The 144,179-nt window shown below is 33.4% G+C and overlaps 9 protein-coding genes, 1 long non-coding RNA gene and 1 pseudogene across 19 annotated transcripts; 8 read left to right on the forward strand and 3 right to left on the reverse strand.

The window, feature by feature from the left end:
• Positions 1–25,767: 25,767 nt before the first annotated feature.
• LOC110647567 (protein kinase STUNTED) lies at positions 25,768–29,960 on the forward strand. 3 transcript variants are annotated; one of them, XM_058138109.1, is made up of 10 exons: positions 25,768–26,210; positions 26,305–26,402; positions 26,618–26,867; positions 26,952–27,692; positions 27,778–28,026; positions 28,130–28,293; positions 28,390–28,469; positions 28,618–28,765; positions 28,853–29,002; positions 29,334–29,960. In XM_058138109.1, the coding sequence occupies exons 1-10, from the start codon at positions 26,042–26,044 to the stop codon at positions 29,574–29,576; spliced, it is 2,292 nt and encodes a 763-aa protein (XP_057994092.1). In that variant the 5' UTR covers positions 25,768–26,041; the 3' UTR covers positions 29,577–29,960. The 3 variants fall into 3 exon arrangements, with proteins under 3 accessions (XP_057994092.1, XP_021657164.2, XP_021657163.2); XM_021801472.2 differs by having other exon boundaries at positions 26,618–26,852; XM_021801471.2 differs by having other exon boundaries at positions 25,769–26,210; positions 26,618–26,855.
• A 3,230-nt stretch (positions 29,961–33,190) lies between these two features.
• LOC110647555 (uncharacterized protein At1g21580) lies at positions 33,191–44,835 on the forward strand. 3 transcript variants are annotated; one of them, XM_058137604.1, is made up of 11 exons: positions 33,191–37,499; positions 37,599–38,237; positions 40,888–41,083; positions 41,193–41,340; positions 41,461–41,593; positions 41,791–41,865; positions 42,591–42,681; positions 42,840–43,110; positions 43,215–43,257; positions 43,330–43,433; positions 44,243–44,835. In XM_058137604.1, the coding sequence occupies exons 1-11, from the start codon at positions 33,293–33,295 to the stop codon at positions 44,645–44,647; spliced, it is 6,312 nt and encodes a 2,103-aa protein (XP_057993587.1). In that variant the 5' UTR covers positions 33,191–33,292; the 3' UTR covers positions 44,648–44,835. The 3 variants fall into 3 exon arrangements, with proteins under 3 accessions (XP_057993587.1, XP_057993585.1, XP_057993586.1); XM_058137602.1 differs by having other exon boundaries at positions 33,191–38,237; XM_058137603.1 differs by having other exon boundaries at positions 33,191–38,237; positions 41,461–41,560.
• An 847-nt stretch (positions 44,836–45,682) lies between these two features.
• On the forward strand, positions 45,683–47,086 carry LOC110647565 (NAD(P)H-quinone oxidoreductase subunit M, chloroplastic). The gene is made up of 2 exons (XM_021801469.2): positions 45,683–46,273; positions 46,823–47,086. The coding sequence occupies exons 1-2, from the start codon at positions 45,698–45,700 to the stop codon at positions 47,000–47,002; spliced, it is 756 nt and encodes a 251-aa protein (XP_021657161.2). The 5' UTR covers positions 45,683–45,697; the 3' UTR covers positions 47,003–47,086.
• Positions 46,915–51,246, reverse strand: LOC110647564 (uncharacterized). Of its 2 annotated transcripts, none has more exons than XM_058137606.1 (5): positions 50,699–51,246; positions 49,053–50,506; positions 48,705–48,936; positions 47,699–47,781; positions 46,915–47,355 (listed from the first exon to the last, which is right to left on the reverse strand). In XM_058137606.1, the coding sequence occupies exons 2-5, from the start codon at positions 50,433–50,435 to the stop codon at positions 47,263–47,265; spliced, it is 1,791 nt and encodes a 596-aa protein (XP_057993589.1). In that variant the 5' UTR covers positions 50,436–50,506; positions 50,699–51,246; the 3' UTR covers positions 46,915–47,262. The 2 variants fall into 2 exon arrangements, with proteins under 2 accessions (XP_057993589.1, XP_021657160.2); XM_021801468.2 differs by having other exon boundaries at positions 49,053–50,436; positions 50,699–51,244.
• Positions 51,247–64,474: 13,228 nt separating this feature from the next.
• On the forward strand, positions 64,475–76,135 carry LOC110647558 (UDP-sugar pyrophosphorylase). 5 transcript variants are annotated; one of them, XM_021801459.2, is made up of 21 exons: positions 64,475–64,632; positions 64,725–64,824; positions 64,918–65,022; positions 65,819–65,935; positions 66,174–66,314; positions 67,195–67,294; positions 67,994–68,121; positions 68,212–68,283; positions 68,371–68,435; positions 68,826–68,886; positions 69,002–69,119; positions 69,677–69,801; positions 70,476–70,552; positions 70,781–70,886; positions 71,010–71,069; positions 72,159–72,239; positions 72,348–72,587; positions 72,989–73,918; positions 74,442–74,768; positions 75,464–75,553; positions 75,865–76,135. In XM_021801459.2, exons 2-18 carry the CDS (start codon positions 64,729–64,731, stop codon positions 73,154–73,156), a joined length of 1,860 nt encoding a protein of 619 aa, XP_021657151.2. In that variant the 5' UTR covers positions 64,475–64,632; positions 64,725–64,728; the 3' UTR covers positions 73,157–73,918; positions 74,442–74,768; positions 75,464–75,553; positions 75,865–76,135. The 5 variants fall into 5 exon arrangements, with proteins under 5 accessions (XP_021657151.2, XP_057993379.1, XP_057993382.1 ...); XM_058137397.1 differs by having other exon boundaries at positions 64,488–64,824; positions 75,416–75,553; XM_058137396.1 differs by lacking the exon at positions 75,464–75,553 and having other exon boundaries at positions 64,487–64,824; positions 72,989–73,158.
• A 3,710-nt stretch (positions 76,136–79,845) lies between these two features.
• On the forward strand, positions 79,846–80,623 carry LOC110647559 (probable calcium-binding protein CML44). The gene has a single exon (XM_021801463.2). The coding sequence runs from the start codon at positions 79,940–79,942 to the stop codon at positions 80,393–80,395; it is 456 nt and encodes a 151-aa protein (XP_021657155.1). The 5' UTR covers positions 79,846–79,939; the 3' UTR covers positions 80,396–80,623.
• Positions 80,624–84,740: 4,117 nt separating this feature from the next.
• LOC110647557 (probable methyltransferase PMT10) lies at positions 84,741–88,620 on the forward strand. Its single transcript, XM_021801455.2, has 9 exons — positions 84,741–85,578; positions 85,760–85,909; positions 85,989–86,259; positions 86,404–86,514; positions 86,713–86,872; positions 87,319–87,576; positions 87,745–87,867; positions 88,054–88,131; positions 88,237–88,620. Exons 1-9 carry the CDS (start codon positions 84,934–84,936, stop codon positions 88,442–88,444), a joined length of 2,004 nt encoding a protein of 667 aa, XP_021657147.2. The 5' UTR covers positions 84,741–84,933; the 3' UTR covers positions 88,445–88,620.
• Positions 88,621–89,137: 517 nt separating this feature from the next.
• On the reverse strand, positions 89,138–91,834 carry LOC110647566 (BTB/POZ domain-containing protein At4g08455). Its single transcript, XM_021801470.2, has 2 exons — positions 91,401–91,834; positions 89,138–89,947 (listed from the first exon to the last, which is right to left on the reverse strand). Exons 1-2 carry the CDS (start codon positions 91,746–91,748, stop codon positions 89,489–89,491), a joined length of 807 nt encoding a protein of 268 aa, XP_021657162.2. The 5' UTR covers positions 91,749–91,834; the 3' UTR covers positions 89,138–89,488.
• A 4,057-nt stretch (positions 91,835–95,891) lies between these two features.
• Positions 95,892–102,299, forward strand: LOC110647561 (PHD finger protein EHD3). The gene is made up of 6 exons (XM_058138078.1): positions 95,892–96,094; positions 96,567–96,862; positions 99,389–99,565; positions 99,674–99,997; positions 100,703–100,792; positions 100,970–102,299. Exons 2-6 carry the CDS (start codon positions 96,620–96,622, stop codon positions 101,867–101,869), a joined length of 1,734 nt encoding a protein of 577 aa, XP_057994061.1. The 5' UTR covers positions 95,892–96,094; positions 96,567–96,619; the 3' UTR covers positions 101,870–102,299.
• Positions 102,300–104,373: 2,074 nt separating this feature from the next.
• LOC110647563 (uncharacterized) lies at positions 104,374–107,663 on the reverse strand. The gene is made up of 2 exons (XR_002493403.2): positions 106,622–107,663; positions 104,374–104,707 (listed from the first exon to the last, which is right to left on the reverse strand). It is a non-coding gene; the product is annotated as an uncharacterized LOC110647563 (long non-coding RNA).
• Positions 107,664–113,448: 5,785 nt separating this feature from the next.
• Positions 113,449–115,529, forward strand: LOC110647560 (bidirectional sugar transporter NEC1-like; annotated as a pseudogene).
• Positions 115,530–144,179: the final 28,650 nt, after the last annotated feature.

The following is a 144,179-nucleotide window of genomic DNA, read 5'->3' on the forward strand; positions in this document are numbered from 1 at the left end:
GTCACCATGTGAAATGACCAAATTACCCTTGTGTTGTAATTTTGAGTTCTTAATCCAAAATAATTATTTCTCCTCTTCTAATCAATTCATATCAAATATAAATTAATTAATTAATTAATCTCGATTAATTAATTTCTCATAATTAAATTCATATTTAAACACTTTAAATATAAATTTAACTTATACTATACATCCAATAACCTAGATTTGATTTCAACCCATGCTAGGGACTTTGCAATCTTATTGCAAATCAAACCTATTTAATTAATCAATTAAACTCTTTAATTAATCAATTAAATCACATTTAACTTGGTGATTACTTGTGTATGTATGTGACTCACTAATTGGCAATGATATATGATATTAACTCTTAATATCATCAAAACTCTTTTTTACCATAAATTATTTCTCTAAATCATTTTAGGCACCTTATAGACCATGGTTAACACCTAGCATAGCATGCCATGGCCACCCAATTAGTAATAAGGAATACATTAAATGAACCTATAATCATATGTTAACATGCACTAGAATCATTCTGTTACAAAATCCCAATTCCAGCTGGAGCCACGGTTAATATCAAACTCCATTTGCTATGAATATTATGTTCTCTTTTAATTCTAGTTCTTGATTAAAAATATTTTCTCATTAGAAACTCTTTTCTGATTAAATATGTCTGTCCTGGCCGAAACTTGAAACATCAAGAACAATTAAATGAACATAGGATTTTATCCCTATTAACTTAGGGTAACAGATTCCATCTTGATCAACACCTGTCTCCATATATAATTGGTAGGAGCCAACAAATGCCCAAATACCCATGCACAGTACAAGTATGAAAGCAGTATCAAACTCAAACCACCTATATACAAGATAACTGTGCTATCTCAGGTCTAAAGATTATATGCATTGATATGATTTATGATAATGCATTGACAAGAGTAAGCTCCACGTGCTTGTCATAAGTGTCACTGGTTCTGCCTAATTATCATGTATAAGTGCCTATCATGTTTGTTATATGGCATGAGACTCACTATTTTATCTTATTTATATCTCATATAAATATCTTGGGAACAAACATGATTACAATCTTTCTAAATAAATCATGTCCTGTGTGAAGTATCCTTGATTGTGAACCAATTTATGATACTTTGTGCTGGAAATACTGTCACTCATATTCTTAATAACTTAAGAATAGAATTTCTAACAAAATATCGATGGACCTTTTCTATTACACATAAATATATTATAAACGGAAAAGTGGAATTACCTTTTATTAATAAAATAAGTACAAGATACATACTAAATAATATGCTCTAGGGCATACTAACTAATAATCTCCCACTAGTACTAGAGCCATTCATTACAATATCTTAGACCCATCTTCTCAAGATGTCTGTCTATCGGAGTTTATGACATAGCCTTAGTGAATGGATCAGCTGGATTTTCAGCTGATACTATTTTCTGCATGGCTATATCGCCTCGCCCAACTATCTCTCTGATAAAGTGGTAGCGCCTTTTTATGTGTTTGGATTTCTGGTGAGACTGGGGTTCCTTATATCCAAACAGCCTCTTTTGCAGCATCTGATGCAATAATGTACTCGGCCTCTGTAGTAGAATCAGTAGTCGTACTCTATTTGGAACTCTTCCAACTGACTGCACCTCCATTACAAATGAACACAAACCCAGAGGTAAACTTTCTATCATCGATATCTGATTGGAAATCAGAATCAGTATAACCATCCAATTACAAGTCACCACCTCTATAAATCAAGAATAAATCCTTAGTTCTTCTCAAGTACTTAAGGATATTCTTGACGGCTATCCAGTATTCCAAACCTGGATTGGATTGAAACCTGCTAGTCAAACTAACAACATGTGCAATATCCGGCCTAGTACACATCATTGCATACATCAAACTTCTAATAGCTAAAGCATATGGAATCCTGGCAATTTTATCTCTTTCTTCAAGTGTCTTTGGAGACATCTCTTTAGAAAGGTAGATATCATGTCTCACTGGTAACAATCCTCTCTTAGAATCAAGCATGTTAAACCTTTTTAACACCTTTTTCTAAGTATAGACTTTGGGATAAACCAATTATTCTTTTTACTCTATCTCTATAGATACGAATCCCAAGAATATAGGTTGCCTCCCCTAAGTCTTTCATGGAAAATGTATTTGACAACCATACCTTTACAGCTGTCAACATACCTATGTTATTACCCATCAGCAAAATGTCATCCACATATAAGACAAGAAATGTGATAGCACTATCACTAACCTTTTTATATACACATGGCTCATCCTCATTTTTTATAAAACCAAATGACTTAATGGCTTTATCAAAACGGATGTTCCAACTCCTCGAAGCTTGTTTCAACCCATAAATGGATCGCATTAGCTTGCATACTTTGGAACCATATTAGGATTCAAAACCCTTAGGTTGTTCCATGAAAATGTTTTCTTCAACGTATCCATTGAAAAAAGCTGTTTTGACATCCATCTGCCAAATCTCATAATCATAGTATGCAGCTATTGTTAATAGAATTCTAATTGATTTAAGCATGGCAACAAGCGAAAAAGTCTCCATAAATGGATCGCATTAGCTTGCATACTTTGGAACCATATTAGGATTCAAAACCCTTAGGTTGTTCCATGAAAATGTTTTCTTCAACGTATCCATTGAAAAAAGCTGTTTTGACATCCATCTGCCAAATCTCATAATCATAGTATGCAGCTATTGTTAATAGAATTCTAATTGATTTAAGCATGGCAACAAGCGAAAAAGTCTCCTCATAGTCGATTCTTTGCCTTTGGCAAAACTCTTTCACTACTAGCCTTGCTTTATAGGTCTCTACCTTTCCATTAGAATCAATTTTCTTCTTGAAAACCCATTTATTCCCTGTAGGTACAATACCTTCAGGTGGGTCAACAAGATCCCAAACTTGATTCTTATACATGGAATCAATTTCAGATTTCATAACATCAATCCATTTTGAAGAGTCTACATCTGATATAGCTTCTTCATAGGTAAGTAGATCATCTCCATGATTTATTTCTTCAAGAGTAAACAACTCTTGTTCTTCTTCATAAAGAAAACCATATCTCACTGGTGGGTGAGATATCCTGGTTGATCTGCGAGGAATTATTGTAGATGTTTCATCAATAGGTATAGATTGACTAGATGGATCTATATCCATTTGATCTGTTGGTGGGTCAGAATTCTCCAATTCTAACTCTATTGGCCTTCCTTTGCCTCCTTCTTGAACAAACTATTGTTCAAGAAATGTGGCATCTCTACTTACCACAACCTTTTATGATGTAGGTAAATATAAATAATATCCAAAACTTTCTTTTGGATATCCAACAAATCGACCTTTTTCTGATCTGGTTTCTAATTTATTAATGTTCAGCTTTTTGATATAAGTTAGACAACCTTAAATCTTAACATGCTTAAGACTTAGTTTTCTTCCATGCCATATCTCATAAGGTGTGGAAGATACTGATTTTGATGGGATCCTATTCAGAATATGCAAAGCTGATTCTAATGCAAATCCCCAAAAGGAGACTGACATATCATACTGCGTACCATATCTAATAGGGTACGATTTCTGCTTTCAGATACACCATTCAGCTGTGGCATTGCTGGAGGAGTCAGCTGGGAAACAATGCCATGCTCTTTCAAGTATTCATCAAATTCAGTACTTAAGTATTCATATCCACGATCTGATCTAAGAGTTTTAATACTTTTTCCTGTTTGATTTTCTACTTCAAATTTAAATTCTTTGAACTTTTCAAAGGATTCATATTTATATTTCATCAAATACAAATACCCAAACCTTGATTTATCATCAGTAAAGGTAATAAAGTAATGAAAACAGCCTCTAACCATTTTCTTAAATGGACCACATACATCACTATGTATTAGTTCTAAAATATTTTTAGCTCTTAGTCCTTGTCCAACAAAGAGTGATCTAGTCATTTTGCCCTGAAGGCAGGATTCACAAGTTGGAGTAGGCTCAGAACCCAATGAGGATAAAATCTCCATTTTTTTCAGTTTTGCAACATGACCTAATCTTAAGTGTCAAATATATTTTGAACTTGAGTTGATTTTCACCATGGCATTGCATTCTTTTAGATTGCTTGCATTAGATTTGTATTTAACATTATTATCTAAATAATAAAGTCTATCATGCATATAACCTAAACCAATATATTTATTTTCAAAATAAATATTGCAAACATCATATATGAACTGAAATTCATAACCATCTCTAGTCAAACTAGATATAGAAATGATATTCTTTAAAGCATCAGGTACATGTAAAACCTTATTTAAATACAAAACATGTCCTCACATGTATAAAGATTTAGATCCTATGACTAAAGCTTCAACAGTTGAGCCATTGCCAACTTGGAGTCTAATATCTCGTTACTACAAGCTGCTACTACTTGCTATACTCTGGGCAGTTCCTATTCCAGTGCCCATCCTTCTGGCAGTGGAAACATTTTCTCTTGCCTTTCAGCTTTGGTCTTTATTTTCTATTTGGCTATCTTCTTGGAAGATCTTGGAACTTGAGGTTTCTTTTTCTTATTGCCATTCTTCTTGTTGGAATTTCTAGTAGAGGAAGATGCAATCAAAGCTACATCTTTTCCTTTATTGCCTGGCATATTCTTTTGGGCAATAACCAGCATGTTAAGTAAACCAGCCAAGGTGTATTCCTATTTAGTCATATGAAAATTTGTCACAAAATTCCCAAATGACTCAGGTAGGGACTAAAGGATCAAATCCGTCTGTAGTTGAAAACCCATGTTAAAGTCAAGATGTTCCAGCTGCTAAATAAGCTGAATCATCTTGTGGACATGATCCCCAACATTCTATCCCTCAGACATCCTCATGCGGAATAGCTGTCTAGATATCTTATACCTAGCATTCCTGTTGTGCTCACCATACAACTCTTGCAGGTGAAGGAGGATCTCACTTGCATATTGCATATTTTCATGTTGCTTCTGTAACTCATTACTCATAGAATCAAGCATGTAACACTTGGCTCTCATATCATGCTCCTTCCACTTGTCTAAAGTTTCATGTTCCTCTTGAGTGGCCTCTGGAGGTAAGGGACCAGGAACATTTGAGTCTAGAACATATCCTATATGTTCAAGGTTCAGGACAAGTTTTAAATTTCTAAGCCAATCAGAAATATTAGGTCCTGTCAACCTATTGTGATCAAGTATGCTCGCAAGGATATTGGATGGTGGTGGTTATGGTGTGCTCATTATTATCAGAAAATTAACTGCAGAAAATAACCAGATTAATTAGTAAATATATCATGTATTTAACCAAAATGATTGTGGTCTTTTAGTCAAATTGGTCCTCCCACTAACTTGGTGAATCCTACACTTCCAAAATAGGAAACAAAAATCCTAGTTGGATGGATTTCTAGTGCGTGATGGAATTCTTATAGTCTTATTGATCATCCTCAAGCACATCCATTATTGGAATTACAATAAACTATAAATAAGCAACTCCTTGCCCATCACATCTCATGTGAGGTTTAATCCTTTACCTAGCCTCTAATACTCAAAATCTAAGGCACATCCATTATTGACTTATCTTGCATTAGTTAAGTTGATCCCATTGAGCTAGTAAACATGCAAATAATTTTAATGTCCTCAGGCACATCCATTATTGGCCACCAAACCATTTACATATTTACAACATCTCATGCTTAACAATTATTCTTAAGAAAATCTCTTAAATTAATTGCATCATATGTAAGTATTTAAAATTTCTTAAAATAATTCCCTCAATGGAAGGCCCATGATATAATTACCTTAATTATACCATTTCCATCTTAATCATTTGTTTAGAAGATTTTGCGGTCGGCTTAATTACTATTATGGTCTCACTTTGCACATTATCCAATTAGCATGCATATATCATATACTTGCATACATTCCCATACATGTCATGCATACATGGATAAACATATAATATGGTATGATCATAGACTTTCTAAGGGATTCAATTCTGAGCCACCAAGAATTGAATCATGGCATTCCTAGGTGTATTTCATTCATTCATTTTACAAGAGTTGTTGAAGGAGTACATAATCAATACTTAAACTTGAATTCCTCCCACTGGTCCCACCAATGCTCTTGACCTCCTTGATCTTCTTGCAATCCAATTACATAGTAATCCTTGGCATACCAAGGGGAATTTACAAGAACATGGACTTTAAAGTCCTCAAATAAATGAAATTACATCTCAAAATTATTACAACCTTTATAATACATGTCACCAAAATAAATTAATTAATTTACAACCTAAAGAAAAAATAAAAGAAATAAATCTAATCACATTGGTCTTTTATTGTCCATGATCATCCATCATGCATATTACCATTTAACAATTAAATAAAATATACATACTAAAATTAAATTAAATATCTTATATTCAACTAAAAAATTCATATTTGAATCTCATTCAACCAAATTTAAAAATTCAGATTTGAATCTTATTCAAGACAAATTTAAAAATTCAGATTTGAATCTCATTCAATCAAATTTAAAAATTTAGATTTGAATCTTATTCAAGACAAATTTAAAAATTCATATTTGAATCTCATTCAATCAAATTTAAAAATGTAGATTTGAATCTTATTCAAGACAAATTTAAAAATATTTGAATCACATTCAAACAAATTTAAAAATTCATATTTGAATCATAATTTAATTGTGTAATTAAAACTCCTAAGTAAACATTTTAATTAGTCATAGGATGAGCCTTAGATCATGCAACAATTGCACATTCAAAGCCCATATACCTTGCGCACCGTTGTGGTGCTCAAACCATGTGCACCATGGAGCACATACATGTTGCCGCCACACTCTTTTATGCAACCAGCAATGAATCAATCAACTTTTGATCAAATCACACAATTAAATTAGATATTAAACAATCTAAATGGAAAATATAGTGGCTTTGATACCAATTGAAGGAGCGAAAGCATGAAAATTATTAGATTAGAACATTGAATTCAAAATTTTTCTTCTAGGGTCTCATGCATCATACAATATTCATTATGTACCTAATTGATTTCAACGTTCAATTACATATAAAAACACTTTTAATATGTATTAGGATCTACATTTACCATTTAAGATTTTAGAATTAATAAATTAATTCATTAGAACACTAGATTCATACAAGAATATGTGCACTAACCTTTTGATACACTGTAGATGTGATTGGTACCTTTGTGAATCACCTAGGACCCCAAATATTGTCCCTCTAGTTTGTCCACACCAAGATCACCAATGGCAGCCCCTTGAACAGCTTCTCAAGCCTTGCCAACCAATTAGAAATTAGGGATTTGCCTTTAGAGAGGTTGTAGATGTATATAGAACACTAAAAATAATTTCTAGCAATTTTAATTCAAGAGAATATGGACAATTCTCTTTGAATTGATGAGAGAAAAAGAAGAAGAGAGGAAAGCATAAGGGTGGCAGCACCTTGAAAAAAATAAGAAGAGAGTGGCTGATTTTAACATCACATTATATAATTAGGTCATCACTTAAAACCCTTGCCACATGTCATCACCTGATTGCATCTTAATTTTAATTGACCTAATAACATTAAGCCAAGTGTCAAAGCTAGACTTAATCTTGAATTTGATCATCTTGCATGATAGGAAGACAAATGACAAACCATGATGCCATGTGTCACCATCTCATGGTGCCACATGTCACCCTATGAAATGACCAAATTACCCTTGTGTTGTAATTTTGAGTTCTCAACCCAAAATAATTATTTCTCCTCTTCTAATCAATTTATATCAAATATAAATTAATTAATTAATCTCTATTAATTAATTTTTTATAATTAAATTCATATTTAAATACTTTAAATATAAATTTAACTTATACTATACATTCACTAACCTAGATTTGGTTTTAAGCTATGTTAGAGACTTTGCAATATTATTACAAACCAAACATATTTAATTAATTAATTAAACTCTTTAATTAATCAATTAAATCACATTTAACTTGGTGATTACTTGTGTATGTGTGTGACTCACTAGGCTCATCACTAATTGGCAATGAGATATGATATTAATTCTTAATATCATGAGAACTCTTTCTTACCATAAATGATTACTCTAAATTATTTTAGGCACCTCATAGACCATGGTTAATACCTAACATAGCATGCTATGACTACCCAATTAGTAATAAGGAATACCTTAAATGAACCTATAATCATATGTTAACATGCACTAGAATCTCTCTGTTATAAAATCCCAATTCTAGCTGGAGCCATGGTTAATGTCAAACTATATTTGCTATGAATATTATGTTCTCTTTTAATTCTAGTTTTTTATTAAAAAGATTTTCTCATCAAAAACTCTTTTCTGATTAAATCTGTCTGTCCTAGCCAGGAACTTAAAACATCAAGAACAATTAAATGAACATAGGATTTTATCTCTATTTACTTAGGGTAACAGATTCCATTTTGATCAACACCTATCTCCATATATAACTAGTAGGAGCCAATACATGCCCATATACCCATACATAGTACAAGTATGAAAGCAGTATTAAACTCAAACCACCTATATACAAGATAACTGTGTTATCTCAAGTCTAAAGATTATATGCACTGATATGATTTATGACAATGCATTGATAAAAGTAAACTCCACGTGCTTGTCATAAGTGTCACTGGTTCGGCCTACTTATCATGTATAAGTGTCTATAATGTTTGTTATATGGCATGAGACTCATCATTCCATCTTATTTATATCTCATACAAATACCTTGAGAATAAACATGATTATAATCTTTCTGGATAAGTCATGTCCTGTGTGAAGTATCATCGATTGTGAACCAATTTATGATATTTTGTGCTAGAAATACTGTCACTCATATTCTTAACAACTTAAGAATAGAATTTCTAACAAAATATTAATGGACATTTTCTATTACACATAAATATATTATGTAAATGGAAAAGTGAAATTGCCTTTTATTAATAAAATAAGTACAAGATACATACTAAATGATATGCTCTAGGGCATACTACTAATAATCGAGTTATAATGTTGGAATTTCTGAAGGTTAAACTCTTATATTGAGAGATCGATGATCTCCCTCATTCAATTATTAGTTTAATAATAATAATTTCTAATTTTATCAAATATATTTTTTAAATAAAAAAAATGAACCATTTCTAACAAGTGTGTTAGCGTATGTAGAGGAAAGGGAGGAAGCCAAGCCAACCATTGCAGCTACTGGTTGGCTCATATCAATTATATGTTGGGACAGGTATGTCAATAAGGGATTTATAGTCTTGAGTAAACATGGTTAAAAGTCCTATGCGGATTTGAACTATTCTTGACAAGATTAAGTTCCTGGCCAGGATAGATGACTTGTCAAGAAAGATGTTTCCTAATGGTAAAGTCTTATATGTCAAAAATTAGATTTTAAATAATTGCATAAGATTTCATGATAAGGGGTTTGACTCTACCATGACCCTTAATGGGATTGGGACATAATACGGAGGGATTTTAGCACATGGTAACGAATGATTAAAGCAACAGGAAGCATCAACGATAGATGTACACAGTGACATACTTTATTTATTTATTTATTTATAACAGGAAGCATCAACGACAGATGTACACAATGACATACTTTATTTATTTATTTATCATTATTTTTTATTTTTCTAACTTATAATTTATTTATTTAAAAAGAAATAATTGATGTTGTGATGAATCTTCTAGATATTTACTCTAGTTCTTAAGTCATTTTTTTTAAATAAATGATGAGGATTTATTCACTAATCATATCAAACAGAATTACATCCTCAATGAATGATGGATAAGAATGAACCCATTTATTCGAATCAAATAAAGAAACAACTGCTCTAGCTGGGAGATGAGCACACTGGTTCACTGATTTATGAATATATTACAAGTTATAATTTAGAATATCCTACATTAACAATAGGTAATTAATCAAAAGAGAACCCTTAATAGAGAAATTTATACTCATTCGCCATTGCATCCACTAGCAACATACAATTAAACTAAAAAATGATGTTCTGTCATCCATGCATCTTCGCCCAAGATAAAGCATCTTTGCCTCGGAAGCTGTCATTTGACCCGATAAAGGAACAACCCTTACTGCTAAAATACCTTCTGCATGATTACAAAGAATCCTCCCAAAGCCAACTTTTCCTTGAGCAGAATTAATAGCTGCATCAATATTTAGTTTCAACATTCCTTACGGCGAGCTTCTCCATCAGACAAAGATGCTACTGGGTTAGAAATTGATACATTAGACTTCATTTGAGCTGCAGACCACTCATTGAAACAACGCATCGCCTGAGATTTGGACATTGATGCAATTGTTTCCATATCCACTTGTTAAGGTTCTCCCAAATACTCCAAACCAGTATAAGAGCTCGAGAAACTTGAGTTTGATCACACATAGCAAATAATTCTGCAACTATTTAAGCACACTATTCATCCAGAAAGCACAACATGATGTCCTCCAACATTCTCGGGTAAAGATACAGTTAAACAAGCAGTGGACCACCATCTTATTTTCAGAGTTGCATGTTTGGCAAATATCTACAACTTCAACTCTCTTCGTCCGCAAATTAGACAAAGTAGGAAGCGTATTTGTACAAGCATGCCAAATAAAGATTTTGACTTTTGAAGGAACAAAGGCATTCCATATTTTCTTCCACAAACCAGAATTGACATCTGCACTGTTACCTTTAGAATTGAGCAACCTGTGTGCACTACGAACTGAATACATACCCTGCTTTTCTGGCTCCCAATATATAACATCTTCTCTAGATGTCACAGGAAAAGGAATCTATAATATTTTTGAGGCATCATGATCATTAAAAACATCCCACATGATATCTTCATCCCAAGAAAACTTATTCAGCTTGAAAAGATTTGCCACTTGAATGTCCTCCATGCCTACTAAACAATCAGAAGTAACAACATTGTTATCTTGTCCCAGAATCCATGGATCATCCCAGACATGAATTTTCTGTCCATTCCCAATCCGCCATTCGCATCCTTTCATAATAAAAAATTTCATCGCAAAAATACTACACCAACAATAGATTGGATTACTCCTAATAATAGAGTCAAAAAAAGAACCATTTGGGAAATAACTAGCTGCATAGACTCTTGTTACCAATGAATATGGCCGAGTAATAAAGCGCCAGGCTTGTTTGCCTAATAACGCCATATTAAAATGAGAGAGTCTACGAAAACCCAATCCACCCACAAACTTACTAGCACACATCTTATCCCAAGCCATCCATCTAATTATCGAACATTGGCTATCTCTACTTCCCTACTAGAATGAATTCATCATCTTCTCTATATCAGAAACAATATCATTTGGTAACTTGAAAACACTCATGACATAGGTCAGTATTGATTGAACCACCGACTTTAAAAGCACTTCTTTCCCCGCCCTCAACAAAATATTTATTTTCCACCCTTTAAGGCGCTTCCAGACTCTGTCTTTAACAAATTCAAATACAGCTCTACGATTCCTACTAACATGTGAAGGAAGGCCCAAATGAGAACCATAATCTTCCTTTATGACTAACATGGAGAGCATTACAAATTTCCACAACTCGATCATGACAAGCATTTGAGCTTAAAGAAATTGAGGATTTTTGGAAATTTACCACTTGACCCAAGGCTTTTTCATACAATTCTAAGTACTTTTTAATACACAAAGCTTCTTTTTTCTTGGCCTTAAGTCATTTAAGAAAAAGAAAACAAGTGAGAGTCGATGGCCAACTTGTAGCCACTTTGACACTCAAGTCAGACGCAGAAATTTACAAAGAGAAGAATGAAATGCAATTGATTTTGCAGAGAGTTTGTTCACTTACCATGTGCTGCCTCTTATACTTGTTTTTATAACGATATAAAGGACAATCTTTCTGGAATCTTGGTTGGATCTTTAGTCTTTCCTTTTATAGTCTAACAGAAATTACAATGCTTGATCTCAACTGAGAAATTACAATTCTGATATCCTAGGATGCCAATCTCTACTTTGTTGTTCGAATTGTGAGGTTGCCAAGAAGATACCGTCTTTGAGTCTAAACTTTGAGGAGCATTTGAACTTGGGTCTGATTGAGTTGAACTTGTGGAGTTCAGTTTTTGGACTCCACTATATCAATAATTTATATATAAAAAAAATATACTTTTATTATTTAATTATAATATTAAACTAAAAGTATGTTTTTATATTATACATATTATTTTTGCATTTTAATAAAATTATTAAAATTCAAAAAAATAATTTTATCTTTTGAAAATGGAAGTTATTTTTCTTAAAAAAGAGTTTAATTTTCTTTGATTAGAAAAGTATTTTTTATTGACCCATTTTTTAAATTTTTTAAACACTAAAAGTATAAAAAACAAATATTTTTTCGAAAATATTTTATGCAAAATAAACGTAGTCTTAATTTAATATAGTGACAATGAAGATACTTTAAATTTAAATCTCACTAATATTAAATTTTTAATCATAAAATATGAGTATGATACATATTAAAATTATATTAGTTATAAATAATTAATTAAAAATTAAATATTTTTAATTATAAAATAAACAATGAAATATAATAATTCAAATCAATAATTAAGAGAATTGAATTTAAAATTTCTTGATTTCAAGATTTTTTTATTTATTATGTATTTTCAATTTATAAATTTTGAAGATAAATGTATTTTGACTTTGGCTCATTTTTATTTAAAATAAATCTGATTACATGATTAAAAATAAAAAATAAAATAATTAAGCATCAAAATTCAAAATTAGAATAATAAAATAAACATAAAAAAATGATGAGAATCAAAGCTACATCCACACCAAAAGATTTCATCCAAGATCCAATTACTAGAGCTAGAGCTAGAGCTAAATCACTTCAGAATTTAATTTGTGAAATCTTAAGGAATAAGGATTATAAGCTAGAATGGCATGAAGAAAATTATAAAGGATTAAATTGGGTGAAAATTAAGCTTAGAAGTGACCAGGTGTCATGTGGAGCATTAGGTTACATGGAATAACCTGTGGATATGCATACACCAGATCCAACCCATATTGTTGACACCTTTTTGAAGGAATATTCCTTACTATTATAACTACCTCTCTTTTGGACTTAAATGCCCTTATTGCTGTTGTATTAAGTTTGCTTTTTGTTGAGATGTTTTAGTATTTTAATAGATTAATTTATATTTGGACTTAAAACTCCTTGCAGCTGTTACTAAAATAGGGATATTTTTGTCTTTAGCTTTAGGGCCAAGAGGCTATAAATACAAGTGTAATGAGAGAGGTGGAGGACACATCTTGAATATTAATGAAAGATTATTTCTGCTCTATTAGTGAATAAATTGGATGTTGCCTTTGTTCTTGTGAATCTCATTAACTTGCTAAGATTTACATCTTACAAGGTTTAATGTGCATAATATTCTTGGTTTATTCATTCTCCATATGAATTAGGTCAACAATCCAATTTCTGATATTTTCTTTGAATTACATAGCAATCTGATTGTGCTGGTTCAAAGAATCAAATTCATACATCTTGATTTAGTACTTTCCATATTGTTCCTTTAATTCTTGAATGTGGGTTTTCAAGTTACCAATTACTTGAGGGTTCACATCATAAAAACTATTAAAATAACATTTAAATTAATTTATAAATCCAACTTAAATCGTTTTAATTAGTTATATGGCTCAAAATTGTATATATTATAATCCTCCATATATATATATATATATATATATATATATATATATATATATATATATATATATATATATATGAAATCGGGGGCAGCTCCTTCAAGAATTAGCAATAATAGGTGAATTTTTGTTCCGATATTAGTTGTGGGCTCCACCTAAGAATAACAAGGTAATATTTTTAAAATTTAAATATATTCCAAACTCAATTAATATTTATTATTAACTACTTAAATTTATCCTAAGCTCAATTATTATTGTCTGAAATATATTTAAACACATTTAATTTTATATTTTTTAAATAATAATCTATACAAAAATTGATTTTTTATTAATAATTTATATTTTATAAATTTAATATTTTTATAAAAAATATATATTTTATTTTATTTAAAATAAAATATAAAACTTATAAATATTATTATAAAAAATATATATTTTATATTTAATTAAATATTTATATAAATAAATTCAAATATTAAATATCTAATATATAAAATCGAAACTGACCCAAAACTTAATTTCATATCATTTAAAAGTTGAAGGATAAAAGATAGCGGGAATAATAATATATCTCATATATCTCTGGTTCATTCTAAATAATAAAATATTATTAAAAATATAATAATATTTTACTCTAAGAACTATTAAGAATTAAATTATTGCTAATATTCAATTTTTTTATAACAAATTTTAAAAATAAATGTAAATTTTAAAATAAAGAATATAATATATATATATATTAATTAAAAAAAAATCAGTTCACCTATTTTGCAAGCTACGTCGCACTGCTTCAAAGGCGACTGTCGGTGCTTTCACCGGCAGCGGCCAGCCATTTGTTTTTTTTTTTTGGGTTTTCCTTTCTTATTTTTTTGGGCCTGTGCCCTAATTTTAAGTAATCAATTAAAACTAAGTTTGTATTTGAAATAAATGATTTTTATAAAATTTATTCATAAATTTAATATTTAAATATTTGATTTACATGAAAATTTATTTAAAATTTTTAATAATTAATTTCATAAAATTTATTATAATTAAATTAAATTTTATTAAAATTAATAAAATTTATAAATAAATTTTAAATTTAAAATTATATATATTAGTGACAAAATATATATTATTTTATTTTTTTCCTCTTCTTATTTATTTTCTCTTATTTTATCTATACGATAGATACACACAGACATACAAACAGATAAAGATGCAGATTCAAACATAGACATTAACAAAAATAAACATTTATAAAAATACAAATATAAACACATATAAATATAGGCATAAACATAAATATAAATATAGATATAGATAAATATAAACATATATAAATATAGACAAATAAATAAAAATAAAAATATAAACTCAAACATAAATATAAACACAGAGGTAAATATAAACATAAATAAACAAATACAAATAAATATAAAATATAAATATAGATACAAATATAAATAAATACAGACATAGACAGACAGATACAAATATAAATATAGATATAAATAAATAAACGACATTATAACTATTGTAAATGTTTATACTTTTAATTAAAAATGTATATGCAATAATATATATATATATATTAAAAATATAACATTTTGAATTGACTTTTTCATTCATACTAAACATAAAATTCATTTTGAGTGAAATGAATTCTATATTTAATATAAAATAAATTAAATAAATGATTTATTTATAAATGAATTTTACAAATGGGCCAATCCTAATTTCAAACCTAATTTTACAATCAAGATTTTTTTCAACTAAACCTAATTTTAAGCTTATGAAAAAATATTTTATCTCTGAAATATCACACAATTAACACTCAGAATTAATTATGCAGTAATTTGGAGACAAAAAAAGTAATTTTATTTCAAATTTATATATTAAAAAACAAATGGGCCAGATCTGTAGAAGGGATTCAATCCAAGAGAATTTCACAAGCCCAAGTTGAAACAACCTTAAACACTGTCTTAAAAAAATTAAAAACATAGAATTCTGCTTAAAACGTTAAACGACGAAGCGTTCCACCGAGACGTGATGTCCTGATTGAAAATACAGTCAACTCAGCCTAATCTAATCTCAAGTTGGTTAAATTAACAAGACACATAACAGACTTTATTATATTAATTAATGATAATAATTAATTAAAATAAACCCAAAACACATCTAAGATTTTGTGGCTCTATCATTCAAAGTAAAGCCGCCACCAACTGACAAGTTAAGTTTCCCTTTCTCTTTTGCCCTTTTAGTTAATCTGTCGTTTTGCAGTTCCAAACCCAAATTTAACGGCCATTGTTAGGAGCAAAGCACAGCGAACGGCTTCTCTAATTAAGCAAGAATCATTATTTTCACCCTAATTTGAGTATGACTAAAGTGCCTTAAACTTGTTCTCTTAATCATTTTAAAATATGGTTAAGGGTTTTGGTTTGTTGGGATTTGTGTGAGCCCCCCTTCTTTTATGACATGGTTTAGGGCATTTTTCAAGGCATTATGTAAGCTTTTTTTTGTTTTTTTTGCATCGAAATGGCTTATATATCTCAATCATTTGGCCCCCAAATCAAAGATTGAGGCATAAGTTTACTGGTGCAGATTGCCCAGGGCAACTTCTTGCTAGATTCAACAATTTTGGCTTGACTCTCCATAATCCAAGACATACCTAATCCAAGACCAACTGCAAAATTGTAGTTTTCGGACTATTTCATATATCAATTTCACTTTGAATAGTTTATTTTTGACAATATATGATGAGTCTAATTTTTTTTTTTTAAATTACAAGTTGCTTCTTTTATATATATATATATATAAATCAATCATTTACTTCATAATTTTGATAATAAAAAATTATTATTTATATTCAATTAATCATTAAATATATAAAATTAATATATTTAATTGATAAATTTTATCATATATCTTATATCCCTTTTCTCTTTGTATTCTTTAAACTAAAGTGAGGTTAAGTCGGTAAAAGTAAATAAGCAGCTATTAAATGTTAATAATCAATAAATAGTAATTAATTATTTAAAATTAACTTATTAAGGATTGATTAAATGGTAATACGCATTTATACATCACGTTTAGATGTATGTTTGAGTGATAGAGTTATTATTCGTGGAAAAGACTTTAGTATAATCGTACTCTATTAATTAATTTTTTATTTAACTGTAAAATGGAAGATGGGAGATACCATAAATATTTGAAAAAGGGTAAATTAAAATTAATAGTTGAAAATTTAAATTTTCAGCATTTCGTAAAGCTTTATAAGCGATAACGATAAACCATTAAATGTTGCACTTGGCCCACAAAAATCTGAAGTGTAGATTGGTGGTAGGGACATCCGTACAAGAAATATCCCCCACCAGATCCCAGCTACCAAGCTTTGCCAGATCACCCTAATAAATATATTAAAAATATTTTTATAATTTTAATTATAATTAAATTATTATTTTTTATTTATTTTTTTTAATATAATATCTATAATAATATTTATAAAAATAAGATTACTCAATATTTTTTAATAATAGTAAAAAATTTAAATATAATTATTATTTATAAATGAAAATAATAATATTTAATAATTAATAATTATTAAAATAATTAATATTAACGAATATGCTCATAACTATAAAAGCCTTAAAAATAATTTTTTAATTGTTATGTTTGTATTATTCTGACCATTAATTGAATATTATGTATGTTAAATGTTCGATTGATTAAATACACTAATTCAATCTTTCATTTGTAATAGTGTATTGGATATTATTGGCTGAGTTACACATCAAATGAATAACTCCCTTTAAATTATCCCATAAAACCTCCATTCCAATTATTTTCATGCTCTTTATCTAATTAAAAATAAATTATTTATGACTAGAGAGGCAATTGTTCCCAGCTTAAAATGATTTGTTTTTAAGGAAAGTTAACTCATTTTAGAAAAATTAAATTATTTTTAAGAAAAATAGTTTTTTTTAAAAAAAGATAAATTTATTTTTTATTTTTAAAATTTTAAAAATCTTATTAAAATATAAAAATATTTTTATATATATTTATATATATATATAAAATAAATATACATCATTAATTTAATATTACAATCAAATAATAAAAAATATTTTTAAAAATATTTTTAAAATTTTATATAAAATATATTTTTTTATATATAAATTATTTTCTGTAAAATAAATTAATAGAGACTAAGTATATATAAAGTTTTGCTAAATTTTTCTCTATTTCACGAATAAATGCATCCTTTTTATTTAGCAAAGTACAGCATAAAATATAAAAAAAAATATTTTAAAAAATAATATATAGACTTCTTACTTTTTTATATCAATTTTATTATCGTAATAAATAAAAATTTATTGATATTATTATAAATCATAATCTTTAAATTTTCATTTAATGTGATAAATACAAATAATAGCTCCCCAAGAAATTATCTATTTTCAGCTACTGCATGTTTGATATAGGAACACCAAACTATAGAATTAGCACCTTTTGGCTCGCGAAACAACGTCACTTGGATCCCTCTGCCAGGACGTATGGGCTGTTTGACATTGCAATTAAAATAATTTTTTTTAAATTATTTTTTTAATAATATTTAAAATAATATTTTTATTTAAAAAAATAATTTTAAATTTTAAAATTTAATACAAAACAAAATTATGGTTAATAAAATAATAGCTTTATGTATATGTTAATGGAGGATTAAGGGAACGTATTGAAGAACGAAGGGCAGTAATAATCAAACCCTAATGAATCTGTAGCTGCAATGGCGGTGGTGGTGGGGGGCAGCCAGCCAACCCATGACCTTAGGTGGAACCATCCATCACATGGGTGCACAAAGATTAGGGTCAGTGCGACAGTGCCCCATCAACTTTTTTGGCCTTTGGTGTATTTTGTTGTTCCTTTTATTTTGAACCTTTCTTTTAATTATTTATTTATATAAAATAATATAAAATATATGCATTCAGATCACATAAATATTATTTTTAAATTTATATGTGAATATATATTATTAAATTCATTTCCCAAAATTCTCGAGCCAATGCGACTCCTATTTCGAACATACTATGGAAGAAAGCACGTGGCCAGAAACTTGTGGAGCACGTGTAACGCAGCCGTTGAATTGGGACTCTCATCAATAAAGAGAGGTATACAGGTGGATGGTTTTTGATTAGAAACCACGTTAGAGGTTAAGAGTCAGCGGGTCAGCGTGACCAACAGGCCAAGAAGAGAAGTCGCCTCTCTTTTAAATTATTTATATGGTGCAGTCGGTTCCATTATTATAATCTTCGAATAATGTTGATTAAAACAAAGGCCAAAGGCATGGCTTAAAATTGTCAGCAATAATCAAGTTTTAATTTAAATTAATTAAAATCGATTATGTAATATTTTTCACTATTTAACTAATAATAATAGTAATTAAAAAAAAAATCCATTGAGTTTTACTTGTCTATATGGATTTATTGGTAAAAACAATTTTCTTTTTTTTTTTTAATATTAGGAGCAAGAGATAACATTAGAAATTTTACTTTGATCATCCTGGACAATACCAATTATTTTAGTAGTGGATATTTATTTTAGTAATTTTTAATTATTTATTAATTTAAATATTAATCATTAATAATTAATTATTTATATAATAATTTAAAATAAAAGTGCTCTATAATTGTGTCATTTAAACCTTTAAACTTTTAAAAATTAAATGAGTAAAAATAATTATATCATCTTATTGAATCTGATCAAAACACTCGTTCAACCTCTAAAAATTAAGTAGATAATTTTTTATAAATCACTCTCTTAATTTTTAAATATTAATATAAATATTATATTTTTTTAATAAAATCTTTATATATATATATAAACTTGTTTTTTCTAGCTTGGAAAGAGAATGAAGAATGATCATTCAACTTCAATATTTAATTATTTGCATAATAAAATAAGTATGTAATCCAACAATATATAATTACAACAAAGTCATGTTATATATAAATTTCCAAGTGGGATTATTTAAATTTAATTATCTCAATTTAAGTAGTTGTCAACATTTTGCTTGCAAGAATTATGATTTGATATTTTTATAAATTGAATATCTCACATTAGTTTTTAAAAATAGGAACTTCCCATATTAATTTGGTTTTCAAAACAACCAATCCGAAAAAGAATATTTAATCCAGGATTAATTGATTTTTATTTATTTATAACTCGATAAATCAAACCATGTAGATCCTAACAGTAAGGTTTGATGGCAAAGACAAACCCAACAAGCACGAGAAAGCCATTAAGTAGATCTTGATAGTTAAAATGAAATCAATGGGGACTTGAAATGAAATGGGAAAGAGAAGGAAGGAAGACTCAGAAAGACTTGAAATGGAAAGGGATTTAGTGTTTGATTGGCATTGAGTTTGGAGAATTTAAATTATTTTTTAATAAAAATATTATTTTAATTGTTGTTAAAAAAAGTGATTTGAAAAAAAAAATTATTTTATTATTTTAGTATTATTATGACTAAAATTTATTAAATTTAATTTTAAATTATTTTTTAATATTTTCTAATTAACATATTTAAAAAAATAATTTTTCAGTAGTAATTTTAATAATAATATCAAACAAGTCCTTAACGATATTATTAGATCAGAAATTTCATGGTGACGTGTTTATTTTATAATTTAGGGGTTAGAGATTCAAGATTTGATATATTTTTTTAATAAATTTAAAGTATAGATTCAAAAAGAAAGTTTAATGACAAGAAAAGCCATCTTTATTTGTTTCTCTTATTTTTTTTTTAATTGTATCAATTTTAGCCAAATTATTAATTACAATTAAAATACACATACAAATTCTATACAATTATTTTAATACAAAAAAAAATATAATTTTTATTATTTATCAATTATGATAATAGAATTTTTTTTTATAATTTTCCTTTCTAAACATTATTTTTGATTGTTTAGCTATTTCATGAAATAATAAAAATATTTAAAAATAAAGGCAAAAATATTTATGCTCATCATCATTCGAATAAATAAAAAATATTTAAAAATATTTTCATTTACTAATTATTAACAAATTAAATTAAAATTGGTAAAATCAAGATAATGTAGTAAAATTAAAAATAAAGTTCAATTTTTTTTTAATTAATATTATTATTTTGAGAATAAAAGCGTGCGTGCTTATTTATAACACAATTTTTAGCCAACCCATGCAAGGAGCTTCCCAACTATACAAAATAAGTTGAGAAATGGAAGTTAGTTTAGAAGCAGTTTTTGTAACTATAATTTAGTTTACGGGATTTGATAAAATCTACTATTTAGTTTTTATATTTTTAAAATTAAATAATTTAATTTATAATACTCAACTCAACTCAACTAAGCCTTTATCCCAAAAATTTGGGATCGGCTATATGGATTCGCTTTCTCTACTCTGAACGATTTTGGGTTAAATCTTCGGAAATGTGTAATGTTTCTAGGTCATATTGTACTACTCTCCTCCAAGTCAATTTAGGTCTATCCCTTTTTTTTCTTTCTATTCTCTAACCTAATGTGCTCTACTTGTCTAACTGGAACCTCCATATGTCTACGCTTCACATGACCAAACCACCTCAATCTTTTTTCTCTCAACTTATCTTCAATTGGCACCACTCCTATATTTTCTCTAATACTTTCATTACGGACTTTATCTAGTCTAGTATGGCCACTCATCCACCTTAACATTCTCATCTCTGCAACTCTTATTTTAGATGCATACGACTCTTTCAGTGCCCAACACTCACTACCATATAACATAGCCGGTTGTATGGCTGTACGGTAAAATTTTCCTTTCAATTTATTGGGAATCTTATGATCACATAAAACTTCTGTAGCACGTCTCCACTTCAACCATCCGGCTTTAATCCTATGACTAACATCCTCCTCACATCCCCCATCTACTTGAATGACTGAGCCTAAATATTTAAAGTGATTATTTTGGGGCAGTATCACTCAATTCAAACTAACTCATTCCCTATCACCAGTTTGGCCTTCACTGAACTTGCAATGCATATTTTATAATTTAATTCATACTATTAAAATTTCATTAAGTTATCGTTAATTTTAATAAAAATGATAAAATTTATCTTATTTTTATTTTTAATCTAAAAATAATTTTGCCCCTGAGTTTTTTTATTAATAATTTAGTTCATACACTTTTAAAATATGATTCCCATTAAATTAAAAAATTAAATTTATATTATTACAATATAAATTAATTATTTTATGGTTCTTAAAATTTTCAATTAATTATAAAATATTAGCATTTTATAAATTAATCCTTAAATATTATAAATATCTATAAATTATAATTTTACAAAATTCTATTATGTTATTATTGTTTTAATTATATATATATATATATATATCAATTAATATCAATTTATATTGTTATATATAAAAAGAGGAAAAAAATATGAATATGGAAAATTTGTTATTAAAATAAAAATTCAATGACTAAAATATTTTCTTATTGAAAATAAAGTTAAAAATATTTTGGTATCTTTGCTAAATTTAATGAGAAATTAACCATAATTCTAACGGTATAAACTAACTTGTAGGTTTATTAAAATGTCAATAACTAAATTACTTAGTTTTAAAACTACAGAGACTATTTTGTTGGGTTAACTAAATATTCGAGACTAAATTGTCAATAAAATAAAATCTTATAGACTAAATTATTTTCAAATTAAAAATAAAATAAACAATATTTTAATCATTTTTGCTAGAATTAATTATAATTTAACTGAAATTTAACGATAGGGACTAAGTTATAGGTTTTATAAAATCTCAGAGAATAAATTATAGTTTAACGAAGTCAATTGAAAATAATTAATATAATTAAATATGTATTAATTGGTTTAAAATTAGTAATTAAATGAAAATTAATTTATTAAATGAGAAAGAAAATTCAAATAAACAAAATATTCGAAACATCCATGTAAAATGTTATTTATATTTTAGTAAAAAAGAGAATGACCAATTCCTAATAATTTGTATAATATAATTTTAAATTTTTACTAATTTTAAAATATAATTATTAATTTTTTATAATGAAATGAAAGAGTGAAAATTTTAAAAAATAAAAAAATTATAAAAATGTAAGAATTAAAATAAATATTAATTAAATATATCGAATAATATTCTCTTTGTACTAAAGTCAATTTAATACCTTAATAAAAATAAAATTTATATAGATGAAACATGAAAAGTAATTATGAAAATGAATAAACGATTCATGATAAAAAATATATGAATATTTTAAAATGTATGAACATTTAAAAAAAATAGTATTAATTATATCTTTAATAAACTAAAAAAATAATATAATAAATTTAATTATTGAGGACTTGAGTTTTAGTAATCAATTATGAAATAAAATAATTATTTAAATTATAAAAATTGAGATAATAATAGTAATAATAAAAATACTTAAAAGAAAATAAATATCTGCTAAAGAAAGAAAAATACAAACTTTGCATATAAATAAGTTAATTTTTAAATAGTAAACGTTACGTGCTAGTACCAATAATAAGTGTCATATGATCGTTTTAAGGGATAATTTCAAATTTTTATTAATTTTAAAATATAATTATTAAATTTTTATAATGAAATGAAATAGTTAGAATTTTTAAAAAATTATAAAAATTACAAAATTTTAAGAATTAAAATAAACATTAATTAAAATTGTCGAGTAATGTTCTATTCATACTAAACTCATTTTAATATTAATGAAATTTTTATGATTATAAAAATCTACCATATTATAATTTTAATAATTTCACCTTAATATAAATAAAATTTATATAGATGAAATAAAAAAAAAATTCATGATTAAAAATACATGAATACTTTGAAATGCATAAACATTAAAGAAAAACAATATTAATTATATTTTAATAAACTAAAAAATAATATAATTAAAGAAAAAACAATATTAATTATATTTTAATAAACTAAAAAATAATATAATAAATTTAATTATTGAAGCCTTGAATTTTGACAACCAATTGTTAAATAAAATAATTATTTAAATTATAAATTTAAGATAACAATAGCAATAATGAAAATACTTAAAAGACAATAAACACTTGCTAAAAAAAAAAAAAAACTTAGCATATAAATAAGTTAATTTATAAATGATAAGTGTTACATATTAAATAAGTATTACGTGACAATTCTAAATAAAATTTTACTTACTTTACAGCAATAATAAAAATATTTAAAAAATAATAAATATTTATAAAAAAATAAATATTTAATATATAAATAAATTAATTTATAAATGATAAACATTACGTGAATGCATCAATGCATACCACGAAAGGACCAACTACACATTTAAGATATATTCCTGTGAATCCAATTATGAATATCACCAGTAATAAATGAGGCCTGAACATGTAAAACTGACTCCAAACATAAGTTGCAAATATTAAAAGCACATATTGTGGAGAAAAATTGTAACATATATTGAAAGTATTAAAAAATAATATATTTTTAAATATATATATATATATATATTTTAATTTATAAAAGAGTAAAATTTATATATTTATATGAAAAAGAAATATATATTTCAAAAGCACTGAATAATCCTCCTATTGTGGGAACCTTATAAAATTAATGAGATGACAATCTTAAATAGCTAGAAGAACTGTATACGAGAAGGATAAAAATACCCTTCGGACTTACTAGCCTTTCCATAATTTTCACTTTGTAATAAATTATTTGTAAAAAAAAAAAATTTCACATAATTATATATAAATTTTATTATTTATAAAATAAAAACATTTTAAATTAAAAAAATTAAATTCTTTCATTTTAAATACAAAAATTAACATAAAAAAAATCAATTAAATTGAATTCTAATAAAATTTTACATTCTAAACAGGGTATTCGTTGTAGTTAAGATATTGAAATATGATAAGAAAAATAATACATAAAATTATTTATTAAATGAATTATATATTGTAATAAAAATACAAAGTAAAAACCATCTTTGTTGTTTGATTTTTCTACACCATAAACACAAGCTTTTGCTAAATGAAACTTTAATTTTTTTTTTAAATATAGAGAGTAAATAATTAATAATAAATATCATAAATCAATTAATTTAATTATTAAATAATAAAAATTTATTAGTAAATGTAAACTCATTTAGGGGCAAAAAGTAATTTGCCCTATTTTTTTTTTTTTAAATTCCGCACTCTATTAAATGATCTCGATTTTTATTTATTAGTTTACGTCCCACGAGCCTTTGCCTGTGGTCCCATAACATCCAATAAATATATCACCACTGATTAAAAAAAAAAAAAAAATTCCTTTTTCTTCTTAAATTCATTTAAAATATGTAACGGATAATTTATTAATGCACGAATTTTTGAGGATCAACATGATATAATTTATGATTTTTTTTTTCCTTTTTATGATTTTTATATTTAATAGTTACGGTTATGATAACCTTTTAGAATCAAATATTTAACGTCAATTTAATTTATATATCACCGAAATAATTCTAATTATAAGTCAATTTTTAAGTTAAATTTAAAGATTTAAGTGTTATTAGAGCTTAAATTTTCTCTGAAAATGGTGAAGAGCATATGAAGTAAAAATTTCATATCGTTTTAATACTTAATACTAACTTAACTTATATTTTAACCGAGTAAGCTCAAAAGTTTAAATGATTAATAATTATTATATTAATTATTTATATTTAAATTATTAATAAATTTTAATTTAATAATATTAAAATTATTTTTAAAATTATAAAATTTCTTATTTAATATTAATATGAATTTAATATAAATTTTAATATATATATTTAATTTAATAATAATTAAATGTATTTCCATATAAAATAAGGTTGGATGATAGAAAACCAACTCAGAATTCCATAATTGAGTAGTATAATTTAATATATGTTTTCCTTCTTATGATTAGGTGGCTTTTGTAGCAAAATACACTCGGATGCACTCTAACATCCCCCCTGCTCCTTCCCTTCTCTACCTCCCTTTCCCTTTCTCCTATGGTTATGCGACCTTGAAAAGGAAACAACCAAACTGGCGGTTAAGCCTAAAATAAAACGAAATAAACACACCACCTCTGCCTCTGCGCCTTAAATACTATATGAACGCAACATGAACTTCTGTTCAGGTCGCAAAACGACGAAAAATCAATTCCTAAAGGACGTTGAATCTTAGTTTTGAAGCTTATAGAAATGAAAATGCACGAGCTTGGACAAGAAGACATGATGGTCTCCGGTGGCCGCACGGTGATGGTGGGGGTCAAACTTGACTCGCAGAGCAGAGAGCTTTTGACATGGGCCATGGTCAAAGTGGCGCAACCTGGGGATACTGTTATTGCTCTGCATGTTCTTGGTAATAATGGTAAGTGAACACTAGAAGTGATGGTTTTCTTGGTTGCTTCTTTTTTGGTTATTTGGGTGGCTTTGATGATTTGGTGAAATGGGTGTGTGTATAGAAATCGTAGATCGAGAAGGAAAGTCTTCGCTTCTCTCGCTTGTCAAAACTTTTGACTCTGTTCTTGCAGTGTATGAAGGTTTCTGCAACCTGAAACAGGTTGGTATTTTTAACATAAATTGATCATATCTCCTTTCATTTATCCTTTTTTTGTTTAATTCGTCAGTTTGGTTGGCGAGAAAAATGGAAAATTTTTTCTTTCACTCTTGTCAAGCACCCTCGGTGAAGCTAAATAGAACAGTCATCTAAGGACTTTTAGTTCTTTAGATTTTCAGTTACTTTTGCTAAAGAGTTATTGAATTTGGTGGGGGCAGGTGGATCTCAAGCTCAAGATATGCAGAGGTTCATCGATACGAAAAATTTTAGTTAGGGAGGCAAAATCTTACTCGGCAGCAAATGTTATAGTTGGAGCAGCCAGGAGTCACCATACAATCCGTTCACCGACATCTGTTGCTAAATATTGCGCCAAGAAGCTACCAAAGGATTGTTCAGTTCTTGCTGTCAATAATGGGAAAGTTGTGTTTCAGAGAGAAGGCACTCTAGCTAAAAGTGGTGATTCGCTTGGTTTATTCTTTTACCTTATTTTGAGCTTCTAAATATCGAATTTTTGCTTGTGCGGTACAATTAATTATCATGTAATTGTTGCAGGAACTGAAGATGATCGCCGAAATGGTCTTCTTAATGTGATTCAAAGGTCAATTTCATTAAGTAAGAATTCCAAAGTCCTAAATGAAAGCGGTACTGATGAGGCCTTAAAGTATGATGAGGGTAACAACCAGATTTTAGAGCGGGCCTTAGTTATGACCCGTCCGAATAGTTTGGGGAGTATCATGAAACGGAGTTGCTCAATTTGTGGAAAAGTTGCTAAATCTCTGGATGACTCATGTAAGCTGTCTGTTGAAGAGTCTTCTGGTGATAATGGTTGTGATGATAAATCTTTAGCTTTAGTCCCAGTTCCAAAGGTTGAGGCGCCTTCCTGTTCAATTTCTTCTTTAATCAGACAGGTGCCTGAACTGAAACCTGGTTGGCCACTACTTAGCCGTGCATTCTTACCAGATGGACAATCATCAGATGGATCCTCAGTGAGGCAGATCTCAGTGGTGCAATGGGCAATGAGGTTGCCAAGCAGGCAATTTTCAACATATATCTCCAATTTGGATCACAAAAAAAATGGTAGTGATCAGGTTGAAAATCAATCGAGTTTAGATGGAGAAAGTGGCGCAATTGTTCCATTTGGCACAGAGACATTGACATTTCCACCTTCTCCCGACCATTCTAAAAGTAAAAATCTACCAAAAGAATTGGAGGGTCTTCATGAGAAATACTCTGCAACTTGCAGATTGTTTAATTACCAAGAACTTCTGGCAGCCACATCTAATTTCTTGGCTGGTTAGTTTTTGTTGCTCAAATAAAACTTTTAAGTAAGTTTAATTCAATTTTTGCTTGTGACTGGATTTTCCCTTTTGTATTTCAGAAAATTTGGTTGGGAAAGGAGGCAGCAGTCAGGTTTATAAAGGTTGCCTCCCTGATGGCCAGGAACTCGCTGTGAAAATCTTGAAGCCATCCGAAGATGCATTGAAGGAGTTTGTTTTAGAAATTGAGATTATTACTACCTTACATCACAAGAACATCATTTCTCTTTTGGGGTTCTGTTTTGAGGACAACAAATTTCTCCTGGTTTACGATTTCCTATCGAGAGGAAGTCTTGAAGAGAACCTCCATGGTATATTAATTAACAAATTTCCATGGTTCAGATTTTGGACTATATTAGACTTGGGGGTCAGCCTCTGACATACTCATAATTGTTTTTGTGTTTTCTTATCCAGGTAACAGAAAGGACCCCCTTGCATTTGGCTGGAGTGAGAGATACAAGGTGGCTGTAGGAGTAGCTGAGGCCTTGGATCATCTTCACAGTGAATATGCTCAGCCTGTGATCCACAGAGATGTTAAATCATCAAATATACTTTTGTCTGATGATTTTGAGCCTCAGGTGGTGCATTTTTCAATCTTTTACATTTACTTCTAGTAGTATTAGTTTTTATTCTTTTGAATTTGTAAGAGCTGAAGCTTCTTCTTGTTTCTTCAGCTTTCTGATTTTGGACTTGCTAAATGGGCACCAACCTCCTCATCTCATATAATCTGCACTGATGTTGCTGGAACTTTTGGGTATGTAATTTTTATTGCCTCATGCTTGTTCTTGAACAATGAAAATAGATACATTATCAATGGATGATTGTTTCCTGAAATTCACTCAAATCATCTTGAGAATGACAAATTCTTGTAACTTGTCATAACTGTAAAATAATTGCGACAGTTACTTGGCTCCTGAGTACTTCATGTATGGCAAAGTAAACAACAAGATCGATGTGTATGCATATGGTGTTGTGCTCCTTGAGCTTCTCTCAGGAAGGAAGCCTATAAGCAATGATCTTCCAAAAGGCCAAGAAAGCCTAGTTATATGGGTATGTCTTTGTAACTATAGAATTCATCCAGCACTGAATTTTCTTCTTTGATTTTGTCCCTAAAAATAAGTGAATTAACTTGTCCAGGCAAAGCCAATTCTAAATAATGGAAAGGTTTCCCAATTGCTGGACCCAAGCTTGGGTGATGACTATGATCATGATCAGATGGAGAGGATGGTTTTAGCTGCCACTCTTTGTGTAAAACGTTCTCCACGAGCTAGGCCTCAAATGAACCTTGTAAGTCATCTTTCTATAACTCAATTAGCTTAGCTCCCACTTTTATACTTAAGTTGTCTGGTAAACTGGAAAAATTGGCACGTGGAGAGTTTATATTGGTTGCTGAAAATTAGATATCTCGTTGCTTCGAAGTTTTAGTTTCTTTCTGAAATGTGATCCAATTGGACGTGCCTTGCTTATCTAGATTCATGAAGCCTCTCAATTGTAAATGTATTAACTCCTCAAATATCCTCTTACCTGTTAAATCTGAAGATTTAATTTACTGCATTTTCATGCCTTTTCTCTTGCAAATAAAACAAATCTTCAACTATGTTTCTTTTCTTGATCAAAGGTTGTGAGGCTCCTCCAAGGGGATGATGAAGTGACAAAGTGGGCCAGGCTGCAAGTTAATACTGCAGAAGAATATGACATGCTGGATGATGAAGCATGTCCGCGTTCAAATCTACAGTCTCATCTTAACCTTGCATTGCTTGATGTAGAGGATGATTCACTCTCCATGAGCAGCATTGAGCAAACCATCTCATTGGAGAATTATTTGCAAGGCAGGTGTAGCCGGTCATCAAGCTTTGACTAACCAACTACACAGTTCTGGCACGCAAAATGCTAGTAAAATATCAATTACTCTTTGTGATTCTTTTGTATATTCCATTGATTTTTAACCTTCATTGCCATTCAGATTTTTGTTGTCTTTTGTTTTTACTTGCATAAGAGTTACAGATAGGTGTAGGATGAGAGGTTGTTTGTGGTGTGCCCTCCTCCTTCCCTTGAACAAAGTTCCCAACTTGTTGGGACATTTCTTTCTGCCACAAAGGTGTCGGTGGTTGAATGAATCAAGAGTGAAATCTGTTGTAACAGTTGAGCACAAGACCTTATTGTATTTAGAACATTCTCTGATTGAATGAGTGGTGAGCCAGGTAATCATTGCTCCCGTTGCCTATAGAAAGGCTAATACCATAAATTCTTGAATAGTGTATATGCCTGATGATTTTTAAAGCTAATGGGATAGAATTTTCTCTTTCAAACTTTGAATAGCTGATGAAGTTGCTTGTTCTATTCATTTGTTACCTTATCACATAATTCTAATCTTTGGGTCCATCTCCATGGAAGTCCTTTTGTCATTCTCAAGTAGTGGTGCTATTATTGCTGTTTAATTTGGCTTTAAACCTATACTGTTCTCAGATTCACTTCCCCTCTCTTATCTCTGTCCAGCCATTGGGGCCTTTCCTATTACCATCTTCACTTGTAGGGAAACTTAAAGGTCCTTGCTTTCCTATGGTCCTGATACTAAGAGGCTTTTTGACTATTGAGCACGGCACTCGTAGCTGTCTCCACCGACAACTATTTCCATGGCATTAATGCAGCCCTTGTATTGAGGGCGCAAAAATCTTATGACGTTGTAAAGAAGTGAGAGGATCGGGTTATATTTGGACCACCGAGAGTGGTGGCTTAATTGTAAGCCTCGAGAGTTAGAGGCGTTCGACGTAACTAGTGTTGAAAGACTAAATATTTTTTTCGCAAATGGAATAGGTAAATATTCTCCTTGTAGCTCGATGGTAAGTACCTTATGGATGGGTTAAATGGTGTACTTTAAGTCTGGGAGGCAATAGCTGTCACGTTCAAAGAACTTTTTTTTTTAATTAAAAAAAAGAAGTTATATCTGGAAAAAAAATATTAAGAAAAATTTTTTAAATTTTAATTTGAATGCAATATATTTTAATTTAAAATCTTTAAATAATTATTATTTTAAATTATTTTTTTCAATAATACTAAAGTCTCTTCAGAATACCTAAATTTTCAGATTGACTAATCTAATTCGCAAATAAATTTGTTCTCCTTTTATGATTAGTTATAATTTTTAAGGGTAAATTATACCATCTATTCCTCAATTTTATTATTTAGTAGCTATAAAATGTTTAGTTTAATTTTGTTTAAAAAAAAATATCCTCTTTAGTTTCCAGCAAATTTTCAGATAAAAAAAATAAATTATTAATTTGTCTCTCACCTATTCTCCATGTCTCAATCCTCATGCCCTTAGCACCATACCCTTCCTGTCACCCAGTCTCTGCGCTACTATACCTCTGTCGTACCATTTTCACGACCTCATCTCCATAACAACGCTCCTCAATGTTGCTCCTCTCCTTCACACGTCACTGCCTCCCCTCACAGACACTAAGGGACGCCTTACACTTTTCTCTTCTTTTGACACACCTAGCACCACTCTCCATCAATGATTGCTGTCACTCACCTCCTCTCCGCCACACATCGACATAACACCCATCACTCAACGTCCCTCAACTTCTCGTCCTTTGCCTCACTCTATACTAAATCCACCAAAACTGATACCAAGCCTCACCATGATCCACCTCTTCGATAAACTCGTCTCACTCACACTCAATTCTCCCCATTCTAGAACGCAAATCACAAACTAAACCACCCCTTTCACACCACCGCACATCCACACAAGCGACGTGCTATTCTCACACCCTTTGTCTCCAGACCCTCTCACAGTTGCACTATACCCTTACTTCGACCCACTCCTATCAACTTGTCAACACATACTACATCCTTCGTTGCCCCTTAAACTTGTTATTCATCTAGAATCCCCTTAACACACAACCATTGTTAATCCTCCTCCCTCAGCACACAATACACAAAGCTCCCCTTGCCTGCACTGCCATCTCCCCATCTTCTCCATATTATATGTCGGCACAAAAGATGGGAATGAGAATGAAAATAGGGAAAACCTCTCTATAAAAATATGTTTTAAAATCATAATCCACTAATTATAGACAATTTAATGGTTCTTATTAAATGAATAAAAATTTTTTTGTTCAATATTAAATGAATAGATTTTCTTTGTAACAAAATAAAAAATAAAACTTTCATTAAATGGAGATAAAATATAAATTTAAAATTTAAAGTGTAAAATTTTAAATTATTATAATTTTATATAAAAATATTTAAGATAAATTATTTATATAAAATATAATAACAAGTATTTTAATTTAAAGGATTTGAACATATATTAACAAATATTTGAGTTGGCTAACTCTACGATGGAGGAAACAATAAATTATTGTAAAAAGGAAATACTAAATCCTCATGGAGAGGAAACAAGCACAAATATATTTTTAAAAAATACATATTTAAAAATTATTAAAAAAATATAAAATAAATATAAAAATTATAAGAAGAAAAAGAGAAAGGGCAATCAAAAGTGAAAATACTCAGTCTTTGCCACTTCAAAGAGTTCACAAGAGACAAAAAAAAACTACAGAGATGGCTAGGGTTAAGAGAGAGACCTTAAAATCTATAAACTTAATCATGTAGCTCACTATACTTAACATGAATAGATTTAATGATTGAAAAAGTTTTAAGATATTGTTACCTAGCTCACAAGTTAGGCCTATTGGTTTTGGATATTTTTGTATGGTGTTACGCTACAACGGCCAATGGCCATTTTTGTCAAGACCCTCAACGACGGCGTGTTCCTGCTTCTGCAGCTAGGTTCGTACTGGCAGCCAAACTTTGAATCCAGGTTATCCTTACCTGGTTGAGTTTACTGCCCAGGATTTGGGCTCAATCCCTTTACTATTCCTGTGCTTAACAGTGTCCGGCTTAGGTCTTATTAGAACTTGGAGTATTATAGCTAGATTTTTGGCTTTGACCCTTATCTCTTTGTCCTCAAGCCTTTTATTGATTGTAACTTTTGGCCCTCTAGGGCCTCTCAATGAAAATGAATTTCTGAAAAAAAAATCTAAGTTTTTTTTTAAATGTCATTATATACTCAAATTTTTTTTTTAATTTGTTTCAAACTCAATTTTTTATTTAAATTTGATTTGTCAAAACTCTATCACATTCACAAACTTATAATCAGTCGGACATTATATTAAAATTATTATTAAAAAAAATATTACTTAAATATATTAATTAAAAGATATTAAATAATAATTAAAAATTAAAACTAATATATTTTTACCATGAAAATATTAAAATGATCTTTTTCTAAATAGTGTTTTTTTCAAAAATCTTTATTTTGAAATTCGAGGTCAAACGAAACCTTAACAGGTTAATCAAAAAGTTAAATAATTTTATTAGTGATTTTATATGTTAAAAATTAAATAATAATAAAATAATAATAAATTAAGGGGGAAAAAATTTTTCAGACTGGAATGTTAATAAGTCCGAAGTCAGTTCTTATACTTTATTTATTCCTCTCTCTAAAACAAAGCAAAGGGTCAAGAAGAAGAAGAGGAAACAGAAATACGAATGGTGGTCAGCTAGCCGGCAATGGATCCAGGGTCTCGTTACCTTCACCGCACCAGGCACGTCCCTCGCCATCCTCCTCATACTCAACGTGAGCCTCAATCGCATCCCCATCCTCATCATTCTTTTCCCAATAACCTCAATATCTGTGCACCTCACCACTCTACCCTCCTTACTGCGCGACCACCTCTCCAACCACGACCACGTCCTCTTCCACCACAATCTCACCACTCCCTCCCTATCCCTCCGCAATTCAATCTCCCAAATTCCCAATTCTCCTACAATTCTGCTAATATTAATCCTAATCACTCCAGGCCACACCCTGATGCTCATAATTCCATACAATCGCCTCGCCTTACGCACCGGAAGCCCTTCGACGATGACCTTCCACGTCGATTGACTGATTATATCCAAGAAAGCCGACCCGATTTGAGGAACCCACCTAGGGTTTTGCCTGATAGATTTCCTGCAAGGTTGTACCCTCCTGCCAACGTGGATCCAGATTCATATCGCCGCCTGCTAGATAACCAGCCCCTGTCTCCGATGAAGGTTAGGAGAGAATTAGAAGGTAGTTCTAGGTTTGTAGAGGAACGCAAACAAAGGGAAGAACTTTTACTGTGTCGTGTTGATGATGATTATCATCATCGCAGTCAATTTGCATCCACTTCAGATAAATGTTCAAGGGATTTCCGGATGGTATCAAATCAAACAAATCACAGTTCGCCCTGTGAGAATCTGCGTGGTTTTCCGTATGATGATGGAATGAATGAGAATCGGAGATCGGTACATGATAGAGAGGTTAACAGAGATACGCATTATTCCTTTATAGAAAGGGGGATTACTGAGATTGATGATCCTGCTGAAATTCGAGTTGCCACTCGGAAACGTGAGCATTATAGGAGTAGAGAAGTGAATGCGGAATTGGAAAGACATAGTAGTAGGGGGAGTTATGACTTTAGTCGCAATCCAAGGAGGCCACCACAGAAAAAGAGTGTGCTTCTTAGGATTCAAAAGCCTAATTATGGGAATAGAGAGGATGAAAGGGTGCATTATTCAGGTTATTTTGACGATAACAAATCTAGTTCATTTAGGGGTAAACATCAGAATTTGTACCCAAATCATGAGATAGGAGAGCAAGTGAGAGAGGGAAGCCCTGTAGAGCTTGATGTGTCTTTCAAGTCCAATTCACTGGTAGCCACGGCTATTGTGATGCCTCCTTCAAGTTTTGCAGGTGTTTCTGATTTGCATTTGACGCCTAGGAATGAAAAAGAAAGGAAAGCATTGGTCCTTACTAAGGATACTTCAAGTTCATCAGTAATTAAACCCAATGAAGGCACTGTAAAATTGGACAATGCTGTTTCTGTAGCAAATAATGCTTCCAGTCCTGACATCAACCAAAAACAGTCCAAAGTGGAAGTTACAGCTTCTGGTATTGGTAATGTGCATGATAGTAGTTCGCTGCCTGGTTCCAGTGGGACTAAAATCTCACTTGGAAATAATAAAGTGGAGAGTTCTACTAAGGGTTCTGTATTAAATGAAGGTGGAACTAATGTTGTTTCTGGTAAAACATCGTCTCTCAAGGTTGCAAAGAAGAAGAAAATTGTGAAGAGAGCCATAAACCCTAATTTGAGTTCTTCAAGTTCACAGCCAAGTAATAAGTGTGATGAATCTGTGACAGCAGATGGCTTTGCCCATGGTCTACCTGCATCCTCTGAGCCTGAAAAGAATGCTTCTACAGCTTCAGCTGACATTGTTGATTCACAGCCCTGCTCAAATGAAACAAATATGGTGCCTGAGACTCAGAAGGACAGAGTAGAGGGTTTTGCTATGGTCATGGTATCTGAGGATGACACAAGTACTAATTCTGGTAGATTATGTCCACCTAATGTCAGGAGAAAGAGGAGCCATTCAACTTCTCCTCTGGGTTCTTCAAGTCATGGAGAAGGCAAAAGTAATTCAGTCAACTACTCGCATGGTATCTCAAATACTGACAAGGATTTTACTAAATTACTGAGTGAAACTACTAGTTCTGACATTGATCATGTTGAACCTGCCAGCAAGCAGCCTTGTCAGAATGTGGGCTCATTCTTGCGTGAGAGTAATGGAGCAAGTGCATCTCCCAACGGTTTGCCAATGGAGACTCATTCTGCTGAAGGCTATGCTGATTTTGGTTTCTCAAGTTTTAAGAAAATTAAAATTTATGGGGGTCCTGCAAGTTCATATAATACAACCTTGGGGTGTGAGTCTGACAGCTGTTTAATTAACTCATCTGATGGGATTACTGTTTCAAACATTGGGACAACAGATGTTAGTTGCAAGCAGCCCCGTAAAAATCAGGGTAATTCTTTAGAGGAGAATGGTGTTGTAGATCAGCTTCAAAATGCTAGTTTGTCCGTAGGAAGTGGCAAAAGTTTATGGCAATCAAATTTAGGGGAAAGGACAATTCAGAATGTTGCCACATGTGAAAGCTCTTCCAAAGAAGTAGGTATCGTTTTTGGTTCTGACAATGGCCACAATATTTCAGGAGAGATTAAAATTTCCAGCCATGAGGCTATTGATGAAATTCTTGAGAGGCCATCTTCAGATTGTGTTAGTGTACCTCTTGAGAATGTTCCTACAGGAGGATCACTACATTGTATGATTTCTACAGGTGGCAGCAAGGAGAATACACCTAACATTAAGAAGAGTAATGAAAAGGTTGAAATGCCTCTGTTAAATTTGTCTAAATCAGAGGTGAATGACTTGTATGTAGGGCCTGTGAATATGGTTACCTCTGATTTTTGGGTGGATGCAACCTTAAGACTGTCTTTCAAAGATCCTACTCCAACAGAGTTTACACTTTCTGGCAATGGCTGTAGGGATGTTGGCTTGCGAGCGTGGACAGATGGAATCTGTGATTTTCCCCAGAGAAGTTCACCTGATGTTGTGCAGGCCAATGTTTCAATTAACAGCACTGTTAATGCTAGTTCAAATGGAACTTCACCACAGAATCAAAAGAAAAGAAAATTATCTGGTATTCGACTGGAATCAACTTGTCCAACAGTATCTGATGTGTCTGAGGTACCTATAAATGCAGGTATCTCAGCATCAGCTGTAGAAGTGCCCTCCAATTGTGGCAATGATCTGATGCAACCAGAGCTAGACACCACAGTTTCTGCCATGAATCATTTGTGCACTCCTGATGTCCCTCTTTTGCAGAAGGAGATCACTGCATCGCTTGATAATTGTTGCGTGGGAGGATGTCATAGCACTGAGGCTTCACTTAGAGACGGTTTGAGGGGTGTTCATTCTTGTTCTGGGGAGGAGCTGGATGTCCAAAAAGTGCAATCCCTTTGTCCATCAGAACTGGAAGGAAAGCAGATTGCATATACAACTCCAGTTATGGCTGGAAGTATTCATCAAAATAACATTCATATAGAAAGTGGTGACGGAGAAAAAATGGATGTAGATGTTGGTGCTGCAGAAGATCAAGATATTGTTGACAGGGGAACAGCTCAGTGCCAATTTCCTTCAGAACTTCAGTTTCCTGACTCAGATGAAAGACTGCATAGTACAGATGTTGATAATGACTGTAGTGATCATGTGAAAAATGATTTGCCTTCTTTGTCAAGCAAATTTTCTTCATTTAGAGATGTTAATGAAGTTTCTACCACCAACTTCAGTGGTGAAGTTATGGGGCTTGTGCCTGATACATTGTCTGATATGGATCGTCTTGAAACATTGCCTGATGTCCCAAATAGATCAAACAGCCAACTTTCCATTGAAAAGGTTGGTGGGGATGATGAAGTCCTACTTGGGAAGCCTCCAATTCAAGGTGTTCCAAACATATCTGCTGTTGCTTGTGGTCCATTGAATACTGCAATTGATTTTAACTCAGACAATGGAGTAGAAAATGATTGCTCATTTAGTGGGAAGACAGGACTTTTTCCATCACAGGATTCCAGAAATATTACTCAAACATTGAGTACCATGAGTGGAGAAGTATATGGGAAGAAGAACCAGCGTACTCATGCTGTTTCTAAGATTTATCCAGGTCGCTCATCTGTTGTATTTACTGCTTCAAAAAATACAGCCTCTTTAACCAATATCCCAAAACCCCGAACATGGTCTCAAACTGATAAATCTTCTACTTTGGCTCAGCCAGGAAACAAGGCTTTTTCAAGCACTGTTCCTACACAATGGCAACTACCTAAAAAGATAAAGTTCCAGAACACCTCTTACATTCGCAAGGGTAACAGTCTTGTTATGAAAAATACTCCAGTTGCTGCTCAATCTCAGGGCTTTCATGGTTTGAGTTCTTCTGTTTATCGGCTGAACTCTTCTGTTACAGATGAAATGAAGAAGAATGCTGGATCTGACACAAGAACTGGTTTTGCTGACCCATCAAATTTCATGCGAACAGGAGTGAATGCTGCTTTTGAGAGGCCCAGAACAGCACCATTAGCCAGTGCCGCTAAATTGCCAAATCACACCACCAATTCTCTGGGTGATTGTATATCTTCCTCACTAGCTGAGCCTCTTCATAATTGTGCTGCTGAGACTGCACCTGATCCTGTGACTTATGCAGGAAGTAATGATATGCTAAAGTCTTCTGAGAATGCAATAATAATTTCAGAAAATCTTATGACTCAAACTGGCCAAATTAACAATTTGGATTCCTGTAGTGAACTAAACGATGGGAATGCAATGTCTTCAAATGCCAACGGTACAAGTCATGTTAAGCAAAAAACAAATCAGTTGGTTGCAACTTCAAATCCTAGTTCATTGTCTGTTAGTAATGCTCGTAATATCCCAGCCTTACCCTCTAATGGTTATTACAAGAGGAGGAAAAATCAGCTGGTTAGGACTTCATCGGAAACTCATGTCAAACCAAAAGTCAACATGCCCAATGAAAGTGTGAATCCTGAGGGGCAAAGCCTTCATAACATTACTTCCAGCAGTAGTTTGAGTAAGGGACGATCTCGTGAAGGTAAGTATGAGTGAACTCATTTTCAGCAGATATTATTTTATCTTTACAAGATATAACCAATTAACTCACAGTTCTAATATGTATTTTATCACACTCAGAATTTGTACATATAAAAATGTGATGTAATTAATACTTCTTTCCTTTGAAATTATCCAAAATCTTGGTAGACATTAGAAAAAACTATCATGCAGAGATTTTATTTTTTATTTTTTATTTTTTTTATTTTTTATGAAGAGGAGGGGGGAATGTTGTTCCACATTTTCATGGTGCTATATTAGCCCTAAGAAACTAACATCTCTTGTATAGAAGCAGTACAGCAACTCTGAATGATTATCCATTCAGACTATTGTTATTCTGTTGAGCACCAAAGTTTGTATTTTTCCTGTATACACTCCTCTTTCAATTGATTGCAATTTTGGCCCGTGAAATTGGCCGGTAAACAAAGTTGCATGTACCTGTTTTTACCCCACAGATTTTCAAAACTTAGATGAAGAGAGTAGCACAGGATTCATTTTTTTGGTACATGAGACTGTATGTAGTTTAGGTATTCTGCTGTTGTCATAGTTTTAGGAGTGAACTTCCTAAATATGTGGCATAACCTGATTTACTAGTTAGATAGAGATTATAATTTCATGGTCTGTTTGTGCATATGATAGTTTGTATAACTGTATACGCATCTACTGTCTTTTGTGAACATCTTCTGTTTGGATTTCAGATGTTAGTGCTGACATATTTGGTTCTATTTTTTGGTTTTCTACTTAGTTGAAGTTCTTTATTTATGCTTGCTTAAATATACTATGAATTGAAAACCCTAATCATTCTTCTAATAAAACAATATTTTAGCTAAATCTCAATTGTTAGATGGCCTGTGACAGTTTTGATGGATCAGGGCGGTTAATTAAGTGTAGATTTTCTTCAGGTTTGAATGTCATTTTATAATGTTCATTTTAGCAGTTATTAATACAGTTGTGTCTTTCTGCAATTATGGTGTATGTCTCTTATGGCCAACAACAGCCCCTAGTGTGGAAACAGAACTTTTCCACTGAATACTCAACTCAACTCAACTCAACTCAACTAAGCCTTTATCCCAAAAATTTGGGGTCGGCTATATGGATTCGCTTTCTCCACTCTGAACGATTTTGGGTTAAATCCTCAGAAATGTGTAATGCTTCTAGGTCATGTTGTATTACTCTCCTCCAAGTCAATTTAGGTCTACCCCTTTTTTTCTTTCTATCCTCTAATCTAATGTGCTCTACTTGTCTAACTAGAGCTTCCGTATGTCTACGCTTCACATGATCAAACCACCTCAATCTCCCTTCTCTCAACTTATCTTCAATTGACACCACTCCTACCTTTTCTCTAATACTCTCATTACGGACTTTATCTAGTCTAGTATGGCCACTCATCCACCTTAACATTCTCATCTCTGCAACTCTTATCTTAGATGCATACGACTCTTTCAGTGCCCAACACTCACTACCATATAATATAGCCGGTCGTATGGCTGTACGGTAAAATTTTCCTTTCAATTTATTGGGAATCTTACGATCACATAAAACTCTTGTGGCACGTCTCCACTTCAATCATCTGGCTTTAATCCTATGACTAACATCCTCCTCACATCCCCCATCTACTTGAAGGACTGAGTCTAGATATTTAAAGTGATTACTTTGGGGCAGTATCACTCCATTCAAACTAACTCCTTCCTTATCACCAGTTTGGCCTTCACTGAACTTGCAATGCATGTATTCTGTCTTCGTTCTACTTAACTTAAAACCCTTTGACTCTAGAGTACTTCTCCAAAGTTCTAGCTTTCTATTGACTCCTTCTCGTGTCTCATCTATCAGAACAATATCATCCGCAAACATCATGCACCAAGGAATACTCTCTTGTATATGTTTTGTCAGTTCATCTAAAACTAATGTAAAAAGGTAAGGGCTTATGGCTGATCCTTGGTGTAATCCAATTGAGATCGGAAAATCTCTTGTGTCCCCTCCCACGGTGCGCACAATAGTAGTTGCTTCTTCATACATATCTTTCAATACTTGTATGTACCTAATAGATACCCTCTTTTGTTCTAACACATTCCATAAGACCTCTCTTGGAACACTATTATAAGCCTTCTCCAAATCAATAAAAACCATGTGTAGATCTTTCTTCACATCTCTATATTTCTCCATCAAGCTTCTAATGAGAAAGATCGCTTCCATAGTTGAACGACCGGACATGAAACCAAATTGATTGAGAGAGATAGAAGTATCATGACGTAGTCGATACTCCACAACTCTCTCCAACAACTTCATAGTATGGCTTATGAGTTTAATTCTCCTATAGTTTGAACAACTCTGTATGTCTCCCTTATTTTTAAAAATATGTACTAAAATATTCTTCCTCCATTCATCAGGCATTTTCTTTGAGTTTAGAATCTTATTAAATAATTTAGTTAACCATGCCACTCCCATATCTCCCAAATACTTACACACTTCAATTGGTATTTCATCGGGTCCACAGGCTTTACCCACTTTCATTCTCTTAAGTGCTTCCTTTACTTCTAAAGATCTAATCCTTCTAATATAATTCACATTCTTGATTTTTTTCCTTTGTCGTAGCAGTTGGGGAGAAATAACGAATCTGGGTTATCTATTTGCAGTTATGAAATGTAAACCTTCAAAATTCTCTTTGGTCTGGACACTACGTAGTGATCAATTGTTGAATGCTGATGGTGATCCATTGCATCATGAGAAGGTCTTGCCCCACTTGTTTCCCTGGAAAAGAGCAACATGCTGGAGAAGCTTCATGCCAATTTCTGGTGCCAATTCCAGTAATAATTCCTCATCTACAATTAGGTATACTGCAGATGGCAGTTTTCTTTATATTTCTGCAGTGTCTTCCAGTTGTATCATGTTTGTGTATATTTGGCCTGACTAATAACAAATTATTATTTGTCTATACTAGGAAATTGCTGCTGTCAAGAAAGAGGGATACTGTTTACGCGAGGTCAAAACATGGATTTTCACTTCGAAAGTCCAAGGTATTAAGTGTTGGTGGGTCTAGTTTAAAATGGTCACAATCCATCGAAAGGCAGTCAAAGAAAGCTACTGAGGTAGGTCTGGCTGATTTAAAAAGAGGCAGAGTTTTCTCCCAACCTTGCCAGCTTTTAAAGTCTACTGATGTTCAAAAGAGCGGTGTCACTGTTAATGATTTCTATTGGGCTTACATACAGGAAGCTACCCTGGCAGTTGCTGAAGCAGAGAAGCAGAAAAGAGAACAGAGAGGTGCATCATGTGTTGTTTCTGGGACAAAGAACAGAAATATTTCTTCTCGTAAGTCAGTTCATAGTATAAATCTGCACCCAGGTAGGCATTGATCCTGGTTTGCAATTTGTTAACTCATTGTTCATTTTATTATTCTTTTTATGCAGTTTTTTTATTTTTTTTATTTTTTTATGTTATCATTTCAGTTCATATGCACCTTAAAGTGTCATTTTGAGGATGATGCTTTAATATTTTTAAGTGTAATACATTGCCATATAATTTTTTTCATTCTTTGGCAGGTGAATGGATATTCCAAATTGGTTCATTTCGCTACAAAATGGATTCCTCAAGGCAGACCCTTCAGAGGATATCAGGTCTCTTGAACTTTGTCATTGTGCTTTGTTGTTTGGAATCTAAAATTTTCCAACAATCTTTGTAATAGCAGTAATGGAACTTGAATATATTTGATCTTTGTGCTTTTGCGTGCTACTTGTGGTTATGCTACTTCTTAGGTTTAGATAGCTTGATAAATTTTTTTTTATGTATATATTAAATGCCATAAAATTTCTTTTGGATGATTCCTGTCATTTCTGTTTCCTCACTTCCTATAAATATCTGTACCATGTAATTTTCTTCCCAGATTAGTAGTAGGATATTGGTTTAAGTTTTTGACTGGTTGTCACAAGTTATTGGGCACTGATATTATTGGTTAGGATCCCAGTGGTCTAGCTGCTGTGTAATGCATGAGGTCACTGGTTCTAATCATGATATTTGCCTCCCTTTTCTGTTGAATAATTTGCTAATACAGATGTAAGAGGACCAACATGAAGTCGTTATAGATGTAACTAATGTTTCCCTGCATGTTTCCTAGGAGGTGGGTGGGATCTTAGAAAGCCTCCTTTTAATGATGTTCTGGTTTACTTTGATGCTGTTGAATTACAATTTCATTTATATAAGAAATCTAAAATTTCAAGTCAATGAAGGCTTCTATCTGGTTGGGAAATTGCTAAACCTTGGGTTACAATCTTCAGTATATGTCAACTAGATATCTATGCCAATACTAGATTGGTCTAACGAGTTAAGCTAATGTTCTGTGTAGATAATGAGTCATCATACTCAGCAGCTTTTCAAAAAGAGAAAGATTCTAAGAGACCCTATGTACCAAGGAGATTAGTGATCGGCACTGATGAGTATGTCTTCTTCATAGTGATTGGCTGCCATATTTTGCTAGTTGATTGCAATTTATGCAGGAGACTTTGTAAACTAGATTTTTCAAAGCCATACACGAGTCATTTCAATTAGTCGGTTACTTTACTAGTTGAGCATAAATGAATTTCACTATTGGCAGATATGTTCGAATTGGCAATGACAACCAACTTGTTAGAGATCCCAAGAAACGAACTCGTCTTTTGGCAAGTGAGAAAGTTCGATGGAGTTTGCACACTGCTAGATCACAATTAGCTAGAAAGCGAAAGTATTGTCAGTTTTTCACAAGATTTGGCAAATGCAACAAAGATGATGGAAAATGCCCCTACATTCATGATTCCTCCAAAATTGCTGTCTGCACAAAGTTTCTAAATGGTTTATGTTTTAATTCAGACTGCAAATTGACTCACAAGGTTTATAGAAGACGTGGCAAAAATATCTTTCTGTTGTTTGTTAAAAAGGATGGCTGATTTACTGGTGTTGTTGACATTACCCCTTGGATGTGTTTCTTTTGCAGGTGATTCCAGAAAGGATGCCAGATTGCTCTTATTTTTTGCAAGGTGCTTTTTCTATATTCTGTCCCTGGTTAAATTATTAATGGGAATGCAGAGTTATGACACATTTTTTGGCAGGTCTTTGCAGCAATAAAAATTGCCCATACAGGCATGTGCATGTGAATCCAAATGCATCTACTTGTGAAGGATTTTTGAGGGGATATTGTGCTCATGGCAATGAGGTATGGGCTTTATTATTTAAATATTGTATATGAGAGAGAGGAGTGCCTCTTTTTTTTTTTTTTTTTTTTTTTTTTTTGGGGGGGGGGGTGCGGGTCAAAACCACAGTCTGCTGTAGTACTCAGCTTACAACTTAGGGGATTGGGTTCTATCGCCCAACATTTACAGGGCCTGCTTGGAGTGAGCCTCTGCATTCCTTCATACTGAACCTTCAAAAATGTGGCCTCCAATATAATAGCATTTTTTGTAGTAGAGTCTGTGTTTAAGGGCATTCCTTGTCTCACCAACCACATATCTTTTACTAAAGCCAATGAACCAAGCCAATTCTCTGGTTTATCTTTTGTTTCTTTGTGTGTATTACCTAATCCAAGATGCAGTTTAGATTGTCAGATCTAATGCAATTTTTGTGCTTAAACCCCAAACATGCTATTTCCCTGTTTTAGTCCCGATTTTGAATAGCTCCCTCACTATGGATTTTTTAAGACAATTGGCAAGTTGTATTCTTTCTTATTATTATGCTGGAACCGTCCACCTGATCAGTTGGTTTGAAGTATCATTTTCTCCATTTTCCCAATATTTGGGCTTTTGCTAACCAGAGAAGTTCAGGGCCTTAGATTTAGCTATAATTCAATTGATTGTGCTTTTGAATATTGCATGAGTTCTCTATATTCTCACTTATCATTTTTGTTATTTAATTAAAAAAATTATGCTTCTTGTATCTGTTTAGTGCTTGATGATTCTTCTCTCTCCATGTGCTCACAATCTCACAAAATCTTTTGAGTGTTTAAAATTCAATAACTCTGCTATACAGTGTCGGAAGAAGCACAGCTACGTCTGCCCCACCTACAAAGTGACAGGATCCTGTCCTCAAGGGTCCAAATGCAAGCTTTACCATCCCAAGGACAGAAGCAAGGGAAAGAAAAACAAGAAATCACGAGAGAAGAAGAACGCCCAAGGGCGATACTTTGGTTCAATGCATATAAATCTCTCTGAACTTGGAGCTGCAGTGTCTGAAAAGCATTCAGCACAAGATAATGCTAAGATTTGCTTTGAAGGAAGAATTCCTGATTATATCTACCTTGATGTTGGTGATGATACTGGAGAAAATAGCATTTTAGCAGATGAGCAAACATCCTCGAGTGATAGTGATGCCATGGACTTGCAATTAGTTAGTCTTGACGAGCTAATTAAACCTATTTGTATTATGACAACCTAACAGTAAATATTTATGAAATATGAAAAGCCGAGTGAGAAGCAGATATGCCTGTGCCATGGAGGCATTAATTCAGTTTGTTGTGCACGAGGTAGATAATCGATTTGAGCGTTTTTCTGTCTCGTATCTACAATTGCAGATGACATTTGTTGGAATGACCTGGGTTGGGATGTATTGATTTTGTTGAGGTTGTACCTGGGTTTGTGCATGGGATCTGTCCTTCCTTTCTTCTTCCTTTTTCTTTTTTTTTTCAGTAGGAATATCATTTGTTTTTCTTTTTCTTTCATAGTATTTTTTGTAGGAATGCCTATATATATATATATATATATGCATTGTATATGAACTATGAACATTGTAAGAATTGAAAAATTAAAGGAAGTGATGCTGGAAAAGCATTTGATTGCAAGAATCAGATTTTATTCAATCCTTAAGTATTTGAATTTATGAAATTGTTCCCTGCAAATCTGTGTTCAACTCCAAAATTTATTATTTGTTCGTCAAATAACAGTTCAGTATGGCCGTTCATTGATGCAAAATGAAAAGCATATGTGGATTTTTTTAAGCCGGATGGTTATTGGTTGGGTGCTTAAGATTAACTGAATGACTGTATCTTCTTTCTTTAATGATCAACCTCTCTCCTGCCCTTTTATTTTATTTTATTTGTTTTCTCATTTTATTTATTCTTAATTTTTATGGGAAAATGGGAAGGCAGTTTTTAGGGTTTGTAGTATTAGACTCGATCGAATCTGAGCAGCACCCGAAAAAAGAAGAAAATTTATCATCACGGATTTTGTGAAATCATGTAATCAATTTTTAGGCTCGGTACGTTTATGGATCAATTTTCATGAGGTGCTCAGTCTCATATTAATGTATTTACGTTTAAGGTCATGGATCAATCGCAGAGATGAAAAACAGAAATACTTTGAACATACAGGGCACCTAATGCAATAATACCATAAATGGTGGCCACCAATTTTCTGATTTTCTTCACCACACATATTTCTTCTTAATCTTACCTGGTATAGAACAAGTTCTATCTTATCCAGAAAATAGATGGCTCTAAAACTGTTGGTCGTCTTCAAATTTCCTAAAACCCCAGGCACTAAAATGCAATTTCCAGAAAAACTAACAAACAGAAAGTTGCAGATTTCTGATTTGGTTATCATAAAAATACTTGGTTTAGCAATGGCAGGGACATCCTCTTACATGGCTTCTACTAAGTTCTCCATGTTGGGTTGGGTTGGGGGCAAAAGAAAACTAAATAAAAAAAAGGTGCTTTCCATTTCAGCTCAACAGCAAGCTGAAGTCCAAGAAACACAGCAAGTGAATGAGCAAAAGGAAGGTGAAAAACAGAACGTGAAGCAACCGACACAGCCAAGACCAGTGGAACCACAAGTGAATGTGAAGAGCAAGAACATGAGCAGAGAATATGGAGGGCAATGGCTTAGCTGCGTCACACGCCATGTGAGGATATATGCAGCCTACATCGACCCTGAAACTTGGGAATTTGATCAAACTCAAATGGATAAGCTCACCCTTCTTCTTGATCCTACAAATGAGTTTGTGTGGACGGATGAGACTTGTCACAAGGTCTACTCTTACTTCCAAGAGCTTGTGGATCACTATGAGGTATGTCTGCCATACGTTTAATGCCTTATTTTATTGGGTAAACCACCAAGGAATTTTTGCTTAGAACAACACCCAATAAATCCATGACATTAGCATCTCTAGCTTGCACGCAATAAGGAGTTGACACAGAGTACAAAACCGATAATCCATAAAAAAGGGGTAGTCCCTCCATCTAAGATAGTCCCTCCATTTAAAGGCTAAACGTATCCCCTTAATTGGGATATGGGTTGGGTTCAAACCTTGTAGTTTGTCACCATCCCTGTGCTATTAGACCTGATATTCTACATAGATTACCGGTTCTCCACCTACGATTGGTATATGGGAAAGATGGAGGAAAAATTAAGACCTTATGGGTCAATGGATCATTGCCGTCATGCCAATCTGCAAATTTGGATAAGTGGATACAAAAGTACCAGTAAATAGCTCAATGTCTGTTTATCACAAGGAAAAAAAAAATCCAGTATATTTAAGAAAAAAATTGTATGCTGGTGCAACCTTGTTTGATCCTTGTTTTGCCATATCGGATATTAACACGTTACTTGATATCAGGGTGCCCCATTGACGGAATACACACTTCGACTGATTGGTTCAGACATAGAGCATTACATCAGAAAGCTGTTATATGATGGGGAAATCAAATATAACATGAATGCAAAAGTATTGAACTTCAGCATGGGGAAGCCACGGATTCTGTTTAATAATGATGGCCAGCTTCAAGATGGACAATAAGATTTAAATGGAGCAACTAGACAAAATATAGACAGGTTTTGGGTTGTGAGTTGTGACATGATCTGATTAAATACAGTTTCTCTATATAGCCTGTCCCCCACAACTTTGAAAAAGTTGCATCAAGCAAACACCTTCAGCCACCAAACTTAGCTCCACAGAGTTGACATCTTTAATTGATGCAATATTTGAATGCACAGTCGTGTCTGCCAGGACGTTCTTTCACAAGCTAGATTCTACTCTACTTATGATCTTCAGAGATGTCAATGTGAATCAGATGCAACATTTCCATGTGGCAACACTTCCAAGCATGATGAGTCCATCCAAGGTTTAAAAACTCCTTCGTGTGGCATACACTGACCCAGATATGCATCAAACAAATGGATCAGAATGTGCAATTATTATGTTTACCAAATAACAATACAAAATGAATGCAAACACACAAATGTTATCACATGTATATGTAAATGAATGCAGAAATCATCATGTCCAACAAACTCAATCCACAAATTTATTAATGAAAAGTCAAGTCAACACGGAATAGCTATTTTACATGCAAAATTAAAGACTGAGCTCTGTCATATTACAGAGAATTAATCGTTAATTTGCAATTGGTTGGATTTTATGAACTAATGCAAAATGGCCCCATCCTTGTAAGTTCCAACACATCAAGAATTACACGTGAAATAAACTACTCACCTCCAACCAAAAGAAAAATCCACGCAAGAGATTCAAAATTTTAGGCTTGTCAGATCCGGCTGACTTGATCTTTGTGTAAAGATCTACAAAGTCAGAAAAATATTTAACATTAAAGTTCCACCCAAATTGTAAATATATCAATAATGAATATACACATCAAAGCACGCTAAGTTGATAATGAATACCAAGCAAAATAACAATCCTGACACAAAAAAAATCAAAATGCAAAAATAATCCTTAAATGTGACATCATAATGACCATGCTTGAGCCACACTTATGCTGAGAGGCACAGAGGAGTTATATCAAGGCAGTGGCATTATCCTAATAAGTTCCCTTCCTTATCTTTTTCATCTCTAATTTCATTTTCCTCCATCTCTATTCTCCATCTTCTTCTCCACAAACCTTCTGAATTCTTTCTTTCATAAGGTTTCATACAAAAGGCAGCAATCACAGCAGCAACAAGAACAAAAAAGTATGGAATTTAAAAAAAAAAGGGGTAAAAGAAACTACAAGAACCAAGTATTTCAATTCAAGCCTTCCTGCTGCAACAAAAATTTACGCGATCAAACCGGATGTTGTGATCATGAAACAAGAGATCAGAATCTTCAAATAATTTGTTTACGGCAATGAGGGGAGAAGAAATTTAGACCTAATTATTGCTCTAAATAATTCTCATAATGTTGGTGATGTCACCAAAAATGAAAACCGGAATTTTAATATGAGAAGTGCGAAAAAAATTATTTGGTCATTGGCCAATATGAAAGCGGTTCACTGAAGCATAAAGAACGTTTTTGTTTCAAGAATTATCTAGCACTATAAACTGCTAGAAAACTAGGAAAATCCAGACACTTTTGCTAACAACTAAGAACATACTATTGAAGCATTATGAAATGTAATAATTATAATTTCAACCTTAGTTTGGTTAAAATTGCTTATGCATATTCAAAGGTACAAGGACATGCACTTGCAGAGTAAGAGAAAAACAAATGTTGATAATAACATTACCTGGGTGCAGATCAAGATATGATTTCCGAATTCCTTGCACTGGGCACACCCTAGTCCGTCCATTACGCAATTCTTTTTCCTTTATAATTGGCTTATGGCTATGTACATCTACCAAGAGTTTGGTATACTCCTTTTGGTCATAAGGCTTTTTGAGAATTTCTGTAACCCTCTCCATAAACCAATAGCAATGATTTCTAGAAGAATCCTTAATGTCCTCGATGGCATCTACATCCTTGATTTGTAAAATGACATAAATAATACATGAAAGGAACAAATTTCAGCTATAAGAAACATGCAAAAAACAATATCTACGAGTTTGTGTGTGTACCAGTAGGAAAAGAAACATACCATTGCGACTACTTGTTTTGAAATCACAAATGGAGTACAATTTTCATTACCAAATGGATCAGTGTCCATCACAATTACTTCAGAATCAGATGAACTCTCTTCATCCTCTCCATATACCACCTTTGCACCACTTTCATGCACAAATACCACATTATTCTCCTCTCTCTTCAGACAGTTCAGGAAAATTTTGTAGCTCTCATCCATATCACATTCCATCTCTGGTTTGCAATCATGTTTGGTCACACCTGCAGCTTCTCGACTAGGCCTCATTTTTCTGAGATTTTCCACTTCACAACTGCTGTGTGGCCCATCATCCACTTCATAATTAATAATGACAGAAATCCCATCTTTCAGTGAAACCTCAAGCACATATGCTTTTCCATCTTCTCTCAAATTTCCTAGGAACATCTTATATTCTGAATCAATATCATCCAAATCGTCATTGTGATCAGCATCAATGTTTGCAGACCTATTCTCCACAAACCCACCATTATTAGTAACATTCTCAACAGACTGATTGCTGCAAGGATCAATCTCTACAGAGTGACTACCGGAATTAATATCAACAGCAACATTGTCCACAGACTGATCATTACCACCACCACCACCACCAAACTGTTCTAAATCAACAAGCTTCTTGTAATCAACATGATCATCAATTTTAATATAGTTGTTTTCTGTGATTTTCTTATGCTGAGGATTCATATCACAGCAAGCATTATCATTGTTATTATTATATGCTTCGTCATTGATGGATTCATTCTCTATCAATTCATCTCCACTAGTACCATTCTCTACTAATCCATTAAAAGCAGTAGCATTAACACGATTATCCATGATACTATCAATATAAACATCACTATCAACAAATGGATCAGAAGGTAGACTATCCAAATACTTCATGTAATCAGAATCCCAATATTCTCCTTTATCATCAATCTCAATATTGTTGCTTTCCAGCACCGTCCCGTTCTGAGGATGTCCGACATTTTTTAGAGCATCAACAACAGTTAAGGACCTGTTCTCTACCAAAGCACGACTTCCAGTGTCACTATCATCCAGAGACATATGGTTAGAAACATGATCATCACCAATTGATTTTAAAGCTCTACCATTGAAAAAATTCTCGTAATCGGCATCCATTGATTCATCATCATCAAGAATCTCAATGTGGTTAATGTCAAGGATTTTCTTAGAACCTTCATTAGAATTACCTTCACCAGAGCTAATTTTACTACCAGAATTGAGCTTGAAATCATGATAGGCGCAAAGCTTTCTCTTCCATCGCCTGGCCAACCTCACATCATCCTCCAAATCAACCACCTCATCATCACCATCATCAACCCTGCCCCAACTTCCGGTGTTTCTCCTTTTGCATCCCATTCTATTCCACCCAAAAAAAAATTCTTTACTTGTCAATCACTGGTAATACTCAAACAACTAAAGAAGCACCACTGTTTTTGATAACACAACAAGAGGAGGAAAATAACGATAATAATAATAATAATAATAATAATAATAAATTATTCATACCCAGAAAAAGAAAAAAAAAAAAGCTTTTTCAAAAGCAGAATCCAAATTGAAAAGAGTTACGGGTCTGCATTGTACTCTAATGAAGAACATATCACAGAAACATAAGCAATTACCTAATAATTGGAGATTTCTCTTCAAAAATAAAACAAGAAAACAGAAGAGAACCCTCGACTTTTGAGTGGAAGAATCAGAAGCGTAGCACAGCAAACAAAGATAATCTTTTCCAATATTTATTAGGTCTTCCACAGTCCACACTTTAGCTCCTACTGACGGAGGGGTTGCGCAATTAAATGTGGGCACATCAATACGCTGCCGTATTGCATCGCTTTATTGGACCTTAGGTGGTTAGGGCTAGTGGATTGGACTTCTTTTTTTGAGGTCCTAATTAGACCCGACTGCATCATTCATTGGGCCAAGTTAGGTTCAAGTTGGGCCAGAATAAACCCCTGTGGCTTCTCCGGTCGTGACTCTTGAAGCAGAGACCAAATCGGGGTCAAATCCTCTTCCACTTGACGTCGACGGCACTCCTCACCCGCGCCTGCATGCTGCATCTGTGGGTTTTTGTATTTGGGTCTTCAGATTTGAGCCAAGAGATTTGTATTTGCATATACAGACATGTTGATATCTGATCTTGGCTAGAGATGTAAGAGAAATTTGTTCATGCTTTAAAAATTTTGTTCATATTTATTCATGAATCGAAAATTTTATCCATGATTTGTGATTGTTCAATTTGAAATTATCGAATGGATAGAGATGAAAAAGAAAATAGAGGGGAGAGAACATAGAGCTATGTCGATAAGATGGAAAGGATTGGAGACTCATAAAAGAAAAAAAAGAGTGACGGTAAGTAAGAAGATGATTAACTATTAAATAATATTTAAGTCATTTAATTTATTTTTTAATTTATGAAGTACACGATAACTAAAAAACTAGCAATAATAGGTTACATCAATTTATTATTACTCAAATCGATATTTATAAAATTTTATATTAGAAATTAAAATTTATGAACCATGTTGTTAAGCATCTCAAATTCAATAATGATTAATTAATTAGCATTAACTTAATGATATTAAAGTCATTTTCATAGTTGTGAGATTTCAAGTTTACCTGTCAATTGTTGGTGTTAGATAGTTATTATCATTTTCCTTCACTACTTGAGAGTTGTAATGATGCCACTTGGATAATTAGTGCTAATGATAATAAGTTTATGTCTGACTGGATATTTATCTTAAGTGGATGAGTTATTTCATGGGCTTTTAAGAAACAAATATACATTATTCATTCTATAATGAAATATGAGTTTATTGCTTTAATGGCAACAGGCAAAATGGATGAAAATTTTATTAATAGATATAAAGTTATGGCCACAATCAATGGCAACAATCTTTTTATACTATGATAGTTAAGCTATCATGTTTAGAGTATTTGGCAAGATTTATAATGTCAAGTTTAGACATACTGCTTTAAGAAATGAACGTGCTAGATAACTATGATATCATCACAGTTGTCTGTATCAGATCAAAGAGTAATCTTGTTAACCCATTAACCAAAGAATCCTAAGGGATGTGATAAGAAGCACTACGTGGGCAATAGGTCTAAAATCTTTTGTAACACCTCAAAAAATTTTAAATTTTATTATTTGATGAGTATTATTGATATTTTAGTTTTATTTAAATTTTAAGAAATTATTTGAGATTTTTCGGATTTTAAAAATCGGGTTCGATTTTTCGAAAATATAAACTTTGATGATTTTTAAAAATTAATTTAAAGACCACGTGGCAAAACTAAAAATATATTTGGAGTCTACGAATTTTTCTGAGTTTTCTGGAATTTTTTCAGAATTTTTGGACCTCGTTTTCGGTCCAGAGGCAGAGTAAAAGTTTAAAATTTTGTATCCTGAATCGGACCGGCCGAATCGAACCGGACCGGCCTTTTTCTTTTTCTTTTTCCCTTCCCCGCGCGCGTCCGACCTCCTCCCCTTCTCTCTCTCTTTTCTCTCTCCTCCCTCCTCCCCTTGCCGCGCCGCCACCTCCCTTGCCTCCCCACCTCGCCGGCGCCCCACCTGAGCCCTCCCCACACCGGCCTGGAACGCCGAAAAGGCCCAGAACGACGCGCGTGCGCCGCCGCCCGTCTTCCGATCAATCCGGCCGATCCGGCCACCAATCGGATCTGGTCTTGTGTCTAAACTCATCTACTCGTCGAGAGCTTTCCATAGACACCAAGAACACCGAAATTCATCGAGCGGTTTGTCCAATTTTTGCTCGGGAAGTTTTTAGCCCATTTCGACTTTTGGGCTAGATTTCTCAAAAACCGTGAATCCCACGAGAAAACCGAGAGTACCAGAGCGCTCCACTCGTTGAGAGCTTCGCGGCAACATAAATTTCAAATTTTTTCGACACCGTTTTTTGGTGGGTCCCACGGAAATTCGCAGTGTTTTTCCGAGCATTAAATGAGCTTAGAAAATTCTGAAAAATATATGTGCTAACCCCCGTGTTATGGGCTTCGTGTAGGTATCCTCAATTCGCGGAAATTCGACAGTTGTCCGGGTCTGTGAATTTCCGGCCAGACAGACCCGTTACCGAAAAAGTCTCCGAATTGGATCGAGGTTTTGGCTACCCCCCCATTGTCAGACGTCCCGAGCGCGTCCCCAAAGTCGGAATCGGCAAAGGTAAACCCGAACCTTGCTTTGTCGTAATTTTCTAGTACTTAAATAGGATTAAAAATCCATAAAATATTCGTGGTAGCTTAGAAAATTATGATTCTTTTTACAATAGCTTAGTAATATTGCTAAGGACCGCGGGGCAAAGTTTTAGAATTTTTAGAGCTTGTTTGGGCAGTTTTTGCAAAAGTGATTAATTATAAGGACTAAATTGAAATTTTACATATTGTGATGAATGATTGATTTGATGGGCCCAGGAGGGGCTGTGTGATATGATTGAACTGTGGATATATGGATTGTAAATATAGAAGTGTGTTTTGAGCCCTTTTGCAGGTTGGGTAGGTCCTAGGTATAGGGGAGACTCTGCCGGATTTTAGGCACGACTTAGGACGTATTTGGTCTTTTTCTTTGTTTGAATTGAGTCAAATTTATTAAATGATTGTAATAAAATTGTCAGGTGAGCCGATGCCTTCTTCCTCCGCCACGCCTCGGTGACCACAAGTGCATGAGTAAAATATTAATTTTAATTGTAATTTCGATATTATTATATGTTCAAACATGCCCATGCATCACTTATATGCATATATTTATATAGTTAAACTCTAGGCACGATTTATGTTGCATTCATAACTGTTAACGTGCCATGGATGCTGTTGTGGTAATTTGGAGCAGTGTGCGTGCGTTGGTGTGCGTGTGATGTGGTGTGGACTATGGACAGGATGGGTAGTCACGGCTTGAGTTCTTCGCTGGGACCCGATCCTTCGGGGGGTAGTCACGGCTTGAGTTCTTTGTTGGGACCCCCGATTTGGTTTATTAAGCGAAAGTCCGGCTTGAGTTCTTCGCTGGCACCAGGTTGGATTTTAAGAGGGCTGTATAGGGGATCAGCTCCCATATGTTATGATTGATGTTACAGGGTGCGTGAGTGCTCCAAATTACCTTTTTGATGTTATGATGTGAAAATGTTGTTTATGTTGCATTTCACTCTACATGGTGCATTAGTTTCATATAGTTATAGAGATTATGGTTAAAATTGATATTTTACTCTCTGAGTCGAACGCTCACTCCTGTTCAATATTTTTTCAGGCTACAGGAGGATTTTATTTTGGTTAACCTGCTTTTCTACTTCGCAGGTTGTTTATCAATATTTGTGTAATTTTATTTACTCCTAGAATTTTCGCATGTGTTAGCAGTATTTATTTGAATTTGGTCTGTAATGTTATTATCATGTTGGACCTGTAAACTTAATATTCTATGCCTATTTGATGGATGGGATGAGGGAGCTAAGCTCCCATTTATTTTATGCTGATATGAGTATGTGGAGGGTGAGCTGAGCTCCCCAATTGAGTATTTATTGTGTTTACAGGTCGGGTGAGTCAAAAACTCCCCGTTGAAAGGTTTACTTTATGGCCGGACTCTGTCCGGTTGGTTTCTTGAAATTGGGCCCAAATGGGCCTTAGAGTTGGGTTAAGGAATAGTTAGGCTTACTACGGGCCTCGGGGGCTTTAGGCTGGCCCAGGTCCTAGTGCTGGTCCGGCCCATAGGTTGGGTCATGACATCTTTCTACTTGTCACTAGTAATGGAAACCTTAACTTTCTTATTGCTTAGCAATTTTAAATATTTAAAAGGTCATTACAAGTTATGGTTTGTGACTGCTTGCGAACGTTAGGAATTAAATAGTGTTTTTTAAAAAAAAAGATGTTGAGTATTTATTACTCTTAATGAGAATACTGAGTTTGGTTTATGTCATGACCCAACTTATGGGCCGGATCGGCACTAGGACTTGGGCCAGCCTAAAGCCCCCGAGGCCCGTAGTATGCCTAACTATTCCTTAACCCAACTCTAAAGCCCATTTGGGCCCAATTTCAAGAAATCAACCGGACATAGTCCGGTCATAAAATAGACCTTTCAACGGGAAGTTTTTGACTCACCCGACCTGTAAACACAATAAATACTCAATTGGGGAGCTCAGCTCACCCTCCACATACTCATATCATCATAAAAATAAATGAGAGCTCAGCTCCCTCATCCAGTCCATCAAACATGCATGTGATAATAATTTTACAGATCCAAAATAACAATTTATATTATAGACCCAAATCAATTAAATGTTTATAACACATGTGGAAATTCTAGAAGTTTATAGGTTTATACAAAAATAAATAAATGACCTACGAGGCAGAAAAGCAAGTTAACCTCAAAAATATCCTCCTGTGGCCTGGAAAAATATTGAACAGGAGTGAGCGTTCGACTCAGAGAGTAAAATATCAATTTTAACCATAATCTCTATAACTATCTAAAACTAATACACCCTGTAGAGTGAAATGCAACATCAGTAATAATTTCACATCATAACAGCAAAAAGGTAATTTGGAGCACTCACACACCCAGTAATATCAATCATAATATATGGGAGCTGATCCCCTATACAGTTCTCTTAAATCCAACCTGTGCCAGCGAAGAACTCAGCTCGGACTTCCACTTAATAACCAAATCGGGGTCCCAGCGAAGAACTCAAGCCTTGTCTACCCCGAAGGACCGGGTCTAGCGAAGATCTCAAGCCTTGTCTACCCGTCCTATCCATAGTCCACACCACATCACACGCACGCCAACGCACGCACACTGCTCCAAATTACCACAACAACATACATGGCACTTTCACAGATGTGAATGCAATATAAAATGTGTCTAGAGTTTAACAACATAGATACATACATATAAGTGATGCATTGGCATGCTTAAACATATAATAATATCGAAATTACAATTAAAATTAATATTTTACTCATAGACTTGACAGCAATCACTGTGGCGGCTGGGCGGAGGAAGAAGGCTGTCCCGGCTCACCTGACAATTACATTACAATTATTTAATACAATTGACTCAATACAAATCAAGAAAATACCAAATATGTCCTAAGTCGTGCCGAAAATCCGGCAGAGTCTCCCCTATACCTAGGACCTACCCAACCTGCAAAAGGGCTCAAAACACACTTCTATATTCGCAACCCATATATCCACAACTCAATCACATTACACAGCCCCTCCTAGGCCCATCAAATCAGTCATCCATCACAATATGTAAAATTTCAATTTTGTCCTTATAATTAATCATTTTTGCAAAAATTGCCCATACAAGCTCTAAAAATTCTAAAACATTGGCCCGCGGTCCTTAGCAATATTACTAGACTATTGCAAAAAGAATCATAATTTTCTGAGCTACCACGAATATTTTATGGATTTTTAATCCTATTTAAGCACTAGAAAATTACGAAAAAGCAAGGTTCGGGTTTACCTTTGCCGATTCTGACTCCGGGGACGTGCTCGGAACGTCTGACGATGATGAGGTAGCCAAAACCTTGATTCAATTCGGAGACTTTTTCCAGTAGCCGGTCTGTCTGGCCGGAAATTCATAGACCCGGACAACTGTCGAATTTTCGCGAATTGAAGATACCTACACGAAGCCCACAAAACGGGGGTTAGTACATAAATTTTACGGAATTTTCTAAACTCATTAAATGCTCAGAAAAACACTGCGAAGTTCCGTGAGACCCACCGAAAAATGGTGTCGGAAAAATTTGAAATTTATATCGCCGCGAAGCTCTCGATGAGTGGAGCGCTCTGGTACTCTCGGTTTTCTCGTGGGGTTCATGGTTTGCGAGAAATCTAGCCCAAAAGTCAAAATAGGCTAAAACTTCCCGGGCAAAAATTGGACAAACCGCTCAATGGATTTCGGTGTTCTTGGTGTCTATGGAAAGCTCTCGACGAGTAGATGGATTTAGACACAAGACCCGGTCCGATTGGTGGTCGGATCGGCCGGATTTCGGCCAGGAAAATGAAGCAGCGCGCTTGCACATCGCGTCGCTTCGGGCACCTTTTTTTGGCGTTTCAGGCGGCGGCCGAGTGGCGGTGGGACGTGCACCGGGGGGTGGCGAGGCGCGGTAAGGGGAGGAGGGAGGAGAGAGAAAATGGGAGAGAAAGAGAGGAAGGAGGAAACGCACGAGGGAGAAAAAGAGAAGAAGAAGAAGGGGCCGGTCCGATTCTACCGATCCGATCCGGTCCAATTCGATTCGGTCGGTTCGATTCAGAATATAAAATTTTGAATTTTTACTCTGCCCTGGGATCGAAAACGAGGTCCAAAAATTTCGAAAAAAATTTCAGAAAACTCAGAAAAATTCGTAGACTCCAAATACATTTTTAGTTTTACCACGTGGTCTTTAAATTAATTTTTAAAAATCATCAAAGTTTATATTTTCGAAAAATAGAACCCGATTTTTAAAATCTGAAAAATCTCAAATAATTTCTTAAAATTTAAATAAAATTAAAATATCAATATTACTCATAAAAAAATAAAATTTAAAATTTTTGGGGTGTTACATTCTTCCCCCCTTACAGAAAATTCGTCCTCGAATTTTACACAAGGCAGAATAAAGTACATGATTACACATTGAATAGATAAGGGTATTTGCTACACATGTCCCGTTCTGACTCCCAGGTGCAATCTTCCATTGACTGGCTCCTCCACAAAACCTTAACCATAGGAATCTGTTTTGATCTTAGCTGTCTCACTTAGTAGTCCACTATGGCTACAGGTTGCTCCTCAAATGTCAAGTTTTCTTTTAGCTCTATTACATCTGGCTGTAGTACATGAGAAGGATTAGGAATGTATTTCCTGAGCATGGAGATGTGAAATACGGGATGAACGTGAGAAAGGTTGGGTGGTAGCTTCAACCGGTAGGCAACTGCTCCAACTCTATCAGTAACCTCAAAAGGTCCAATATACCGAGGTGCCAACTTGCCCTTCTTTCCAAATCTCATGACTTCCTTCATCGGATAAGCCTTCAGGAATACATAGTTGCCTACTGCAAACTCCACATCTCTCCGTCTGGTCCGTATAACTCTTACGCCTCTTGAAAGGTTTTCAATCGTTCTCGATTAAAGGAACTATCTCAAGTGTCTTGCACTAGGTCAACATCATGCACTTTCGCTTCTGCCATTTCCGTCCAACAGAGAGACCTACACTTTCTTCCATATAGTGCCTCATAGGGTGCCGCCCTATCTTGGAATGGTAGCTGTTGTAGGCAAACTCCACCAAAGCTACCGATCATCCCATTGACCTCCAAAATCCAAAACACTCATGCGAAGCATGTCTTCCATGTTTGGATTGTCCTTTCAATCTGTCGTCTGCGAGGGTGGAAAGCCGTCTTAAGTTCAACTGTGTGCCAAGTGCCTCCTGCAACTTTCTCTAAAATCGAGAAGTGAACTGGGGCCCTTTGTCAGATATTATGGAAGCCGGAACTCCATGCAATCTGACTATTTCTCGAATATAGAGTCGGGCGTACTGTGCAACAGAATATGTAGTCTTCACAGGCGAGAAGTGAGCTGATTTGGTTAGGCGGTCTAAAATTACCCATATCGAATCATATCCTCGTGTGGTACGAGGCAACCCAGTCACAAAATCCATAGTAATCATCTCCCACTTCCATTCTGGGATAGGGAGCTCTTGCAGCTTCCCTTACGGTATCTGGTGTTCAAACTTCACCTTCTGACAGGTCAAGCACTTGGACACAAAATCTGCTATGTCTCTCTTCATGCCATTCCACTAATAGCTATCTTTCACATTATGGTACATCTTAGTGGAGCCTGGGTGGACATTGTATAGTGTATAGTGTGCCTCTCACATGATTTCATTTCTAAGATTGTCCACATCGGGCACACATATCCTAGAATCTTGCATTAGGGCGCCATCATTGGCAAATCCAAACTCACCACCTTTACCTTGCTGTACTCTTTCTATGATCTTCATCAATTGTTGGTCTTTGTGCTGGGAAACTCTGACCCTATCTCGCAAGTCTGGCCTTACTGAAAAATGAGCAAATAATACTCCCTCATCTGAAAGATCTAGGATTAAACCTTGATCTATCAACTCATGTACTTCCTGAATCAACGGTCTCTTCTCTGCTGAAATGTGCGCCAAGCTACCAGAAGATTTTCTACTCAAAGCATCTGCTACTACATTGGCCTTCCCAGGGTGGTACTGGATGGTGCAATCATAGTCTTTCAGAAGCTCCATCCATCTCCTCTGTCTCAAGTTTAAATCCCTCTATTGGAAGATGTACTTCAAACTCTTATGGTCGGTGTATATCTCGCACACTTCACCATACAGGTAGTGTCTCCAGATTTTTAGTACAAAGATTACAGCCGCCATTTCTAAATTATGGGTGAGGTAGTTCTGCTCATGTCTGTTCAGCTGCCTTGAACCATAAGCCACTACCTTTCCATTCTGCATCAAAACACACCCTAAGCCAACTCTGGAGGCGTCATAATACACGGTGTATCCTTCACCACTCATAGGTAGTGTCAACACAGGGGCAGTGGTTAGACACTCCTTAAGTTTCTGAAAACTCTCCTTACAGTCATCTGTCCAAATGAATGGAACATTCTTCCGAGTCAACTTAGTTAGGGGAGCCGCTATCCTGGAAAAATCTTGCACAAAACGCTTATAGTAGCCCGCTAGACTCAGAAAACTTCGCACCTCAGTGACTGTTGTAGGCCTAAGCCAATTAGTTACAGCTTCAATTTTCTTGGGATCTACTTGAATGCCTTCACTAGAAACCATGTGTCCCAAGAATGAGATGCTTTCTAGCCAAAATTCGCATTTTGAAAATTTGGCATGTAGCTGGTGCTCTCTCAAAGTCTGCAACACCATTTTCAAGTGCCACACGTGTTCTTCCTCGGTCCGAGAGTATACCAAAATGTCATCTATGAATACGATGACAAAACGGTCCAAAAATGGCTTGAACACCCTGTTCATCAAGTCCATGAAGGCTGCTGGTGCATTAGTGAGTCCAAAAGACATCACCAAGAACTCATAATAACCATATCTTGTCCTAAATGCCGTTTTGGACACATCCTCATTCCTGATTCTCAACTGATGGTAGCCTGATCGCAGGTCTATCTTGGAAAAGAATCTAGCCCCTTGGAGCTGATCAAACAAATCATCGATCCGAGCAATATTACTAGGTTATTGCAAAAGGAATCATAATTTTTTGAGCTACCACGAATATTTTATGGATTTTTAATCCTATTTAAGCACTAGAAAATTACGAAAAAGCAAGGTTCGGGTTTACCTTTGCCGATTCTGACTCCGAGGACGCGCCCGGGACGTCTAACAATGGTGGGGTAGCCAAAACCTCGATTCAATTTGGAGACTTTTTCCGGTAGCGGGTCTGTTTGGCCGGAAATTCACAGACCCGGACAACTGTCGAATTTCTGCGAATTGAAGATACCTACACGAAGCCCACAACACGGGGGTTAGTACATAAATTTTACGGAATTTTCTAAGCTCATTAAATGCTCGGAAAAACACTGTGAAGTTCCGTGGGACCCACCAAAAAACGGTGTCGAAAAAATTTGAAATTTATATCTCCGCGAAGCTCTCGATGAGTGGAGCTCTCTGGTACTCTCGGTTTTCTCGTGGGGTTCACGGTTTGCGAGAAATCTAGCCCAAAAGTCAAAATAGGCTAAAACTTCCCGGGCAAAAAGTGGACAACCGCTCAATGGATTTCGGTGTTCTTGGTGTCTATGGAAAGCTCTTGACGAGTAGATGGATTTAGACACAAGACCCGGTCCGATTGGTGGTCGGATCGGCCGAATTTCGGCCGGGAAAATGAAGCGGCGAGCTTGCGCGTCGCATCGCGTCGCTTCGAGTGCTTTTTTCCGGCATTCCAGGCGACGGCCGGCGAGCTGGGGTGGCTGAGGACATGCGCCAGCGGGCTGGGGTGGCAAGGGAGGCTGCGGCGCGGCAAGGGGAGGAGAGAGGAGAGAGAAAACGGGAGAGAAAGAGAGGAAGGAGGAAACGCACGCGAGAGAAAAAAAAAAAAAAGAAGAAGAAGGGGCTGGTTCGATTCGACCGGTCCGATCTGGTTCTGTTCGATTCGGCCGATTCAATTCGGAATACAAAATTTTGAATTTTTACTCTGCCTTGGGACCGAAAACGAGGTCCAAAAATTTTGAAAAAAATTTCAGAAAACTCAGAAAAATTCGTAGACTCCAAATACATTTTTAGTTTTGCTACATGGTCTTTAAATTAATTTTTAAAAATCATCAAAGTTTATATTTCCGAAAAATTGAACCCGATTTTTAAAATCTGAAAAATCTCAAATAATTTCTTAAAATTTAAATAAAATTAAAATATCAATATTACTCATAAAAAAATAAAATTTAAAATTTTTGAGGCGTTACAGTTTAAAACTAAAATGTCCACATTTGTGACTTAGTTTAAATAGTTTAAACATCATCTATATAAACACAAAGAGCAATGCTGCTTCTATCAAAGTTTCAGAAAAATAAAACTTTTGCAAGTGTTTATGAATTCATAATGTAGCACGTACAAGGCCATATCTACGGGGCTAAAGCTCACGATGAACATATTAAGAGAACTTGATAAGAGTTGTGTGTGTATTAATGTTTTCATTCTTGTCAATATAAAAATTATGTTTGCATATGATATAACCATTAATTTCGATAAGATTTTAAAATATTTATACCAATAATAGGTTTAAAGTCAAAAGACACTTTTTATATACATAAATCTTAATCATTTTGATTGTATTTATTACTAAATAAGTGGGGGGATTGGTAGCTACAATTGGTGATAAAAGCTTTTTTTTTTATTGGAAGAGTATGAAAATTGAAAAGTGTTTAAAAGCCTTAACTAGCCAAATCAAATAATGGTTGGAGGAAAAATTTAGAGAGAATTTCAAAATTACCAAATGGAATTAGCTTTGGTTCACCTTTAAATAAATAATATTTGATGGTCAAAAGATGACACTTGAACACTTAGGATTAATTTAAAAATTAAATTAATTTTTGTTAACTTTCGTCTTATTAATTAACAATTATTAATACAAATAACTATTAAAGTGCCTATATATGTGTCTTTTTTCTAAGAGGTTTAAAAGGCTTTATAAATATATGCTAATTGCAAAAGAAAATGTAATTAATTTTCCATTCATTATTCTCTTCTTTTAGCTGCATACAATCAAATAATTTATTTTCATTTATTTTTAGAGAAATGTCAAAATTGCTATATAAAATTTTAATTTGGCTTTGTCATTTTGAAAGGATCTACTCATACTAGCAGTAACAATATAATATAATAAGGAGAGTGATTACACAATCAAAGCCTTATGATATTTTTTCAACACCAATCATTGTGTAAAATTTATCGATTAGCTTAAAGTTCACTTATATCCTATACTTATTAGAGAAGTTAAATTTAGTTAATTTTTAATTTTTTATTTAATTTAATTTAAAATTTTTAATTTAAGCTCAATTTAACTTAAAAATAAAGAAAATCAAAAAATTAAATTTCTTAATTTTTTAGTTTAAATCTATAAATTTAGTCTCAAAATTAAAAAATTAAACTTCTTAATTTTTTTATTCAAATTAAGAAATCAATAAATTTAATTTATAAATTTTAATTTTTAATTAAATTGAGTTTAAATTAAAAAATTTAAATTAATTTAAATAAAAAATTAAAAATAAATTAAATTAAATTTCTTCAATAAACATAGAGACTAAATTAACCATTTTTCCTTCGGTGATACACGGAAAGAGGAGGAAACTCATGCATGAAAAAGGAAAAATTTTGGCAAATATTGTTATTATTTGAGAATATTCTTCGTTCGTGGATAAGTATATGCTTGATTCCCTTCACAGCTTGTCCAAAGAATCACGGATTAATGAAAGGACATAATTTTATTTATTTATTTTATATAAAAAATATTTTTTTAAAGAAAATAATTTTTTTAGTTTTAAATTTTTTTATATTATAATATATATAATTATTTAACAGTTAATTTTATAATTATTTTTCAAAGGTGACACATGTTGCTATTGAGAGCTTTACATCCTAACCGACCAACTAATGCATTATTTGATTTGAAAGGCCTAAATTTAAAGTTAAAAAGTGTAATGTTAAAGCAAAGCATTTATGCCTTTGTTGCCATGTTAACATTAATAAAAGCATTTATGTGATGCTACGACATTACCCACTTATCATTTTGGAATATTGAGATTAAGATATAAGATTGAGAATTAAATATTGAGATTAGACTTGGTCAAATCCAAATTCGATTAAATTCGATTAAATTTATATTTGATTCAATTTATGAATGAATCAGATTAAATTGTATTCGAATTTTTAATTTGATTTTGGGTCAAATAAAATTTTTTTATTTAAAGTTGAAATCAAAATTAAAACCTTAAAAGATTTTAAACCGATTTAAATTTACCCTTTAAATGAATAGTAAGCTATTCGTTTCGAATTAAATTAAATTAAAATTAATCAAATGATCAAATAATTATTCTTTAAAGTTTTTTTTCTCTTTTATTGAGATGGAGTTATTAATATTTAAATTTTTTTTATACTTAATTATTGAATTATTAATTTAATAATAATATATGTTTAAATTTAAATTTTCTTAGCAACAAAGGTTGGAGAGTTCCTTGAATTGTGAAAAAGGAGTTGCATTGAAAAGAGTGAGGCTAATTGAAAAGGACATTAAAAATGTCTAAAACATAGCATCTTTTTTTTTTTTTTTTAAATAACAATAGAAAAATAAAGTTAATGCCTTTGATAATAGCCTAATTACATTGGCAAAATTTAAAAAGTTGGTAATGTAATAGAGATAGCACATGGTGGTCTTAAAAAATAAAAAGCCTATGGTGGGTTGGATTTCTAGCCGAATTAAAAATAAAAACATCCTTCCTTTGTATTATGCTATATTTTGATAATAATTTTTAAGATAGTATTTAATATTTTAATTTATTATAATATTATTTTTTTTATTTATATTATTTAGTGATATTTTTTAAAAGTTAAGAGAATATTTTAATTAAATTAATAAAATAATATAATTATTATTTTTATATTTAATAATTAATAACACAATTATTTTTATTAAATATTTTTATTTTAAATTATTATATAATTATTTACTAATAAATAATATTTAATAATTAATAATTATTAAAATAATTAAAAAATATTAAAACAGTTAATATTACGAAGGCTACAAGTTTGTGTTTTTCATCTATTAATTTTAAAATCATTTATCCTTTGCTATAGTAAAGGAAATATTTCACTACGCAGCTCATCGATGATTATCCTGTGCATTATCCCAATTAAAAAATGTACTGAATAATTAAAAAAAAAAAAAAAAAGAGCTATTGAACCGACCACAGTGAAAGTGGACCTCAAAACGGAACTAACGGTTGGTATCTGGTGCGTTCTGGTGGCCAGTCAGCATTTCCGTGATAGATTTAGAGATCCACATGATAAGCTGGAGCATCGGCCTCTTTCACGTAATTTCGAACTCTCCTCGTACGTATCTCTTGATAATTCCTATAACTATAAGCTTCTTTCTCTCGCTGATCGGATACTACCATAGACTAACCCAATCACACTCTCCACAGAATAATGGAATCGGCCACCCAAGCTCTCTCCAAGCTAAATATCAATGGCGATTCCGTTCCCAATTTACAGAAAAACCTCAGCCTCTTCTCCCCTGAGCAGGTATTTGTTTTGTTTTCTTTTGTATGCGAATGCGTTTAATTGTTTTGGTTTTTGCTGGAATTGATGGTGGTGGTGCTGGTGCTGACTTGACAGATTGAACTGGCGAAGATGTTAGTGGAGATGGGGCAGAGTCATCTGTTTCAGCATTGGCCTGAGCCTGGTGTTGATGATGAGGAGAAGAAAGCTTTCTTTGATCAGGTTTCATTTTATATTCTTGAGATTCTATTGAGATTTTGTGTTACTTAATGGAGTTATTTCTTGTTAATGTTGTCTCCATGTGTGTGGATGCGGATCTGTTGATAAGAAAAAAGGGGTTGGTTAGGAATTGGGGCAGTGGTTCCTGGTGAAGAATTGGAGCGGTGGGATGTGAAATGTGAATCTATGGTGTTTCTTTTCGAACCAATTGTTTTATAGTTTAATTTGCAATTGTTAGGGCGCAAATCAGCAATGATACAGCTGTGAACATAACCGGATTGAAAATAACTTCAGTGTTATGCAAACTAAAATTAGAATGAGACCATGATCGAAGATTAGAACTTTTTTCCCCTTTTAATGAGTGAAGGAAAAAGGGGAAAAAAGAGAAAAAGTAAAAAGGAAATTCAAGAGCATGGATGTAGGACGAAAAATTTACTAGTATCAGGTGCTATATGGTTATATCTAACTGAACCAGTGGCAATTTTTTTTTTAATTTTTTATTTTTATGGGGTCGTTGAAACCATTCAATTTAAATTACATATATTGCATTTTTTTTTGCTCTAAGTGGGTTATATCAGTACAATTAGATTAAAACCCCACCCCACCCTCATTCCCAGTCCCTCAAAAAGAAAAGAACTTGCCTTTTTCTCCTGTAACTTTTTTCACATAGGGATTGTGCACTTACAATTGATGTTATAGTGCCCAATCAATCCCGAGCTGCGCAGCTGGGTTGCATCTCTTCTCTTACACGTGGTTTTATTATTTATTAACCTTCATATCATGTGCTTGTTCCATCTAGGTGGCTCTGCTCAATTCAAGCTATCCTGGAGGTTTGGCATCATATATTAAAACAGCAAGAGAACTCTTAGCTGATTCAAAAGCAGGAAAGAACCCTTTTGATGGATTTACACCTTCTGTAAGTGAATACTTGACTTCATGTTTGTAACTTCGCAAATGTTTGTTCTTTGAGATGATTGATGATGCTGGGGGAATATTAGTTTGGCTATCTTGTTTACCACAGCTGCATTCTTCTATAAACTTTTGTTCTTTATGATCCATAGTTGATCATTTGCATATAACTATGGGCCTTTCTAAGCGTGTCATCTAAAAAATATATACATCAAATAGCTGATACATTGTTAATAATTTTTCAGGTTCCAATAGGAGAAAACCTGAATTTTGGTGATGAAAACTTTATCAAATTTGAGGAGGCAGGAGTTAGAGAAGCCCAGAATGCTGCATTTGTTCTAGTTGCAGGTGGGCTTGGGGAACGTCTTGGATACAATGGAATAAAGGTGATTAGTTGTTGTTCACTCACTATAAGGATAATTGCTAGTAATCTACCATCATGTATTAGTGTTAAGTCAATTTTTATATCTCGGTATTTTTTATTGTTGTGCTTATCTACTTGTACTACCTATTACTTAGTAGCTGGGAGAAGCTTCGCCAATTCTTTTTCCCATTGCCTCTGTTTAGGTTTAGTTCTCTATACATATATTCTCGCAGCCCTTGATTTACATAATATGGCAATTTATCCAGATCAATCATTTTTTCTCCTTTCGTTTTACATGGCTAACATTTCGATGCAAATATTTTGTTTTAGTTCTTAATATGAAATTGCTAGACTCTAATGCGTTTCTTCATTTCTCCAAACTAACTGGACATTATGTAATCATCAGCAAATGTACTCTTGGATATGCATTGTCAATTCATTCATGACCAAAAAAAGAAGAAAATAAGGTGATGCAGTATGGGAAGAAAATTCTATTTAGGAATTTTAATTATTATAGAATTAGGAAATTTAAAGATTAAAATTCCTAAATAGAATTTTCTTCCCATACTGCATCATACAGCCTATTGTTAACATGGCATAAGCCAACTATGATAAGAAATTCTTTTATGTTATCCCCAAGGTCCACACGCTAATAATTACCCTATCATATATGCTCTCACTTTTGATATGGAGTTTCTAAAAATTAAAAGTAAATTGGAAAAAAGAGAAGCAGAAACCTTAAGGGATGTTGAAAGGAGCTCTCAAAAATCAAAAGCTTGCCTATTTCTTGAAAGGATTGTAGTCAGTATCTTGGGAGTTGGGAAAAGTCATAGTGAAACCTCCTAACCTGCTTATAACTCTAAGTAACAATGAGTTTTAATAACTTTTTTACACATATGCAGGTGGCTCTTCCAATGGAAACTACAACAGGAACTTGTTTTCTGCAGCATTACATTGAGAGCATTCTGGCTCTTCAGGAAGCTAGCTGTAGACTGACACAAGGTCTGCTAACCGCAGCTTATTATTACATTATATGTACTGGCATTTGTGATGGGTTATATGCAATATGTATAAATTACGAGACATTCGTAGCAAAGTTGGAAAAGGCATAACACAGAGGAATAAAGGAAAAAAGAAATCAAAATACAATTGTCTAATACCTACGTACTGAAAAAGGGAAAAAAATTTAATTAGCAATACAATTTTAGATTTAAGAGGTCAAGGAAGAAGTCCTGAATTCTATTAATTTCAAATAAAGGGATCACTCTAAATCTACCAAACGATTTCCAAATTATTTCATTAGACAATGATTATTTTCTTGACCATTTGATCAAGCTTCTCAGAGAAATCAATCATAAGAAGGTCTGATATCAGAGGTACTTATTTCAGAACCTTGTTCTGTATCTTGAACTGTAGCAACTTAGTTTTCTGAGAAACGGGATAAAAGTAATGAGTTTATTAATCCTCACTGCACCAGATCTACTAGTGCAAATTATTTTAAATGTGTCACCTATGTAAAATGTCACACATTTGAGTGGCTCTTACATTAGTTTGAAACTTTTCGTAAATATTGCAGCCAAAATTGGCAACTGTTCAGCTTGCATACTATCTGCTTTTATAATATGAATTGCCTATCCTGGATCTCCTAAGTGAGGAAACATTTTGCATTTTTAAGTAATCTTGTTGCTTTTAAAACTGTAGGTAAATATGAAAGGGATATTCCTTTTGTTATCATGACATCTGATGATACACATGCGCGTACATTACAGCTTTTAGAATCAAATTCTTACTTTGGAATGAAACCATCACAAGTAAATCTTCTTAAGCAGGTACGGGATTACTAATTGGTGTATTATTGGACAGCTTGTTGGAGGTGTGTAATCACTGTATTGAAGTGTCAACTTTGCTGATTATTACAGGAAAAAGTAGCATGCTTAGAAGATAATGATGCCAGGCTTGCAGGGGATCCACAGAACAAGTACAGGATTCAGGTAGATATCTTGTATTTGATGTTAAACATAACTTTTGAGTTTTTGGATCATACTCTCTAAACCTTTTGACTTTTGTGTTTGTCATAGACCAAACCACATGGCCATGGTGATGTGCATTCACTTCTTTATTCTAGTGGCCTTCTTAATAAATGGTATGTCTCAATGCGTATCTAACTTGTGGAATTTTTTTTATGAGAAAACAAATTCAAGTTTATGCTTTTGTTTATTTTTTATCAGATCTTCATTATATGAACTTGCATATGTTTAATCTTGCACTCACTGTTTGGAATATTGCTAGAATCACTTATAACATAAGTAATTTAAAAGCCTCATCTCTCTTTTAATTTCTCTCTCATCTGAAGAATCAACTGATGGTATCTAATCTAGATTAATGGCATCGAGTGCACCCATTTGGTTTTTCCCATACCCATGCCCCATGCATAGTAAATACCATCATTGCATGACTTTCCTTTTACATGATCTTTGGTTTAGCTATCTGCAGTTTTGTCTTGATTTTAGTTGTGCTTGCATTACTCTTTCAGGATCGATGCTGGTTTGAGGTGGATTCTATTTTTCCAAGATACGAACGGGCTTCTATTCAAGGTTTGGTTGCCTGTTGCTTCATGGTTTTCGTCAATGTGTTCGCTAGTTTATTAATCTTATTATTATGGATGTGTTTGGCTGTAGAATAATTTTATTCCTACTTGTACTTGCGTAGGCAATTCCAGCTTCATTGGGTGTTAGTGCCACCAAACAATACCATGTTAACTCTCTTGCTGTTCCTCGGAAAGCTAAAGAAGCAATTGGAGGAATTACCAGGCTTACTCATGCTGATGGTATATAATCATTCTTTTTACCAAATTGATGTTGAATACAGATAACATTCTTTAGTAGGCCTGTTACAACAGCAAACTTGTGTCATGATTGCTTTACATGGATAATTTTTCTCAATGGGTTCTGGCCCCAAATTTAGAGGGGCTTTACTCGTGTCATTTGTTTTTTCTGCATCTTGTTCTCCTTCTTTGGTTTAGGGAGGTTTTTTTTTGGTTGGGGGGGTTGTGTTTTGTGCAAGAGTGGCATTGCTTGGTGAAATGGTAAAAGTTTTGGCCATGCCTTAATATCTGATTAATTCTGCTGTAGTACCATGCTACCATGCTATTATTTTTTCTCCACATGTTGCCTAATTATCAAAGGTGATGCTTCTTGTTGCTGCCATGAGATATACAGTCTCACGGTATTTATGTTAGACCTTCTGGATGCAGTTTTTGAACTTCTTAGAGATTTTAGCAAACTGACTGATGTGCATATTTATGTGCAGTTGCACACAATAACTATTAACTAATATATACTCTAGTATCGCTTTTTCACATTGCAAGTAAAATTGATATTTCAGGTCGGTCAATGGTGATTAACGTTGAATACAATCAGCTTGATCCTCTGCTTAGAGCGACTGGGCATCCTGATGGAGATGTCAACTGTGAGACAGGCTATTCTCCTTTCCCAGGAAATATAAACCAAGTAATTTTCTGACACAAATGTATTTTGTACTCATTATATCCTCAAAAGACATACACTAATAATTTTTCGCAAATATCTGCTAATGTTCTATATGACAGTGTCTTTACTCATCTAAAATTTCTGCTAATGTTTTATATAACGGTCTCATTATTCATTGCACAGTGATGCTAGGCATAATAGTTGCCAAATTCTTCACTGGCTGATATGGATTTCAGAAATATCTATTTGTCCCATTTCATGAACTGGATAGTTGGCTGCAATGGGGTATGATACATAGGAGAACTGTTTCACAGGATTCTCTAAATTTTTATCCTCTCTCCCTCCCCGCCATGATTGGAAGGATGTAACTAGTTTAATTATCTTTTAGACATACAAGCTGGGCATTGATGTTGATAAAATGAAAATCAACTATAGAAGTTGGTAAATGATTATTCTTAGAGTAAATGAGATGCCTCATATTTCATTGATGATGCAATGACAGATTTAGTAACATTATTAGGATGCCATTTTTCTTTAAAAAATATTTATACTGTAATTCATATGATGTATATGAGGTATTATTCAAATTGACTGCTGTTGTCATAATCTTAAGATGGTGATTATGCTATATATTGCAATGTGGTCAAATTGTTAAGTTTTTAGAATTTTGCTTTTAAAATCCTATTTCTTTGCAGTTGATTTTGGAACTTGGTCCTTATATTGAGGAGCTCAAGAAAACAGGAGGTGCTATTAAGGAGTTTGTTAACCCTAAGTAATGCTTTCTTCCGCTACTTGCTATTTGGGTGATAACGTCTTTGTATTTTGCTAAATAATAAATTTTGGGAACTTATCATTCTGGAATGATCATCCAATAGACTGATTCTAATTTACAGACATTAGTATGTGTGAACTTTATTTTAATTTTGCAACCTCTTATTACATAAGCAAGGAATTTAGGAATTCTTAATCAGGTCAGCTATTTTGTTCATACTTGCTGCAGATACAAAGATTCCAGCAAAACTTCATTCAAGTCTTCAACTCGGCTTGAATGTATGATGCAAGATTATCCAAAAACATTGCCCCCATCAGCAAGGGTTGGATTTACGGTAACTATTTTTTCCAAAGGAAGACAATTTTTAACTAATTTCCTTGGACCTGAGTGTATAGGTCTCTAAGTCTTTTATTACTGTTGTACTCATTGTTAAATCAGCTTTTACGTGTGTGCTTAGGTGATGAATACGTGGCTTGCTTATGCGCCTGTGAAGAGCAATCCTGAGGATGCTGCTAAGGTAATCCCTTCTTGGTAACCATATATTGTTCTTGTAGACAATTTTTAAAGTTTGGAATGTGTTGGTGAAGATCCAAAAATGGTTAAAAAGAAAATTTAGGAAGCCTTGAATGCGGTTGGTCTTCAAAGTTCATTTGAAGATGGAGAAAGCTCTGGAAAATTATATTAAAATTATTTCTTTTTACCATAGTGTTGGAATTGTTTGATCATGTTGTTTACATTATACCTTTTCTAATGGGTTGTGACATTGAGTGCGTCACTTTCTTTTCAACTTGTTTAGAAAATGATGTTGAATGTTTAAATAGGATTCTTAGGTATTTCTTTTTCTCTCTGATAATATTTGTGCCTAATACCTACTCCAGCAGCGTGCTGTTTATACCTGCTTAAGTTAAAGCTTAAACGTCAGAGTCATGGGCAGTTCTTGTACGGTAGAGTTGATGGTTCTTTTTTTTTCCATATATAGTTGACATAAGTGACATAATGTGTTCTAGATTTTTTAAATTTATTTACTTGATTGCACCCTTTTTCCAACTTTTCTATTTTAATTCTAATTTAATTACAGAGAAGCTACTAAAGATGATTCTCTAGTTATGTTCACCTTACTTGTAGGCGTCACTTATAGGTTCTCATTTCTGACTTAATTATTTGAAAATGAGTTGTATCTTCTGTCTAAACATGCAGTGAGATCATGAAACAAGTGAGGTCAGTAATTGAAATTACATGGTATGGCATCAATTCTTACAGTCACAGGTCAGTGTGTCACAGAGATTGCAATTTACCAGGGGAAATTTGATATTGGTACTCCCTGTATGGAGAAGTAATTGCTGGGCTGGCAGGTTTTTGGCACGTCCTGTCAGTGGCCTGAAGAAAGAGGGACAGTAATAAAACACTATCTTAAGGCAGAGTATATGTTGAGTGCTGAAGGCAAACCAATTATTACTTTTATATTAATTTTGAAATTTCTAAGTTCTTTTACATTTTATATTGTATTCTATCAGTGAATTGAAATGTTTCTGATTGTGGGGGAATAAAGTTCTGAGTTTAGGTTGCCATCTTCATTTTTTTTCTTATTTAATTGAATTTAATGAAGGTACCTAAGGGAAATCCATATCACAGTGCGACTTCTGGAGAAATGGCCATCTATCGTGCAAACAGCCTCATCCTCAGAAAGGTAAGTTGCTTCTCTCGGTATATGTAATTGGAACTTCTCACTCTCTCTTTCTCTAAATTTATTTTTATCTCTTCATACTGTCTCACTCTCTCAGTTTATCTGCTCTAGGTTGGTGTCAAAGTGGATGATCCAGTTCAACAGGTGTTCAATGGGCAAGAGGTGGAAGTGTGGCCTTGTATTACATGGAATCCAAAATGGGGATTGACATTTTCAGAGGTCAAAAGTAAAGTTAGTGGAAGTTGCTCCATCTCTCAAAGGTCTGTGATGGCCATTAAGGGTGTTAATGTCTTTTTAGAGGACCTTTCCTTGGATGGAGCTCTTGTGATTAAATCTGTTGATGAAGCAGAGGTATATCGACTCAAATATAGCAATTCTCCCATGTTTCTTTTCCTTTTGCTTTTCAAATAATTTTATTTTATGTTTTCTCTTGTACCTTGACAAGTTTTAAATTCTGCTACTCTTCCTTTAAAGTTGATAAAAAGTGGACTTTCTTGTTACATTGTTGTTAACACAAAGGTGTTTTGTTAAATTTTTTGAGTACCACATTCTTTTGGAATCAAAACACAATCCAGAGTAAAAAAAAGTTCATGTTCTTGACTCTGATTGCTCAATTGTACTTTAATTCCAAAATTATCAATTTATTTGATAATATTGTTCCCTATGTGGAAGTCAATATTTTGGCATGTCTTGAGAACTGATTCATGAGAAGACCATAACTTCTACAATTCTAATGACAAACCTTTAAACAGGTAAGAATAGGAGGTTCCTTGCGGAACAAAGGTTGGATCCTCGAAAATGTTGATTACAAAGATACTTCAGTACCTGAGGAGATAAGGATCAGGGGCTTCAGATTCAACAAAATCGAGCAGCTTGAGAAGCATTATAGTGAGCCTGGCAAGTTTGATTTGAAGGCCTGAAGGTGAATTTATACAAGAGATAACATCATCTCTATTCAAGTAAATTTTTTCCATGCTCAACCAATGTCTAAAGTCCAAACCAGTAATAAAGTTTCTTTTGTGCTTTTGTTATTAACATCGGACTAGAAATAGTTAGTATTTCTGTTGTTTTTCCAATTTATTAATTTATTTATTTTTGGGTTTCAAATTTCTTATTCATTTCTTTTTTTTTTGAAGGAATAACAAATAATACAAGAATATTGTTCAGCATAAAAAGCTTTTCCTACATTTAAATGAGGGCTATTCTGTGTTTTGTTAAGTCTACATGCACTTAAAACTTTGGATAAGTTAAGGCTCTACTGTTTTGGTCAAGATATAGAGCTAGTGAAAATTGCTTGTATTTTAGATGTCTCTAGCATGCATATAGGACTTGCTCCAAGTTCCATTTCTATTTTGGCCTTAGCAATGAGATTACAAAGGCTGGCTTTGTCGGCGGGCATGTGTGGGTTTACTCGATTGAGGGGAAAAAAAAGGTGAATGGACAACATTGGGGAAAAAGGCTACAATTTAGGTGCTAAATTTAGACACATTCCTTCTCTATATGATGCTTCATTTGAGCTTTGCCTTCTTACATGAAGAGGGTTATTCACCTTTTGCAAACTAAATGGGTATGACTTTTGCTACCAAATCATGATTCGGCTGTCTGTAACATGTCCTCTGTTGATTTTATCTTCATGTTCAATGCTAATGGAGCTCGAAGGTTATTCGGGTTGAAGAATGCAGGTTAGCTTGACTTAATCAATTACCATAATCAATTTTGTAATTTCGAGTTTAAAAAGAAATCTTTTTGACAAGAAAAATAGCAGCAACTTTCCTTGCTAATTTTGCTGGATGATTTCTTGATTTTATTAATTGATGTAAAAGCAGATAGTTAAATTATCTGTTAGGAAGTTATAAGATTAGTTAGTTTGTTGTACAGTAGTCATGAGAGGAGTTAGTTTGTTATTCAGTTTAGCTTTTGCACCTCTATTCTTCATTCTGTATATAAGCATTTGTACAATCAGTTATCAATCATAATAAAGATTCACTTCTTTCACACTTTTGCAATATGGTATCAAAGCAATTTTCTCTCAAAAACAATTATTCTCTCTTCATCTTCTTGATTTTCTTTCTTGTTCTCAAAGTTCTTTCTTCCTTACTTCTTGAAGTTCTTTCTCTTGAAAGTTGTCAATGGCTGTTAATTCCAGCCGTGATCATTTTCAGAATCCTTCTAATCCTTACTTTCTACATCCTAATGAAAATCCAGCCCTGGTGCTGGTTTCTCTAGTTTTCACTGGATCCAATTATCATTCATGGGCAAGGGCAATGAAGATGGCTTTGGCATCCAAGAAAAAACTTCAATTTGTTGATGGCACATTTACTACACCTCCTGCCAAAACTGATCCAATGTATTCTACTTGGGAGAGATGCAATGTGATAATGTTATTTGGATCTCTGTCACCTGCAATTGCCCAAAGTATTCTCTGGATTGATAGATATGTTGATGTGTGGAATGATTTGAAGGATAGGTTTTCTCAAGGGGATGTGATTTGTATATCAAATCTGCAAGAAGAAATTTACAGTTTTAAGCAAGGTGAGTTATCAATTACTAACTACTTTACTCATCTCAAGATTCTTTGGGATGAGTTGCCGAATTTTAGATCGATTCCCTCATGTTCTTGTGCTACACCTTTTACTTGTGGTGCTATTACTACTGTTCAGAATTATCAAAAGACTGATTATGTTAGAAGGTTTTTGAAATGATTGAATGGCCAGTTCTCACATGTAAAGTCCCAAATTATGATGATGGAGCCACTACATTCCATTAACAAAGTTTTCTATTTAGTAATTCAACAGGAAAGGCAAATGCCATCTGTTAGTAATTTGGAATCATAAGTGTTTGTCTGTCAGTAAGGCTGTTAAGTAAGAAAATAGTGGTTATGGGAATTGTGGCTCCTATAGAAGAGAGAATGACAATGTCAACAGTAACTTTGGGAATTCTAGTTCTTTTGGTGGAGGTCAATATAGCTCAAATGCTAGCACAGGACAATCAAATGGTCCTATTAAATTCTGTACCTATTGTGCAAGCAGAGATATACCATTGATACTTGTTATTGGAAGCATGGCTTTTCTCCAGGATTTAAGTTTAAAAACTTAAATCCTTCTGCTAATGTTGTGTATACTGAGATTATTTCACCTGCACCTACCAATGTTGTGTATACTGAGATCATTTCACCTCAGAGCAATATCAGAAGCTACTATCCTTGATTTAGGATCATTCTTTGACAGCACAACTTGTTCATTCCACCAACCAAATTACTACTCAACCATCCACATCCAATATTCAAGACCACAACCTTATTTCCAACCAATCATCAGGTAACCATTTTACTTTCCTCACCAAATCCTCTACTGATATTTGGATCTTAGACACAGGAGCTACTGACCACATTTGTTTTTCATTGTCAGCTTTTGCCACTTATAGAAAAATTAAACCTATTTCTATCAAATTACCCATTGGTGACCACGTTTTTGCTTTCATTTCTAGCACTATTCATTTTACTAATAACTTATATTTGGTAGATGTCCTTTATGTTCCAGCCTTTACATTCAACTTAATTTCTGTAACCAAACTCACATCTCTGCTACATTGTTATCTAATTTTTCAAAACTCTTATTGTTTCATTCAGGATCTGATTACTTGGAAGAGGATTGGTTTAGCTGAAGTTCAACAAGGGTTATATGTCTTACATCAATTGCCTTCACAATCTGTTCCAACGACAGCTTCAAATCTTACTGTCAATTCCTCTTTTCCCCCATTTGCTTTGTGGCATTATGGGCTTGCCTTCTAGCTCTAGAATTTCTGTTATAAATAAGATCTGTCCATTTGTTTCTTGTAATAATGTACCCCATACTTGTGACATTTGTCTCTTTGCTAAGCAAAAGAAACTTCCTTTTCCTCTGAGTACTTCTCATACTTTTGCTATATTTCAAATTGTTTATGTAGACATTTGGGGTCATTTTCAATCCCTTCTATTCATGGTCATAGATATTTCTTAACAATTGTTGATGATTTTTCTCAAAATACATAAATGAAGGCTAAATCAGAAACTAGAAATCTTATGCAATCCTTTGTCAATTTAGTTGAAAATCAGTTTAACACCGAGGTCAAAATAATTAGAAGTGACAATGGTTCTGAGTTTTTGATGATTGATTTTTACAATTCCAAAGGCATAATTCATCAAACCTCTTGTGTTGAGACACCTCAACAGAAAGGCATTGTTGAAAGGAAGCACGAACATATCCTTAACATGGCCAGAGCCTTACTTTTTGAATCTAGCCTTCCTAAATCTTTTTGGTGTTATGCTATTATGCATTTTTTTTTTTTTTTATCAATAGACTTCCCACTCCTATTCTTCAAGAGAAATCACCATTTGAACTCCTTCACAACTCTCTTCCTGATTATGCTGATCTCAAAGTATTTGGTTCCCTTTGCTTTGCTTTGCTTATACTCTTTCAGCTAACGAAACAAAATTTGATTCCAGGTCAAGGAAATGTGTCTTTTTGGATTACAAATTTGGCACAAAATGTTATGTTCTGATGAATCTTACTTCTAGGGAAATTTTTATTTCCAGAAATGTTCAATTCCATGAATCAATTTTTCTTTTTTTCTTCCCAACCAGTTCCTCCATGTCCACAACTCCATGATAACTTTGATATATACTACTCATCATCTATTAATGTTTTTGCATCTTACTTTAATTCTCTTGTTACCACTGTGTCTAATCCACAGCCTGATCTAAGAACCTCTACCAGGTCCAGAAGGCCTCCTACATACCTCTAAGACTACCATTGTAACCTTTCTTCAGCTACTGCCAATCCATCTTCATCAAGTATTAAATATCCTCTTTCTTCTGTTATTTTTTATACTAATCTTCCTTCTTCTCATTCCCATTTCATATTCTCCATTTCCACTACAATTGAGCCTAAATCTTACACTCAAGCTGTCAAACATGAGAACCGGAGACAGGCCATGGCTACTGAGATTGCTGCTCTTCAGCAGAATAACACTTGGTCCCTAGTTGATTTACCACCTGGTAAAGTCCCCATTGGATGCAAGTGGTTGTATAAAATCAAATACAAATCAGATGGTAGTATAGAGAGATTTAATGCTAGGCTTGTGGCAAAGGGTTATACTCAAACTGAAGGGGTGGATCATTTCGATACATTCTCCTCAGTAGCAAAAATGACTACCATCAGACTTCTTTTGGCCTTAGCTTCTATTCATAATTGGCATTTGCATCAGCTCGATGTTAACAATGCTTTCCTCCATGGGGATCTTAGTGAGAAGGTTTACATGGTGCTACCTCCTGGTTTTAAGTCTTCTAAATGAAATCAAGTATGTAAGCTGCAAGAGTCCTTGTATGGACTCAAGCAAGTTAGCAGGCAATGGTTTTCAAAGTTGTCCTAGGAACTTGTTAAGTGTGGTTATACACAATCCAAGTCAAATTACTCCTTATTTGTTAACAAAAATGGCACTTCTTTCACTGCAATTCTTGTGTATGTTGATGATGTCATTCTTATTGGAAATGAATTTCTTGAGATTTTGAGAATTAAACAGCTTCTTGATGACTCTTTTAAGATCAAGGGCTTGGGTACTTTGAAATTTTTCCTGGTTTTAGAAATAGCAAGATCCAAAGTAGGAATTTCTTTGTGCCAACACAAATATGCCTTGGAAATTCTCATTGACACTAGATATCTTTCTGCTAAGCCTGCTTCTACTCCAATGGACACACACCTCAAACTTGGTGTTAACACTGGAGATCCATTATCAGACTCTTCTTCTTATAGAAGACTTGCGGGAAGACTTCTTTATTTGACTATAACGAGGCCAGATATTTCTTTTGCTATGCAACAATTAAGTCAGTTTCTTGCCAAGCCTGCTAGTGTTCATCAACAAGCTCTACATGGAGTGCTTCACTATATCAAGCATTCTCCTGGCAGAGGCCTTTTCTTTCCATCATCCTCTACTATCCAGCTCAAGGCCTTTAGTGATTCTAACTGATCTGGTTGCATTGACACCCGCAGATCTATCACTGGTTATAGCGTTTATCTTGGTGAGTCATTGATTAACCGGAAATCCAAGAAACATAGTATTGTTTCTAAATCAAGCTCTGAAGCTGAGTATTGGGCACTTGCTGCTACTATTGTGAGCTAAAATGGATTGTTTATTTACTTGATGATCTTCAAATTTCACACAAGTTACCAGCTAATGTTTACTGTGATAACCAGTCAGCCTTACATATTGCTACTAATCCAACTTTTCATGAACGAACAAAACATATTGAGCTTGATTGTCATATTGTCCGTGAGAAAGTTCAATCTGGCCTCATTCATTTGCTTCTCGTTGCTTCCACTTCTCAATTGGCAGATATCTACACTAAGGCCCTTGCTGTTTCACCTTTTCAAACTTTAGTTGCCAAGTTGGGAATGATAGACATACATTCTTCAACTTGTGTGGGGGTATTAACTGCTGTAAAAGCAGATAGTTAAATTATCTATTAGGAAGTTATTAGTTAGTTTGTTATTCAATTTAGCCTTCCCTCCTCTATTCTTCATTCTGTATACAAGCATTTGTACAAACAGTTATCAATCATAATAAAGATTCATTTCTTTCATACTTTTGCAATTGCTTGGCTGTAGTATTACTGTGTAACAAAAAGACTTTCCAGGTTGCTGTAATTTTGTTTTGCTATAGAAAGGAACAAAAGCAGGGATCTCCATAAACGTTCTTGACTCGGCCAATGCAGCAGGGATTAATGGCTCTTCATAGCAGTGAAGAGTTTCAAATGACCCAACTGGAAATCTTGCTAATTATACCAAGGAATGGAGAAGGAAACAAAACCCAACCGACAAAAGAAACAAATATCCAAAACCAGCTGAATCCACGTGTCCTACCTCAATATCACCAAAGCATAGAACCATAAAGTCGGCCATTATTGGTGCTTCTGGACTTCACAAACACCTGCATGCAATGCATCTACAAAATGCCAAACCAAGGAACTAAATAGAACTTCCTTCTTGTGAACGAATACGGAACTTGCCAGATCTTCTAAAATGTTTTTACCTAACATCCACAAATTAAGATTAGGTATCCCTGTTTATCAGTGCCAAATGTCCCTTCTTCAATTGTATCAAGACAAGAATGCAACATCAAAGACCGCAAAAGATCAACATTTACACTTGATCTTCCTCGGTGCATGACATGGACACAGTTCCAACCAAATCTGGCTTTCTATTTTTGGAAGTTTGAGTGCATGTTTCTGAATTTTATTTTTAACCTTTTTTGATGAATTTTCTATTTAAATTTCATATTTTAGATATTTTTATTTGTAAATAATAAAATTGGTGCAATGACAATAAATTATCTTATTTTCTTTAGCCTAATTTTACCTTGCTTATTAAATGCGTTTAGAAAATAAGGAAAAAAAATTCGTCAATCTTCAGAAATTTATTTGTTGCATCCCGCGAAGTTTCTTGCAAACTTCCTTCAGCATATCCTTGATACGCAAAGGAAAGAATTAATGGCTGAGTTTGGCCCATGTCACTCTCCTACGTCCTCTCTCTCTCTCTCTCTCTCTCAGTCTCTCTCTCTATATATAGGACCCTGCAATATTAAAAATCAACTTAGCTATAGCTTATAGTCAATGGTATATACCAATTGCCAAATCATTCATTAGTGTTCTCTGGTGACTTCTCTGCAATATGTGTCCTCTCAAAGCCAAAGATTTGCACAGGATTTTCCAGAAGCTTGACAAAAATGGTGATGGTCTTTTGAGTTTAGATGAGCTTAATTGGCTTCTGGAGAGAATCGGGGTCAATTTCAGCCTGGAGGAGCTGGAGTCTTCGGTGGGAAAGTCGAGCCTCAACTTCGATGAGTTCTTATTATTTTACGATTCCATAACTAAGCAAAACGATGACAAGAATGAAATAGTGGAGGAGAAGGAAGAGCAGGACCTCGCTAAAGCGTTCAACGTGTTCGACCTTAATGGGGATGGCTTCATTTCTTGCGAGGAACTTCAAAGCGTGTTGGCAAGACTGGGATTGTGGGATGAGACGAGTGGAAAAGATTGTAGAAGTATGATTCATGTGTACGATACAAACTTGGATGGAGTTCTTGATTTTCAAGAATTCAAGAACATGATGTTGCATGCTAACTAGCCAGTAGATATTATCAATATCCAGCTTAATCTATCTGCTTTTAGCAGAGTTTTCTTGTCAGTTTCTTTCTCATTCTCACAGCAACAATCTGAATGCAATCTACATGTATATCTGCAGAATCTTTACTAGTGAATTTCTTGGATTAATTCATCAAGGAAAATTAAAACCCTTGTGCTGCGTGTGTATAATTTTATGAATCTTGAAATGAATTGGCTTCAATTTGATGAATCTTATTCTAAACACAGCTCTATTACTGTAGCAGACACAGCCGTGGACAAGTCATTTGGAGTTTTGCAGAAGGAAACTATGGGGTACGTTGCCGTACTGGTCAAAGTCCTCATGAGAGAAATATATATACTTTACTTCTATTGGTTTAAAGAAAATTTTCCGTATGCAAAACTTCTCTAACTACTTCTGTAACTGTCAGATATATACACCATTTTAGATCCCCTGTTTAGTATAATAATTTAAAAATAAATGATATATTTTCATATTTATAAAACAAAATTATAAATAAAAATTATATTCTTATGGAGTGTTTGGTGGCATGTTAATAAAGATAATTATGATCCTTGTAATTTTTTTTGTTTTTATAGATAGGGAGGAGAAATAAACATAAAAACTACAAAGTCGCTCTAACTACATTATGACGCAATAAAAAGCTAGCTCATAAGGTTGAGTATTCGATTCAAATCAAATTAAATTATTAAAACTGAATTATCAAATATTTAAAAAATTGAATCAAGTCGAAATGCATAAAAAATCGAATCAAATCGAGCTGCCCTAATTCAGTTCTATTTGAATCAATAAGTTTTTGGGTTTTGATAGGTTTTATTATTTAGACTTAATTTTTAAATTATTTGATCTGAATTTGATCTTGATTTGCATCTAATAGCCATTAATCAAAGAATGAAAGCAAATAATTTATAAATATAAAAACATATATAATACATAAATTTGCTATGATAATAAAATATTTCAGTTTAGTTCAGTTTAACTTATTTTTTTTCTCTCTAAAACTGTACTGAATCAAATTCTTAAAATTCAAAATAAAATTAAACCAAAATTTTGAATTAAAGCGATTCGATTTCATTTATTCAGTTCAAATCAAACAGTGTTCACTCCTCTTAACTCGGACAAGATAATATTTATAATTTATAATCTTTTATTAATATTATTTAGATTATTAAAACAACTAGATTAACTTTTAATTATAATTTATTTTTTTAGAAATTAAATAAATAATTATTCTCTTTAAAATAAAAAATACAAAATTAATATTTAATTTTAAATTTTTAAACCTTATACGAAACGCATCTTAAAGTTATCCCATGATTCGATATTTCAAACTCATATCCTCACAATGCTATTATTAATGGAGGTGATATTTTCTTGTAGAGTGATTAAACAATACATCCATTTTGAAATAATAGATAATGATGATTAATGGATAAAATCAGTCATGTTAAGATAAAATTGAAAAATATAATTGATGAAACTCACACGTCCAAGTTGGGTTTGGAAGGATCCATGGAATTTATTTGTAGCCACAGATTTGTTCAAAACGTTAGGCAAAACTCTTGATTTCCGAGTAACTCATGTGAATATGAAAGGTGAAGCATTTGGTTAATTTAATTTATTCAGTTTAAAATTTAATAAAATATTAAATAAATTATATTTTAAATGAAGAAATTAAACTAAATTAATGGTTGAATAAACTAAGTTAAATAAAAAAAAATATTTTCGTTAATTCAATTCAATTTATCAAATTTTTACTATATAAATATAAACATAGACATCATGGCCTGGCTGAATTTTCAAGGAAGACTTTTATTTTTTTTGTATTTATCTTCAACATTAAATCACGTATATCAATTTACGCGTGGGCTTGACTTTGAAATTTCGAAGAGACATATCACAATGAATATTAAGTAATATTTATATTATTTGACTTTTTATTTTCTTGATTTTACTATATTTAATTTTATGCAAATGGAATTGTATTGTATTAATGTGATTGGTCAAATTCAAATCTAGAAAGGTAAATTTGATAATAAAATATTTTTCTAAAATAATAATTTTTTATTTTTCAGCGTTTACGTCACTCAAAAAATATTAACAGAAAAATATTTTTTATTAATAAAAAACTAAATAATTTTTTAATAAAAATAAAATTTTTCGAAGGAATTATTTTAAATGTAGGAATTGCCCATTTCAATGTTTATCAGCCAAGCCCAATCTCCAATTGTGTTAAATATTTCATATAGGGTGTATTCTATAGTTATTTTCTTTTATTATAAAGTTAAGTTTTTTTTTTTAGGAAAATAAGATAATTTAATAAAATTTTATAATTAATCTTATATAATTTTTATAAATTGATGTTTTTCATAATTAAGAATAATTTTATTAACTTAATGAAAAAAAAAATTATTGTGAATACTATATGGCGTAATTAATTTTTTTTTTAATTTAACGTAATTTGCTATGATGAATAAGTAACATGCTTTCATAGTTTTTCAATAAAATTTGCTAATATAATTTATCTGGTAAATTTTATGGTTATTTTATTTTATTATAAAGTAAAATTATTTTGTTATAAAAAATAAAACAACTTATTCATAATATTATTTTCAACTCATTTTCTCTCAATTTAAGCGAAAAACAAAATGATTTAAAATGTATTTTTTATATAAATTGTCACAATTTTTTTTCCCTTTCTCTTTTCATTTTACAAAACAGGGGTATTATATTATACTTTTAATTTTTTTTTCTTTTTTTTCCCACAAAATAAGAAAATTATTTTTTTCTTTTCTTACCATTTTCCTTTTTTTTCTCACTATAAAAATAGATGCTTAATTATTTATTTATTGATTTTTCATGTTTACGAATAATTTATTATGTTTTGATATTACTTAAATTTTAAATATATCTTACATGGACTCAAATTATGACCTAACTCAAAAAACCTATAGTGATAGCAAAGATCAATGCTCACCGTAGTATGAACTAATATAAATATTATAAATATAAAATTTATTTATTTTAGCAATTTTTATAAGAGTTTAAAAAAATCCATCTAGAATAAAATTTAAAGAGTTCTCACAAATCTTGAAATTTACTATCAAATCACAATATTGTTTTTTTTTTCTTTATATTGTGTATATTTTAAATTCATGCTCCTGTTAGAACATACAAGTTATCAGATTTGATTAGAATGGCATAAGAGCTACCACAAATCCGAAAACAACATTAAGAAAAATAAATTCATTTTTACTTGTATCTTTGAGTTAGAATGTTAAACAACCTGTTGAATTTTTGCTTTATTTTGTTGAAGGAATGGAAGGGTGTATGGTCTCATGAAGAACCTAAAATCAAAATTTTATTTTCCTACAAGTTTTATTGTTTCTCCATCTTTTGGTCCATATAACTAGGGAGCATTCGGTTAGTTCGGTTTCGAACCAAACCAAATTTCAAAAACTGAAAAACCGAATCATTTAAAAAAGTAAATTGAATCAAATCGATTATTTAAGAATAACCGAACTAAATCGAAAAATAATGATTCAATTCGGTTCTGTTCCTTTACATTGAACCGAAATATTTTAAGTTAATTTCTATTCTCTGGGCTGGACTTAAATAGATAATTAGACTGAATAAGGGTTTTAAGACTTATGCATCTTGGACTGAAAAATTACTTGGACCATTTTACTATTTAATTTTAATCGAACCGAAAATCAAATGCACTAAAAGTTTCAAATTGAATTGCAACAATAAAATTAAAAAATCGAACCAATAAAACTAAAATAAGTCGATTCTATTCGATTTTTTAATTTATACCGAAAACTGTTTCAGGCCTACATGTTACTAAGGCTCGTGGGATTAAATTAAATTAATAATATTAATTTTATATATAAATTCAATGTTTTTTTTTTAAAATTATATATTTATTTCTTATATATTTTTTATTTAATAAAAATTAAACAGGTGATATATTAATAAAAAAAAAAGGAATTCTTTTTTCTCACCGTGATTGATCTTAAAAAATAAATAAGGACATCGGAAACAAAAACCTTTCCACTAAACGACGACGAAACGATCAGACTATTCCCTGACTCTGATTATTTCATATGTGATTTGGACTACATTTGTCATTTATATATTGTATTAATTTAATGCAAAAATATTTCCCTGTCTTCTCCTACGATTCATGACACGCGTCAGACAACTTTTCCCTTCTTATATTGCCATGTCACCTCAGACTGACACCCTCATTTCAGTAAAGAAAGTTCCAATGGGACCCATCCAATCAGCCGCCACATCAAAATCCACGTGCGCTCCTCACCAACTTCAATAGTAAGTAGCAACAGCCAAGGCGCTCAATCACATTCCATAAATTCCCGCTCCGAACTCCCAACTCACTTCTCGTCGTACCGTCTACGGTCCTCCACCACCATTACTCGTCTCTTCCATTATTACCCTTGCTCGCCGGCGCCACTGTCGCCGTCGTTTTCTCCTCTTAACTTACAGTCCTATCGCAAGCCATGAAACCCACCGCGATAGTCACCGCCGCGGTGGATATCGTTAAAGGTCCTTACTTTGTCAAAATTGCAGCCGTTGCGCTTCTTTCCCTCTCTCTTTTCGCCCTCTTCTACCACCTGCCTTCCATTCCATCCGCCGTTTCCTATGCCTCCACCTCTGCTGTTGGAGGCGTCAACACCTCCATATCACCATCCATTTCACCACAACCTTTGCCATCCCCAACAACGGGATCATCCTCAAATTCAAGTCGGCGGCGTCAGCCGCTACCGTGGGTAACGGAGGCCCCGAGGATCGGGATAGTGGACGAGACTGGAGCGATGACAGTGGAGTTTGACATTGGGGAGTTCGATTCGAGCGCCATGGAGGAGCTGAGGAATTTGAGCGATTGGAGAGAGGAAGAGAAGAAAGAAGAGAATAATGACAGTGGGGTTAGAGTCAGGTATGAGAAGTACAAGGTGTGTGAAGAGACGAAGAGCGAGTATATACCTTGTTTGGACAATGTAGAGGAGATTACAAGGCTGAATCTGAGTGGCAGTGTGGAAAGGTTCGAAAGACATTGTCCTGAAGTAGGCAAGGGGCTGGATTGCTTGGTGCCAATGCCTAAAGGGTACAAGAGATCCATACCGTGGCCCAAGAGCAGAGACGAGGTAATGTATGGGGAAAGGATTTATTTCTTTCTTTATAACAGTTCATACTTCTGAATATTGCTCAGTAAATTTCCTTCTGTGGATCAATTTGAGTATCGTTCACAGCTTTAATTGCTTGGCCTAGTTCAGATTTTGAGCAAAGTTTTTTTTTTCCCCTAATAATGGTATTTTCTAGTAATAGGTGTGGTTCAGTAATGTGCCTCGTATACGTCTGGTTAAAGATAAGAATGGCCAGAATTGGATAGCAAGGAAAGGGGATAAGTTATTTTTTCCACGAGGTGGAAGACAGTTTATTCATGGGGTAGATGAATACTTAAACCAGATTTCACAGGTTGGATTCTTGTACAATTGCCACTAGTTATTACTTTTATCTGCATCATATTGATCACTCTGTTGATTTCAATGCGTAGATGGTTCCTGCTATTGCATTTGGCCGACACACCCGTGTTGCTTTAGATATTGGTTGTGGAATAGCAAGTTTTGGTGCCTTTTTGCTACAGCGCAATGTGATCACTCTATCAATAGCGCTAAAAGATGCCCATGAGAACCAGATACAATTTGCACTGGAGCGTGGAGTTCCCGCCATGGCAGCAGCATTTGCTTCTCGTCGTTTGTTGTATCCAAGCCAAGCTTTTGATTTGATACACTGCTCAAGATGTAGAATTGATTGGATTCGTGATGGTATTTTTTGTAACCTACTCAATTCCAAGCATTATAGTGTACAAATCCTTGTATTCAATATGAAGCCTTTTTTTTAACATATATGTAACCACCAACTACACACACTCATACTCATTAAAATCTCTTTCTTTGGCGGTAATGAAGATGGAATTTTGCTCCTCGAGGCAAACCGGATGCTAAGGGCAGGAGGATACTTTGTGTGGTCTGTGCAACCTGTATATAAACATGAAGACAATCTGCCGGAGCAATGGAGAGGTATCCAATCATGTTATATTTCTTCACTATTCTGTTCTGAAGTCCCATTGTCTTTATTGCAATATCTTTATAATCCTAGCACCTTTCTGTATTACAAGTGTTATCCTTATATCTTGGTGGTAGTGTAAAAGGTGAGGTTCACGAGGATCTTATCCCTTCTGATTGCTTTATTTGTAATGTTTGTAATGTTGTGTGCAGAAATGCAGGACCTTACTAGTCGTATTTGTTGGGAACTGGTAAAGAAGGAAGGATCAATTGCCATATGGCAGAAGCCATTAAACAACAGCTGCTACCTTAATCGTGATGCTGGAGCACAACCTCCACTTTGTGACTCTAATGATGATCCAGACAATGTCTGGTATGCCCTGGTCCAAAATTACCTTCATGTTCATGCTTATCTAGAATATGCAAAAATTAAGAAGAAGAATAATATATTAAAATTTCCCACAAAAGTTTTTATATATATATATAATGCATCTCAGTAAACTGCCTGTGGCTTAAATCAGCCTATTTCATTTCTGATTAATTAAGTTGAGCATGGGATAACAGCAATTTGTCAAATTGGTAATCCTGCCAATACCAGTTGTTTTTCATGTCTAAATCCATGCATAATTTAAAAGAAATATTTAGAGTAAGATCATTTGAATAGCACAAGAAAATGGTTAGAGTGTAAATCAATGATCATAGCAATTGAAGTTTTGAAGTAAAAACACATATGCATCCTGTTTAACAGTTTTGAAAGAGGACCAAAGTAAGCACTATTTATTTAAACGATAATGTCCAAGAATTGTGATGCTTTTGCAGGTATATCAGCTTGAGGGCATGCATAAATCTACTGCCTGAGAATGGTTATGGGCCCAATGTTATTACATGGCCTATGCGCCTTCATTATCCACCAGATAGACTGCAGATCATAACAATGGATGCCTCAATATCCAGAAAGGAAATCTTCAAGGCAGAGTCAAAATATTGGAATGACATAATAGAAAGTTATGTTAGAGCTTTCCGATGGAAACAAATGAACTTCCGAAATGTGATGGACATGAGGGCTGGATTTGGAGGGTATCATTTTCTTGCTAATTGCTATCATTACATTTGAATGCAAATGCATAGTAATAGCACAATTTTAGAATCTTCCCCAAATTTAATGTGATCATGGATTTCACATAGAGGCTGGAGCAATGCATGTCATGATTGTGTACAATTTGTTGGTCATTTTGAATATGGCAGGTTTGCAGCAGCATTACATGATCTTCAGATCGATTGCTGGGTTATGAATGTTGTTCCTGTTAGTGGGTTCAATACCTTGCCTGTTATATATGACCGTGGGCTTATAGGAGTGATGCATGACTGGTATGGACAATGCACATTCTAGTACCTGTTTTAAAGTACAGTTCTTCTAACCCCATATGCTTGGATGTTCGATGCATGGATTGCGAAGTTAATTTTGACTAAGTAGCTTTAGAATGCTTTGATTGCTCTGTCTTTGATTTCCTACCAAGCCATTTGACTTGTGATTCTCAAAAATTTGTTTCCCAGGTGCGAGCCATTTGACACTTACCCCAGAACATATGACCTATTACACGCAGCAGGTCTGTTCTCTGTCGAGCAGAAAAGGTACGAAGCCATATTTGTTGCATTTGTCCCATTTTAAATTTGTTTCACCTCCCTTGTGGAGACTAAATATAAACATCTGCAAAATTTTATTTTATCCTGCACTAGGCACAAATGCAATATTTCGACCATAATGCTTGAGATGGATAGGATTCTAAGACCTGATGGAATTGTTTATGTTCGTGATTCTGTATCTGTTATGGATGAACTTCAAGAGATAGCAAAAGCCATGGGTTGGGTGCCTTTTCTTCGTGACACAGGTGAAGGTGAACATGCAAGCTGGAAGATTTTGATTTGTGAGAAACGTATGCCATAAGCTTTTCCTTTTAATTTGATCTCTGCCCTCACTAAATTAATCATCTTTTTTCCTTCCCTCTTGGCCCAAAAAAAAAATTAGTGCACTTTTTTGTTGTAACCATTTTTGTAAGTTCTTTATGAATTTCTTAGAAACTGTATAGTTTCAATTCAAGGGGAAAATGTAGATTTTTTTTTTCATTTCTCAATGTTGTGTTTTCACATCTTTGTTCTGAAAGTTTACACATGTATCGTCGGGTTTCAAATTTTAGCTGACATAGCTATGACTCTGTCATGACTGTCCAAAGCTAGACATGATCCAATCTGGTCTGGTTTGGAACTGAAACTGTTTCAATAAAAATCAGGACTAGAAGCAGTCGACAATTTCTAAAATTGAACCTTTACGTAACTGAGACAGGATAGAGCTAACCACAGGGCTATGCCAAAGACAATCTTCCAATTAAGATCAGACTTACCAAAGTTTACATGGAAATTTGAATAGAACCAGTCGGTCCAATGTCCCAGGAAAAAGACTTTCTAGAATTACACGATTAAGTCCATTTTTACTTTCAATTTTTAATTAAAATCTATCTCCCAAAATTAAGTCAATTTCCATTTTTTAAAAACCTCAATTAAAGACCTATTTCCATATAAAATTACACATTTTAATTAAAACTGAATCCATCTATATTGAACTGTGCACAAACCAAAATCAGAATCGAAACTGCCCAAAATAAAATATGGAATAGCCCCAAAAAGGGTACTGGACCGACAAGAATTATGAGGAGCCAGACATAGACAGTCCGGTCCCTCCCCTCCCCAAACCGGAACCGTCTGTCCAGTTCCAATCCTGTCCTATAAACCAGACCAGTGCCATGTATATCCAAAGCTGCTTTTTCAAGCACCAGTACATATCCAATAGGCGATAGTATTTACCCATCCTAGACGAAACCCCCTTGACATACCAATGTCATTCATCCATATAAAGTATAAAACTTCCAACAAATTCACTGATACATTTCAGCATTCAGACCTATAATCAACAGAACCACACTTGCCAATGGCTTCATGGAAGAATCTTTTGTGCCGCCGTATTAACCTGCTTGGAGAGATAAGCTTCATAAATCTCCACTACAAGCCGAGGATCACTCTCCACAAGCTCCATGTACTCCTCCCTTTTGGTAAGCTTGTCCATGTTGTCTGTGATCAATGATAATGCTGCTTCAAGCATATGCTTAGCATTGTGCTGGTGTGCAAAGGCATAGCTTGGGACTGAATTGTCCCAGTTCAATTTGGACACCAAAAAATTCTCACAATAAGCCTTGAGATGCTTCACCTCATATTTTTCAGCCAACACTAAAAGGTCACAGGCCATTTGCTCATCGAGGCATGCTTCAGCAGTGTATAAATAGTTGACAAAGGTGCGAAGGGCAACATATGATACATCACTAATCTTGATGGTGCCACTACGGCTTTCTTCCATCTCATTCTCAAGCATTGCTTTAAACACTGGAGAACGACTCGCCTGAACACATAAATGTACAAAGCAATCCCAAAACATGATAAAATTTCCCAACATTATCTATTGTGTTGTTCAGACCATATCCAATCAAGGCAAAAAGCAAAACTTTTCCCCTATGGTTTATATGCTCCCCACCTCTACATGCACTACTATAGGAAAAAAAAAATTGTAGTTTTTATTAAAAAAAAAGGGATATTGTGTCCCTAAATTGCATCATTGAATCCATATGCATGCCAGGTATCAAATTCCTAATCCCTCAAATCACATATCCATATTTTCTCTTGCCTAGTTGTCTGCAACTTGATGTTCTGTCAAGTACACACTAATAAATAACAATGCAATTCAACATGATCAAATGCCCAAGCTAATAAAAAGTGAACTCCTACATTTATTAGATGAAAAGTTAAAAGGCAAACCATAAATCAACTCTCTAACCACATCTAAGTTAATTAAAGTAAATTTAAATGAAACAAGGGATGGATCAAGAACAAGGATAAAAGTAGAATAGAAAAGTCAATGGTTATAAAAAGGTTGAAAACTGCTAGCAGGAAATGAGACACGTTAAGAACCTTATGACATATTTTATTTAAGTGAAAACAAGCATATTCTCATACACATGCATGTGCGAATACATTGATTTCTTCTATAAGTAGGCAATGTCAACTAAAAGAAGCTGCAAATTCAAAATTAAAATGCGACTCTAGTGGAACTTGGCATTGAATATCCTCATACAAAGTGGTAAACTAGCATGCATACATGATACATTTGTAGTTAGCATTTAAAAAAAAAAAAAAAAATTGTTAATAGCATAATGAATGACAGGGCCGGCCAATCTAGTGTAGAATTTAATATTCATCACTGCTATGGGATGTGCGAAGCGCACAATTCAGTAAAGTCTTCAGAACGAAGGAATTGGCTCTTTATGATACCAAATAATGGTAAGATGTTACCAGACATACCAACTTAAACATTACAAGAAGAAGTATGCAAATACAATCAGAACCTGCATGCTCGAATATTCTCACTCCTGCCCACTAAGTCACTTATGTTGGAGATTGGAACATGGCATAAAGACAAAAAAAATGTCCGATTACTTGATAAATTAACTTTCTTTCTTGAGTATTATTGTGTGACCATTATAGAATCTTGACTGTAAGCTTGCTAGTAACTTTTTGCAGTGGTCTGCTCAAACATGACAGAAGACTTACAGCTTCCATTATCCAACTATAAATCTGTTAATGACACATCTATAATTATAATTCTTCAGCTCCCTAATCTCTGTCTTGATCTAGAACACATAAAACCATTTGATTAGACGACCTTATGCATTGCAATCAAAGCAATTCTGAAAACCAATCAAAACCCGCTGAAAGAAAAATAAATAAATACCAAACGCGCCCACAAACAAGCTATCCAGATAACGCTAGTCATCCAAATTGGGGATATGGGTACTAACCAAAACAGCCTTATGGGCAGGGACAGACAAGGGAGACCCAGTTGGTCCACTATCGGAGGAGGCGACCAAAACGACGTCAGTGAAACAGGGTCCAGAGGACCTATTGCTGTGGTGGTGATCCAGCGGAGACCAGAATCGCAAGAAGGCAACTTTGGCTTTGAGATCTTCGATCTCTCTCTTGAGCTCTTCTTCGGTCTCGCTAGCCTCCTCGTAGCACTCCTTGCATGTTCCGGCGTCAATCGTCCCGTATTCCTCTTTGCACGATATGCACCGCATAGTTTCGGCATCGGAATCCGTATCGGTGTCGGTTTCCACCCGGGAATGCTGCTCACAGGGGCCGCGTGTCATTTTCTGGGCGCCTTTCCGGACTTGGGTGATGAGGAGTGGAATGAAGTGAAATAAAGGCTGTTGAGTGTCGACCACGAGACTGCTTATAAAAAAGCTATAATTATTTTGCCGTATGTGGAATATGCTATAGACGTAATTTTTTAAAGAATAAGTAATTAGAATCAAATACCTAAAATTTTTTTGTCTATTTTACAAATCAGTCCGCCTCTCCCTTATTTCTTTCAATCTCTCTCCTAATCATCTCTTTTCCCTCTCTTCCTCCTCTCTCTTCCATTTCTATCTCTTTGTTCTATATCTCTTTCTTGTTTTTATGTAAATTGAGCTACAGAGCGAGATTTAGGTTGTATTTTGATTTTAATTTTCCACCCTTTCTTTCATGAATTATTGGTTAGGTGCGCTTAGAAATGGTTTGTTTTAATATAGGGATCTCATAATTTAAGAAATTAATCTCTTTGGAGACATGACAAATGTAATTTCCCTGCTCACTATGCTCTTTTCATAGTTCATGATAGGTACATCATCATACAAATTTTGTTAGTGAATGAAGTAAGGAATCAACTGTTGGAGAAGAATTTAATAGCTAGAAAAGCATTGTTAGATTCAAAGGTGGATTCAGAATATAATTTTAGAAGAGGCAAACCTGTACATTCTATAATGAAAAAAGTGAAAGAGGAAAATGACTAAGATATAAACATGGCTAATGGGGCATATTGTATGAGTAAAGATGAATAATGGACTATTAATTAACTATGCTCAATTTAATGTAAACACGAGTAATGGGTCATAATAATCAAGGGTTAGTGAGCCGTGAGGGCAAAGCTTTCTTTTTGAGTGAGGGCAATAATAAAAATATGCAAGTGCCTCCATTGCCCCCAATGTGAATCTGCACATGGTTAGATGGTATGGTTTGAAGAAATTTGTGTATGGGTTTTAATTGTTTGATTCATTTATTTTAATTGATGTGAATTTTGAGAATTCATTCTAAGTTTTTGCGGGACTATTTTAAATCAAGTGAACTTGAATTTGTAATTTTGAATAAATTAACATTTGATTTGAATAAAATTTGTTCATTTTTTGTTTTGATTTTGTGTATGTGATATCAATAAAAATTGTAGGTAAGAATTGTTGTGTAAATCATCTTTTTGTTGTGGGTTTCCTGGGGTTACTTTGAGTATCAATAGGCGGATTATTGAATGGTTTCATATTTACAAAACGATAGAGAGAGCAATAGAGAGAAATTTGCAAAATGATACAGAAAGGAAATGATAGAGGAATATGAGAGAGAGAGAGAGGAGAGTGGAGAGAAATGCAAAGAGAAGAGAGAGCGGTTGGTATCCCGAAAACTTGCTATAATAGGTTAAAGAGATGATTTCTAAAACAAAACTAAAGTTGTGTGATATTATTGAAACAAACTAAATTTGAGGGATGAAATTGAGATAGCCCCTATGTTGGGGGACAATGGATAAAAATTACTCCAAATTAGAAAAAAAAAATGATTTTCATTGGGTGGGTAAAAAAGGTATTGAAATTTGGTTAAAAAAAACTTGTCATCTCTTAAAAAATAATTGAGAGACTTATAATCAATTACTAACCTATTCTTTTCTTTTATCTTTTTTGATTTTTTTTTCAACGTAAAATGCTTCTTAATTCCAATTTGAATTGTTTGACTCAATTAAGCCTTGTTCAATGAGTTGTTGGCATTCTTATTAAGATAGTGAAAAATATATTGGAGTCATTCCTAGATGGGTGACCTTAGTACGATTGATGTATTCATTAAACTTAAAAGGAAGTTTGATAAAAAGAAAAATATTGCTTTTGCTATAGTGGTGAAGGATCAATGATGAAAATCAACATGGAGTCTGCATAAGATATGAGGAAAAGATATTTGTATTCTTCATAACTTTGTGGAGCATTTTTTAGTGCAAATATGGTTTGTATACTTGTGAATGGTTTAAAGAGCTTCTTAAACTTGATGCTTTTAAGAAGGATCTAGAGTCTTTAGGCTTAATAACAGGCATCAAATCCTATGAGCAAGTCAAAATGATGCACTCTAGGAAAAACTGAATCCCAATATGCCTCTTAGTGATGAGATATGTTCTAAAGACTTGTCCATTTGTGGGTAAAAAAATATTCCAAGTGCAATGGCCCAAATTCAGGATCGTTTTTGGTGCTAGGGCACGGATAGGCTTAAGGCCATCGATACCCATAACAAGCCTGAATACCTTTACTTGAACTGGGTCTATAGGGCTACCACTTCTCATGTTTACTCTTAATTCCCACAAAAACTACATAAACATAACATTCTTTCCTTTAGGCCCAATGGGCTCACATTTCCACGGACATGCTTTACATGCTCTCTCTCTCTCTCTCTCTCTCATTGCTTTAGTGGAATTATAATAAAGAAAATAGCAGCTATACCTCCCTTTTATATATTTCTCTTGCTAGGGATGTTCGGCACTCGAATATCACCAACTTGGCAACCAAACATCTCTTTTCTCTGAATTGCACAAGAATATCTTATAATTCTGACTAGACTTCATATTACCAAAATCTAATGGAATATCCCATCTTTCAAGAGCATATTTCGATTGCTTTAGGTATGGGTATTATACTAAGTGTGAAATCCATATTTTTTCAAGCAATACTATTAGATTCATTATACTTTTATGTGCTTTAATATCTATAAAGCCAGTGATTGGAATTGGCTTATCATACTTATATTATAATACATGAATGTGAACCAACAAAATTGGTATGGTTGATTGAGCAGAAAACATATTTGAAAAGTATAAATAGGAACATAATGTTAGAATTCTTATTGATTAGAATATTCTTCTTCTTTTGTATAAACTTCATCTAAAGCAAAGATAGTCTCATGAGTGGCATATTCTTATTCAAAGAACAATGCTTCAATGTTAGCATTTTCAAAGGAAAGGTGTTTACTTTGATAAATTTGTTGGATTAGCTTAAATACCTCGTCGAGCTTCTGAAGACAATCTTTAGAGAAACATTTTTTCACAAATGAAACATTGACCAGAGTGAAAAGTCTTTCCTTGAGTGGGTTTCTTTTTAAACAACTAGAATGACTTTGTCCAACAAGTGCAATATTTTTCTTTACAATTTATAGAGTCAAGATATTGGAGAAAATTTTTATCTTTTATTTTCATTACATAATCGTTTAAAGTTCAAGCACTATATATTTAAATATTCTTTTGAAATTTCTTTGACAAGAAAAGTGCTGAAAACTGTTTGTAAAATTCAATTGTTTAGCTCAAGATTGCTTTCACCAAAATAGCTTAAACCAGTTAGTCTTAACTTTCCTTGCTATATATTATCTTGTTTCTCCTTACTTGTTGTTGATGTGGGACTTCAACACTTCCCTTAAGTGCAACCGGATTGAATTTAAGTTTTATAGATTCACTTATATACGTTGACCACCATAGATTCATTTGGGTGTGGCTCGTTTTGGCACTGCTCATTATGCTTTTCCAAGTCCCGGATTGTGGCATGCTTTGATATTTGGTGAAATTTCTCTCCTCAAGTGTAATTGATTGAACTTAAATTTTTTAGATTCAATTATTATTTATACTACATGCGGAAGCCACGAATTCATTTGAGTTTTCCTGGCCTGCTATGACACCATATAAAAGTTCTTTAACCTGAAGAATGCTAAAGATTATTGATAAAATCTGATTGTTAAGCTCGAAATTATTTACATCAAAATAGCTAAGTTAATAAAATTTGGCTCCACTTACTATATATTATCTTGTTTCTTCTTGTTTGGTTGTTGTTAATGCGGGTCTCCATCAATTCTCTCCGCTTAATTTCTGTTTTGCATGTAAATTGTATTAGTTTAGTATTTTAATTTAGCTTTTTTTTAATCCAAATATAAATATTTTCTAAAAAAAATACTTACATAATTTTAGAAAGATGGTATAAAAACAAAATAAATTTCATGAATTTATGGTCCATCTAGAAAGAGAAGCCCCCCGTAAGATGAAGCAGGCGGCGCGTGGTGGGGTACCAGGCTGACGCCTGACAGTTTGAAGTTTACAACGCCGAACTCAGATCGTGGACGGCACGTGTCAGTGACACCACTGGCTGTTCTTGTCACATCCGGGTTGCCCACTACCGGATCCGTACCACCTCTTGCTCAATTAATAGAAAAAAAATAAATTATAACAAAAAAGTGGGGAAATAAAATAGCAGAGAACAAAGAGACTCTGTTCTAAAATTTTTTTAAAATTAGACGGATAAGACCTGCAACTTCTCTCCGTCAAACCAACCAACTCCTTCCTCTAAGATTTTAGGTTTCAGTTTTCCTTACCTAAGAAAACTATATTCGGGTATGTTTCCTCGTTTCTTTTTCTATCTTCGTTGATTTTCTATTAATTATTTGTTTGTTTAATGCTCTGTTTGGTTACTGAGAAAATGTCAAACAAAGAGAGAAATAAAAAAAGATATAATCTTTTTTTATCTTTAACCTGCCAATTTTTGGGCTATAAAAAATAAATGTACACTTACTGAACTCTCATGCAAGAATTTGGCTTAATTTTACTTGAAAAACTGAAAGCAACAGCAGTGGTTAGATGCAACGTTCACTTCTCTTGTCATCCATTATCTTTCTTTGATGTGTTTTCTTGGCTACCAAAACTGAGAACTTGGATTTATGTGAACTTTATTGGAGAAAATATTGCTAATTATCCTTTTTTTATATTATTGATTTTCTATTCTTAGTATCTGTTTATCTGACAATTCAATTGAACTTGAACTCTTTGAATGTGGTGTTCCGGTGAAACCCTAATTTGGTGCTGAAAGCCTCGAAATTAGGGTTTTGTTGTTATCTGGGCTTTTCTTTGTGCTACTAAGAGATGGGTGGTGAGGAGGGAACAAGTAACGGTGACAGCACAGGAGTGGCAGTTCAGTGCTTGAAAAGTGAAGCAGTGGATAATGGTTTTTGGATTAGGATTGGGAATGATGGTGGTGATGGGGGCTCAGGGCCCAGTGAGGGTTTGCGAACTTACAAGAGGCGAAAACTCACTAGGTGGAGTTCAGAGAATAAAGTTCAAGAGGAAGGGAGAGGTTCTTTGGAAGCTAGTAAATTGGCAGAAGAGGTATATCTCTACCCATGTATCCATGCAAAACTTAAGTAGATTTTTTTTTTTAAATGTGTATTAATCAATTGATAAAATGGACTTGCTGTTCTTTTGCTCTCTATTTTTTCAGGGTTAAGATGTTGTTGCTAGTTAAGGTTAAAATTTTAGATTTTTGTGATAATTACAATACGTTGAATACTGTAAATTGCTTTGAAGAATATGGAAAAAATAAGCTTGTAAGCTTTACATACATAAACCAAATTTTTTTTTAAATTGTGGAGTAAGTTTGTGAATAAGAATAACAACTAAAGCTTTAGGCCTAAGGAGATTTTCCTCAAGGGTTGTGACCGTAAAAAATGAGTTAGTGTATTTGTACATAGCTAGTTGGTTAGAGTGACTTTGGCAGCTTGGCTGTAGCATGAACATGAAAAATGTTTATCTTGCATAGAGAAAAACGAAAGTGGTGATCTTCAAATAGCATGATGGCAATTTTTGTTCCTAATACATTCTTGTAGTTAACTAGTTATATTAGTGAATTGCCTTATATTAATTGCAAGAGGGTCAGTCATATTGCTTTAAAGTTTCAATTTTATGATTGTTCATTTATTTTGCATTCACAAAATGCTGGCCTTCTTTTTACTTGAAGGCATAATGTGGTAAGGAAAAAAAAAAAAACTCTCCTTTATTCATAGAAAAATTGTATTGAATTTAACTGTTAAAATTGAGAGCCTTCCATTTCTTTACTGTCTTTATTGGTGGCCGCTAGATCTTATGGCACAAACAAAAGCAGATTGTTTCCAGTGAGGCAATGTTATTATTAGTTTCTGCTGTGGCATTGGCAGATCCATCGTTTACACTTAAGCACCAAGGGTTCCTGGAGCCCAGCCAGTTAGGCACAAGGTGAAGGCATTGAGTGAAGTGAGACATATATCGTTATAATAAAATGTATGGTATTTTATGTGAAAATGATATATAACACATAATTGTAATAACTAAGGCTAAAAAACTATGCTAATAATTGCTTTGCTTAAATGGGAGAATATCACATCACAGCATTGCTCAATGGATGTACGTCCAAATCCTGCATAAGCTATTTAAATTTCTTAAACCTTCTGTTAATTATATGCAAAGCAATCAAGCAAAGAAATTATAAAAACATATATAGTTGGAACATAGCCTTCATGCCTCAACTCAAAAAAAGAAAAAAAAAAGAGGAAAGTACAAGGAGAAAACAGGTATTTTTCCCAGGAAATATAACTGTCCAAATTTTATTTCTTGGGATTGGGAGTGCAGAGGGATTAGAGAGAGGTCAAGAATGTCTTATGGAGAAGGAAGTAGAGAGAAGTTAAGATGAGAGTAGCATTCACTGGAATGGAACTAGTTCCTGCGATCATACTTCTCTTCCTTTATTCTCCCATATCCTTTTAGAAGCATGCCTTTAGCCTTCTGAGCCTCATCTGTGCCTTGATGAAGTTGCCTTGCCACAGGGTTAAGAATCACTTCACTGATACTTTATGTTCAATTGCAGGATTTTCTAGCTGAAGTGAAAGTCTGTTAAAACTGAGTTTGTCTCAAAACTTGAAGTTTAAGACACTGCTGTTTGGTCACTGTGAATGAAAGACCAAGAATTGGAATCTAGGAATAAATGAAGTGAGATAAATAGGCCTTTATTACTTTATTTTTAGATATTTGAAACTGGGAATGGGACATTCATATTGCCACTCTTTCATTCTTGGTAATCAAATGGTACCTATAGAGGCTTATTAGTTATTATTACACTATAGGATATGGGTGTTTATGATGATGAAATTTTGGTGGCTATTTAAGCGATAAATTTTTGTAAGTCAGTAGAAAAGGTGAAAAAACCTCAAAAGTTCATATGGAAATTTATCTCTTGGTTACTGGATCAATAATGGCCTATTTAGCATTCATACTATTTTTGGTTTTTATTGTTGTTTAAAATATATATTATAAAATATGTTTGTTTTTGTTGCTTAATGTCTTAAAGGAAAAAAATGTTACAGCAAGTGAAAACCACACACACACTTGCACACACACACACACACACACACACACACACACACACACACACACACACACACACAAACTAGTTTTTTCAATTTTTTCCCCATAAATATACTTTTTACCATTGGACAACAACAACCAAAAAAAATATAGATAATAAACAAGCCCTAAATAATCAGAGACTATACAATGGTGTAATCAAAAGCTGTGTTGTGGGATTTATTTACTTTAGGCTACCGGCAACATGAACGGGTGATCATATTATGCTTTACCCTACACTTTAGATCCATTCCAATATTTGTTGGAGATTTGAAATGGAACGGACAATGCATCTCCCTGTATAGCTTTTGTAAAATATATTATTTGCTTAAGGTGAAAAAAAGAGCGCTATTTACATCTGTATGGTTTCTGAAAGTATATTTTTTTATTCAATTTTTTCCCTATCCCTGTGATTATCTAGTTATGGTCCTTTTTTCAAACAAATATTCTTTTAACCTTGCTATATGTGGTTTCTTGTAGACCACAAAAGAGCCATCAGACTGTCTTCCTGAAAAACATTCTTCTCTGGATGGTTCGAATGATGTTTTACGCAAGCAGTGTAGAAATGTAGTCCTTGAGCGCATATATCAGTCATTAAATGATAAAGAAGGTGGTATTCAGGGTTGCATCCGAGATGCACTTATGATGACTGTTGAGGTTTGTGCTGCTACCAAATAGCATATTTACCAACAATATCAGCTGTCTCAATTGCCTTCCCTCTTTAACTTGTTTGTATTATTATTTGAACTTGTGGTTGTTTTATAGGAATTTGATACTTGTGACAAAGATGAGCACAAGTGCTCCTCACAAGCAAGGTGGATGCCTAATGGAATTCATGCTAAAGAGCATGTAGATTTCAGATCTAATGAATCTTTGGACAAATCTCATCATCCTGTCACTGAGATGTGCCAGCGTGCTTTCCTTAATATTATGCTTTCTGAAAAGTTCACCTTATTGTGTAAGCTACTGGTTGAAAATTTCAAAGAAATGAAGGCTGACAACCTTTTAGGCTCAAGTCTCATAAACATGAGGATGAAAGATGGAGTTTATGAACATTCACCTTCACTTTTTTTTACGGATATTCAACTGGTAATTTGTGCAATCATCCTTCTCTACAAATTAAAATTAATGGTTGAATGTATTGATTTGCTTTATTGTTATGTTGATTTATTGATGCTCCAACATGTTTTTCTAACTTTGAAAGATGTAGTATGGTGTTAATGTATACAATGTTTTATAGTTGTATGAAAATTGAAAGGGAGATTGACATTTCAGATGCTGATGTGCCTGTATTATATTAATTCTTTGTGGAGAACTGTACGTCTAAAAATCCCATTTCACCACTGAATGTCACGCTCATAGCTGAATAACTCTACAGGCATTCTAGTTGCTTTCCTTATGTAATTGCCACCTCATTGCCTCCACTTTTTTTGACACACACACAAGCAATTGATTATGAAAATTCAAAAACTTTTAGCGATATTTGGGGTTAATACTTGAATACCAACTATAATGCCGATATCTTAATTTAAACCTTAATAGGTTAATTTTGACCAGCCCAACTTTTTTGGTTGTCAATTGTGATATTATAATGTCAATTATTTTCTGTTGCCTGCAGCAATCAAAATTTGTTCAACTTAAATTTATTTTTTCATGCGTGGTATGTTTATAACAATGTCAAAATCACTACATGACGTGCGGTTTTGTTTGTTGATGGTGAATACTTTATATGAAAGCTGCAATTTCTGATTCTTGTGGCAATCATTTAAAAAAAATGAAAAATCTCTTTTTCAGGTGTGGAAAAAGCTTCAAGGAATTGGTAATGATTTGATTTCTCTTGCAAAGAGCCTCTCAGATGTATCTTTGACTTGCTTTAATGAACAGGTAAGATACTCAACATGCAGATATTCTTCTATGAAACTAAATTTTGAAGGACTCATGCCATGTACAAAATAATGAATCATTTTAGAACTACCATGTTCATGGATTTTTTAGATTTTGTTTTAGAAACTGATTTAGTTGGTTCTGAGAAATATTTTACATTTTTTGGCTTCAAAACAGTTCAGTACTCAGGAATTTAATTTTCATCATAAATCAGAGAAAATAGACACTTCTGGTGTATACAGTGTCTGTACTTGTCGGCATTGTGGGGGCAAAGCAAATGGGAGGGATTGTCTAGTATGTGATTCATGCGAGGAAATGTACCATGTATCCTGTATTGAACCTGCTGTCAAAGAGATTCCCCCAAAAAGTTGGTACTGTGTGAGCTGCAGAGCAGTAGGAGTGGTATCTCCCCATGAGAATTGTGTAATGTGTGAGAGGCTGAATGCTCCCAGGACTGATGGAAAGGGAACATCAACAATTGAAAAAATAGTCTGCGATTTTGAAGAGACTTCAAATTGTACGAGGGATGATTTTTGTCAACCACCAGCAGGGAGTAAAAATATTTGTGTTTGTAAAATTTGTGGAAGTGAGGTGGAAAATGGTGAAAAGCTGAAGATATGTGACCATGGTTTATGCCCTTACAAGTATTACCATTTGAGGTGCTTGACAACTAACCTGTTAAAATCATATGGTCCGCGTTGGTATTGCCCTTCTTGTTTGTGTAGAGTTTGCCTAACTGATAAAGATGATAATGAGATCCTTTTATGCGATGGTTGTGATAATGCATATCACATGTATTGCATGACTCCACCACGCACTTCTGTGCCTAGAGGGAAATGGTTCTGCAGACAATGTGATTTGAAAATCAAGGAAATTCGCAGGGCAAGGAGGGCATATGAGAAACAAGGATATAGAATGAAAAAGAAAATTGAAGCAGGTGAAAGAGCTTTTGAGAATATTGAGAAGATACTGGATGGGAAATGTGAACCTGAATTATTTAAAGGTAGGGGACCAATGGACATACTTCTAACAGCAGCTTTATATGGAGAAAAGTTTTCTGGTGTTAGAAATACATGACTTTTTAAGAGGGGACTTGATTAAAACAATTCGTTGTTTTTGGGAGGAATGATTTTGAAGTTGTACGAGTAACTGGTGGCTAGAATTTTGTTTGACCTCTTTATGGATGACTAATCTCTTTAGTTAGGTTGTAAACTCCAGGTTTTGCTGACTTTTGGATGCGGGAGTCGGTGCAACACTTGATTCTGAAGGCTTGTGTATTTGCTATTTGGCAATTCCAAATACATGACATTTTGTTTAAGGATCAGGAAATCGTTAGATCTGTTGTTGGAAATGATCATTTTAACAGCAAGCACTCAATATTTTGCACAGTACTAAATATATACATATTTCTGTGGGAGGTTATCGGAAGCTAATGTTTCTCAGTGATGTAAAATGAAGAAACTGCGTCTATTTATAGTGATAGTAAAAGGACACTTTTCATTTGTCATATGTTTTATTCTTTATTATTTTTAATGATCTGAACTTGTTATTATTATTATTATTATTAACAAATGCCTAAATTAGTCCCTTTTCTTGTCGATATGTTTCTTCTTCCTCATTATTTACATGGAGTGACTGAATTAGCTGGCGAAACTCAGTTGCATCTTCATGGCACTGTTGAGTTGCTGGACTGGGCTTGAGTTGCTTGCAGCCATAGCTTGCAAGATTAGATTTATCTTTTAATTATTTGGGCAGGAATACTATTTGTTATTTGAGCTGAGAATACTCATAAAATCTATAAAAGGTAGAACACTAAGAGAAAAAGTTCAGATGGCTGAATAAATTTAATTAAGATCGCGTTCTTTTGTGGAACTTCGTAATCCAGGCATCATAAACACAGCAAATGATTTCTCGGCTGAAAGTGCAGATCTCCAGATTTCTTTGCCATGACCTCGAGCTCCTTTTGGTTCCTCTCTTGACCTTCAGGACTTTCACTCGACCAAATCTTGCTCCAAGACTATTTATGAAGGAACCTTATCCTCTGATACTGCTTCGAGGAGAATTTGTTCCATAATAATCTCCTTTCTGGAGAAGTTACAAGCAATGCTCCTCTCTCCAATTATGGACTATCGGCCAGCAACGTTCACTACGTAGAGAAATATGCGAAAAAGTTTGAGGTTTCGCCCTTTGACATTTAGTAACCTATGATTTAATTTTTGATAAATAAAGTGTGAAAGCATGAAGTCTCATAATACATTTTTGTTTTTTGTACTTAGTCCTTTATTAGAACGACTCAGGTTGATCGGGGCTGCATGCTGGGTGCTATGGAGCAGACAGTAATTTTCGGTGGAGAGTGCACTTGCGTGACACAAATGGTAAGTTTGATTCTTCACCGAGATAGTTCGATAATGTAGCTTCTGTGATGGATGTTTAACGTGTTCCAGGGTTTGGTAAGGAGTGAGTTCTGAATATCATAGTGTCCTTAAGAGTGTTTTGGTTTAAGATTAACGTAGATGGTGGCCATCTAAGGCTCTTCTGGTCTCGCATCTGGAGGAGGGTTGATTCATGATAGCAGATTAGCAGTGGTCGATGGTGTGGGGGATTTATAAAAAATATTGGTTGCTCTGATATGAGATTTGAACTAGGGGCTATGAAGGTTTTTTGTTAGCCTGGAATAAGAGCTTTCGTCAGGTTGAGCTGGATGTGACAAGCTTTAATGATATAAATTATTTAAATTTTAAAAAAAATTAGATAACCTATCTCTAATCCAAACGCTTTATCTTCTCCCTAAACGCTTTTAACAATGGAGTCCTTAGGGGAGGTTTGTTCATCTGGCCGTCGACTCTCCTCTACCCCATTTCTTTAGCAAGCTGTTTCGTTAGTTTTCTTAGTCGGTTTTCTTTTGTTTCTTTTCTTAGTTTTTTTTCAGTCTCCATTTGGATTCCTAGTACCCCTCCTCTGGATGGAGATTTAGTTGGGTTTATGTGAGATGCTCTATATGTGGCAGTCAGTTTACCTGCTATGTGTTGTGAAATTGTTTAGAGCTTCGTCGGCTGGCAATCTTCGAGGTGGGCGCTGTCTTGGTCACCTTTGCCTAGCCCTTTTCCAGTTTGTCCGGTATGGTCTTTAGTCCTTGGTTACTTTTTGGTTTTCCTATATTTCCCCCTATTTTTTCATGAGTTTGACAGTGTTGAGTAAGAAGACATTTACATTGAGTATGGGAGGTTAAAACTAATTTTCTGAATATAAGTATCATTTTAGATATTGTTGAAAAAAATAATTTGTGAAAAACTATTTTGTTGCTTTAGTATTCTTATGAATAAAATTTATCAAATTAATTTTAAATTATTTTTTTGATACTCTCTAAGTAGTATATTTAAAAAAAAAATAATTTTCTCAACAAAAATTTCAACAGTAATGTTAAATAGGCTTTTAGTTTGATTGGGTCATGACCCGACTTTCTGCGCTGGACTAGCACTATAACTTGGGTCGGCATAAGGCCATCAAAACCCGTAATAAGCCTAAATAGTCTACAACCCAATAACAAAGCCCAAAAAGAAAGGCTCAACATCAAGAAAATAAACAGACAAAGTCCAACCATAACATGGATAATCCAACGAGGAGGAAAACTCACTCAACTTATAATATAATAAAATGCACAATTTGGGAAGCTCAGCTTACCCTCACAATCCACAATCATAACTAATATTACTATAGGGAGCTCAACTCGTCCTAAATCCAACATTCCACATACATAATAAATTTAACATGTTAGTTTTATATCATAAGGGAAACTAATACAGTCATTACGGAGTTCTAGATATAACAAAAATAAATAAAGTTAATACATTAATGGTTTAAGTTTCCTTGCGAGAAAGAAAACAGGTCAACTTCAAATTAACATCCATCTGTTGCCTAGGAAAAAAATAATTGAACAGGGAGAGCGTTCGACTCAGAAAGCTAGATATTGATTGTAATTATAATTTCTATAGCTATCTCAAATTAATGCAATCCTAAGTATGAATGCAAACCAAACTTATACAATAAGTAAGTCATCTAATACTTGCACAAGAAAATAATTTAGAGCTACGCATGCAACCAGTAAAATATTTTCATGTATAACTATAGGAGATGATCTCCTATCCAGCTTTTTTAATTCAAGATTCTCCAGCGAGCTCAACTCAAGTCGAACTTTCGCTTAAATCCAAGTGCGGGAGCCAGTGAGATCAACTCAAAGTCCTACCTCACCCTACTTTCTATATTCATAAGGACCGGGTTCCAGTGAGACTAGCTCAAACCGCGACTACCCGTCTAATCTATATCTATCATATGCTCTCTCTCTCTCTCTCTCTCTCTCTCTCTCTCTCTCTCTATATATATATATATAATACAGCTCCAAATTATCCCCAGGGCAGCAAACACAAGTAAATATTAACAAATAAATATGCAATAACGAGAATGCTCCTAATTTATTTAACTAAGCATATAAATATATTTATAAAATGTATGAACATGCTAAAAATATATAAATAATATTGAAATTATAAAATATAATCAATATTCAACTCACAGTGCAACCTAATACTTATTGGTTATGTTGAGAAGAAGAAAATTGTTGATTTGGATCACTTAAGCAAATATATCAAAGAATTATCAATAATAGACCAATAATAATTAATTAAAGAAACAAAAGACTTCCTAGGTTTGTGTTGAAAATTCAGCAGAGTTTTTCCTATACTTAAAACCTAACCTCCCTACAAGAAAAATCTCATTTATATCTCAACAATCCAAAGGCCTCAAACCCACAAAACAACACAACACAATGTCCATTTGGGGCCTGCAAGCATCCTAAGTTACGTATAGATCTCTAATCTCCAGCTCGGATCTTTAACTCTTCTACAATCCAATTAAAATCACAATCTCGAAAGCTTATACTAAAATATCATGGTATAATTATAATCAGATTTATCCATAAAACTTTAATTCCATATTAAATTTCTAATGAAAATTCGACAGAATTTCCTTTTAATATTGGACTAAACTCCATGTTACAAAACTCATATCCACAATTCAACAATTATATCAACTTACACAAATTTCTAACTTATACATTTATACAAATATTAATTTCAACACTTCATATTCAATTCTCAATTAAAATATTCCACAACATATCCATATTACCACAAATCCAATTAAAACACATATTTATTTCTCAAAATAATCCACAATAATTTAAATTTACCAAACACCATATCCATCTCAAAATAAATTTTGTTCCATCAAAATAACTTATTTAACTTTACCCCATTCTTAATACCCAATTTAGCAATATGCACATTTAAATTTATATAAAATATTTTAACTGTCAGATAAATTCTAAATTTTAACCATATGTTCAAGACATTCATAAACAACATCAGTAAGAATTTTAGCATAAAATCACCTCTACATCATGAGATATCAAAATATCTATCTAACCCTTTAAATTCTGAATTTTTCCAAAAATAATTCTTACTCAAACAACTCATACAAAATAATTTATATCTCAGAAACCACAAGTCCAAAGTTTACTAAATTTTAACACAATAGCTCAACATCCTAAACATCATCTCTGCCATATTTCATAATTTTCTGAGCATTCTAACTATTTATTTTTCTCAATTTTCAGCAACCCAAGTTCAGAATTTCAAATTTAGACAATCTAGGTTCAAAAATTAATTTCTCCAAATTCAATTGTTGAAAAATTTTGACATTTTAATCATGAATTCTAGACATATAGAATTAAGCATATCCAAAAATCAAAGGTTAAAAATTTACCAAACTCACCTGAACAAGAGAAATATCTGCTACCCTGATCAACCGTTGTTTCTGCCACCATTCTCCTTCTTTCTCCCTTTCTCTCTATAATTTCTTATATTTTCGATCACTCTCCCTCTCTTTCCCTTACTGGTGTTCTTCCTTGCTAGAGAAACCTTAAAAATCCGGCCATTCTTTCTTCTTCTTTTTCCTCTTCTTTCCTTCTTTCTGTTCCTTTCTTCCTTCACTTTGCCAATTCTTCTTTCTTCCTTTTTGCGCTTTTTTTTATAAAGATGCTGGACCATCAGAGAGAGTGGCCAGCTGTCCCACTTTAAGAGGAAAAGTTCAATTTGATCCTTGATCTTTCCAGAAGTCCATTTTACACCAAAAAAATTCAAATCCTCATTTATGAATCCAATTTCAAATTTAACTTTCTCCCCAAAACATTATAAAATTTATTATTTATCTCTAATAACAACCATATTTATATTTCTTTAAAAAAAAATTAGAGTGTTACAATGCAGTTCCTCAGATCTTGTGCTTTCCCGACATGCTGGAGTTTCAAGCTATCTTGCAAATCCTCCGTTGAAGGTTGGTGAAGTTTTGCTAGTTAGAGGAATTGGTGTTTGGTTGCTAAAAAAGATGGATTCAAGGCCATACCGTTAGCCTAGAGACCCATGGTTCCTTAGGATTTGGGCTTTTTTTTTTCTGGGTTGGATTAGGTTGGTTTATTATTCTAATTATTTTTTTAAAATAATATTGGTTATTGGGCTAGACTCGAACATCGATCAATCTGGCCCACTCAAAGATGTTCAATTGGACTGCTTACCTTGACAATATGAATGCAATTTTCAATGTGTTGTTGCTAGCAAATTAATCATATCTATATCTAAGAGGCTCAAATCAATTCGAGTTTCATAACATAAAACTGTAATCAACTTCAACAGAAGTAAAATTAACCAAGTGAGCAAAAAAGGCATCTGTTAGTATTACTATTACTAATTATGAATTATAAATTATGAAAAAGCTATTTATTAGCACTTGAAAAAATGATATTTTATGGTTATAATATAAGAATATTTTTGAAAATAAGGGTTTGACTTGCGTTTTTTTTAATTACAAAAAATCAATAATATTTTGTTTCGGCTTTTGAGTGATATAGAAAATCATGACTCTTAATAGAATTTTCTCATTTAGACCCAGTTCACCAGAACCTCAAGACACAAAATATATGGTAAAACTCACCTATTAAATACACGAGTCTCATTTATTTATGTCTTGAGTTTAGGCAATAATTTTTCTTAATGGATTATGAGTATTATTAATAGGGTGCTACAAATTTATCTAATTGGACTTAAGCAGTGATGTTGTTCATGAATTTTTCCTGAAAGTATAAGTGGGTTAGTTAACCACCACTTCGATGCCTAAGTCAGTATTGGAAATTGAGTAGAGTAAAGAATTGACTAGAGATAACAATATACATGATTGTAGAGACTTGAGCTCCTTATATAGACATTGGATAGACTCCTATTTGGAGTAGGATTTAGTATTGAGATAGAATTTTTATTTTAGAGTAAGTTTAATTAGAGTGAGATTCGGAATCCTTAATAAGGTGGGATACTTATTCTTAGTGGATAATGTTTATATTGGATTATAATTATATTCATTTGGGTATTTTAGGTGGTACTATGTCATTAGTCCCCTCTCAAGTGCGAATTTTTAAGTTCAATATTAGATGATGTGTTAGATGATAAAACTTTGATAATGTGATAGAGCCTTTTTTGTGCGAACCATTACCTTACAAATTTTAGGCGGATTGACACCTTGAAGTTGGGCAAGTGGTCGCCTTTGGGTAGACACCTTAAGGATGGGTGAATGATTGCCCTTTGGCAGGTGGATAGACACCTTTAAAATGGGCAAATGATTTCCCTTGGGCAGGCGAATCATGCACCTTAAGGATAGACGAGCGATCTCACGTTGGTAGGCCAATAAATGCTTTAAGTTAGGTGGGCAACTAAATGCCTTCTAGCCTTAGTTGGATGGGTGAGGTAGGCGGATATAGGCCTTATGTAGGACAAGGCGAGTGATCAACCTAGCAGCAAGGCGGATAAATGCTTTTAGTCTTTTTAGCAGGTGGATATACACCTTAAGTTAAACTGGCAGGTGAGTATTCGACCTAGGAATGGCAATGGGGTAGGTCGGGGATGGAGATCACTCCTTTAGGCGAGCGAGTCAAATTAACCCGATAGGCAGGCGAATATACGTCTTGGTTTGGGAGGGCGAGTTAAATAAGCACGTTAGGCAGGCGGATAAATGCCTTATTTTGGGCGGATGAGTCAAATCAACCCATTAGGTAGGCGGATAAATGCCTTAATTAGGACAAACGAGTCAAATCAATCTAGTAGGCAAACGGATAAACGCCTTAGTTTGAGTGGGCGAGTCAAATCAGCCTGTTAGGCAGGTAGATAAACACCTTAGTTTGAGTGGACATGGCAAATCAACCCGTTAAACAGGTAAATAAATGCTTTAATTAAGGCGAGCGAATTAAATCAACCCAATGGACAGGCAGATAAACACCTTAGTTTAAGAGGGCAAGTCAAATCAGCACGTTAAGCAAGCGGACAAATGCCTTAATTTGAGTGGGTGAGTCAAATCAGCCCATTAGACAGGCGGGTAAACATCTTAATTTCTTTAACAGTTGTTGGCTCTTTGGTGGACATTGTAGCCTTTGGAGATTTTCTGTAAAAGTAATAATTGTACAAACATTCTTGTAATATATGTTGTGAATAATATATAATGCAATATAGCAAGTACGTTTTTCACAATTCAAGTAGATCCAAATATTTGATATTGGCTACAAATCATAGTCTTCATACTTAAGGAAGACTTGGGAATAACACATGATAATTGTTTTAAAATATTTATATATGCATGTGCATATATATAAATAAATTTAATTTCAATAAGAGGCTAAAAGTTATATCATTATAAAGCTAAATACGAAATCAAGGGTGATATTGGAGTAAAGAAATTTAAAAGAACAAATTTTAAAATGAATATGTATACCCCACAACCAGTTATTTATTATTAATAATAATTATGGATTAAGTCATTTAATCTAATTAAATTTATATAATTACTTTTTATTAATATTAGAAGTTAATTTCTAAAATTAACATTGATCTTTTAATTCAGGCCCTATCCAAAGTGAAATTATAATTTATGAACTTAATTTGTGATGGCAAATTCATAATTTGCAAGAGACAGTAGCTATTTTACCAAAAAAAAAAAGGAATGGCGATACATGTAATTTTCAAGTGACAGGTGGTCTCTATCAAAACTGGGGCCCATACTTTAGATGACAAATTTGTGGCTTTAATCAAACCATGACTAATGGCATGCTTTTGTAATAAAGACCAAAGTGACCACTTTTAATTATAATACATCAGTGACAGTTCCATAGTTTTTCAACAAGCCTCCGGTGGCATCACTCTTAAATTTAGTAAAATAAAATGGGCCGTTTAAGCGGTGGCAATTCATGTAATCGTTCTAAACTTTCATGCACCTGTACAATGGCAACTTATGTAATTAAGGGCAAATTTTATGACTACATGTTATTTTTTTTTTATTATTATCTTTTAAATAATTTATTAATTAAAGAAATTATTAAATACACTATTATCTTTTATAATTATGTAAGATTTATTCTTTTCATTATAAGAAAAAATTATTTTTTTGTGATAAAAAAATTATTTTTTTAATATTTTTAATATATCTAATAATTAACCTATTAACTGAACGACGGTCCTCTTATAATTGTATATTTTTCATGCAGACGTAGCCCTGCACGACCGGCTAAAGCGATGGCTTGCACTGCTCTCGCTCAAACGGTGAGGTCGACCACATCGGGGAGAGGATCTGGAGGTGATCGTCATCCTCGAGCTCCTCCATCAAGCATGACGACCACGGGAACAATCGGGTGTCTCTCGTTCAGATCGCCGATTTTCAAATTCATTAATGTTTTAATATTTTGAAGGTTAATATTTTCAGAGGTTTAGAACCCAGAAATTCTAAACCAACGTCTCATTCATATAGATAGATAAGAAAAACGAGGAATAAACTATCAAACCTCATATTATTGTAAACCATAAACAATCCACTTATGAAAAAATATAAGAAAGATAACACAATTTCTTGTGTCGTGTTCTTACAGACGACACTAATGATATTATTCCTGAATTTTTCTTATGAGTATATGTCTACAAAATAAGAGAAAACAGGGTGACTTAATTAAAATATTGATTAAAAATAACAGCATATCTATATGAACATCTAATAAACTCTTATTGGTGTAGAATTCATTATCGGACCGATCAAAATTGGTCTAATTCGATTTTAATCTAATTTAATAGACCAAGCGGATTTCTTATTTATATATGGATAATCATACAAATATTAAATTATAAATAATATAATTATAAAATCAAAATTACAATTAAAATTAACTATATAAACATATATAAATTTATGATAATTACATTTTAATTAATGGTATTATTACAATTATTAATTTTATAATTATGATTTATTAGATTTATCATTAAATAAATTATAGATAATAATTAATAAAAGATAAATTTTAATAATTTGATTAATTAAACTTATGGGTCATGCTTGAATTCTCAAGCTTAAGTTCAACCCTAATAAAATAAAATAAGTCGATTTTGATTTAAATTTGAATTTAAACTCAATAAAAATTTAACGAGTTGAACTTAAACTCTTTAAAATTTGACTTAACACAGTTAGTTTACAAACTCTATTTTTATAAATGGAACAAAATACCGCACTGAAAGAACAAAAAGAGGATTAAAATCAAGAAAAAAAGAAAAAGAAAAAAAGCCTGCCAGACAATAGCATGAGCAGAAATCAAATTAAAATTAGTTGAGATAGGCCACACCTAAGCCACTAGACAAAGAAGCAACGCCAGCTAACTCCAAAAGCTTTTACGTTTCTTAATTAGGCTTGACAATGAAATCAGGTTTATTGCAAAGGAGTTAGGTGATGAGTATATATATATATATATACACGCGCACATGAACCTTATATCTATAGCTTTTAGATATATTATATGAATATAAATATAAATATTGCCTTCATAGTGGAATAATATTTATCCTTTTTTTTTGAAACCTTTATTTATAAATTGATAAATTATTGGGCTAAATATATCTCAATGATTGATTAATTAATTTAGTGCTTGTTTTATTGGGTAAGAAGTTAGAGATAAAATTTTAAGAGCCGTTCCCATTCACAAATTTTTTAAAACACAATAATAATAATAATAATAATAATAATAATAATAATAATAATAATAATAATATGCAAATCAGGCAGAATAATAAGGGGAATAATAATAGTGTGATCTAATAATGATTTAGACTTCTGTTTGTTTAGCAAAAAATAACTTATATATAGAAATATAAATATTTTTATTATTTGATTGTACTATTAAACTAAATATATGTGTTTATACTGTACATGTATAAGTATTTTCACATTTTTTACTTCATTTGTTTCACCGAAAATAATTTGTATATAGAAAATATTTTCAAGAAATATTTTCCATGAAAATATTATCCGTTATTTGATTATAATATTAAATTAATGGTATGTGTTTATATCATACATATATAAATATTTTTATATTTTAATAAGGTTATCATTTTTTCTTTAATTAAGAAAATATTTTCCGTTATCTTATTTTTCTGAGTATCCTAAACATTAAAAAATATAAAAAATATTTTTCACCACAAAACAAACCTTGCCTAGGGTGAAATTACGTTTCATGGATTAATAAAATGATGGAAATGCAAGCATGGGTATAATTTGATGTAAAAAGTAGTATGTGGTGAGAAAGCTTACAGCGTTTCTTGGATGTAATCTTATTAAGAGTAAACAATTCTCAAAGCTCTTGCCTTAACACTACTCTCCATAGGGAAATAGGTGAGTTGCTGATAGCAATGAAATAAGACAACGCATTACTTCATGATTTTTAGACAATGTTATTCATGGGATACATTCCAAATCTTTCTTTTATGTTTTCTTGGACAATTAGTATAGGGACAACCATTATCTCCCCCATTTAATTTTATTGCTACATTTTTACCTATAAAATATTATTTTTATTATGTACTTTATTGATGTTCATTTTTTAACTTTAATTTTGACCTTAATAATTAAGGTATTTATAAAAAAAATATTTGATATTTTATAAATATTCACTTATCACCAAGTTTTTTTTGTAAATATCGTTATTATCTTAAATAAAATATGAAAATGATGAAAAATTAAAGGACAGATCTCATAAAAGAAAAAAGGAAAAATATTTTATTTAGTCCCTGTGCTTATTGGGAAGTTCAATTTAACCATTTTTTTTTACTTTTTATTCAGTTTAATCTAAAAGTTTTAATCTAAGTTTAATTTAGCTCAAAAATTAAAATTTATGGAATAAGATAAGTTGGAAATTCTTTTAAAGGTAAGAGAATTATGAGAGCATTGATTTCTCTACTCTAATGACTTTCATAAACATCTTAATTATTAAAAAATTAAGATTGAGCCTAATTATTATTTTTTTCTTTCATTTACAGATACATACAATCATTTTCTATGTTTGTAATTAAATCATATATGGACAAGAATTTATATATATATATATTCTTCATTTTTTTTTCCTACGATTATTCATGTCTTTCGATTCTATGGACAGAAACCTGCTCTACCTAAAAGTCGGTAGCCTAACACTTGTTCCGCAACTATAAATTGAAGTGCCTTAGAGCAAGTTCTATATCCTACAAAATATGGCCTGCTTAACACTTGAACAGCTCGCTTTCATCTTTGGTCTATTAGGTGAAGCCACATATATCTAATATGAGAGAATTAATGCTTTATTAACATTTTGTAATTCTTATAACTTGTTATTGTCCCCTGCAGGTAACTTGATATCATTCATGGTGTTCTTGGCGCCACTGTGAGCAAAGAATTAGCCTTTGAATTTTTTTGTCCTTTAACTACCTCATAGATAAACTCACAATATATTTAATTTTGTTACTAATTTACTCTTAATTTGTTAAGGCCAACATTTTATAGAATTTACAAGAAGAAATCATCTGAAGGGTTTCCATCCATACCATACGTGGTTGCACTCATGAGTGCATTGCTGCTCTTATATTATGGTTCTATCAAGGTCAAGGCATATTTGATTATTAGCATCAATGGCATTGGATGTGCCATAGAAGTTTCTTACATTGTATTCTACCTCATCTATGCATCAAAGAAGGAAAGGGTGAGACTTTCTCAAAAGAAATAGAATGCTCGGAGTCTGTAAGGTTTCAATTTTGAATATCAATTGTAGCCAATTATACTTATACGAAAAATGAACTCATGCATGCAGATTTTTACAGTGAAGTTAGCGGTGGTGTTCAACATAGGAGTGTTTGGGTTGATGATGTTGTTCACCATGTTACTAGTGAAGGCTCCACAAGAGTTACTATTGTTGGATGGATATGTGCTGCTTTCAGTATTGCTGTATTTGCTGCTCCATTAAGCATCATGGTAATTAATGATTACATAGTGACATTCCTGAGCTATTCCAGCTCTTTTCTTTTAATTATCTTAGACGCTAGAAAATATAAAAAATATTTTACAGCAAAATATTTTTTATAAAATAAATGAAATCTTATTTAAAAACAAATACTAGCAAAAATCTGATAAAAGAGCTGGAATTATTTCACTAAATAGTTAGATTAGTGAAAAATAAATTTAAAAAATATCAATGATCAATTTTTTAAATAAATTGGGCCAATAAAAAAATAAAATTTAAATTATTAAAATATGAGCTCATTAATTTTTTTTTATTTAATTGAGCTAATAGAAAAATCAATCTTGTAAAGTTTTGTTACGATAACGTAAGAGACAGTCAAGAACCTTAATTTATAGTACACTAAATTAAAAATTAAAATTTTGGAGGGCTGTGACTCTATTTTAACCCCCGAGTTTAGTGTTATACAGATACATGATTTAGACCTAAGTGTTTTGTATATATAACACACAATTTGAACTTTTAAATTATTTCTTTTATTACTTAAAGGAAATTTAAAAAATATGACCAACTAGCCTTCAATTTTTTTAGATCAATAAAAGTTAATATTTTAAAAATTAAAATATGGACTCATTAATTTTTTGTTTAGTTAAGCCAATAAAAAAAATTTTAAATTACTAGAATATTGGTCCATTAAATTTTTTACTTTATTGGGTTAATAAAAAAATCAATTAATGACAATTATAACATTTAGATATATGGAGCCAATGATGAATATAATAATTGGATTTAAGTATTTTATATATCTCACTTATATTTTAATTCTTTTTTATTACTTGTTGCTGATACTTGATTTTGCCTTTTATAGAGGAGGGTAATAAGGACCAAAAGTGTAGAATTTATGCCACTTCTTTTATCTTTTTGTCTCACTCTCAGTGCTATAATTTGGTTCTTCTATGGATTTCTCATTAAGGATTTCTTTATTGCAGTAAGTATATATATACACATGTCTATTGATCAGTTTGCCATTTTCCTTTAATTAATTAAACTCTTAATTGATTGATTATCTCATCATATTTCAGCTACCAAATGTGTTGGGATTTCTATTTGGTATTGCTCAAATGACCTTGTACTTGCTCTACAAGAGCTCAAACAAACAACACGAAGGTACTTCACAAGTGAAAACTGTAGATGATCAATACAAGGAGATGAAGAAGATTCTTCACAATTCTAAATCTACCAAACCAAATCAAACTAATGCCTGTATGGTCTAAAGTTATGGACATTAGATATCTTTTTTCTTAGTTTCCCAAAATGCATGCTCATACTTGAGCTTTAGATTGAGAGTTTTTTTAGTCTTTTCCCCTTAATGTTTTTCTATCCTAATTGACTTTATCTAGTGGTTAAAGGCATATGATTCTGTCAAGTTTGAATTCTGACTCTCACAATATTAACTTAAATAAAAAAAAAAAAAAAACAAATTGCCCTAATTCCCTACACACCCAATTTGTGAATTTTCCATCAAGACTGGACCAAAATTCTAGTGGGTCAGATTTAGGTGTGCCCATTTCATAAATAATTATCCACTTGGACAAGCTTAAGACTTTCTGTACACTTGGACCCAAATCTTAATACAACTTGATAAATTAAGAAAAGCAAACAACTATTTGCCCAGAACATAATTATTACTAATTTTTGTTATTTAAAAATTAAAGTACTTGATTTCAAAAAATTCAAAGAAAAAACTGGTAATGGAGAGTATTTTTAAAATTTTATATGTATAATAAATATTTAATTATTTTTTAACAATTGACTAATGAAAAAATAGATGAAAGAACAAAATATTAGTTCAATAAATTAAATTTTGAGAATTAATTAATTTAATTTTTAAATAGTAAAGGCTTATTAATAATTATGACTTAATTTTAGAGAAAATCTCTGCAGGGAGCAATTTATCTCCATAATAGACTTTTCGACGCAAGTAAGGTTATGTCTAATCAAATGAATTAGGAAATACATATAATTTACTATAAAAAAAAATAATTATGACCTAATTTCAAAGAGCAAACAATTATGCAGCATACAATTTCTAATTGCAATAAGTTGCAAATGGATCGAGCCACTTATAAATTACTTGAGAGTCGATTTAATAAAAATTAGACTCAATTTGGCTCATTAATTTGCTTAATAAATTGAATTCGAATCTAATTCGAATTCTTGAGGCTGCCAAAACTTTTATTTCTCTCCATTTATGAATTGCTTTGCAATTAAATCTACAATTGACAATACAATCAATGAATTAATTGGAGAAATTAAAACATGCACATTAATTAGGTTATATATATATATATATTCCAAATACTATAACTCATGTGGGTCTAAGACTATGAGGCCACCAACTTGTTTGATAGGGGAAAAACAAAGGAGGACTCCGAAAGAGCAATGCCTATTCCATATTAATATAAAATCTGGGTCATGTTCACAAAGGAAAAAAAAAAAAAAAAGCCAAAAATCTAGCTTTGTGTCCACAAATGACAAATCATTTCACTTACTTTATTTAATTATCTAACCACCAAAATCCCACATCACATCTTCATTCCGGATAATATTTCCAACCCATCTTAGTCTTAGCAATATTTTACGTCTTCATTTTCATCAACTGTACAAAATTAAGAAATTTATCTTCGCTCAAGTGATGGAATAGTTTTTATTTCTATAAAATCTCATCTATTATAAATTGAATGTATACAATAAAATCCACCTGTTAAATGTAAGTCATATTTTTCATTAATTTGAGGGTTTTTATATTTGATATCCGCAATTTAATTGGAACTTAATAGTAATAAAAAAAAATCAAATGTTATGTGATTAACCCTTTAATATATCATGGTATTTAAAAAAAAAAGTGTAAACTTTTAATAGGTCTCTTGCAGTAGTATATAATCTATGTGGCAGGAGGCAATTGGTCCACGTATGGCATAAAGCATCCAGAATAGGAGAAGGTTTAAGTGGGCGGCTCAGATTACTAGGAAGATTCTTCAAAAGGTCTGGACCTTTGTGGTTAATTAAATGGCCGATATTCTAAGCTTTGTCTGGAGCGACCACTTTGTCCTGAATCTACTTCTCTGCTTTGCATGGTGGCGCGTGATTTTTCACGCGGAACCAGCAACAATGGCCTAAGTCTTTAAATATAGATTTAATCATTTCCATATACAAAATGAATTTCGCAAGTGAGGAGTTACTTCCAAATCATAAAAGCTGCTTATGCCGGTAGCCAGCAGTAATATGTTAGATCTTTTAATTTCTGTTTCTTCGTCTTCTAACTATCATCATCATCAAGAAGATGAACCCAAATAAAAAAGGTTGATAATGCGTGCTTTCTTCTCATGTCAATTTGTCTTTTTGGGATTTTTTTTTTTTAAGATGTTTCTTTATTAGCTTTTGTGCATCATGATGACTAGTGGGGCTAAAGTTCAGCCATAATTGGATTTCAATGGATTTCTGTCAAACTTGTCCAATTCAAGAGATTTGAAGAATAGAAAAAAAGGAAAAGCAAAATCTGGACGTGCTTAGTCATGACTCATAATATAATTGGTAGATACATCATAGCTCAGGCATGAATTCCACAGTTGAAAATAATTATTTAATTCGCAATTTCATTTTTTTGACTGTAATATATAATTGGCCAAACATCCAAAACCAAAGCTTTGAATCATTAGATTCATTCTTGGTCCATCTTGTCATCTTCTGCAGGGTTTATTAGTCATCTAATTCTGATGTGAAGGCTTTCAAGTTTTGATTCCATGTCCGGCATATGGGGTCGCGATGTCTGCCACATTGTGTCCTTCCCTTTTCCTCCTTTGCTTGCTTCGCTTTCCTTCCCACCCAAATCAACATAGGTTTCAATGCTAATGCTAAACCTATATCAGAAGTTAACGCAAAGAGAGTAAAACATTTATCGTGGTCTTCTTCATCCGCCAGAGCACCGTCTCCTATCAAAGATTGATATCATTGCTTGGAAGAGGATATTCAAAGGACCCGTCACAAGTCCACATCAAAAGACTAACAGGCTTTGAACCCACTTTCCAGGAAAAAGAAAGAAAGAAAGGAACCATGTTCTAGTGGACTGTGACTTCTTCAGTTGTGTTCCTATTTTTCTTTTTTCTACTTTGCCCCACTCTTTTTGTCTTTGCAACTTTCCTTCTTCTCCCAAAATGGTGAGTTAAGATTGTTTATTATAAGTAATAACTTAAAAAATCATTAATTAGGACCTTAATTGAGAGTTTAAATATGGACAAGAACCATATCTTTCAATATATAATATTAAAAAAGAATTTATCAAGATATCATTTTTAAATATTAATATTAAAAGATCTTGGAAAGGAAATATTAATATAGTAAATATTAATTTATATTTTTTTAAGGGATTATAGTAAACAAATCTATCAAGTCATCATTTTGTGATTGGCTTTAGAGTAATGACAAAAAGTATGTATTTTAGAATTCTAGAAAGTGTTTGGCAGAATGTGACTCTGAATCTTATTAATATTTTCATTATTTTAATTTATTTTAAATTTATTATTAATACTTTAAAAATTTTTGAATCTATTTAATTTAATATATTTTAATTAATAATATATATATAATATATATTTTTAATAATAATATATATTTTAAAATTTTATTAGTTTTATAAATTATTTAAATTCTATTTATATAATATATAAAAATATTTATAAGCATCATTATAAAAATATATATTTAATATTTAATTATTATTTATATAAATGAATTTGATAATGAATACACCACCTATAAAACTCGAACCTGATTTCAGTATTATTTTTTAGGTCTAAACACGTTCTTAGCTTTAATTATATACTATCTAAACACATATTAATAATGTTCTAATAATTATGAATACATTATCAGCTAATTAATTAAACAGCCAATAACTCTAACGAAATCCCCTTACTCTTTCAGTATTTATAAAACCACAAACTGAAAAATTAATAAGAATGAATTCATTTGTGGATTACCTCAATTGGAGAAATCTCGAAGAAGCTTCCATATTATATATAGAAATTTAAATATTAATATTAAAATATCGAAATAAAAAGAAAATAGATGGTGTGCTTACTATTAATGTCAAGGGCAAACCAAGTTGGTGGGATTTTCATTTTCGATCTAAAAGAAGAAAAAATAAGAAATGTCTTCATCAATTTCTAGTTTTTGGTCAGTCAAAATCCTGTCGACAGTTGACCCTTAATCTGTAAGAAACATCTAAGAATATATAGATTCGTACTTTTTTCCCCATACCGTAGGTGCGCACAACTCATGAGTGTATACAAGCTAAAATGGAATGCTCAAAAAGGTGCGTATATGTTCAAAGCTAATTAAAGGATTGATGGATCATTCTCTGCTCATTATTCTATCTTTGTCCATTCCAACTGAAGTTGACAGATTACCTGTTAAACCAATTCCTCCGCCGACCATTCAATTGAATGAGAATTTGCTTGCCAAGAAACAATTCACACTGCCAAGTTTTTTGATCCCTCAAATTGCTTTTAGAAGGACACTTGATATTTGAGTTAATATTTTTAAGGGAAGAGAGATTAATAAGGTGTATGATTTTGAAACATTATCATTATAGAGTGGTTGAGTGTGGATCCTATCAGAGGGGTTATCATAATAAGTTATTTACAAGCTATGTATAATAGAGTTATTTATTTTCGATGACACAAGCGTAATTTAATTTATTCCTTTTTAGTGGGTGTATTAGAAAGAACGATAATCAGTAAACATCCTATTTCTATTTCGCAATGAATATGAATACTTTTACTTAGGTTGTATAGTGTTGGTTCTACTTAACGAATTCAGTTAGGTTCCACCTGATTGGGTCATCTCAATCAGCCTTTAAACAGCTCAATTCGGCTTGATTATCTCGATTTTATATCATCTAACTTAACTCTTTGTCATCGTCATCTCATTTAATGTGACTCTCTTAATCAAGTGTTTCCTTTAATTATTCAAAAGGCATAAATTTGAGTTATCCACTTGCACATCTTCATCATTATTAGTCATTAACATCCAAATTAAAACCACCAATTAGACATTATCAATTTCAATTTAATCCATCCCAAGAAGTATATCAACCATTAAATACTTCTAGAAGATGCAAATCTTTTTTCCAAGATAATAGTAATTGTCAATCATTAATTCTAGGCTACAAGACTTTGTGAATTCATATATATTTAGATTAAATAGGTACATAAATATGTTTTTACTATGAGTCCATCTCAAAGTTCTTACATGACATGATCCTAAATTTAGCAAAGTCATGCTGCCTTCCCCTGCTTTGGGGAGGCTTCGTATATACGTACAAGAAAATCAAAGAGTGCTTTTGCTTTTCACTTTGAAATCACATGCGTCTGATTTGGGCCAAACAACATTGCATTTTCCTAGCATTTGTGTACTGCAAGTTGCAGAGTATGGACACGTGTCAAAAATGTGGATTGTTCCTCATGGCCCCACTTCAAGAATAGCCATCAGATCCATCCACGTGCCACGCGGACTTGGGCTTCTGCCTTCTGTTAAGCGTTAACGCGTTCGAAAGTTTTTTTTGTTTTTTTAATAAAAATAAAAAAAGAAAAAAGATTTTAAGGAAATTTAAAAGTTAAAAAGCTGGAGAAGCAAACTAACCACCATTTATATTCAGAGCTCCTCACTCAGCTCAGAATACTCCAAAATACCTTCTCAAGAAGCGGAAACAGGGCCGGTGAGGAAGCAAGAAACAAGGAAAACAGAGACAGAGAGATGAAGGAGAAGCAGAGCCCACCTGAAGGACTGGTCAGAGCCCACACCCAATGCTCTAAAACCACACCTGCAAGCGTGATTCCTAAAAAGAGGAGGTTAGTGAAGAGCATGATATTTGATTTTTTTCTCTCTCTTTTCAGCTGCTGTAAACCCCAACAACACAAGGAAGCTACCAAGGGTTAGTTCAAAAGCTTCAAATATGAAATACCCTTTCAATCTCTTCTTCTTCTTCTTAGTTTAATGGAGGTTTATGCTTTGAAGGAGATGTTCTTACAATAAAAAGAAAGAAAAAAAAAAAAAAAAGAGAAGAAATCAAAAGTGATTAATAAAATAGCCTTTCATTTAAGTCCTTTATAGTGCAATGAATGAATGTTGGTTTCTTTGTTTTTCAATTCCTTACTTCCCTCTACTCTCTTTAACATGATGAATCTTTCTCCACTAACAGCTTTTTTCAGAAACCTCCATTTATTCTGATATGTATATCAGGCAGGCCTATATTTCTTAATTATTGATGATGTTTGTGTTTTTCATTGTTAATGGCATCCTTCTTTGGCTTCTTCTTTATGCCGGAGTTGGATGCAACCGAATGAACAATTTCACAGAAATTTACAGTTGTTGACAAATTGCAGAATCTTGATGATGATAATTGATATCCCAGTGACAACATTTACACGAAAATAAAAGTACTGAAATGGATTGAAAGCTTCAGTGAAATTCCTGTCAAGTGTCAAAATTGAAATTCTCCAGGATAAAAAGTAAAATAGAGAAAATTTGTAGCCGCAAAGTATAGAGCTAGCTTCAGCAGGACAGCAAAGAGATGAAGATTCTGTACAGTAGGGATACAGTTTTTTTGCTGTTTAGGATCACACATTATACACGTTTCCAAGATTAAAATCTAAGTAGTCTTTATTCAATTTCAGGTTGAGATTATATATATGTATAAACCTTCAATTAATCTTTAATTTTACATTCAATGGCATGTACGACATTTCATTTATCTTTAAAAAAGAAAAAGCACTTTCATTTACATGAAACTGAAGAGAAAGAATAGAAAGGAATAGAAATTAAGAAAGAAAAGAAAGGATTCTAGAAACCCTAATACGTCATGGTCAAATTGGCCATATACGTCAGCTACAGAGCCGATGGAATATACCCGTTGACTATAGCTATGCTGAAGCTAATCTTCATTAGCCATTCAATGGAGATAATACTTCAATATTTTTTTCCAAAGAATAATAATCTAATGATAAAGGTAAGATTATTTATTCTAATTACCAGAAAAATTAAAGTAAAATAAATATTTTATGGGATATAATTGTTATTATTTTATTACTATCATATAAATGCTTGATGGTCCTAAAGGAAATGATTGGTCAGGCATGCAAATTATGGCGATGATTTTGAAATTGCAGCAACTTCCTCTTCCTTTTTTTATTTTTGTGATCTATGGTCAGAAAGATTTGAGACAAAGGCTATGGGACCTATGATTAATTCATTAATTATTTTCCACATATGTCTCCGTTATTTCATTTGTTTTGGACTTATTAATCATACATTAAACTGATCTTATTGCCTTTAATCTTCAATTTTTTTATGATTAGAATAAAAGATAGGCATTATCACCTTTGACCTTGTTCACATGAACAGGAAATTTGATTGATATTGGCAAAGATTGCTAGGGTCACCAAAATAAGACGCAATTGGACGATTCCATTAATCCATCATCATTTTAAGAATTTGGGTTTATTTGTTTTGTTCAAAATAATAATAATAATAATAAATCATCACAGTCAAGCATACTTGTTGACCTCTTTCAATAGCTGTGAGGTGCGAATTTCCTTTTTATTTATTTTTTATTTTTTAATTTGAAATTGAAATCAATAATCTCATCTCCAATTGTCTGAAGATGTATTAGCAGACGTAATTCTAATCAAGTCTAGAATCCCATTTCACATTTATACAAACATAAGCATAGTCTGTCCATAATTCTATATCATAAAGTATATATGAAAAGAATATGATTCCCTATTGATTCACTGTGCTAATAAGTGCAATTGCGAATGAACATAAGATCAAATTAAAGATCCCTGTGATCCACATTTCAAGTGTTGTTATAGCTTGGCTTTTCATTAATTAATTTAATAATATATACTACGTTATGCAAAAATGGGCAAGAAAAAGACAAGCACTTGTAATGTTCTACCATATTGCTTTGGTAACCAACACAAATCAATATAAATGTCACATTAATTTATGTGTAGTGTGAAGCTATTGACTTAACCATTTTCCATATATATGCCTTCATATTCAATAAATATTATACACTAATTACATGAAATATAAACATATATAGCTTGTAAATTGGAATAATATTTATAATGCTAAGAAATATTATGAAGCCAAATTAATCATTGCCAGTAATTATAAAGCCTTCATGTAATCATAATAAAACAATAATTTAACATGTTCACATTGAATTTAAAGACTCTTGTTCATCATCAAATTTGAAATCAACTGCAAGTGAGCACTTTATTCTTCTATAATTGTCGATTTTCTAACTAAGGAAGTTGACTCATTGGGATTCGATTGCAGAAGCCTATAAATTAAGAGATGAAGTTATTGGATTCTCATCAGTATTCTTTTGTATACTTTTTTGACCATCCACGATAATTAAGGTTATATTGTTTGTCTAGAATTTGAGTTCATGCATTTTCTCCCCCTGGAACCATAAGGTTCTCCAACTCTCTCCCTTGCATGTGATGAAGCTAATTAATATTTCTTTTTTTTTTTTCTTTTACCCTTTTGGGTCAAATGCCAATGAATCCTTATATCATTATGCTTTCGGTGAGCACTCAAGGCTTTTGACCATGTTCTGAAATAAAGGTTACTACATGGGGACACCCTTCTCTTCTTCAATTGTGTAAAATTCAACTTAAGAATAAATGTAATAATAAGACTATTTAAAAGTCTAGTTTTTTCTTGCTTAAACTCAATCCACCATGAACTCAAGATACAAAATATATGGTAGGATCTACTTATTAAATACATAAATCTTATCTGTTTATATCTTGAATTTATAATGGACCTGATCTATACTATAATTTCCCTTAAAGATCTTATTGGATAATTATGAATTTAACTACTCCTCAACAATATAATCTAACTAATTCAACAGGTATAAAGTAATTGAGTAACAACTTCTAGGATGATTGCTAAGCTAACAAGGCTGTGACTTAATAAATTATACAAGCTTTACAGGGTCTATCTTCATACCTCTCTTCCCTTTGGGTTAGGGTGAAGCTGGCTTGCGATAGGGCTTGTGGAGTTTAATTGTGGAATGTGATAATTTGAATGTAGTGAATTTTGTGGGAAGTAGGGAAATTCCTCAGAGTGGTCTGTGTGAGTTGGTAATTTCCATCTGGCAACTCTTGAATAGACAGTGGAACATTCAAATTTCTCACATTTAACAGCATGTCACTTTTTTGCCAATTGGCTGGCGATTCTTGTTGAGTCTTGCTTGCTAGGAACTCATCGTCGATGTTGATCCATCATGCGAGTAGGGTGTCTTATTCGAGATTTTGTAATATCTAGTGTTTGTGTTTTCCCTCGCTTTCCATACAAAAAAAAAAAGCAATTATACAGTAACACGGCAATTCATGCAAGATATCTTATACGAACTGATAAATTAATAGAGGATAAACATATATACAAATAGATCTAATAAAATTATAACTACTAAATAACTACTAAATAGTTTTTTTTTTAAATTTAATAACTGAATTACTTATATGGTTAATTTCTATTGATTTGTCATCCTATATAATATGTCAATATGAAATTAGGGTTTCATAATATAATTTTTCAAAAGGAAAATATACAATGACATTGAGGTGCAGCCGCTTAACCTAACACTTTACACTAAATTACTATAATGGGTTTGAATTTTGAAGTTTGAATAAATACAATGATGGGTCAAGAATGTCTTTGCATGGTGTACCAAATGGAATCTATGAATTTTTTTTTTCCTAACTCTGATTTCTTAAAGGTTAAATGCATATCTGCACAGTTAAACTTATTCTTTTCGAACTTATTTAAGATGGTAATGTGTAAGGTATTCGAAAAAATCACTATAGCTAAATCTAAATTCAATTAATATTTAAAGTATTTAAATTTATTTAATTTTATATATTTTAATTAATAATTTATATAAAAAATATTTTTATTAATAATTTATATTTTAAAATTTTATTAATTTTATAAAATATTTAAATTCTACAAATGTAAAATATAATATATAAAAATTTATAAATATTATTATAAAATATATATTTTATATTTAATTAATTATTTATATAAATAAATTCGTATAATAAATATTCAACATACAAAACTTGAATCCGTCGTAAAATTATTAATTATTTAAATATAAATCTATTTCAAACTTAATTATATATATAACACTGAATTAGTATTCAATTAAATCAAATACCGGCATATATCCAACTTATTGCCATCTCTAAACCTATCACACCTTTGAACTTTTACCTACCACATCTTTGAACTTTTCAAGAAATCTATCACACCATTAAACTTACAAATTTCAGACAATTAAAGATAATTTTCCCCTTTTTCTTAATGTTGCAATGCACCTCCCATACACACATAATCACAGCCATCCACGTCATTCACACATTATTATGTCTTTTCTTCTCTCTCCCTGTTTCTTTCAAGAAAGACTAGAAAAATTCTCTCTCCTCTAGAAAAACACCCCCAAAAAAAACAAAAAAAACTCAAGCAACATTAAAAACTCAATCTACTTATTCCTTATCCCCCTCATTTTACATCCTTTTCCCTTTCTAATACTAATCACCAAAGTGATAGTGAAAGACGAGTAATGGATAATAGAGTAATAAGTAATGGATAATAGAGTAATAAGTAATGTGTGATCTAAATTGAGTAGTCATAGGATACTCAAACACTCGAATAAAAAGTCACTTGTCCAACTATATTCGTGAATACTCAGATCACTTTGTAGTCATGGGACATCTGCCGTAATCAAAGTTTCATCCACATGAGGACTCTGGCGGATTCCTAGTCCCACTTCTAATCCTAACGGAAATATAAGAGCCATCAGGTATGCATGCTAATTAATTAATCATATTCATTGACAGTTTAGTTATCATTACTGACTTAGGAATCAAAGTGGTGATTAACTAACTCACAATATTATAGTAGATCAATGGGCGGTGGTAAATTTAAAGTCATGATGATTTTGGTAAAGGAAAAAAAACAACAATCACATGAGAAAAGATTATCCACAGACGACACTAATAAATAGTAAAAATATAATAATTTTTTCTCCTTACTTTTCTTTACATAAAATATGAAAATTTACTAAAATTTCATTTCATTTCGTTTCCTTGTTATAAAAAATAAAAATTATAATTTTAAGGTGCGTAAGATTTTACCCTTTTTATAATTTTATTCACTTTTCCTTCTCTCTTTTTACAAAAGAGGCCCTGAGCTCCAATGGGACCACGTAGGGAGGGTCCCTTTGCTTATATTAAGAGATCCCACAGGCTTTGGAAATAGCCAACACATGCGGACAGAGATGGAGGGAAAGCAGAGTTCAGGTGAACAAGTGTTCCAGACCACGAAAGAGACATCTGAAGAAGTGGCCGGATCCGAGACAGGGCCATGGTTCAAACCCAAGAATGGAAGTGTGTTTCCAAGAAAAAAGAAGTTGGTGAAGAGCATGATGCTTGATTCTATTACTTCCGTTTTCAGCTCTGCTTCTGCTTCTTCCTCTGATGCTCAGGACCTAAAAAATGCTACCGGTCACAGAAACAAGGTTCAGTCATCTAAAATATCGAATACCGATTGATTCTCTCTTTTTTCTTGTTGTATCTGCAGCTGCTGGAGTTTCCGTTTTTGTTTCAGTTGTTATTGTTGCTGCTGTTGTTGTTAATTACAAATTATAAGATTATGTTTTTGTCCTGACTGTAGTTTGAGTTCATCTGGAATGTAAAATAGTTCTCCAGGCCCTGAATTTACATTTCATGGCATATGTGACTCTTATTTAAATTGGAATCATCTATTGCATTTCCTTATTAGTTTCTTATGTTTTTTTCTTCATGATGCAAATGGTGTGCTTTCATCTGGCTTGTTATTCGTCGGAACCTGGACGCAGGTGACCAATTCATGAGCCTGGAAAAGAAATTCACAGTTTTGGAAGATATGGAATTTAGGGATTCAAGTGATCCACATACACATGAAATTGAACTTTCCTGGAAATTTAATTAAAAGAAACCTGAAAGAAGCAATCTTGAAAAGAATTTCTTGAAAATTCAATTCCGTTTTCCAAGAAAGAGACTAGCAACTGAATGGGAAGAAAAGCATCACTCTAATTGATCCATTTACAAGACAGATGCATATAGCATTGGATTGACCATTAAATTGAAATACACCAGACCTTGATAAACATTTTCTATTTTTTTTTTCTTAAAAAAAAAACTATTTAGATAAAAATAATAAAATTAGGAATTAAAACCAATGAAGTGATTTAAGAAAGAAACATGCCACATCAGTGACTAGTCCACTAACCACATTTGATCCTCCAACCAAATTACTTATTATTGGAGTTAAAAAATTAAGGTTGACTACGAGTCCAGTGCATGTTTCTAATGTTACCCAAAAGTTAAAATTTCTTCCATGGATGAAAATAAAAAATTAGCTAACAAGTAATTAGGAAAATTAAGATATCATCTCCAACGTCATCAAGCCGAAGTTGACCATTAATTAACCTAATCCATCATCACTGGGTTCATCTTCTCTTTTATTTCTGACTTTTTTAATCTCATTTTAGAGGGTCAAATTAATTAGAAGATTCCTCAAAATATGAAAAGTAATGAGTCAGAGAAATAGTGAACCGCATTTCATCATCTTGAAGATAATCAAGAAAAGCTAACAGCATTGTACCGCGAGTTTTGCCCTAGCCTACTTCATACAATACATGAACCGAACGTAGAAATTGTATGTTATTCTTAATAGAATGCCATGTGTACTTTTCCCAAGGGTTTTGTGTAATAAAATGAAACTCCTGGCACAAAATAAAACAGCGGAGTGAGAGAAGCAAAAGCAAGGAAAGAAGTAGGAAGGCATGGAGATGAAGACAGAGCCGTGGTTTAAATCCAAGAGTGGAAGTGTGTTTCCAAAGAGGAGGAGGCTTGTGAAGCGCATGATGTTTGATTTCTTGGTTCAATCTTTTGCTTCCTGTTTCTCTTGTTCCTCTGGAGCCTCTCATCAACCCAACAAGGCCAGATGCCTCAGAAAGATCATGGCCTCCGCAAAAGTATCAAATGCTAGCTGAATTTGTTGTTTTCTTTCTGAATTTCGTTGTATCTTTTGAGCTTTTCACTATAAATTTATGATCAGGGTTATAATTTTCAAAAGGGCTTTGTTTTGATTCAGGCTTTGAATGATCAATCATCTGAAATTAATTGCTCTGTAATAACACTCCTCTTCCTTTACTGCGATTTTTTTTTTCTGTAATTTTCACATTTCTTGCAATTCTCCATCTGAAAAATCTGAACAGAGGTTCTATTTCCTATTTAATATCCAATACCATAAATCAGAGAGAAAAGGAATGAGTAGATTCCATGGAAGAAGATGGAGAAGAAAACCATGAACCCATGGTCAAGAATTCCATGAGATATCCTGCGGTTGCCTTCTTTTGGGAGGAACTTTCAGGAAATCGGGAAGTTTGAGTTAGAATTCAATGAAGAAAAAATGACACTGTATTGTGCAACCGATGTACAACGATTGTGATGAACTTACACGAAACACATTATGATCATCAATGGCCTTAATAGAATGATCATATTTTAGAATTGAATTCAATGAACAAAGAATGACTTTAGATTGTGCAACTGTTGACAATCGATTACGATGAACCCACAAAAAACAACCCAAATGTGGTTATATTTTAAAATCTTCCATGATTGGCCATTCAATCCAATTCATTAACCCCAGTTACCAGTGCTAAAATGTTGTAGTAGCTGTAAAAGTCAGCTAGTCCCCTAGGCCTATCTTTAAATTTGGCATTCCATTTTCTTCTGGAGGGCCCTGCTGGCCTTTATGAAATTAGAATGGCAAACTATTGCAATAACCGACCATAATAAATTGGGATTATCTACCTGAAAGTCAGTGCTTGTGGAATTGAAATTATAAATTACTTTTACCACTGTTATCAGATTTTCGAATTTTAACCACATAGCTTAGAATTAAATTGATTAAAAAAAAAATCTTTTAATTTCATGGAATTTCAATTCCTTTTCTCAAAATCAATGGATGAAGAAGCATTTTTTTTAAAATAAGAAGTAAAACTTAAATTTTCATAGCATTATTCAATCAAAAAATATATATATTTGTTCCATTAATAAAACTTGGAGAAGCCAAGGTGCCGCTTGGCTTGGCCATAGAAACAGACCTCTGTCCCCTTCTTTGTTGCATCATTTCTTTTCTTTTCTTTCCTCTTAACATCCCATTGATTATGTTTTACCCTCCAACCAAACAGAGATTCACCTGAAACCTTAATTTGCGGCCACCGGAGTGTGAATTTGACGCTCCTGAAACCTTACACTCGGAAATTAATCCAAAAAGTCAAAAAGGGATATCACAGTAACAAGACGTTCTCGAGCCTAGAGCTTTTGCCCTGGTGGTTGACTTGCCAAATTTCTATAAATCATTTCGTAGGAAAAATAATAGTTAAAAAAAAACTTATTTAATTAGATATTATACTAATAAATTTTAACTCAATAATATAAAGTTATTTCTAAATCTATGAGTCTCAAATTCAAGTTTCGATCTAAATAAAATAGGTGAGAGAAATTATTAGGTGTAACTGATGTATATATATTATTTTTCATAAAATTCACTCTCTATATTATAAGGAAAAAAATTTTTTTAATGAAAGATAGAATATTATTTTTAAATATTTTTTATATATTTAATAATTAGTCAAATAGATAGGTTGTTATTTACAGTGGCATAATATATTTTTGTGTATGTTTAGTTATAATCATCATGAGAAAACATGTGTAATATAAGGAATATATTAATGTAGAAAATGCGGCTGTCTGAAATATCCAATCAAATATGTGTCTTTTAGGCAGGCAGGGTTGCATATTCAGGTCCAAAATCAGCCGCAAATGAGGAAGAAATTAAGTTGTGTGCCACGCATCAATTTTAATTAATTGTCAAAAATTTAATTAGGCAGCAGCCTTTAGTCAAATGAACAAAAACTTGTTCAATCAGCACAAATTCTAGGTAATGATGATTACAAAACATGAATCAATGAAGAAAATTTTCTAGTGAGGGGGAGCAAGGGCTTACGTGATGGTGGAAAAAGAAGAAAATTCTGTACAATTGGATTTGTACTTTGAAAAAAAGGAGAGAAACTTTGTTCTTTTGTGACCAAATTTTCCTTGGGAAATGGCCCCAGCCCAGCTGTTTGGTTGTGTGAAAGTTTTACTGATGCATGCATGTGTGAACGCTACCACCAGGATGGTGGCTTAAGGAAAAAGGAGAGATCTATACACGTCCTCAACTAGACCCAGTAAACAAGTTAAAGAAATATGAAAGGACCCAATTTCTAATTCATGGTATTTTGCCACATTTATTTGTGTACCATTAGAGTTGTGTTCATAATTAATTAATTAATTAACAAAGGAAAGTCCATCGTATACATGGTGGAATTGTTGTGCCCTTTCGATTAAATAAAAAAATATAAGAAAAAATATAATTTGTTCATATAATAAGTAATTGATTTTTTTTTAAATTATAAGTAATTGATATTTTACTTTTTAGAGAAAAAAATAATTTAAAACAGTATACACTCTTATTGTTTATTAAATATTGATTTTTATTACGCCTTTAAAACTAAGGCATGTGTGTGGTTTGATTTCGAGTGAAAGAAAATTGGAACCGAACTTAAAAAATTAGATATAAAGATTCAATGATCTTTAGTTCTTTGTATTTATTTAAATTATTAAAAATGTTAATTTTAATAACTAATTTTATTGACCAAGAAAATATTTTCTGTTCACTAATTTTTCTAAGTACTTCAAACGTTAAAAAATATTGAAAGTATTTTTAGAAAATATTTTCTACGTGAAATAAATGGAGCCTTAGTATTTAAAATTAATTTTACCAACTATTATCAAAATAGATTAAATAATTTTAAAAAAAATTAATTTTTATAGCATAAAAATTTATCTTGATTTATTTTATCCCTATAAAGTTAAAATATTTATTATTATTTATTAAAATAATTATAAGTTATTATTTTAAAATATTAATTAATTTAAATTTTTTTCTACAAAATATTAAACTCTTACAGTCTAAATTTGGTTTTTCTATGATATTTTAATCCTTAAACTCCTAAATTTAAATCAAATTCTCTAAAAGTTTATCTCTTAATTAATGACTACTAAACTGCTAAAAGAGACAGATAGAACTATAGAAAGCAAAGAGTGAAAAATTAAGCAGCCTTTAATTCATCTTGCGTCTTGTAAAAAACAATTTATAGGTATTTTATTATTATTATTATGAAAATCCTTAAGAAACAATGTCAGTTTCTACTTTTTAGTCCCTATATTTAGTGTATTTTGTAGGATTTGTAGCAGTTCACATGGACTTTCTTATAGTTCTGTACTCTGTCCACCCTTGTCCATGTATTTTTTTCTAATTTTTAGGGTTCTGCAAGATGTCTCCACTTCTCCACAAGGCTAGTTCACTTTTATGTAATTTACATATGAGAATACAATCCCCTACCAATTTTTTATACATATAATTTACATATATGATTTATTAAAAAATAATAAATATTAATTATTATTTGATAAAAGTGTAATTTATAAATTTTTATTTATTTATTATATATAATAATTATATGACTGTTTAAATGTCGCCCCTCCATATGTAATCTTGCGTGCGCCTCTAAAAGGAACACATAGTTTGGGCTATATAAACCCTACGTATCTTGATAATTGCTACAAGAATCTTGGAGAAGGTTAGGGCAGTGGAAAAGAAGGCAAGAAGCAAGCATGGCTTTGAAGCTGAACACAGGACAGGAAACGAGCAGTGCCAAGTTTAATCCAAATGATGAGGAAATGATAAGAGCTGGTAAAAAGGAGCCTCGCTTCTCCAAGCTAGAGAAGGGAAGTGTTTTCCCCAGAAGAAGAAGGTTAGTGAAGACAATGATACTTGATTCTTTTGCTTCACTTTGCTCTTCTTGCCTGCCCTTTTCCTCTGCAGCCTCAAGCCAATCCAACACTAGAAATAGCTCCGAGAAGATGGTTATGGCATCGGCAAACAACAGTTAATTGGCAACAAGAATATGACTACTTCTCCATATTCATATTAGCAATAGACTTCTTAATTAGTTATCAAATTTTCTTGTTTAGGTTTGTTTAGTGGCATCATGATATTGTACTCTCAAATTTAGTCTCTCATAATTAAGTATCTTATTTTAATAAAATCTCAAATTCTGACTCAATTAATTATTTCTCTCTTTTGCAAAACAAAAAGGAAAAAAATAATTAAAGGTGATTATAAATTTGATTCAATCTGAATCTATTCGATATGTAGTGTTCAACAATCTATTTTAATTTACATGCATTTACAATGATATAAACTTAAATAAATTGTAAAATTGAAATTTTAATTTATGTTTAATCTGACGTTTCAAATTGATACAATTAATCTAAATTTTGATTTGATAATTAATTGATTAAAATTAATTTTTTAAAAAATATTTTAAATTAAAATGACTTATAAAATATAATTGACTAGATGAGTAATATAAATGATTCTATAATTTAAATGACTCGACTCAAATTAAAAAAAAAAAAAAAACTCAAAACCTCATAAAAATATTTAAAATTAAAATCAATTGATTTTATATATATATATATATATATATATATATATATATATATATATATATAAATATAATATAAAGTAATTTATTTATTTATTTTTAACATATACTTAATATTTCATAAATATTAAAAAAATAATTACACATTTATAAAAAATTTTTATGTATTATATTACTTGAATATTTATATATATAATTTAAAAATACTATTAAAATTTATATAAATATAACTTAATAAATGTTAAACTTTTATTTTAATATAAAATTTTATATAAATATAATTTAGTAAATGTTAAAATTTTATTTTAAATGATTAAAATTTAATTAATTTTATTTATTTATTTATTTATATTAATAAGAGTTATATTTAATTAATTTTTTAATAACTAATCAGTTGAATGACTGATCCATCAACACAATTCCTTCACTTGGTCAACCTTCAGGTCGAATTTAATAATACTACTCGGGTAACTGCATACGTGCAATTAAGTAAAAAATCAAACTGTTTCAAAAAAAAAAAAGAAAAAGGTAAAAATCAAAGACTTTTGAAATTGTTAATTCAAGCTCTCTAATCGATATGATAGCTACGTGATTCAAGCAAATTTAGGTAAAAAAAAGAAAAAAAAAAGTAACTTTCTGATGCAATTTCACCTTTGAGACTTTTAAAAAAGAGTTGTATATAAATAATTAAAAATTAGAACCAAGTTTTTCAAGTTAGCATCAATAGGATCCATTAGCTGAAAAGTCTTTTGAACAAGTGCATGTAAGGTAAGACTTTCAAAGCTAGCCTTTACATCCCATCCATAGGGGAAATTAATTACTAGTCAAAGTCTGAATTTCAGTCCAAAGATGATGATAGCTCAACTGAAAATCCTATTAAATACAGTAGTGAAATTAAAATATTTAACCATTTTTAAATATATAGCCTTGAATTAAAAGAAAAGGAAAAAAGAAAAACAAAATTGATTAATCTTTCCCCTTAACAACCATAAAATTTAAGTGAGTGACTAAACCTATAAACATGTTGTGTGTTAAAGTCATAGAGAATACAGATATGTGCGTGCATATAATAAAGTTATAGTGGAGGCCACAGTCACCGACTGACCTCCATCTCAAATTAAAGTTACAAAAGAAGCAATCTAGACAATGCCATTTAAGGGGTAAATTCATATAATTAGTACCCATTAGGCTAGGCTTTAATTGATGTGGCAATGGAAATCATTCTATTGAAGTTTACCTAATCCAAGGAAAAATTAGCCATTCGTGTTTCATGAAAGGGAGCATTATTTTAAAATTATAATATCTTAGGGTTGTTTACATCACATTTTCAAAACAATAAAATGATCATAGGGTTTACACTCATGAAAGCTAAGTTTTTTTGATGGAATATATTGAATCCATTGACAAGGTCCAAATGAATTGGACAGAGTCGAATTTTGATCAATTCATATATATTTCATAGTCAAGTTCCAAATTCGGACTTTGCTTGAGATAGTTTATTAAATAAGCTGAATCTAGCCAAGTTCAGTCATGTTTATGTAATTACATGTGAATCATTTGTTAACAATTGATCAATTGAAAAATCAAAGTCTTTTTTTATTTAATGAATGAAAAATCAAAGTCTTTCGTAATAAATTTTAATCATAAACATGTAAATCATTCCCAAATTTAAAAAAAAAAATATATATATATATTTAAAAAAATTGAATATACTTAACAATATTTATTACTAATAATTTAAATGATTAAACATGCAATATTTATGGATTATAAGTGTCACGACCCAACCTATGGGCCGGACCGGCACTAGGACCTGGGCCAGCTTAAAGCCCCCGAGGCCCGTAGTAAGCCTAACTGTTCATTAACCCAACTCTAAGGCCCATTTGGGCCCAATATCAAGAAAACAAACGGACAGAGTCCGGCCATAAAATGGACTTTCCAACGGGGAGTTTTCGACTCACCCGACCTGTAAACACAATATATAGTCAATTGGGGAGCTCAGCTCACCCTCCACATACTCATCAACATAATAATAAATGGGAGCTTAGCTCCCTCATCCAATCCATCAAACATGCATATCATTATACGTTTACAGGTCCAACATGATAATAATATTACAGACCATAATCAAATAAATACTTCTAACACATGCGGAAATTCTAGGAGTTAATAAAATTACACAAACATTGATAAACAACCTGCGAGGGAGAAAAGCAGGTTAACCAAAATAAAATCCTCCTGTAACCTGAAAAAAATATTGAACAGGAGTGAGCGTTCGACTCAGAGAGTAAAATATCAATTTTAACCATAATCTCTATAACTATCTAAATCTAATGCACCCTGTAGAGTGAAATGCAACATCCACATCATTTTCACATCATAACATCAAAAAGGTAATTTGGAGCACTCACGCACCCTGTAACATCAATCATAATATATGGGTGATCCCTATCTGACTCTCTTAAATCCAACTGGTGCCAGAAGAACTCATTTCGGACTTCCACTTAAATACCAAATCGGGGTCCCAGTGAAGAACTCAAGCCGTGTCTACCCAGGGCCAGGGTCCCAACGAAGAACTCAAGCCGTGTCTACCCGTCCTATCCATAGTCCACACCACATCACACGCACGCCAACGCACGCACACTGCTCCAAATTACCACAACAACATACATGGCACTTTAACATTTATCAATGCATCAAAAATCGTGCCTAGAGTTTAACTACATAAATATATGCATATAAGTGATGCATGGGCATGCTGAACATATAATAATATCGAAATTACAATTAAAATTAATATTCTACTCACAGACTTGACGACAATCACTGTGGCGGCTGGGCGGAGGAAGAAGGCTGTCCCGGCTCACCTGACAATCATATTACATTTATTTAATACAATCTGACTCAATACAAACAAAGAAAAGAACAATTACTTCATAAGTCGTGACTAAAATCCGGCAGTCTCCCCTATACCTAGGACCTACCCAACTGCAAAAGGGCTAAAAGCACTTCTATATTCACAATCCATATATCAACAGTTCAATCATATCACATAGCCCCTCCTGGGCCCATCAAATCAATCACCCATCACAATACGCAAAATTTCAATTTAGTCCTTATTATTGATCATTTTTGCAAAAATTGACCAAACAAGCTCTAAAAATTATAAAACTTTGCCCCGCGGTCCTTAGCAATATTACTAAGCTATTGCAAAACGAATCGTAATTTTCTAAGCTACCACGAATATTTTATGGATTTTTAATCCTATTTAAACACTAGAAAATTACGAAAAAGCAAGGTTCGGGTTTACCTTTGCCGATTCGACTTGAGGAAAGCGCTCGGGGCGTCGACAATGGGGCTAGCCAAAACCTCGATCCAATTCGGGGACTTTTCCGTGCAGTGCATGCGGCGAAATTTGCAGACCCGGTCAACTGTCGAATTTCCGCGAATCGAGGATACCTACAAGAAGCCCATAACACGGGGGTTAGTACATAAATTTTTCAGAATTTTCTAAGCTCATTTAATGCTCGAAAATACACTGCGAAGTTCCGTGGGACCCACCGAAAAACGGTGTCGGAAAAATTCAAATTTATGTCGTTGCGAAGCTCTCGGCGAATGGAGCGTCTTTGGTGGCCTCGGTTTTCTCGTGGGATTCACGGTTTTCGAGAAATCTAGCCCAAAAGTCGAAAATGGGCTAAAATCTTCCCGAGCAAAAATCGGACAATCCGCTCGATGGATTTCGGCGTTCTTGGTGTCTATGGAAAGCTCTCGCCGAGTAGATGATTTTGGACACAAGACCCGGTCCAATTGGTGGCGGATCGGCGGATTGGCCGGAAGGCTGGAGCCTTGGCCCAGCGAGCGTTCAGCGCATTTTCCCGTTCGGGCGTGGCCGTATTGGTTTGGCGGCCAGCCGGTCTGTTTGGTGGCTGGTGGCCGGTGGTGAGGCGAGGAGAAAGCGAGAGAAAAGAGGGAGGAACGTCGCGCGGGAGGAAGAAAAAGAGAGACGGTCCGGTCGGCCGATCCCGTCCGATCGGTTCGATTTGAAATACAAAATTTTGAATTTTTACTCTGCCTCGGGACCGAAAACGAGGTCCAAAAATTTCGAAAAAATTCCATAAAACTCAGAAAAATACGTAGACTTCAAATATATTTTTAGTTTTGCCACATGGTCTTTAAATTAATTTTTTAAAAATCATCAAAGTTTATATTTTCGGAAAATCGAACCCGATTTTTAAAATCCGAAAAATCTCAAAAAAATTCCTAAAATTTAAATAAAATTAAAATACCAAAAATACTCATAAATAATAAAATTTAAAATCTTGGGGTGTTACATTCTTCCCCCCTTACGGAAAATTCGTCCTCGAATTTTTTACACAAGGCAGAATAAGGCACATGATTATACATTGAACAGATAAGGGTACTTGCTACGCATGTCCCGTTCTGACTCCCAGGTGCATTCTTCCACTGACTGACTCCTCCACAAAACCTTAACCATAGGGATCTGTTTTGATCTCAGCTGTCTCACTTGGTAGTCCACTATGGCTACAGGCTGCTCCTCAAATGTCAAGTTCTCTTTTAGCTCTATCACATCCATTTGCGATACATGAGAAGGATCAGGAATGTATTTCCTGAGCATGGAGATGTGAAACACGGGATGAACGTGAGAAAGGTTGGGTGGTAGCTCCAACCGGTAAGCAACTGCTCCAACTCTATCCGTGACCTCAAAAGGTCCAATATACCGAGGTGCTAACTTGCCCTTCTTTCCAAATCTCATGACTCCCTTCATTGGAGAAACCTTCAGGAATACATAGTCGCCCACTGCAAACTCCACATCCCTCCGTCTGGGGTCTACATAACTCTTACATCTCTTTGGAAGTCTTGATCGTTCCACGATTAAAGGAACTACCTCAAGTGTCTTGCACTAGGTCTACATCATGCACCTTCGCTTCCCCCATTTCTGTCCAACACAGAGGAGACCTACACTTTCTTCCATATAATGCCTCATAGGGTGCCATCCCTATGCTGGAGTGGTAACTGTTGTTGTAGGCGAACTCCACCAAAGCTAGCTGCTCATCCCATCGACCTCCAAAATCCAAGACACTCATGCGAAGCATGTCTTCCAGTGTTTGGATTGTCCTTTCAGACTGTCCGTCTGTCTGAGGGTGGAAAGCCGTACTGAAGTTCAACTGTGTGCCAAGTGCCTCCTGCAACTTTCTCCAAAACCGAGAAGTGAACTGGGGCCCTCTGTCAGATATTATGGAAGCAGGAACTCCATGCAATCTGACTATTTCTCGAATGTAGAGCCGGGCATACTGTGCCACAGAGTATGTAGTCCTTACAGGTAAGAAGTGAGCTGATTTGGTCAAGCGGTCTACAATTACCCATATCGAATCATATCCTCGCGTGGTACGAGGCAACCCAGTCACAAAATCCATAGTGATCATTTCCCACTTCCATTCTGGGATAGGGAGCTCTTGCGGCTTCACGACGGTCTCAGTGTTCAAACTTCACCTTCTGACAAGTCAAGCACTTGGACACAAAGTCTGCGATGTCTCTCTTCATGCCATTCCACCAATAGCTATCTTTCACATCATGGTACATCTTGGTGGAACCTGGATGGACACTGTAAAGTGTGTAGTGTGCCTCTTGCATGATTTCATTTCTGAGATTGTCCACATCGGGCACACATATCCTAGAACCTTGCACTAGGGCGCCATCATTGGCAAATCCAAACTCACCACCTTCGCCTTGCTGTACTCTTTCTATGATCTTCATCAATTGTTGGTCTCTGTGCTGGGAAACTCTAACTCTGTCCCTCAAGTCTGGCCTCACTGAAAAGTGAGCCAACAATACCCCCTCATCTGACAGATCTAGGATTAAACCTTGATCCATCAACTCATGTACTTCCTGAATCAACGGTCTCTTATCTGCTGAAATGTGCGCCAAACTACCAGAAGATTTTCTGCTCAAAGCATCTGCCACAACATTGGCCTTCCCAGGGTGGTACTGGATGGTGCAATCATAGTCTTTCAGAAGCTCCATCCATCTCCTCTGTCTCAAGTTTAAATCCCTCTGTTGGAAGATGTACTTTAAACTCTTGTGGTCGGTGTATATCTCGCACACTTCACCATACAGGTAGTGTCTCCAGATTTTAAGTGCAAAGATTACAGCCGCCATTTCCAAATCATGGGTGGGGTAGTTCTGCTCATGCCTCTTCAGCTGCCTTGAAGCATAAGCCACTACCTTCCCACTCTGCATCAAAACACACCCTAGGCCAACTCTGGAGGCGTCACAATACACGGTGTATCCTTCACCACTCACAGGTAGTGTCAACACAGGGGCAGTGGTTAGACACTCCTTAAGCTTATGGAAACTCACCTCACAGTCATCTGTCCAAATGAATGGAACATTCTTCCTGGTCAACTTAGTTAGGGGAGCCGCTATCCTGGAGAAATCTTGTACAAAACGCCTATAGTAGCCAGCTAAACCCAGAAAACTTCGCACCTCAGTGACTGTTGTAGGCCTAAGCCAATCGATTCTGACTTCAATTTTCTTGGGATCCACTTGAATGCCGTCACTAGAAACCACGTGTCCCAAGAATGAGATGCTTTCTAGCCAAAATTCACATTTTGAAAATTTGGCATATAGTGGTGCTCCTCAACGTCTGCAACACCATCCTCAAGTGCCACACGTGTTCTTCCTCGGTCGAGAGTATACGAGAATGTCATCTATGAATACGATGACAAAGCGGTCCAAAATGGCTTGAACACCTGTTCATCAAGTCCATGAAATTTCTTTGGTGCATTAGTGAGTCCAAAAGACATCACCAAGAACTCATAATGACCATATCTTGTCACGAAAGCCGTTTTGGACACGTCCTCATTCTGATTCTCAAGCGATGGTAGCACGATCGCAAGTCTACCTTGGAAAGAATCTAGCTCCTTGGAGCTGATCAAACAGATCATCGATCCGAGGAAGTGGATACTTGTTCTTCACTGTCACCTTGTTCAGCTGTCTGTAGTCGATACACAACCTCAATGACCCATCCTTCTTTCTCACAAATAAAACAGGAGCGCCCCAAGGTGAAGTGCTCGGACGTATAAAACCCTTGTCCAAAAGCTCCTGTAGTTGTTCCTTCAGCTCTTTCAATTTTGCTGGTGCCATCCTGTAAGGTGGCATCGATATGGGGTTTGTACCCGGCACAACATCAATGCAAAACTCTATTTCCCTTCCTGGTGGCAACCCTGGAAGCTCCTCAGGGAAGACATCCATGAATTCTCTGACAACAGGAACGTTTTCCATGCTAACACCTTCTACATATGTATTTCTCACCAATGCCAAATACCCTTGGCATCCACGCCTCAACATTTTTCTAGCACTAATTGCTGACACCAAATTATATGGAGCCACGCTCCTGTCACCATCAAAGCTAAATTCTTCCACACCAGGTATGTGGAAATATACCTTTTTGTTCCTGTAGTCTAAGGTGGCATAATGAGTTGCCAACCAATCCATCCCCAGGATTACATCGAAATCCATTACTGGTAGAGGAACCAAGTCTGCAGGGAGGATCTTTCCATCCACTACCACTGGGCTACCCGGAAAAACCATATCTACATCTATGTTGTCACTAAGTGGGGTAGCTACTGACAAAGGGCACTCTAAAGTTGTGGGGTTTCTACCCAACCTCATGGCAAACACAGGGGAGACAAATGAGTGCGTAGCACCCGGATCTATCAAAACACGAGCCTCATAAGCAGGACCGGAAGAATACACCACAAGCGCATTGGAAGCTTTGAGCATCCTGGTGGGTCAGGGTGAAAACGCGAGCTTGACCCCTACGAGTGGCGTAACCACGATCGACTTCTACCTCCTGATCTGCCTCCAAATCCACGTCCCCCTTGTCCTCGGCCCTGTTGGCCACTGAACTGACTGCCTGCCATGTTGGAAGTACCCGGATACAACTGGCGAGGAACATTAGCAACAGAACCCTGTGACCCCATCTGTGGCTCACTGAAAACGGGGCATTCTCTAGCAAAGTGACCTGGTTGGCCACACCTGAAGCATACTCCTGACCCCATCAAACAAGGTCCTGAATGTGCTCTTCCACACTGTGCACACGGTGCCAAAGAGGATCTGAACGAGCAGGCTGCAGTACCACTGAACTGTTACCCTTCTTTGGATCCATACCTAGTGCGAACCCTCGGGATTTGTGTCTAAAACCACTCCTCTTATTCCTGCTTCTTCCTCTGTAAGTAGTTTGGCCACCACTATCCGTAGTACCCATGTGGGGAACACCTGACGAACCCTCTGCTCTGTTTTTCTTTGCTCTCCCACTGTCATCCGCAGTATAGCTAATCTCAATCTGTCTGGCTCGATCAACCACCACATCAAAAGACTGATCCGACATCATGGCCAGGTTCGCATACCTCCTGTCAAGCCCCTTTAGGAACCTCTTCACCTTCATAGTCTCTGTAGCTACTGCTGTAGGGGCATATCTGCTCAATTCCAGAAATTCTGTAGCATATTCATCTACAGACCTGCCATTCTGTCTTAGGGCCTCAAAAGCCCACTGTTTCTGATCTCTGAAGCTTTCTGGCACAAACCGATTGATGAATAGTTCCACAAACTGAGCCCATGTCAAACCCTCCATCCGGGGTAACACGTAGTCATTCATCCATTGTCTAGGCATAGGCCCCATGACGTGCTGCATACATTCTATCAGTCTTCCATCAGTCAACTGTAATTACATTTCTGCACATGCTGCGAGAATCCAAAAACCGATACGCATCATCTGACACATCATAAGTACCAGGCACCAACTTCTTAAAATTTATGATCTGTTTGTAAGGTTCTCCTCTTGGTGCGGTGGACTGCTGCTGCTGTGGAGGGTGGACCATATACTGCGCCATCATATCGATGGTCCTCTGCAAACCAGCTAGAGTAGCTGCCATGGGGTCCATGGGACCCTGTGCCATGAAAAGCATTCTGAGCGTGGGTAGGCTGCTCTTCTACTTGAGGAGGTCTAGGCCTCCTACCCCGCCTCCTCGGGCGGCGCCTCATCTGTCTTGAAACACCTCGTCGGGCACATCAGTTACAGTGCGATGGCGGCTCTCCGCTTCTACGCATTTTCACTGAAATTCAGACATTAGCCCACAAAATTCAAAGCGCACATTGCACAGCTCTATAGACTCATATTTACACACAATATATGAAGCAGAAACTAGAAGCAATTATGACAATGCAAGACGAATGTGGACCCTATATTTCTGCATGTGACTCCTATTGGACTTTTCCCAACACTTTAGATAACATTCCCTAAGAATCTGGAGCCTAAGCTCTGATACCACATTTGTCACGACCCAACCTATGGGCCGGACCGGCACTAGGACACAGGCGACTTAAAGCCCCAGAGGCCGTAGTAAGCCTAACTGTTCATTAACCCAACTCTAAGGCCCATTTGGGCCCAATATCAAGAAAACAAACGGACAGAGTCAGGCCATAAAATGGACTTTCCAACGGGGAGTTTTCGACTCACCCGACCTGTAAACACAATATATAGTCAATTGGGGAGCTCAGCTCACCCTCCACATACTCATCAACATAATAATAAATGGGAACTCAGCTCCCTCATCCAATCCATCAAACATGCATATCATTATACGTTTACAGGTCCAACATGATAATAATATTACAGACCATAATCAAATAAATACTTCTAACACATGCGGAAATTCTAGGAGTTAATAAAATTACACAAACATTGATAAACAACCTGCGAGGGAGAAAAGCAGGTTAACCAAAAAAAAATCCTCTGTAACTTTGAAAAAATATTGAGCGAGTGAGCGTTAGACTTCGAGAGTAAAATATCAATTTTAACCATAATCTCTATAACTATCTAAATCTAATGCACCCTGTAGAGTGAAATGCAACATCCACATCATTTTCACATCATAACATCACAAAGGTAATTTGGAGCACTCACGCACCCTGTAACATCAATCATAATATATGGGAGCTGATCCCCTATACAGCTCTCTTAAATCCAACCTGGTGCCAGCGAAGAACTCAGCTCGGACTTCCACTTAAATACCAAATCGGGGTCCCAGTGAAGAACTCAAGCGTGTCTACCCAGAAGGAGGTCAATGAAGAACTCAAGCCGTGTCTACCCGTCCTATCCATAGTCCACACCACATCACATGCGCCACGCACGCACGCTGCTTGCTCCAAATTACCACAACAACATACATGGCACTTTAACATTTATCAATGCATCAAAAATCGTGCCTAGAGTTTAACTACATAAATATATGCATATAAGTGATGCATGGGCATGCTGAACATATAATAATATCGAAATTACAATTAAAATTAATATTCTACTCACAGACTTGACGACAATCACTTTGTGGCGGTGGGCGGAGGAAGAAGGCATCGCTCACGACAATCATATTACATTTATTTAATACAATCGACTCAATACAAACAAAGAAAAGACCAATTCGTCCTAAGTCGTGCGAAAATCCGTGAGTCTCCCTATACCTAGGACCTACCCAACCTGCAAAAGGGCTAAAAACGCACTTCTATATTCACAATCCATATATCAACAGTTCAATCATATCACACAGCCCCTCCTAGGCCCATCTAATCAATCACCCATCACAATGTCATAAAATTTCAATTTAGTCCTTATTATTGATCATTTTTGCAAAAATTGCCCAAACAAGCTCTAAAAATTATAAAACTTTGCCCCGCGGTCCTTAGCAATATTACTAAGCTATTGCAAAACGAATCGTAATTTTCTAAGCTACCACAAATATTTTATGGATTTTTAATCCTATTTAAACACTAGAAAATTACGAAAAAGCAAGGTTCGGGTTTACCTTTACCGATTCCGACTTGAGGCAGCGCTCGGGGCGTCGACAATGGGGCTAGCCAAAACCTCGATCCAATTCGGGGACTTTTCGTAGCAGTGCATGCCCGAAATTTGCGAACTTGGTCAACTGTCGAATTTTCGCGAATCGAGGATACCTACACGAAGCCCATAACACGGGGGTTAGTACATAAATTTTTCAGAATTTTCTAAGCTCATTTAATGCTCGAAAATACACTGCGAAGTTTCGTGGGACCCACTGAAAAACGGTGTCGGAAAAATTCGAAATTTATGTCGTTGCGAAGCTCTCGACGAATGGAGCTTGCTGGTGGCCTCGATTTTCTCGTGGGATTCACGGTTT

The sequence above is a fragment of the Hevea brasiliensis genome, chromosome 16, assembly GCF_030052815.1.
Source record: "Hevea brasiliensis isolate MT/VB/25A 57/8 chromosome 16, ASM3005281v1, whole genome shotgun sequence".
Taxonomy (NCBI): domain Eukaryota; kingdom Viridiplantae; phylum Streptophyta; class Magnoliopsida; order Malpighiales; family Euphorbiaceae; genus Hevea; species Hevea brasiliensis.

Bases quoted from the DNA above. Each gene is read 5' to 3' on its own strand.
- LOC110647558 (XM_021801459.2), top strand. From the start codon at position 64,729: ATGGAATCGGCCACCCAAGCTCTCTCCAAGCTAAATATCAATGGCGAT. The intron at 65,023-65,818 runs GTTTCATTTTAT...TGTTCCATCTAG, and splicing joins AGAAAGCTTTCTTTGATCAG to GTGGCTCTGCTCAATTCAAG. The intron at 65,936-66,173 runs GTAAGTGAATAC...ATAATTTTTCAG, and splicing joins TTGATGGATTTACACCTTCT to GTTCCAATAGGAGAAAACCT.
- LOC110647555 (XM_058137602.1), top strand. From the start codon at position 33,293: ATGGATCCAGGGTCTCGTTACCTTCACCGCACCAGGCACGTCCCTCGC. The intron at 38,238-40,887 runs GTAAGTATGAGT...ATCTATTTGCAG, and splicing joins TAAGGGACGATCTCGTGAAG to TTATGAAATGTAAACCTTCA. The intron at 42,682-42,839 runs GTATGTCTTCTT...CACTATTGGCAG, and splicing joins TTAGTGATCGGCACTGATGA to ATATGTTCGAATTGGCAATG.
- LOC110647557 (XM_021801455.2), top strand. From the start codon at position 84,934: ATGAAACCCACCGCGATAGTCACCGCCGCGGTGGATATCGTTAAAGGT. The intron at 85,579-85,759 runs GTAATGTATGGG...TTCTAGTAATAG, and splicing joins GGCCCAAGAGCAGAGACGAG to GTGTGGTTCAGTAATGTGCC. The intron at 86,260-86,403 runs GTATTTTTTGTA...GCGGTAATGAAG, and splicing joins AATTGATTGGATTCGTGATG to ATGGAATTTTGCTCCTCGAG.
- LOC110647565 (XM_021801469.2), top strand. From the start codon at position 45,698: ATGGCTCTAAAACTGTTGGTCGTCTTCAAATTTCCTAAAACCCCAGGC. The intron at 46,274-46,822 runs GTATGTCTGCCA...ACTTGATATCAG, and splicing joins AGCTTGTGGATCACTATGAG to GGTGCCCCATTGACGGAATA.
- LOC110647564 (XM_058137606.1), bottom strand. From the start codon at position 50,435: ATGGGATGCAAAAGGAGAAACACCGGAAGTTGGGGCAGGGTTGATGAT. The intron at 48,937-49,052 runs GTATGTTTCTTT...TTACAAATCAAG, and splicing joins CAAAACAAGTAGTCGCAATG to GATGTAGATGCCATCGAGGA. The intron at 47,356-47,698 runs GTGAGTAGTTTA...TATCTGGGTCAG, and splicing joins GATTTTTCTTTTGGTTGGAG to TGTATGCCACACGAAGGAGT.
- LOC110647567 (XM_058138109.1), top strand. From the start codon at position 26,042: ATGAAAATGCACGAGCTTGGACAAGAAGACATGATGGTCTCCGGTGGC. The intron at 27,693-27,777 runs GTTAGTTTTTGT...TTTGTATTTCAG, and splicing joins CACATCTAATTTCTTGGCTG to AAAATTTGGTTGGGAAAGGA. The intron at 28,027-28,129 runs GTATATTAATTA...TTTCTTATCCAG, and splicing joins TCTTGAAGAGAACCTCCATG to GTAACAGAAAGGACCCCCTT.
- LOC110647566 (XM_021801470.2), bottom strand. From the start codon at position 91,748: ATGACACGCGGCCCCTGTGAGCAGCATTCCCGGGTGGAAACCGACACC. The intron at 89,948-91,400 runs GTTAGTACCCAT...TTATGTGTTCAG, and splicing joins CTGCCCATAAGGCTGTTTTG to GCGAGTCGTTCTCCAGTGTT.
- LOC110647559 (XM_021801463.2), top strand. From the start codon at position 79,940: ATGTGTCCTCTCAAAGCCAAAGATTTGCACAGGATTTTCCAGAAGCTT.
- LOC110647561 (XM_058138078.1), top strand. From the start codon at position 96,620: ATGGGTGGTGAGGAGGGAACAAGTAACGGTGACAGCACAGGAGTGGCA. The intron at 99,566-99,673 runs GTTTGTGCTGCT...GTTGTTTTATAG, and splicing joins CACTTATGATGACTGTTGAG to GAATTTGATACTTGTGACAA. The intron at 100,793-100,969 runs GTAAGATACTCA...GCTTCAAAACAG, and splicing joins TGACTTGCTTTAATGAACAG to TTCAGTACTCAGGAATTTAA.